The 143217-nt window shown below is 42.5% G+C and overlaps 7 protein-coding genes and 2 long non-coding RNA genes across 20 annotated transcripts; 2 read left to right on the top strand and 7 right to left on the bottom strand.

Moving 5' to 3' along the window:
• Window positions 1-6175: 6175 nt before the first annotated feature.
• Window positions 6176-36438, bottom strand: LOC115145674 (sal-like protein 4). 4 transcript variants are annotated; one of them, XM_065003956.1, is made up of 7 exons: window positions 35838-36438; window positions 32940-33070; window positions 32560-32736; window positions 20580-20741; window positions 20056-20167; window positions 14306-14400; window positions 6176-7372 (listed from the first exon to the last, which is right to left on the bottom strand). In XM_065003956.1, exons 1-7 carry the CDS (start codon window positions 36184-36186, stop codon window positions 6458-6460), a joined length of 1941 nt encoding a protein of 646 aa, XP_064860028.1. In that variant the 5' UTR covers window positions 36187-36438; the 3' UTR covers window positions 6176-6457. The 4 variants fall into 4 exon arrangements, with proteins under 4 accessions (XP_064860028.1, XP_064860029.1, XP_064860030.1 ...); XM_065003957.1 differs by having other exon boundaries at window positions 6179-7372; window positions 35904-36436; XM_065003958.1 differs by lacking the exon at window positions 6176-7372 and having other exon boundaries at window positions 13070-14400; window positions 35838-36427.
• Window positions 36439-36611: 173 nt separating this feature from the next.
• On the bottom strand, window positions 36612-49383 carry LOC115145721 (neurotrophin receptor-interacting factor homolog). 2 transcript variants are annotated; one of them, XM_065003976.1, is made up of 6 exons: window positions 48877-49383; window positions 48336-48466; window positions 47971-48135; window positions 42462-42623; window positions 41957-42068; window positions 36612-39458 (listed from the first exon to the last, which is right to left on the bottom strand). In XM_065003976.1, the coding sequence occupies exons 1-6, from the start codon at window positions 49157-49159 to the stop codon at window positions 39445-39447; spliced, it is 867 nt and encodes a 288-aa protein (XP_064860048.1). In that variant the 5' UTR covers window positions 49160-49383; the 3' UTR covers window positions 36612-39444. The 2 variants fall into 2 exon arrangements, with proteins under 2 accessions (XP_064860048.1, XP_064860047.1); XM_065003975.1 differs by lacking the exon at window positions 36612-39458 and adding an exon at window positions 39708-41030.
• A 2646-nt stretch (window positions 49384-52029) lies between these two features.
• On the bottom strand, window positions 52030-70305 carry LOC115145636 (sal-like protein 3). 3 transcript variants are annotated; one of them, XM_029687152.2, is made up of 7 exons: window positions 70236-70305; window positions 65265-65395; window positions 64899-65069; window positions 62524-62688; window positions 62054-62165; window positions 57324-57451; window positions 52030-55700 (listed from the first exon to the last, which is right to left on the bottom strand). In XM_029687152.2, exons 1-7 carry the CDS (start codon window positions 70270-70272, stop codon window positions 54774-54776), a joined length of 1671 nt encoding a protein of 556 aa, XP_029543012.2. In that variant the 5' UTR covers window positions 70273-70305; the 3' UTR covers window positions 52030-54773. The 3 variants fall into 3 exon arrangements, with proteins under 3 accessions (XP_029543012.2, XP_064860032.1, XP_029543010.2); XM_065003960.1 differs by lacking the exon at window positions 70236-70305 and adding an exon at window positions 65630-65918 and having other exon boundaries at window positions 57351-57451; XM_029687150.2 differs by lacking the exon at window positions 70236-70305 and adding an exon at window positions 65630-65918.
• Window positions 65917-82017, top strand: LOC135561864 (uncharacterized). 2 transcript variants are annotated; one of them, XR_010459708.1, is made up of 3 exons: window positions 65917-66004; window positions 72574-72712; window positions 80244-82017. It is a non-coding gene; the product is annotated as an uncharacterized LOC135561864 (long non-coding RNA). The 2 variants fall into 2 exon arrangements; XR_010459707.1 differs by lacking the exon at window positions 80244-82017 and having other exon boundaries at window positions 72574-73852.
• On the bottom strand, window positions 69413-78487 carry LOC115145711 (zinc finger and BTB domain-containing protein 18-like). Of its 4 annotated transcripts, none has more exons than XM_065003996.1 (4): window positions 78022-78487; window positions 76368-76498; window positions 72606-72779; window positions 69413-70558 (listed from the first exon to the last, which is right to left on the bottom strand). In XM_065003996.1, exons 1-4 carry the CDS (start codon window positions 78302-78304, stop codon window positions 70496-70498), a joined length of 651 nt encoding a protein of 216 aa, XP_064860068.1. In that variant the 5' UTR covers window positions 78305-78487; the 3' UTR covers window positions 69413-70495. The 4 variants fall into 4 exon arrangements, with proteins under 4 accessions (XP_064860068.1, XP_064860067.1, XP_064860066.1 ...); XM_065003995.1 differs by having other exon boundaries at window positions 69413-71484; XM_065003994.1 differs by lacking the exon at window positions 69413-70558 and adding an exon at window positions 71398-71484 and having other exon boundaries at window positions 71822-72779.
• A 2867-nt stretch (window positions 82018-84884) lies between the features above and the next one.
• LOC135561859 (zinc finger protein with KRAB and SCAN domains 1-like) lies at window positions 84885-89109 on the bottom strand. Its single transcript, XM_065003983.1, has 3 exons — window positions 88419-89109; window positions 87995-88125; window positions 84885-87809 (listed from the first exon to the last, which is right to left on the bottom strand). The coding sequence occupies exons 1-3, from the start codon at window positions 88690-88692 to the stop codon at window positions 86619-86621; spliced, it is 1596 nt and encodes a 531-aa protein (XP_064860055.1). The 5' UTR covers window positions 88693-89109; the 3' UTR covers window positions 84885-86618.
• Window positions 89110-108637: 19528 nt separating this feature from the next.
• LOC115145730 (uncharacterized) lies at window positions 108638-112199 on the top strand. Its single transcript, XR_003866035.2, has 2 exons — window positions 108638-108725; window positions 111882-112199. It is a non-coding gene; the product is annotated as an uncharacterized LOC115145730 (long non-coding RNA).
• Window positions 109284-123084, bottom strand: LOC115145718 (ras-responsive element-binding protein 1-like). The gene is made up of 7 exons (XM_029687201.2): window positions 122006-123084; window positions 120935-121065; window positions 120413-120595; window positions 115780-115944; window positions 115303-115414; window positions 111915-112042; window positions 109284-110380 (listed from the first exon to the last, which is right to left on the bottom strand). Exons 1-7 carry the CDS (start codon window positions 122289-122291, stop codon window positions 109499-109501), a joined length of 1887 nt encoding a protein of 628 aa, XP_029543061.2. The 5' UTR covers window positions 122292-123084; the 3' UTR covers window positions 109284-109498.
• A 1693-nt stretch (window positions 123085-124777) lies between these two features.
• LOC115145717 (hypermethylated in cancer 1 protein-like) lies at window positions 124778-139322 on the bottom strand. 2 transcript variants are annotated; one of them, XR_010459702.1, is made up of 7 exons: window positions 138877-139322; window positions 137998-138128; window positions 137641-137808; window positions 127229-127390; window positions 126690-126786; window positions 126323-126488; window positions 124778-125532 (listed from the first exon to the last, which is right to left on the bottom strand). XR_010459702.1 is itself a non-coding variant. In XM_029687180.2 (3 exons), exons 1-3 carry the CDS (start codon window positions 139157-139159, stop codon window positions 136606-136608), a joined length of 1617 nt encoding a protein of 538 aa, XP_029543040.2. In that variant the 5' UTR covers window positions 139160-139322; the 3' UTR covers window positions 135962-136605. The 2 variants fall into 2 exon arrangements, 1 of the variants encoding a protein (XP_029543040.2); XM_029687180.2 differs by lacking the exons at window positions 124778-125532; window positions 126323-126488; window positions 126690-126786; window positions 127229-127390 and having other exon boundaries at window positions 135962-137808.
• Between the last annotated feature and the right edge of the window lie 3895 nt (window positions 139323-143217).

Raw genomic sequence — 143217 nt, forward strand, 5'->3', positions numbered from 1 at the left:
TGTGTGTAGATTGATGGGCCGAAAAAACAGTGTAATCCACTTTAGAATAAGGCTGTAACGTAACAAAATTTGGAAAAAGTCAAGCGGTCTGAAAGCACTTCATATGCAAACGTATGTGGACACCCTTTCAAATGAGTGGATTCGGCTATTTCAGCCACACCTGTTGCTTTCAGGTGTATACAATCGAGCACACAGCCATGCAATCTCCATAGACAAACATACTTTCCGAATGCACTGTATGACACCTTCAAATGGGGGTCTAGATACATAAAGTAATTCATTTCTAAACGGTAAAACAGATGTATGAAAATACCCTCAAATAAAAGGTGTCATTCTGTATTGTCGCCTAATGAAACATTGATCTCAAATCCAAAATGCTGGAGTACAGATCCAAATCAAAAGTTTTGGATTAAATGTGAGTGTACATCAGTATAAATACAGTCAAATTTGAGTGTGTGACTTGTGTGGCTGAGTAAGTCAATTATTGAGTGACAATGTTTGCAACAACCATGGGAGATTCATAACAATAATACACATAACAGATATGATGAAAGTTAATAGAGGGGAGGATGACAAAATATCTGATTAAGGGCAACTCCTACCCAGTGCCCATTGTGGACACTCCTATGTCTCATAGGGATACTCAGAAAGGAGAAGCACTTGAAGGGCTTCTTCTTGGTGGGGACAGTCTGGTGCTGCTTCACATATTTTGTCTTAGCAAAGCGCTTCCCACACGTGGGCAGGCATACGGCTTGTCGGAGTCCGTCGTAATGCTCGGCCTCCCACGTCACCCTGAGGAGGTAGAAGCAGGAGCCACCACTCTCAACTGGTAAGTATTTGAGCTCCCTCCTTGATTTCTAGTCATTGTTTGGGTGTTGTTGGGATTGCGGGCTGAATTAAACACTAGGTACCACACATTAGACAAGACCCTTAAGGAGAAGACAGACTTGCTGAAAGACTACCACCAGGGGGGGTCTGCCACCGCTCAGGGTGACCTGCTCTGACCTGCTCTGTTCATCGTGGACCCTGTAGTGTTTGTGTCATAGAAACATGAGGGATTTAGCTCTTTCAGCCCCATTCCTTGCTCCAACCCTGCACTGAGACTGTGGCGAGCAACACCAGATATCATCAGGTCCTCATGGACTGCAGACTGTAAACGCAAATTGTACAGAAGAGCATATAAAGGTTTAAATAAGTGGTTGCTGTACTCACAGAAACATGACATATTAGAAAATGTTAACCACAGTCAGGTGAGTTTATTATTATATATTTTCTCCATATGTGTCGTTTCAATAATTAAGTACAATGTTTTGGTTCGACTGAGAGAAGGGAAACGCAGTCCCTGCAATGATACAAAAATAACCAAGTCAGTCAGCACAGAGTCAATTTTGTATTTAATTTCGACAAAATGGTCATACACTCACATAACATGAAGTACAGTACTTTTATTGCACAAACCGATACGTGACACTATGGTAACACTACCTTTTCTGTAAATCTGCTACCCTCACTTTGATAGAATTCCTTTTTGAATACTTTGGAAAAGGTTCAACATTACATTACACACAGCTTCACTACTTCATGTCAAGTAAACATGAATTAAGGCACTATCATTATCTCACTATAAAACACCAGTCTCAACCAAAAGGGACATAGTTGTCACTCTTCATCAGTGAAGCATTTTTACAGACACCATCACATCAACCATCACCATATCATCTACTCTGCCTCATCACACTCATTATTTCACCAGTTCACCTCATCCAGTTCCCTACAATATCCACATCCACCAGAATGAACTACAAGTAAACTAACTAGTACTACATATCACTCTATACATGGGCCGTGTGCGTTTTCTGCTGGTGTGTCCTGAGATAGCTCCCCTCTGAGAACATCATGTTAGTTGATTTGATACTATGCAAAACGTCTTCGTTCATTTGATACTATGCAAACATGTTAGTCGATTTGATTACTTGACACTTTAAATGGTTTGATAATTCAAAGGTGTGGTCCCACACTTAAAATGATTGAAGACCCTGGCCTGTATCCACAAAGAGTCCAAGGAGGAGTGCTGATCGAGGATCAGGTCCCCACCTGTCTAAATAGTCTTATTCATTATGATTTAAAAGGCAAATCTGATTCTAGATCAGCACGTACAGGGGGATGCCCAAGACACGAAGAGTTGGTCACTCTTATACCATGCTCTCGTTCTATCTAAGTAGATGCATAAAGCACGTACTGGACATAAACGGTGGAGGTGCTCTTCTTCCATATAAGTGAAGGGTGGAGGGCGGAAAGCCATAAGCTCCAGGGCGAGACAATTGCAATCGCTGCTGACCTTCGGCATAAAGGCAGGGTTGGGTAACAATGTTACCTTGGATAACCCCGGGGCAAACTGTAGGCACGAATGGTGGACTGACAGTGCGTGCAGCTCACTCACTTGCTTGCTTTCCGGATGTAAGGGCAATCAGCAAAGCCATCTTGAAGGAGAGATTTTTCAACTAAGTTTTCAAGTCGGCTCAAAAGGTTGCTGTGAAATTGCCTCAAGCACAAAAGACAGACACCAAGACGGGGCTGAAGGCTTGGAGACTGGGCATAAGTGACGAGCTCCCTTCATGAAACAACATAACAGAGGGTGTTCCCTACTGTGTTGTTGTCGAAGTCTATATGACATGGCCCGAGATAGTGGCTAGATAGACCTTGACAGTGGAGAACGCCTTCCCTATGTCCAGAAAGTCCTGCGAGAAGCATAAAACCTTGGATACAGAGCATTGGTAAGGAATCATCTGTTTTGGTCTCACCAATTCATCACAAGCGCATCATTTGTTTCCATACAGTGAACGTGTAGAAGGGGCTCTTGCATTCTGGATAGCCTCAATGACTCAGAGAGGAAAGCCTGCCACATTCAGATGTACCCTCTCACAGGCCAGTCCCAGAGGGGCATGGTTTCTGGGTGAGGGTGGAAAATCTCTCAGTTTGCCTGGGTCAAAAGATCCCTGCGTAACAGTAGTTGCCAGGGCTCGATGTAAAGCAGGAGACTGATCTCCGCTAACCAGAGTTTCCCTGGCCATCGAGGGGCTACCAAGATGAGGGATAATCTTTGTTGACCAGTGGGCGCCACTCGACTTCTCTGTCTCCAACAAATGCTGTGTGATTGGAGACTTCAAACAAATAATCCACCCCCGAGCAAATCCCATAGTGACACATTGAAACGAGTATTAGCAATAGAACCACACATACACAAGTCTAAACAAAACAACTGCATGAACTTGATAAACTGCGTTAATTTTCTCATTAAAAGTGTCTTTTGGAAAAAATTAAGTAGTTGAATGGAAGTAATAAAAATGAATTTGTGAACATCATTCAGCCTACACAGTACAAACACAATATAAAAGATTCTTTAAGTCTGGATGCAATATCCTACCCAGGAATGTTCAACACCAAAATCTGTTACTCTTATTATACCAAATGATATTTTCTGCTGACAACAATGAAAATTAATCTTTGTCTTTAATGAAGAGTTTGATCTAAACATCAGAAGCTATCGAGTGGAATGGTGACTTTCTATGATATAGAGTGGGATGTTTTTTCTGCTGGTGTATCCTGGAGGTAGCTCCTCTCTGAGAACCTCTTCCTGCAGTGCGTACAGGCTTACAGCCTCTCTCCCGTGTGGACCTTCAGGTACATCTAAAGGTGGTGCTGGTGGCAACTTTAGGGTTTTCCCCCTGTGTGAACCCTCTAGAATCCATTGCGGGAAAGAGGGAGGGGGGTAGAAACGACAATACACTAAATACAAATATAGATCAATCAAAACCATCCCACTTCTTCAGTCACTCACAGTCCAATCAAATCCCTACACGGGTTCAGGGTACAGGATTCCTTGTACTGCTTAAGCTACAGATTGTTACACCAGATGTGATTTATCCGAAGACTTTTGGTATCCATTAATGGGTGTTACAGGATAAGTACTGTTTGGTGTAGCACAGATAATTTTCGACCAACTTTAGTTTGGTGATATTGTCTTCGTCCTCGATTCGTGGAAACAGGAGTCCCATAAAATGTCTGTGTCCAGTTGCAAGGGGTCCGTTTGAATTCAGATGAAAATGATCTGTTATTAAAATAAATACTTTTTTTGCTCCATGAAGTAATCCAACAATGTGTACGCCGCCATCTTGTCTATTTCAAGTCTTCTCTCATTGACCGTGACACCTGATCATGTCTCGACACACCAAAAAATCTAAATAAGCCAACTTCTTCTGACTCACTGACGCACCCAACGCATCCATGACATTTATGGAGACTTCAAACGGATCTCCCAGGTTCCATTGGTCCAAAACCTTCACCTTTATCTTCACCTCGACCAAAAACAGTTTCCTATTTTACATCACAATTTTACTTCTCTTGTTTCCTTTCTTTTTCGCCAGTGAAACCCACTCATTCTCACTGTCATCTTCACTCGCCAGCAGTTTCAAACAAAACATCCATTTCCGACATTGTGCCAGTCATCTCTTCCCGTTTCCACCTACCGATCTTATTGGTTTGCGTCATACCTCAATGGGTGTGGTTAAATGAAAAAGGTATGCTCGCTGTTCTTTCAAATACTTCTTATGACATTACACATCAGATCTCCTATGATCAGTATCTTTCAAGTAGAGAGAAAGAAAGAGCGGCGTTGGCATGAACAGAATAGAAAATAATACGACTTCTCTAAAAACAAGGTACAGTGCCTTGCGAAAGTATTCGGCCCCCTTGAACTTTGCGACCTTTTGCCACATTTCAGGCTTCAAACATAAAGATATAAAACTGTATTTTTTTGTGAAGAATCAACAACAAGTGGGACACAATCATGAAGTGGAACGACATTTATTGGATATTTCAAACTTTTTTAACAAATCAAAAACTGAAAAATTGGGCGTGCAAAATTATTCAGCCCCCTTAAGTTAATACTTTGTAGCGCCACCTTTTGCTGCGATTACAGCTGTAAGTCGCTTGGGCTAAGTCTCTTGGGCTAAGACATTTTTTCCCATTCCTCCTTGCAAAACAGCTCGAGCTCAGTGAGGTTGGATGGAGAGCATTTGTGAACAGCAGTTTTCAGTTCTTTCCACAGATTCTCGATTCGATTCAGGTCTGGACTTTGACTTGGCCATTCTAACACCTGGATATGTTTATTTTTGAACCATTCCATTGTAGATTTTGCTTTATGTTTTGGATCATTGTCTTGTTGGAAGACACATCTCCGTCCCAGTCTCAGGTCTTTTGCAGACTCCATCAGGTTTTCTTCCAGAATGGTCCTGTATTTGGCGCCATCCATCTTCCCATCAATTTTAACCATCTTCCCTGTCCCTGCTGAAGAAAAGCAGGCCCAAACCATGATGCTGCCACCACCATGTTTGACAGTGGGGATGGTGTGTTCAGGGTGATGAGCTGTGTTGCTTTTACGCCAAACATAACGTTTTGCATTGTTGCCAAAAAGTTCAATTTTGGTTTCATCTGACCAGAGCACCTTCTTCCACATGTTTGGTGTGTCTCCCAGGTGGCTTGTGGCAAACTTTAAACTACACTTTTTATGGATATCTTTAAGAAATGGCTTTCTTCTTGCCACTCTTCCATAAAGGCCCGATTTGTGCAATATACGACTGATTGTTGTCCTATGGACAGAGTCTCCCACCTCAGCTGTAGATCTCTGCAGTTCATCCAGAGTGAACATGGGCCTCTTGGCTGCATCTCTGATCAGTCTTCTCCTTGTATGAGCTGAAAGTTTAGATGGACGGCCAGGTCTTGGTAGATTTGCAGTGGTCTGATACTCCTTCCATTTCAATATTATCGCTTGCACAGTGCTCCTTGGGATGTTTAAAGCTTGGGAAATCTTTTTGTATCCAAATCTGGCTTTAAACTTCTTCACAACAGTATCTCGGACCTGCCTGGTGTGTTCCTTGTTCTTCATGATGCTCTCTGCGCTTTTAACGGACCTCTGGGACTATCACAGTGCAGGTGCATTTATACGGAGACTTGATTACACACAGGTGGATTGTATTTATCATCATTAGTCATTTAGGTCAACATTGGATCATTCAGAGATCCTCACTGAACTTCTGGAGAGAGTTTGCTGCACTGAAAGTAAAGGGGCTGAATAATTTTGCACGCCCAATTTTTCAGTTTTTGATTTGTTAAAAAAGTTTGAAATATCCAATAAATGTCGTTCCACTTCATGATTGTGTCCCACTTGTTGTTGATTCTTCACAAAAAAATACAGTTTTATATCTTTGTTTGAAGCCTGAAATGTGGCAAATGGTCGCAAAGTTCAAGGGGGCCGAATACTTTCGCAAGGCACTGTATTTACAAGCCTGTTTCAAATGAAAAGTTAATGAAGGGTATGTGGTTGATTACCCTCTTACTATAATATGTCAGCTAAAGAATGGTTCCCAAATATCTCCTGTTTACATCTTAAGACACACTGCTATGATTTCTCCCCGTTGTGAACACTCCTATGTCTGATAAGGTTACTCAGGAAGGAGAAGCTCTTGTAACATAGTTTACACTTGAAGGGCCTCTCCTTGGTGTGAACGGTCTGGTGCATCTTTACATAATACGCTTCAGCGAAGCACTTCCCACATGTGGGGCAGGCGTACGGCTTGTTGGCGTCGGTCCTAACGCTCGGCCTCCCACGTTGTGACCCAATGACACCTGAGAAGGTAGAAACAGGAGTATTTGAGCTCCCTCCTTGACCTCTAGCCATTGTTTGGGTGTTGTTGGGATTTGCTGTGTTATAGGCTAGGTACCTCTCGTGGTGAACGCCCATCCTGACCCTGTCTGTATTGGTGGGGTAATGAGGTAACTGAGGAAGGCTAGACCCAGGTCCAGGCTTTCTATGAACCCAGTCACCAGGCATTAGACGAGACTCTGAAGGAGAAGACAGACTTGCTGATAGACTACCACCAGGGGGGTCTCCCACTACTCTCTGTGAAGGCTGAAGCCCAGGGTGACCTGTTCTGTTCATCATGGATACTGTGGTGTTTGTATCATAGGAACAGGAGGGTCTATCTCTATCATCCACAGGCCCTGCTTCATCCCTGCACTGAGACTGTGAAGAGAAGGGTCTGGGCTGCAGACTGGATCCCTGACTGGAGCCTCTGTCTCTCTGATGACCACCAGGACTGAGGTGGTTCAGTCTACTTGTCCACTGGTTGTGTTCTGTGTGGTGGTGGAGTCTCTGTTCCTTGTGGTTCGGTCCTGGTTCCAACTCAGGAAGTAAGAGCGAAGGCTCCTGATCCAGTGTCCTGATCCGGAGCCAAGGTTTGTGACCATCTGTTTCAGAGGTCCAGTCTCTCCCGCCAGCAACACCAGATATCAGCAGGTCCTCATGGACTGCAGACTGTAAACACAAAATGTAGAGGAGAGCATATAAATATATATATATATATAAGAAAGTATTTACTGTACACACAGAAACATGACATGATAGTATAAAATGCAAACCCTAGTCAAGCCCATCTCTAACACTGTGATTTAAGTAAACTACATGGACAAAAGTATGTGGACACCTGCTCATCGAACATCTAATTTCGAAATCATGGGCATTAATATCAAAGTTGGTCCCCCTTTGATGCTATAACAGCCTCCACTCTTCTGGGAAGGCTTTCCACTAGATGTTGGAACATTGCTGCGGGGACTTGCTTCCATTCAGCCAGAAGAGGATTAGTGAGGTCGGGCAATGATGTTGGGCGATTAGGCCTGGCTCACAGTCAGCGTTCCAATTCATCCCAAAGGTGTTTGATTGGGTTGAGGTCAGGGTCTGTGCAGGCCAGTCAAGATCTTCCACACTGATCTTGACAAACCATTTCTTTATGGACCTCGCTTTTTATACAGGGGCATTGTCATGCTGAAACAGGAAAGGGCCTTCCCCAAACTGTTGCCACAAAGTTGGAAACAGATTAGTCTAGATTAGAATGTCACATTGTATGCTGTAGCATTAAGATTTCCCTTCACTGGAACTAAAGGGCCTAGCCCGAACCATGAAAAACAGCCCCAGGCCATTATTCCTCCTCCACCAAACTCTATAGTCAGCAGCATGCATTGGGGCAGTTAGAATTCTCCTGGCATCCGCCAAACCCAGATATGTCCGTCGGACTGCCAGATGGTGAAGCGTGAATCATCACTTCAGAGAACGCGTTTCCACTGATCCAGAGTCCAAATGCGGCGAGCTTTACACCACTCCAGCCGACACTGGCATTGCGCATGGTGATCTTAGGCTTGTGTGCGGCTGTTTGGCCATGGAAACACATTTCATGCTGGTGTTGCTTCCATAGGCAGTTTGGAACTCGGGAGGTTCTGTTCTGTGAGCTTGTGTGGCCTACCAGGGCAGATATAGCATGGCAGACATTTGATGAACTGACTTGTTGGAAAGGGCCTGGAGTGGCCTAGCCAGTCTCCAGATCTCAACCCCATAGAAAATCTTTGGAGGGAGTTGAAAGTCCGTGTTGCCAAGCAACAGCCCCAAAACATCACTGCTCTAGAGGAGATCTGCATGGAGGAATGGGCCAAAATACCAGCAACAGTGTGTGAAAACCTTGTGAAAACTTACAGAAAACGTTTGACCTCTGTCATTGCCAACAAAGGGTATACAACAAACTTTTGTTATTGACCAAATACTTATTTTCCACCATAATTTGCAAATAAATTCATAAAAAATTCTACAATGTGATTTTCTGGATTATTTTTCATAATTTTGTCTGTCATAGTTGAAGTGTACCTATGATGAAAATTACAGGCCTCTCTCACCCTTTTAAGTGGGAGAACTTGCACAATTGGTGGCTGACTAAATACTTTTTTGCCCCACTGTATATGTAAACTTCCGACTTCAACTGTACATAAGCGTACAGAGGCCCATTATCAGCAACCATCACTCCTGTGTTCCAATGGCACGTTGTGTTAGCTAATCCAAGTTTATCAGCATCCTGGAGTCGCATCCCGGAGTCGCCTCTTCACTGTTGACGTTCAGTCTGGTGTTTTGCAGGTATTATTTAATGAAGATGCCAGTTGAGGACTTGTGAGGCATCTGTTTCTAAAACTAGACACGCTAATGTAATTGTCCTTTTGCTCAGTTGTGCACCGGGGCCTCCCACTCCTCTTTCTATTCTGGTTAGAGCCAGTTTGCACTGTTCTGTGAAGGGAGTAGTACACAGTTGTCACGCCCTGACCATAGAGAGCCTTTTTTTATTGTCTATTCTGGTTAGGTCGGGGTGTGACTAGGGGGGTTGTTCCTATCTAGGTTGTTTTGTTTCTATGTTGGCCTGGTATGGTTCCCAATCAGAGGCAGCTGTTTATCGTTGTCTCTGATTTGGGATCATATTTAGGCAGCCATTTCCCCACTGTGTTTTGTGGGATCTTGTTTCTGTGTAGTTGCCTGTGAGCACTGCATGAGCTTCACGTGTCGTGTATTCTTTATTGTTTTTTTGTGCGTTTCACTCCAATATATGTGGAACCCAGATCACGCTGCAATTTGGTCCGAGTATGCTTCCAACGACGATTGTGACAACAGTGTTGTACGAGATCTTCAGTTTCTTGGCAATTTCTCGCATGGAATAGCCATAATTTGTCAGAAGAAGAATAGACTGACGAGTTTCAGAAGAAAGTTCTTTGTTTCTGGCCATGTTGAGCCTGTAATCGAACCCACAAATGCTGATGCTCCAGATACTCAACTAGTCTAAAGAATGCCAGTTTTATTGCTTCTTTAATTAGCACAACAGTTTTCAGCTGTGCTAAAATAATTGTAAAAGGGTTTTCTAATGATCAATTAGCCTTTTAAAATTATAAACTTGGATTAGCTAACACAATGTACAGTGCCTTGCGAAAGTATTCGACCCCCTTGAACTTTGCGACCTTTTGCCACATTTCAGGCTTCAAACATAAAGATATAAAACTGTATTTTTTTGTGAAGAATCAACAACAAGTGGGACACAATCATGAAGTGGAACGACATTTATTGGATATTTCAAACCTTTTTAACAAATCAAAAACTGAAAAATTGGGCGTGCAAAATTATTCAGCCCCTTTACTTTCAGTGCAGCAAACTCTCTCCAGAAGTTCAATGAGGATCTCTGAATGATCCAATGTTGACCTAAATGACTAATGATGATAAATACAATCCACCTGTGTGTAATCAAGTCTCCGTATAAATGCACCTGCACTGTGATAGTCTCAGAGGTCCGTTAAAAGCGCAGAGAGCATCATGAAGAACAAGGAACACACCAGGCAGGTCCGAGATACTGTTGTGAAGAAGTTTAAAGCCGGATTTGGATACAAAAAGATTTCCCAAGCTTTAAACATCCCAAGGAGCACTGTGCAAGCGATAATATTGAAATGGAAGGAGTATCAGACCACTGCAAATCTACCAAGACCTGGCCGTCCCTCTAAACTTTCAGCTCATACAAGGAGAAGACTGATCAGAGATGCAGCCAAGAGGCCCATGATCACTCTGGATGAACTGCAGAGATCTACAGCTGAGGTGGGACACTCTGTCCATAGGACAACAATCAGTCGTATATTGCACAAATCTGGCCTTTATGGAAGAGTGGCAAGAAGAAAGCCATTTCTTAAAGATATCCCTAAAAAGTGTTGTTTAAAGTTTGCCACAAGCCACCTGGGAGACACACCAAACATGTGGAAGAAGGTGCTCTGGTCAGATGAAACCAAAATTGAACTTTTTGGCAACAATGCAAAACGTTATGTTTGGCGTAAAAGCAACACAGCTCATTACCCTGAACACACCATCCCCACTGTCAAACATGGTGGTGGCAGCATCATGGTTTGGGCCTGATTTTCTTCAGCAGGAACAGGGAAGATGGTTCAAATTGATGGGAAGATGGATGGCGCCAAATACAGGACCATTCTGGAAGAAAACCTGATGGAGTCTGCAAAAGACCTGAGACTGGGACGGAGATTTGTCTTCCAACAAGACAATGATCCAAAACATAAAGCAAAATCTACAATGGAATGGTTAAAAAATAAACATATCCAGGTGTTAGAATGGCCAAGTCAAAGTCCAGACCTGAATCCAATCGAGAATCCGTGGAAAGAACTGAAAACTGCTGTTCACAAATGCTCTCCATCCAACCTCACTGAGCTCGAGCTGTTTTGCAAGGAGGAATGGGAAAAAATTTCAGTCTCTCGATGTGCAAAACTGATAGAGACATACCCCAAGCGACTTACAGCTGTAATCGCAGCAAAAGGTGGCGCTACAAAGTATTAACTTAAGGGGGATGAATAATTTTGCACGCCCAATTTTTCAGTTTTTGATTTGTTAAAAACGTTTGAAATATCCAATAAATGTCGTTCCACTTCATGATTGTGTCCCACTTGTTGTTGATTCTTCACAAAAAATACAGTTTTATATCTTTATGTTTGAAGCCTGAAATGTGGCAAAAGGTCGCAAAGTTCAAGGGGGCCGAATACTTTCGCAAGGCACTGTACCATTGGAACACAGGATTGATGGTTGCTGATAATGGGCCTCTGTACACCTATGTAGATATTCCATAAAAAATCTGCAGTTTCCAGCTACAATATTAATTTACAACATTAACAAGGTCTACACTGTGTTTATGATCAATTTGATGGTATTTTAATCGACAAAAATGTGCTTTTCTTTAAAAAACAAGGACATTTCTAAGTGACCCCAAACTTTTGAACAGTAGTGTATGTTTCTATATACAATGCATTCAGAAAGTATTCAGACCCCTTGACTTTTTCCACATTTTGTTACGTTACATTCTTATTCTAAAATGGATTATATCGTTTTTTCCCTCTTCAATCTACACACAATACCCCACTTGGCTGTGTGCTTAGGGTCATTGTCCTGTTGGAAAGTGAACCTTCGCTCCAGTCTGAAGTCCTGAGCGCTCTGGAGCAGGTTTTCATCAAGGATTTCTCTGTACTCTGCTCCATTCATATTTCCCTCGATCCTGACTAGTCTTCCAATCTCTGCCACTGAAAAACATCCTCACAGCATGATGCTGCCACCACCATGCATCACCGTAGGGATGGCGCCAGGTTTCCTCCAGACGTGACGCTTAGCAGTCAGGCCAAATAGTTCAATTTTGGTTTAATCCAAGAGTCCTTTGGGTGCCTTTTGGCAAACTCCAAGCAAGCTGTCATATGCCTTTTAATAAGGAGTAGCTTCCGTCTGGCCACTCTACCATAAAGGCCTGATTGGTGGAGTGCTGCAGAGATGGTTGTCCTTCTGAAAGGTTCTCCCATCTCCACAGAGGAACTCTGGAGCTCTGTCTGTGACCATCGAGTTAATGGTCACTTCCCTGACCAAGGCTCTTCTCCCCCGATTGCCCAGTTTGGCCAGCTCTAGGAAGAGGCTTGGTGGTTCCAAACTTTTTCCATTTAAGAAAATGTTTTGGTACCTTTCCCCAGATCTGTGCCTCAACACAATCCTGTCTCTGAGCTCTATGGATAATTCCTTCAACCTCATGGCATGGTTTTTGCTCTGACATGCACTGTCAACTGTGGGACCTTATAGAGACAGGTGTGTGCCTTTCCAAATCATGTCCAATCAACTGAATTTACCATAGGTGGACTCCAATCAAGTTGTAGAAACATCTCAAGGACGATCAAGGGAAACAGGATGCAGCGGAACTCAATTTCGAGTCTCATAGCAAAGGGTCTGAATACTTATGTAAATAAGGTATTTCTGTTTTTTATATTTAATAAATTAGCAAACATTTCTAAAAACCTGTTTTTGCTTTGTCATTATGGGGTATTCTGTGTAGATTGATGAAAAACAAAATATTTGATACATTGTAGAATAAGACTAACGTCACAAAATGTGGAAAAAGGGCAGGGGTCTAAATGCTTTCAGAATGCACTGTATAGTTTATCTAAAAAATATGGAGCCATTGGAGTTAGTTATAAAAAAAATGTCCATGTGTTGATTTAAGAATTAAGTATAATGTTTTGGTTCAACTGAGATGAGGGAAAATCAGTCCCTGCAATGATACAAAATTAAGTCAGTCACCACAGAGTCAGGTTGTATATAATTTCAACATGGGCATATACTCACCAAACATGAAGTACAGTACTTTTATTACACAAAACAATACATGTGACAAGTATAATCACTTTTCTCATGACCTTTTCCTTAAATCTGGTAGACTCGCTTTGAACAAATTAATTTTAGAAGACTTTGGAAAAGGTTCAACATCACACATCTTCACTACTTCATGACAAGTAAACATCAATTAAGACACTATCATTATTTCATACCAATATCAACCTTTTCATCATTGAAGCATTTTTACAGACACCATCACACCAACCATCACCATATCATCTACTCTGCCTCATCATACTCATTCTTTCCTCAGGTCACCTCATCCAGTTCCTTATACATCCACAACCAACATAATTAACTACAAACAAACTAGCTATTAACTACAAACAAACTAGCTACATTACATGTCACAATACTCTATACATGGGCAGTGTGCATTTTCTGCTGGTGTATCCTGAGGTAGCTCCTCTCTGAAAACCTCTTCCCGCAGTGCGTACAGGCAAACGGCCTCTCTCCCGTGTGGATCTTCAGGTGTATCTTCAAGTGGTGCTGGTGGGAGAACCGTTTCTGACACTGGGGGCAGCTGTATGGTTTCTCCCCTGTGTGGACTCTCTGGTGCCTCTTCAGGCTCGACAAATAGGAGAAGCTGTCCCCGCACAAGTGGCACCCGAATGGTTTCTCCCCTGTGTGCATCCTCTGGTGGATCTTCACCTGATTGGGGAAACTGAAGGTTTTCCCACAGAACGAACACGGGAAGCGCTTCTCTTTAGCGCTGCCACCTTTAGTGATTCCGTCTCTACTACTGTCATTTGTCAATGTGCTTGTGTTGCCATTTGGTGTTGAGACACTGGCATTGTCTGAGGTCTGGTTTAACAATAGGAGAGTGTGAGGAGGATGAAGGCCAGGGACTGTCTGTGTTGTCTCAGGGTCCATGTTCCAGTTGATAGATCCTATAGAAGGCAGGCTGAAGGCAGCACATGTTAGCGGGTTAACCTGAGGCGCCATCAGTCTCTCTGAATCACAACTATAGGAGCAGGACGGAGCATCGCTAGCCAAGTCTGCGTCTATTCTCTCCAGCCGTATACAGACACCTCCACATCCATGGAGACCAAATCTACGCCTTGCCCTGGTCTCAGCCAGTCTGTTGTCATGGAGACTAAGTTCAGATGTTGTTTTGTGTTCAACTGTCTGTTTCTGATTAACAATGTTGTTCCCCAGCCCAGAGTTGAGGACGCTGTCCCATCCACTGACCTCCACTATGTCACCTCTGGTCCTGGCCTGCTTGGTCCCGGTCTGGGAATCCATGATGGCCGCCCATTTTCCTCTGTTATCCTCCAGCCAACAACCTGCAGGTTAGAAAATAGACTTCAAAAATATGTCCGAAAACTCTATACATGGAGTTTATTTGGTCAATTACCTGGTCAAGTGCATACATTATAACGTGTGTGTTTTGTATGTTTTTTTTAATCTTTTTAAATTTTATTTCACCTTTATTTAACCAGGTAGGCTAGTTGAGAACAAGTTCTCATTTGCAACTGCGACCTGGCCAAGATAAAGCATAGCAGTGTGAACTGACAACACAGAGTTACACATGGAGTAAACAATTAACAAGTCAATAACACAGTAGAAAAAAAATGGGCAGTCTATATACAATGTGTGCAAAAGGCATGAGGAGGTAGGCGAATAATACAATTTTGCAGATTAACACTGGAGTGATAAATGATCAGATGGTCATGTACAGGTAGAGATATTGGTGTGCAAAAGAGCAGAAAAGTACAAAAAAAAAAAAAACAGTATAAAAACAGTATGGGAATGAGGTAGGTGAAAATGGGTGGGCTATTTACCAATAGACTATGTACAGCTGCAGCGATCGGTTAGCTGCTCGGATAGCTGATGTTTGAAGTTGGTGAGGGAGATAAAAGTCTCCAACTTCAGCGATTTTTGCAGTTCGTTCCAGTCACAGGCAGCAGAGTACTGGAACGAAAGGCGGCCAAATGAGGTGTTGGCTTTAGGGATGATCAGTGAGATACACCTGCTGGAGCGTGTGCTACGGATGGGTGTTGCCATCGTGACCAGTGAACTGAGATAAGGCGGAGCTTTACCTAGCATGGACTTGTAGATGACCTGGAGCCAGTGGGTCTGGCGACGAATATGTAGCGAGGGCCAGCCGACTAGAGCATACAAGTCGCAGTGGTGGGTGGTATAAGGTGCTTTGGTGACAAAACGGATGGCACTGTGATAGACTGCATCCAGTTTGCTGAGTAGAGTGTTGGAAGCCATTTTGTAGATGACATCGCCGAAGTCGAGGATCGGTAGGATAGTCAGTTTTACTAGGGTGAGCTTGGCGGCGTGAGTGAAGGGGGCTTTGTTGCGGAATAGAAAGCCGACTCTTGATTTGATTTTCGATTGGAGATGTTTGATGTGAGTCTGGAAGGAGAGTTTGCAGTCTAGCCAGACACCTAGGTACTTATAGATGTCCACATATTCAAGGTCGGAACCATCCAGGGTGGTGATGCTAGTCGGGCATGCGGATGCAGGCAGCGATCGGTTGAAAAGCATGCATTTGGTTTTACTCGCGTTTAAGAGCAGTTGGAGGCCACGGAAGGAGTGCTGTATGGCATTGAAGCTCGTTTGGAGGTTAGATAGCACAGTGTCCAATGACGGGCCGAAAGTATATAGAATGGTGTCGTCTGCGTAGAGGTGGATCAGGGAATCGCCCGCAGCAAGAGCAACATCATTGATATACACAGAGAAAAGAGTCGGCCCGAGAATTGAACCCTGTGGCACCCCCATAGAGACTGCCAGAGGACCGGAGAGCATGCCCTCCGATTTGACACACTGAACTCTGTCTGCAAAGTAATTGGTGAACCAGGCAAGGCAGTCATCCGAGAAACTGAGGCTATTGAGTCTGCCGATAAGAATATGGTGATTGACAGAGTCGAAAGCCTTGGCGAGGTCGATGAAGACGGCTGCACAGTACTGTCTTTTATCGATGGCGGTTATGATATCGTTTAGTACCTTGAGCGTGGCTGAGGTGCACCCGTGACCGGCTCGGAAACCAGATTGCACAGCGGAGAAGGTACGGTGGGATTCGAGATGGTCAGTGACCTGTTTGTTGACTTGGCTTTCGAAGACCTTAGATAGGCAGGGCAGGATGGATATAGGTCTATAGCAGTTTGGGTCCAGGGTGTCTCCCCCTTTGAAGAGGGGGATGACTGCGGCAGCTTTCCAATCCTTGGGGATCTCAGACGATATGAAAGAGAGGTTGAACAGGCTGGTAATAGGGGTTGCGACAATGGCGGCAGATAGTTTCAGAAATAGAGGGTCCAGATTGTCAATCCCAGCTGATTTGTACGGGTCTAGGTTTTGCAGCTCTTTCAGAACATCTGCTATCTGGATTTGGGTAAAGGAGAACCTGGAGAGGAGCTGTTGGCCGAGGTTGGAGTAGCCAGGCGGAAGGCATGGCCAGCCGTTGAGAAGTGCTTATTGAAGCTTTCGATAATCGTGGATTTATCGGTGGAGACCGTGTTACCTAGCCTCAGTGCAGTGGGCAGCTGGGAGGAGGTGCTCTTGTTCTCCATGGACTTCACAGTGTCCCAGAACTTTTTGGAGTTGGAGCTACAGGATGCAAACTTCTGCCTGAAGAAGCTGGCCTTAGCTTTCCTGACTGACTGCGTGTATTGGTTCCTGACTTCCCTGAACAGTTGCATATCACGGGGGCTATTCGATGCTATTGCAGTCCGCCACAGGATGTTTTTGTGCTGGTCGAGGGCAGTCAGGTCTGGAGTGAACCAAGGGCTGTATCTGTTCTTGGTTCTGCATTTTTTGAACGGAGCATGCTTATCTAAAATGGTGAGGAAGTTACTTTTAAAGAATGACCAGGCATCCTCAACTGACGGGATGAGGTCAATGTCCTTCCAGGATACCCGGGCCAGGTCGATTAGAAAGGCCTGCTCACAGAAGTGTTTTAGGGAGCGTTTGACAGTGATGAGGGGTGGTCGTTTGACTGCGGCTCCGTGGCGGATACAGGCAATGAGGCAGTGATCGCTGAGATCCTGGTTGAAGACAGCGGAGGTGTATTTGGAGGACCAGTTGGTCTGGATGACGTCTATGAGGGTGCCCTTGTTTACAGAGTTAGGGTTGTACCTGGTGGGTTCCTTGATGATTTGAGTGAGATTGAGGGCATCTAGCTTACATTGTAGGACTGCCGGGGTGTTAAGCATATCCCAGTTTAGGTCACCTAACAGAACAAACTCTGAAGCTAGATGGGGGGCGATCAATTCACAAATGGTGTCCAGGGCACAGCTGGGAGCTGAGGGTGGTCGGTAGCAGGCGGCAACAGTGAGAGACTTATTTCTGGAGAGGGTGATTTTCAAAATTAGTAGTTCGAACTGTTTGGGTATGGACCTGGAAAGTATGACATTACTTTGCAGGCTATCTCTGCAGTAGACTGCAACTCCGCCCCTTTGGCAGTTCTATCTTGACGGAAGATGTTATAGTTGGGTATGGAAATCTCTGAATTTTTGGTGGCCTTCCTGAGCCAGGATTCAGACACGGCAAGGACATCAGGGTTAGCAGAGTGTGCTAAAGCAGTGAGTAAAACAAACTTAGGGAGGAGGCTTCTGATGTTGACATGCATAAAACCAAGGCTTTTTCGATCACAGAAGTCAACAAATGAGGGTACCTGGGGACATGCAGGGCCTGGGTTTACCTCCACATCACCCGCGGAACAGAGAAGGAGTAGTATGAGGGTGCGGCTAAAGGCTATCAAAACTGGTCGCCTAGAGCGTTGGGGGCAGAGGATAAGAGGAGCAGGTTTCTGGGCATGGTAGAATATATTCAGGGCATAATGCGCAGACAGGGGTATGGTGGGGTGCGGGTACAGCGGAGGTAGGCCCAGGCACTGGGTGATGATGAGAGGTTGTATCTCTGGACATGCTGGTTGTAATGGGTGAGGTCACCGCATGTGTGGGAGGTGGGACAAAGGAGGTAACAGGGGTATGCAGAGTGGGTCTAGGGGCTACATTGTGAACTAAAACAATGATAACTAACCTGAACAACAGTATACAAGGCATATTGACATCTGAGAGAGACATACAGCGAGGCATACAGTAATCACAGGTGTTGAATTTGGAAAGCTAGCTAAAAACAGTAGGCGAGGCTAATCCGCTAGCACAACAAACAGCAGGTAAAATGGCGTTGACTAGGCAACGGGGCCGACAGGTAAGACAAACAAGCAGAAAGGAGTACCGTGATTAATGGACAGTCCAGCGTGCGTCAGCTATGTAGCCAAGAGATCAGTGTCCAGGGGGCAGCGGTGGATGGGCAGGGAGGCTGAGCTGGCGAGTGTTATCCAGGTTTTTAAAAAACTAACAATGACTAAATAGCTTGTAGCTAGTTAGCTGGTTAGCGTCTGGAGGTTCTTGAGTGTGTCATAAAAATAAAAATAAGAGTAAAAGTAACAGCGATTCCGTATCAAATAAGATGCATTGATTTAATTTTATGAATGAAGAAAAAATATTACTGTATATAGCAGTGACATGCATTCAGGGTAGGCAGTGTCTTGTCATCTTCATTTGGGAAGTGTGTAGTGATCTGGTACAAAATGAGCAAGCAGGCCAGGGAGAAAGGCAGCCTCGCTGTATCCCTTTTTCCAGCCCTTCAAAACTCCAAACTCAATGCAAGGCATTGACATGACTTGCGCGTGCGTCTTTTCTACCTTATACTGGCAGCTAAAGGACGCCAAAAGGCAGGCAGAGAGCTTCGCTGCCTTTCATGTGTCAATATGTCCCATTCATTTTCATTGCACTCAAATAATAGATGCGTATTGGCACGAAAGAAGTAATGGGATAGGCAGGAGTATAGACAGAGCTCGCTCCTGCCTGTGGACGTCACGCGTCATCTGCCGCCTTTTGACGGTTACGTTCATTTTACTGCTAGCTAAAGTAAGCTGATCAGGATGGCTAACACTTTGCATCTGAAACAGTGTCACTGGTTTTCACTGATTATGACAGAATCATCAAACTCGGGATGATTTATTCTATAAATGTCTAGCATACTTTTACAAACCTTTGTTTTGATGAAAAATGCCAGTTTTGACTTGATAGAAATACATCAAAATCTATCAAATGCCATTTTAAAGTGGTATAAATCATTAACTAATTTACTGTTTGTCACAGAAACATCAAACTAGGTTGGATTTATTCTATAAATGTCTAGCATACTTGATGCTGATCTGACCAACTGGGTTTGTCTTGGTGTAATATAACAGTAGGCTATGAAAACTCATGTAGTTCCATCCAATTATAAGTATGAAACTTTGTCTTAAAACTTTTTTATCAGGGTTATCCTTCTGTTATTATTGATCTAATGTTGTATTATCATGACTGTTATTATTCTACTATGAGAGATACTAGATACATACTATGAAATTCACTTTAATAGGTACACAAGTTGTATCTGGCACAAGTGACGATTAAACTGAAATGGTGTTGTGTTACAGCCAAATCAAAATATTTTTTCTCACCCATCTACACACAATACCCCATAATGACAAAGTGAAAACATGTTTTTAGACATTTTAGCAAATGTATTCACACCACCGAGTCAATACATGTTAGAATCACCTTTGGCAGCAATTACAGCTGGGGCGGCAGATGGCCTAGCTGTTAGAGCGTTGCAACTGAAAGGTTGCTGGATTGAATCCCCGAGCTGACAAGATAAAAATCTTTCGTTCTGCCCCTGAACAAAGCAGTTAACTGATACTGGCCCAAAGCTCTAACCACTAGGCTACCTGCCGTGATTCTAACATGTATTGACTCAGGGGTTGTGAATAAATTAGCTAAAATGTCTAAAAACATGGTTTTCACTTTGTCATTATGTAGATGAGGGAGAAATAATATTTTGAATTCAGGCTGTAACACAACACAATGTGGAATAAGCCAAGGCATATGAATACTTTTATAAACACTGTATGTTGGCTATATGTATTTCTCCCTTACCTTGCTCCCCCATCTTTAGTCCACTCAGCAGGTCAATGCTCTCTGGTTCGTCTTCTATCGTCTCCTCTTTGACCAGCAGCAGATCAGGCTTCCCATCCTCCATGTCTACTGACTGTAAGAGATACAGAGTGAGAGGATGTTGGATCAAGAAATCTGATGAGCACCTTGCTATGGAGCATCTTCTGCTTGGGCAATGAGGGATGTCTATGAGCATTATGCAAACATGTTAGTTAATTTGATACTATGTAACCATATTAGTTGATTTGATTACTTGACACTCATTAAAATGGTTTGATAATTCAATTGCATGGTCCCACACATAAGACAAAATGAATCAACACCTGGGCCTGTATCCAGAAAAAATCTCAGAGTAGGAGTGCTGATCTAGGATCTTTCCATATGATCTTATTCATTATGATCTAAAAGGCTAAACTGATCCTAGATCAGTACTCCTACTCTGAGAGGCTTTGTGGATACGGGCCCTGACCTAATACCATTCAGACAGTAGTTCACAGTGGGCTCACCTCAGTGAGACTGTGTGTGGTCCTGTGCTGCTCAGCTGGTTCCTCTGTGGGTTCAGGAGGTGTAGTCTGGTTGTCCTCCATGACCATGGTCCCCTCAGGGTTCCCCAGACCCTCCTCACACCCCTCCTCCTTCACCAGCAGCACCTCTGGACCCTCCTCCTCCTGGAAGAGACAGGTGATACAAATTACACAGACATACACTCCCTCAAGTACGTACACACACAGATAATACACTAGGGCTGGGAATTGCTAGGGATGTCACGATACGATATTGCGTTTTGATGTTCCAAACAGAGAGAACCAGAGAGAACCATGAGAAAAACAAATTGGCCCCGTTTAAAAAAAGATGGAGAACAAGCAATGAAGGAAACATACTGGAGTTTTGGTGCAGGTACAGCCAACTAGCGCAAAAATAATATTGTGATAGTCAAAACGATACAATATATTGCCCAAAATAATATACCAATATGTAACTGTACTGATTTCTTCCCCATCACTATAATAAGCACACTTTCAACATGGAATGTTTACCCACCCCCAATACCTTTCAGTCCTATACCATTTCACCAAGTAAAATTCCTGAACATGCAAATGTACAGTCACCTCAAATTATTGGAACCCTTAATAAATATGAGCAAAAAAGACTGTATAAAAAAAATTACCAAGCTAAATTATATGCTCCCAAAACTGGGAAAATTATATTATTTTATACTAATAGAATTGCTCAGAGAAATATTTTTTTTAACAAGGATTTTTTTCTTCTAAAATAAAAATAATTCCAATACTCCAGCACCCTCGATAACGACACTGAGCCTTTTTCCAAAATATTTTATGAGATTGGAGAACACATTGGGAGGGATATTAGATCATTCCTCCATGCATAATCTTTCCAGGTCCTTGAAATCCTTGGTCTGCGCTTATGGACTGCCCTCTTCAATTCAAACAACAGGTTTTCAATGAGGTTCAAGTCATTGCAAAATGTACATTTTGTGGTCAAATAACCATTTTTGTGGATTTTGATATGTGCTTGGGGTTAGTTTCAGTCTCCTGGCAGAAGCAACCAGGTATTTAGCTAAAATTTCCTGGTAGTAAAGTTCATGATGCAGTTAAGATTCCCAGGACCAGTGGAAGCAAAATAGCCCCATAACATTAAAGATCAGGCTTAAGCACAACCTTCCCAAGAAGGTACCCACTATCAATCACTATGGAAAGATACCTAATAAGATAGCACTCTCGGGCGAAAGCGGAGGAGAATGATTGACGTACAGGACAGACCATGAAGGACAACCGAACAGCTAAACAATTTATCTAGGGTCTACAGATGTGTGAAGATTTGTAAAAACGACAGGTCTGAAAACACATCAGGCAGGGATATAGTGTACACTACCCAATAGAGATGTGCAACGCATAGGGCAACCTGGTGAGACGGAGGAGAGGCCATGGCAGGAGCCAAACTACAGTCCCCAGAATCGCCGTGCGCATGACAAAAGGGGTGGCGATCGAAACATCACTGATGCACAAGGGGAGACAGAGGACCTGTGCTGTGCTGATTGGAGATTATCAGAGTACACGATCATTAAGCCCTGATCGTTCTTAAGATGGTCTGCTGCGTCAGCAAACAAGGAATGGGACATGTTCGACCGAGACGTGGATCAAGTGCTGGAGATGTAGGGAAGAAAATCCGAGCCATGTCAACTATCATCTGGAGCATAGGGGCTGGCAGCCTTGGAAAAAAACATCAAGACAAGAGAAAACCGATATCTAAAGAACATAACAACCCTAAGACGCGACCTGCGGAGGCTGAAGAAGGCTTTTCACCAAGCAAGGGAGGGAGCAAAACCAGCATTGAAGGACATCGGAGACAATCTGAGGGAGCGTATTAATACCTTGTGCCGAGCTGAATACCATCGCAGGGACAGAAGGAGGCGGATGAAGAAGAGGACAGACTTTACCCTTCCAGTGTCTATCAAAACCCATGGGGGACAAAATATCAGGAGAACTCAAAGCAATGAAGGAAGAGGTGGAGGAGCACCTTCGTGGAGTCCACAGTGACCTCAGGCATGAAAAGGAGCTGGAAGAGATGTCAAAACTCGTCAAACCAATGAAGCCACCATCCCCTTCGAGGTGTCCGAACCCAGCTGGCAGGAGATTACTTTCTCAAGAAGGCCAGGGGAAGATCAGCACCAAGGTCTAATGGTATTCAGTACAAGGCTGCTGAAAGTGGCATGGAGGAAAAATTATCTTGCAGAATGCTGGCAAGTTGCTGAGGGCTGTTTCATTCCCAAAGATGATAACTCCACAAACATCAAGCAATTCCGAACCATCTCACTCCTCAATGTGGAAGGTAAAATCTTATTTGGAATCCAGGCAAAGAGGTTGACAACATTCATGTTGGACAACTACATCGACACATCCATACAAAAGGGCAGAGTTCCAGCTGTCCGGCTGCCTTGAACACAATCTTCATCTCAAAGATCGAGGATGCAAAGCGGAAGCAAGAAGGCCTGGCAGTCCTGTGGCTGGACCTAACCAATGCCTACAGAACCATACCCCACAAGCTGGTGCAAACCCCACTCATGTACCTGCAAGATTCCAGAGGCTCCTCCAATGCTACTTCAAGATGCACTTCACAAGTGGAGAGGCTGGAGGTAGGTATTGTGGCCAGGTGCACTCTCAAAATCATTTTGTTTTCTGCAGCTATGAACTTCCTCGTTAAATCAGCAGAGAAGCTCAGACAGGGTGCAGTACCGGCAAGCGGCGTCCAGCAGGCACCAATCAGAGCATTCTTGGACGATCTGAAAATGAAGTCAGCTCCAGAAGGCTGATTTTGGAGGATCTGGAAGAGCTCATCAAATGGGCCATAATGGAGTTCAAGTCTGCAAAGTCAAGAAGCCTAGTCCTGAAAAAGCAACAATTCAAAATCAGAGAGGAGACCATTCCCACCATCAGAGAGAAGCCTGTGAAGAGCCTGGGAAAGTGGTACAGGGCCGATCTCAATGACAAAGATTGTGTGAAAGAGATGTTCTTTCAAGCCGACAAGTGGATGACATCTCTGGAGAAGAGCGGCCTAACAGGAAAGTTTAAGGCATAGGGCTACCAACACTGGGTACTTCCTAAACTCCTCTGGCCACTGCATGTCTATGAAGTTGCTCTTTCAACAGTGGAGGCACGAGACAGGAAAATTAACCACTTCCTCAGGAGATGGCTGGTCATCCCAAGAATTTTCTGCTCCATCGTGGGACAGCTAGAATGAGAAAAAAATGAGGAATAGCGGTGGAATGTATAGCAGATGTGTTACGGGCTGACCAATTCTGATATTTGTTGTGACTCTTTGCACTGATATATATAAAAAAAAAATATTCCATAATGTTGTCACCATCGGATTCTTCAATTTCCACACCCCAGACCAGGCCCTAATCCCCAACACTCGGAAAGAGACGGTGATATAGAGGCCAACGTGCAGGAACCAATAAATATTTATTTTCCACCATAATTTGCAAATAAATTCATTAAAAATCCTACAATGTGATTTTCTGGATTTTATTTCTTCTAATTTTGTCTGTCATAGTTGAAGTGTACCTATGATGAAAATTACAGGCCTCTCATCTTTTTAAGTGGGAGAACTTGCACAATTGGTGGCTGACTAAATACTTTTTTGCTCCACTGTATATCTAAAGTAAAACTAGTCCTATATCGACATAACCTGAAAGGAAGAAGCCACTGCTCCAGAACTGCCATAAAAATCCAGACTACGGGTTGCAACTGCACATGGGGACAAATATCATACTTTTTGGAGAAATCTGGTCCTCTGGTCTGATGAAACAAAAATAGAACTGTTTGGCCATAATAACCATTGTTATGTTTGGAGGACAAAGGGGGAGGCTTGCAAGCCGAAGAACACCATACCAACCGTGAAGCACGGCGGGTGGCAGCATCATGTTGTAGGGGTGCATTGCTGCAGGAAGAACTGGTGCACTTCACAAAATAGATGGCATCATGAGGTAGGAAAATGATGTGGATATATTGAAGCAACATCTCAAGACATCAGTCAAAAATGGCTTAAGGACAACAAGGTCAAGGTATTGGAGTGGCCATCACAAAGCCCTGACCTCAATCCTATAGAAAATGTGTGGGCAGAACTGAAAAAGCATGTGCGAGCAAGGAGGCCTACAAACCTGACTCAGTTACACTAGCTCTGTCAGGAGGAATGGGCCATAATTCACCCAACTTATTGTTGTAAGCTTGTGGAAGGCTACCAGAAACGTGTGACCCAAGTTAAACCATTTAAAGGCAATGCTACCAAATACTAATTGAGTGTATGTAAACTTCTGACCCACTGGGAATGTGATGAAAGAAATAAAAGCTGAAATAAATAATTCCCTCTACTATTATTCTGACATTTCACATTCTTAAAATAAAGTGGTGATCCTAACTGCCCTAAAACAGGGAATCTTTACTAGGATTAAATGTCAGGAATTGTGAAAAACTGAGTTTAAATATATTTGGCTAAGGTGTATGTAAACTTCCGACTTCAACTGTACGTACATATCCCCAACAGAAGCCATGGATTACAGGCAACATCTGCACTGAGCTAAAGGCTAGAGTTGACGCTTTCAAGGAGAGGGACACTAACCCAGATGCTAATAACAAATCCTGCTATACCATTCAAACCATCAAAAAGGCAAAGTGTCATTACAAGACTAAGATTAAATCCTACTACATCGGCTCTGACGCTGATCGGATGTGGCAGGGCTTGCAAACCATCACAAATGACAAAGGGAGACCCAGCCGTGAGCTGCCAAGTGACACGAGCCTACTAACCTACCAGACAAGCTAAATGCCTTCTATACTCACTTTGAGGAAAGCAACACTGAACCATGCATGAGAGCACCAGCTGTTCTAGATGACAGTGATCACGGTCTTCGTAACCAATGCGAGTAAGACCTTTAAACAGGTTGTTACATTCCCCAGCAAGAAAAACAAAATGTCGCTCAAACAGAAGGGGGAACTAACAAAGAGTCACTGACCACAACCAAAACAAAACAGGTGGGATTTTAGGAGGGGTTCACAAAATTTTCCCAAGAAGAGGCAAACAAAACAAAAACCCACACCAAACTTAAAGACAGGAAGCAAAGCAAAAAGTGGAGCAAAACAGGGAAGATCAGATAAATGATTGTTTGTCTACAAATCAAATAGGGAGAGCCAACTAAAGGTGTTAACTTTCCATGTCTCTCAAGACAACTTGAGCACTGGGCCAGCCACTCTTAAATATTACCTGGGACAGCACAGGTAAAACACCTTACGACTAACGAGATGAACAAGCCAGCACAGGTGGAATACATACTGACTAACGAGGTGACACCAATCAGTGCGCACCACGTGCGAAAGTGCTAACGCCCAAAATATAAATGGAAAAACCAAAGCCTGTCACAAGGTTAACATTCACAGGGCCGCAGGGCAGATGACCCGCTGGCAAGTGTCTTCACTGACATTTTAATTATCTTCCTGACCCCAGTCTAACACCTACAAGCAGAACACCATAGTCCCTGTTCCCAAGAACGCCAAGAAAACCTGTCTAAATTAGTATCACCCCGTAGCACTCACTTCTGTAGCCATAAAATGCTTTGAAAGACTGGTCATGGCTCACATCAACACAATCATACCAGACACCCTTGACCCACTCCAATTCGCCTACCTCCGCAATAGATCCACAGATGATGCAATCTCTATTGCACTCCACATTGCCCTTTCCCACTTGGACAAAAGGAAGATCTACGTAAGACTGCTATTTATTGACTATAGTTCAGCGTTCAACATCAGGTGGTGAGAATAGGCAACAACATATCCGCCACTCTGACCCTCAACACAGGGGCCCGTGCTTAGTACGCTCCTGTACTCCCTGTTCATCCTCCCTGTTTTTAAATTTTCTTTTGTGTTATTGACTACGTTTGTTTATGTGTAACTCTATGTTGTTGTTTTTGTCACACTGCTTTGCTTTATCTTGGCCAGTGTCATGACGTGGCCTGGGGGATAGGTTTATGACAGTCATAAATACCTCTTACCCCCTTTTTCCTCTCTCTACTCTACTGAGGTTACATTTGCAAAACCCTTGGTTAACATAGAGATTCTGGGAACATCAGAAGGTGGGGGGAAATGAACTATATTCTGGTAATCCGAACAATTGAACAGATGCGGTGGTACTTAATGAATATGATGTCAAGTTCGGTTGTCATCTGAGCCATTCTCATCAATGATAAGATGACATAAACTCGACAGTGGAAAGTCTACACATCAGAGTTCACATGGAATTGTTGTTCAATATAAATGTTTGAATATGAAATTATTTGTGATGGGATGAAATGTGATTTTATCTTCTAAGATGTGAGATTTGGGTTTTCATAAAATAGGGCTCTGCTCAATCAGTGGCCCGCCCCTGTGAAGGGACATGGGCTATAAAACTTTTCAAACACGCCCTCCTCTCCCTTCCTATATAAGCCCTTGACGACAATATAACTTCCTGTTCCGAGGATGTAGGACGACGGTCCGATGTCAGAATGGTTCAGATAATAACTACAGAATGAAGCCAACATCAGCGTGAGCTTTGGTTGCGAATGGTATGAACTTTGAACTCTTATTCACTACAGAAGTGATACCTCCTAGCCATTGAGTTAGCAACAGCAACTGCAAATGCAGGTTAGGAAGGAACAGACAGAGTATCCGGTCCACCACACAACGACGTTACTACAACGTATCCAGTTGACAACCAGAGACATTCTTCAAAGGACTCGGTTGGGCAACACAGCCTTCCATCTACCACCAACCTACCGAAGCGCAGCTCAGAGTAAATATTTATTGCATTTTCCTTTTCCAAATGGGCGGTAATTTAGAATGCACAATATACTGTATTTACGATAGCACAGCTTTGGCCTTTGTTCCTCAGTCTTCCCGCTCCTTCACTCAAACCCAGCCCTTTTTCTTTTGTGTAACAAGCTGTCAATATCTGTTCCGCCCGCTAGGGACGTTTTCCTTTATGACGTAATTTGTAATCAATATAACTGATTTAATTATGTGTATGTGTAATTCTGTGTGATTAGTTAGGTATATAGTAAATAAATAATTAAACCCAATTTTGTATTGCTGATTCAAATTGTTAGCCAGGGTTCGTGCAGATAACCAAGAATTTACAACTTTCAGATGAGACTGAATTAAGATGACGATTGATATTGACTGCTATTGATGTAAAATATTACTAGGTCTTTAAGAGTTTATTCGGAAGATAACAGCTCTATACATATTATTTTGTGGTGCCCGACTCTCTAGTTAATTACATTTACATGATTAGCTCAATCAGATGATATTAATTACGGATAAATTATTTTATAGAATAGCATGTCATATCACTTAATCCGGCATAGCCAAAGACACGACACCAGGATGCAGTTGTAAATGAGAACTTGTTCTCAACTGGCCTACCTGGTTAAATAAAGATGAAAAAAAAAAACAAGACTGCATGGCCAAGCACGACTCCAAACACCATCATTAAGTTACCGATGACATGACGTGGTAGGCCTGATCACCGACGATGATCAGACAGCATAAAAGGAATTCAGAGACCTGTCAGTCTAGTGCCAGGAAAACAACCTCTTCCTCAACGTCAGCAAGACAAAGGAGCTGATCGTAGACCACAGGAAACGGAGGGCCGAGCACGCCCCCATTCACATCGACGGGGCTGTAGTGGAGCGGGTCAAGACCTGCAAGTTCCTCTGTGTCCAAATCACTGAGGATCTATCATGGTCAAAACACACCAACACAGTCATGAAGAAGGCACGACACCGCCTCTTCCCCTCAGGAGGCTGAAAAGGTTTGGCATCGGTCCTCAGATCCTCAAAAAGTTCTACAGCTGCACCATGGAGAGCATCTTGACTGGCTGCATCACAGCTTGGCACGGCAACTGCATGGCATTTGATCGCAAGGCCCTACAGAAGGTATTGCGTACGGCCCAGTACATCACTGGGGCCGAGCTCCCTGCCATCTAGGACCTCAATAACAGGCTGTGTCAGAGGAAGGCCATACATTTTTTAAAAGTCTTCCAGCCACCCAAGTCGTAGACTGTTCTCTCTGCTACTGCACAGCAAGCGGTACCAATGCACCAAGTCTGGAAACAACAGGACCCTGAACAGCTTCTACCCCCAAGCAATAAGACTGCTTAATAGTTAGTCCGGGTAGCTATTTGTTTAACCATTTAACTATCTGCATTGACCATTTTTACACTAACTTTTTTGACTCATCACATACACATCTGTTACTGCTTACTGTCTGTCACTTTATTCCTAGTTATGTACATATCTACCTTAATTACCTTGTACCCCTGCACATCGCCTCGGTACTGGTACCACTTGTATATAGCCAAGTTATCGTTACTCATTGTGAATCTATTATTACTTTAATTATTATGCATTTTATTTTTATATTACTTCTCAATTTTCTTTCTCTCTGCATTGTTGGCAAGGGCCTGTATGTAAGCATTTCACTATTAGTCCACACCTGTTGTTTACAAAGCCTGTGACAAATACATTTTATTTTATTTGAGAGGTCAGAACGGAGGTGAGAGATTGAGGTCAGATCAGGTCACAAGTGGTCAGCCAGCAGAGCGCTCATACAGGCGGAGCAACGGCAACAACAGACTGACATTGCTGGGTTGGTAAACCAAGGCAGACTGGGTCTGGTATGCAGAACCAGGTCAAGCTGGAAGAAAGCAGAGTGCTGAGGCATGGTGCAGAGGGAGATCACAATGGCTGAGGAAGAAAGCAGGCATGTCAGAGCTGTAGGGCAGCTGGACACGTCGAGAGAGTATGCGAGACAGGGCATTCACCTGGCAACACTTCTAGAAACATGAAAGGACAGCAGATTAAATTTCTGGCTTGCTCTGTGTACAATGTTTTGCCCACACCAAAAATCTCCACATGTGGAGCCCAGCTGCACAATATGTGGATGACAAGCCTATCTCGAGTATGTGCTCTCCTACTGCAAAGCAGGTCTGACCAATGGTTATCGTTCTCTCGTCTAGAGGCACCAAGCAGGTGGTCCTCATTTAGCTCAGCTGCAGGGGCTTCGCGGGCCAATCACTCTGGAGAGCCCTGAGGCTACTAAGCATTGAAGGAGTGGCAAGGAAGAAGCTAGTGGCTGACGTAAGCAAGCAGGCAGAAGTGAACATCCTGTTGGATCTGCCTGAAGTGGAATGAGCGGTGTCAGCGCCAAGGAGGCAGTAAGGAGGCAGGGCAGAGATGAGTGGTGGATCGATGAGGTAGTTCCAGGATGCCAGTTCTGCCGTCAAGCCCCACTAAGGTGTCGCGGCATATAGTGTAGTCTGTAGTTTAGACTGTTTATAGTGTACTCTGTAGTTTTCTTTGCCTGGTATGTACATACTGTATGTGGGTTGAGTAAATTCTGTGTCGATACAGTGCCTTCAGAAAGTATTCACACCACTTAACTTAAAAAATATTTATAAATTGTGTTACAGCCTGAATTTAAAATGTATTAAATGTATATGTATTTGTCACTGACCTACACACAATAACCCATAATGTCAAACTGGAAATATGTTTTTTTTAAACAATCTTTACAAATGAATTCAAAATGAAAAGCTGAAATGTCTTTTGTCAATAATTATTCAACTCCTTCGTTATGGCAAGCCTAAATAAGTTCAAGAGTCACACATAATAGTGTTTAACATGATTTTTGAAGAATTTTTAAAAGAAAAATGGGCAAATGTTGCACAATCCATGTTTGGAAAACTCTTAGAGACTTACTCAGAAAGCCTACAGTTAACAATAACAGGAAAAAATACATTTAATCACCAAAATAAAATGAAGAGATAGTAAAATTTCATGATGAAACTTAATTGACTACCGTCTGTAAGCTGTTAGTGTCTTAATGACCGTTCCACAGGTGCATTAATTGTTTATGGTTCATTGAACATGCATGGGAAACAGTGTTTAAACTCTTTACAATGAAGATCTGTGAAGTTATTTGTATTTTTACAAATTATCTTTGAAAGACAGGGTCCTGAAAAAGGGACATTTATTTTTTTGCTGAGTTTATATTTGGCAAATAAAAGTGATTCTGATTCGGAGTGTCTTGGAGGAAGAAGGAGAAACGATTGCGGTGCCATCCAGCTCACAGAAGGCTGCCGGCTCACAGCAATGACCCCATCATATTTTAGATAGTTAGAAAATTACTTAGTTGTTGTTAAATCCATCATGGTGGACATAAATATGATGTTGCGGGTAAAAACAAGTCAGCTATGACTTATGGCAAAAGCCATCATCAGACAAACCTGACTAAACTATTTTGATGTGTACAGCAGGTGTTTGTTAGTGTGTGGGTATGTGTAGGTATATTTAGTTGGCCTTAAGAGTATATTGGTTATAAATCGCTGTCGGTGTATAGAGAATAGTGTAAGATCAGATGTAATATATACTAAAGAGAGTCTCAATGAAAGTCTTAGAATTAAAAGTCCCATTTTGTGTTTATTATTTAAACAAACAAGTTTTAAATACACCATATGATAAACACACAGACACGTCTCAATCGGCATGATAATGTGATAAACTGCATTCATTTTCTCATTAAAAATGTATTGGGAAAGTAGTTAAATTGAAGTAATGAAATAGGCATTTGTGAACATCATATTGCCTACAGAGTAAAACACAATATGTAAGACTTTTTAGGCTTCTATATGCCTTATAAATCACACAATGCCTGGAAGCAATATTCTACGCAGGAATATTCAACACTGAAATCTGTTACTCACATTATTCCAAATGCATCTGTGGATATTTTTATGCTGACAATGAACATGTATATTTCTCTTTAATGCAGGGTTTGATCTAAACATCAGAACCTATCGAGTGGAATGATTACTTTCTATGTTAGAGTGGAATGGTTTTTCTGCTGGTGTATCCTGAGGTATCTCCTCTCTGAATGGCCTCTCTCCCGTGTGGACATTGAGGTGCATCTTCAGATGGTGTTGGTGGGAGAACCTCTTCTCACACTGGGGGCAGCTGTAGGGTTTCTCCCCTGTGTGGACCCTCTGGTGCCTCTTCAGGTGGCCAGCCTGAGCAAAGCGCATTTGACACTGGGTACAGCTGAATGGTTTCTCCCCTGTGTGGACCCTTTGGTGCCTCTTCAGGTTGCCGGACTGTGCAAAGCGCATATGACACTGGGTACAGCTGAAAGATTTCACACCTGTGTGAACACTCTTGTTGATCACCCCCTTCTGGGGGCAGCTGAAGCCTTTATTAGAGAACATGCAGAGGAACCGTTTCTCTTTAGTATTGCCTGATGTGTCTCCCCCTTCCTGAGCCTGGGCTCTAGCCCTGTCGTTTGAGTCCAATACCTGATCGAAAAGGACACTGCTGTGTGAATCGGAAGGCCCCATCGACGTGGACACTGGGTTGCGATTCCTGACCGCCTGTAAAGGGGAGTGGGTCATGACATTTGGATTTGTCTCCAAGCTTTCCCTGTAATCTAAGAAATATCTTCCTTGCGAGTGTCCTTCTACTAAGTGAGTCTCGTCTACATTCCATGTCAGAGGAGCATCGCCCTCCACTTTCACAGTTACCTCATCTATAACCTCCCCTTGCTTATCGAGGCAACCTTCAGAGTATACACTACTACTGTACCGGTTCCAGGCCCCTCTAGATAGATCAGCCTGTCTCTCTAAACCCATCTCTGGAGTGTAAGAAGAAGACAAATCATTGCCGGTCTCTAACGTGTCATCTGAGTCCCGATAGGAATGAACCTTCCTCAAACTCGGGTTACCATAAAGTAAATACTCCGAGTCGTGAGGAGGAGGACAGCCCAGCATTTCCTGCCCCAGTCTCTCTGGGTCTGACCTGTTGTCAGATCCTGTGTGTAAGAGCCTTTGTGTTACAGTTAAAGTCTCCAACTTGAGGACGGCGTTCAGCGTTCCACTGACCTCCGTGATGCTGCGTCCGGTCCTGGTCTGGGGCGCTGCAGCGGTGGCGAGGTCTTCCGTAACTACAGGGTGCGCCACTCCAGCCACTGCTCCAGACTGGATGTCTCTGCTGTGCTGTGGGTCCTCCTCTCCTTCATTCCTCTCCTGCTTGACCCCAGGACCTGCAACCTCTGCAGACTAAAACAAGAAGAGAGGAGGTTATTATCGGTACATTAAGTTGAATTGGATAACAATGTTGTAGGGAAGTCTCACAAGCTTCCCTATGGCAGATAAATAAGGATGTAAATGGAAGCCAATTAAAAGCTGAAGGGAGCCTTTCTGAAATAAAATGGGCCACATCTGATGTACTGTCATTTTTAATATTTTACTGTGACACAAACCTCTATCACAATAACGTCCTGGGTTGAGGTTCCATTTCCTTCACCTATAGCTGTGGGTTGGTCATCTCTCCATGTATTGTGTCCCGCTGGCTTCACAAAGCTCCTGTGGCCTCCAGCGAGATGTCCTTCGCCTAAGAGAGTGATTGAGGGAAAGGGGATGGTTAAGTTATATTGTACAATGTCTACAATTGGCAAGGATGTAAGCTAACACTTCTCATAACTTCTTGATATACTATTTATTGTTCCATTCCATGCATCACATTGTTTTAATTGAGTATGAAAATAGGAAATTCAGTAAATCAAGAATTTGGATAGAATATGATATTGTTTCTTTGTGCAAGAAGTTGTTCTTAACTGACGTGCCTGGTAAAGTAAAGGTAAAATAAATTGTGCAAGATAGCTCAGAAATCAGGGGAAGTATTGTTGCATACTGTAGCTACCCTGGATTTATAAGCGTGGATAGACTGCCACTTGAGCATGCTTTTGGGGCACAGTCGATTTCCGCAGGGCTACAGGCCAGAAGGTTGATGGTTCGACATCAAAACTATGAAATAACACATGGAATCATGTAGTAACCAAAATAAGTGTTATAAAATATATTTTGATTTGTTTATTTGAGATTCTTCAAAGTAGCCACCCTTTGCCTTGATGACAGCTTCGCACACTCTTGGCTTTCTCTCAACCAGCTTCATGAGGTAATCACCTGGAATGCATTTCAATTAACAGGTGTGCCTTCTTAAAAGTTCATTTGTGAAATGTATTTTCTTCTTAATGCATTTGAGCCAATCAGTTGTGTTGTGTCAAGGTAGGAGTGGTATACAGAATATAGCCCTACTTGGTAAAGGAAACAACAGTCCACCATTACTTGGTCCACCAAGACACGAAGTCCACCAAGACAAGAAGGTCAGTCAATCTGGAATATTTCAAGAACTTTTAAAGTTTCTTCAAGTGCAGTTGCAAAAACCATCAAATGCTATGATGAAACTGGCTCTCATGAGGACCGCCTCTGCTGCTGAGGACAAGTTAATTAGAGTTACCAGCCTCAGAAATTGCAGCCCAAATAGATGCTTCACAGAGTTCAAATAACAGACACATCTCAATATCAGCGGTTCAGAAGAGACTTTGTGAATCAGGCCTTCATGATCGAATTGCTGCAAAGAAACCACTTCTAAAGGATACCAATAATAAGAAGAGACTTGCTTGGACCAAGAAACACAAGCAATGGACATTAGACCAGTGGAAATCTGTCCTTTGGTCTGATGAGTCCAAATTTGAGATTTTCAGGTCCAAACGACATGTCTTTGTGATGCAGAGTAGGTGAATGGATATCTCCGCATGTGTGGTTCCCACCGTGAAGCATGGACGAGGTGGTGTGGTGGCGCTTTGCTGGTGCCACTGTCCATGATTTATTTCGAATTCAAGGCACACTTAACCAGCATGGCTACCACAACATTCTGCAGCGATACACCATCCCATCTAGTTTACACTTAGTGGGACTATCATTTGTTTTTCACCAGGACAATGACCCAACACACCTCCAGCCTGTGTAAGGGCTATTTGACAAAGAAGGAGTGATTGAGTGCTGCATCAGATGACCTGGCCTCCACAATCACCTGACCTCAACCCAATTGAGATGGTTTTGGATGAGTTGGACTGCAGAGTGAAGGAAAAGTAGCCAACAAGTGCTCAGCATATGTGGGAACTTCTTCAAGACTGTTAGAAAAGCATTCCAGGTGAAGCTGGTTGAGAGAATGCCAAGAGTGTGCAAAGCTTTGAAAGGGTGGCTAATTTGAAGAATCTAAAATATATTTAGATTTGTTTAACACTTTTTTGGTTATTACATAATTCCAAGTGTTATTTTATTGTTTTGATGTCTTCACTATTATTCAAAAAAGTAGAAAATAGGAAAAATAAAGAAAAACCCTGGAATGAGTACGGTTGTCCACTGGTCCACTGGACTGGTACTGTACATGACACCACATCCTCCCCACTTGCCCACCCCACAGACACTGACAGTTCAGTGTAAGGAAGACATCCCATATTATAACCAGCAGGACCCAGGTGTCATGTCATCAATGCACAGCAACAAGCCCTTCACGCATACATTCCATGACAGGGTGGATTAAACCACACAGAGCAGTGGGGGTGGCAGAGAGAGACATGGAGATTCAAGGTGTGTGTGTGTGCCTCCCAGGTGGCGCAGTGGTCGAAGGCACTGCATCGCAGTGCTAGCTGTGTCACCAGAGATTCTAGCTGTGCCACCAGAGATTCTGGGTTCGAGCCCAGGCTCTGTCGCAGCTGGCCGCGACCGGGATGCCCATGGGGCGGCGCACAATTGGCCCAGCGACTTCCTGGTTAGGGAGGGTTTGGCCAGCAGGGAAATCATTGTCTCATTGCACACTAGCGACTCCTGTGGCGGGCCGGGCGCAGTGCACGCTGACCAGGTCGCCAGGTGTACGTTGTTTCCTCCGAGACATTGGTGCGGCTGGCTTCCAGCTTGGATGTGCATTGTGTCAAGAAGCAGTGTGGCTTGGTTGTGTTTCAGAGGATGCATGGCGCTCGACCTTTGCCTCTCCCGAGTCCGTACAGGAGTTGCAGCCATGAGACAAGATTGGATACCAGGAAAAGGGGGTAAAAAAAGGTATGGCTGAGTCCAGACAGTCAATTTGTGCAGTCTATGTTCAAATGTAACTAAAAGTAATTTATCATGAGAGGGTCATAAACAATAACTAGCAAGACAGGAGAGTTGTGTGGCGGACCCTGGTTTAAAGTAGCGGATATCTACTCTGCCACTGCCACTTGAGCATGTATCGATTTCCGCGGGGCAATGGACCTGAAGGTTAAGGGTTAGAGCTGCACTCCCTGCCTGTTTCTTTACAAAACTATAAAAAAACTGACCAATACCCAATTCTGGGTAACACATGTGCAGAGGCGACACTCCCCTCAGCCGAATGCTAAATGTACCTCTTGCAATTCCTCTGTATCGGTCGAGTATCTTGACACTATTGGGACGACTGGCGAGGACGCGCTCTCTAATTGTCCTTTCTGCGCGCTCCCGTGCCACCTTCAGTTCCAAGAGCTGTAGTTTCCTCCGCAATCCCCTGTTTTCTTTCTGGCTTTGAGTTATTTCCAATCTAAACACTGCATAGTCGTCGTCCACAAGTTTACAGATCTCTGCCACAGCTGCATTTGCTAGCATCTCCATGACGGAGGCTATTTGAGTGTGAAAAACCATACAGTCCGCCATTGTTGTTAGCAGGCAGCTAGCTAGCTAGATAACATCTATCAACCAAGTTCCGTCTCCAACGCGAATTAAAGACTACCTGAGGCAAGTGAGTGCTGCTACTGTCATATTTTGAGTTCCACGGTGTCAATAAACGTCTAAATAACAAAAACGCTAACGTGGAATTTGTTCTTGGTTACTGCACATCCGTTCACTAAGCCTGGTTACGTTATCTTAACTTCGCACTAAAGAGAAGGCATCTTATTGGTTGGCGTCATAGCTAAAATGCTGTGGTGAAATGGAATAGGAATGCGCGCTGTTTGTTGAATTACGGTACTGCTTACGTTTTACGTCAACTATTCTATTCATGATCTTCCAAGCTCAACCCAGACTTCTTTAGAACAGTGTGTCAGCAAGAATAGAGTAGAAAATATAATTACTTTATTTAATCCTCCGTAAGGTAAATATTAAACTGTCCTTGTTCTAGCCTAGGTTTACTGTCTCTAAAAACAGGTATTCAGACAAGGATGTTTCAAATAAAAAGTTAAGTGATTAATGTGTTAATTATCCTCTTACCAAGACACTTCACATGATATGTAGAGCCCTATAAAATCGGACGGAATCACATAATCCATACATTAAAACGTAATTCAACGATATTTAAAATATGAATCATAAGACATAAGGAATGCATGTGATTCGTATTTTCCTACAACTTCCTGAAACATGAATGCCCATGTGTGTGTGCCTGTGTCTCCACTTTGTGTAGCGGTTAGCGAGGATGCTAATGATAACCTTCTTCTAATAGAGATGGAAAGCCTTTCCCAAAAATCTAATTTAAATGTTAACTACAATGTAGCCTATGACGACCTGGCTTGATTATTTGCATCAATCCAGTGGCCATTTGTTTAGCAAACTATGCAATCACATGAGCGCTACAGAAACACCACAACCAAAATATAGTCTCTTGCTGGTGCACATTTGCATTCAAGGGTAACTACACAAACTAAATATCTTCTATTTTTCCCAGACCTCAGGTGGACTTATCAAATGTTGTTTTTCTATTTAAAAAAAATGTGATTTCGAGAGAGAACCTGAAAAAAAGGAAACCTGGAAAAACAGTTTTATAGGATTAAGTATGTCAGCTACAGAATGGTTCCCAGATAGCCCCTGTGCACATCTCAAGCCACACTGCTCCTATTTCGCCCATTGTGAACACTCCTATGTCTGATAAGGTTAGTCAACAAGGCGAAGCTCATAATTTTCACTTGAAGAGCCTCTCCTTGTTGTGAACGGTCTGGTGTTCTTTCAAATATTTTGCCCTAACGAACCGCTTCAACACGTGCAGCAGGTGTACGGCTTGTCTGTCTGTCCTAATCCTCAGCCTCCCACGTCGTGACCCATTGACACCAGAGGAGGTAGAAGCAGGAGCCACCACCCACAGGTGGTTAGTCTTTGAGCTCCCTCCTTGAACTCTTGCCATTGCTTGGGTGTTGTTGGGATTGTGTGCTGTGTTATAGGCTAGGCACCTCGTGTTGAACGCCCATCCTGACTGGCAAGCATGGAAACAACCAAGTCAAGAATTATTATGCAGAGTTAGGGGTTCAGCCAAACTCTTTCTTTTGCAAAGGTAGCAACAGCCAAAATAGTCAGTATGCTAGCAGAGCTTAAATGCTCCAAAGCCACAGGCCTGGATAATATTCCTGCAAGGTTTCTTAGAGATTCTGTTGAGCAAATTGGCCCTTGTATTTAGGCATATCTTTAATCTCTCTCTTGAACAAGGCATCTTTCCCAGGGATATGAAACAAGCTAAAGGTATACCTCTGTATAAGAAGGGGATAAAGTCTGAACCTGGGAATTATAGGCCTGTATCTATCCCCAGTGTAACATCAAAGATCCTGGAGAGAGTTGTACATGAGCAAATTTAGTGTATGATTTTCAGTCAGGTTTTACAAAAACATACTCCACCGATTCATGTCTACTTTACTTGACTGACTTCATCAGGAAAGAGATTGAAGGAAATCTCTGTGGAATGGTACTGCTTGACCTACAAAAGGCTTTTGACACAGTAATCTCGAAATGGAGGCACTGGGGTAATGCAGCATCCCGATAGGCTGGGTAAAGTCCTATTTTTCAGGTAGGGAGCAAGTAGTAGAGGTTAATGGTTCACTGTCTCAGGCAAAATGAATGAGTTGTGGCATTCCGCAGGGGAGCGTGCTTGGGCCTCTACTGTTTTTAGTGTATATTAACGTTATGAAAGATTATTTTCCTTTATGCGAATGACTACACTTCTGGAGTCTCACAAAAGTAAAACTATGTTGGAGAGCATACTTAGCACAGAGTTTACTAACAATAGCAAATGGCTTGGAGATAATAAGCTCTCTCTGCACTGAGGCAATTATTTTTGGATCCAGACCTAAATTGAGTAGGTTTTCTGAAATCAGAGTGGAGTTAGGGGGTGACTACTAAAACCTCTGTTAGCTACCTGGGATGCATTCTAGATGGAAGTTTGGGAGGTGAGAGGGTGGCCAATAAAGTGCTAGGGAAGGTAAATGCCAGGACTAAGTTTTTGGCTAGAAAGTCCAAGCTGCTTGATAAGAACTCCATGTAAGTGCTAGCCACTGCCCTCATTCAATGCCATTTTGACTACACTAGTACTTCCTGGTTTGGGGCTTATCTAAACTTATGAAGGGGAAGCTCCAGATAGCCCAGTATAAGCTGATCAGGGTAGTATTGAAGGTGAGTCCATGTACTCACATAGGCAGGAGCTGCTTTCTGGAACTAAACTGGCTGCCTGTTGAGGCTAGGGTGTCCCAGATGAGACTAGGTTTGGTTTACAGGAGTATATATGGTTCTGCGCCCAGATATCTAACTGATTACTTTCGCCGTGTTAGGGATGCACATGATCAGGTGTTGCTAATGTGTTTTTATACAGGTTCAGGAGTAATGCTAGGAAATGTACTTTCTTGTATACTTGAGCCTCAGAATGGAATGAGTTGCCTCTGCCCATAAAAAATGTTTTTAGGCTGCAGAGTTGATCCCTGACTGGAGTCTACATCTCTCAGATGACCACCAGGACTGAGATTGTTCAGTCCACCTGTCCACTGGTTGTGTTCTGTTTGGTGGTGGAGTCGCTGTCCCTTGCGGTTGGGTCCTGGTTCTGTCTCGGGAAGGAAGAGCAATGGCTCCTGATCCAGGGTCGTGATCCGTTGCCAGGGTTTGTGATCAGCCGCTTCACAGGTCCAGTCTCTTCAACCAGCAACACTGGATATCAGCAGGTCCTCATGAACTGCAGACTGTAAAACACAAATTGTACAGAAGAGCATAAATGTTTATAAAAGAAACTCATTGCTGTACACAAAAACATGACATCATACAATGTTAATCATAGTCAAGCCCATTTCTAACACTGTGATTCAAGTACCTAACCATATGGAGTGATTGGAGTATATTATAAAAACTATTCCATATGTTGATTCAAGAATGAAGTATGTTTTGGTTCAACTGAGAAGGGAAATTCAGTCCCTGCAATGATACAAAAATAACCAAGTCAATCAGCACATGTTTATTTCAACAAAATGGTCATACACTCACATAACATGAAGTGCAGCACTTTTATTGTACAAAACAATAACTTCACTATGGTAACACTTAACCTTTCCTGTAAATCTGGGACCCTCTGATAAAATATATTTTTAGAATACTTAGGAAAAAGAACAACATTACACAGATCTTTATGTCAAGTAAACATGAATTAAGGCACTATAAAACACCAGTATCAAACTAAATGGTCATGTCACATTTCATCAGTGAAGCATTTTTATAGACACCATCAGCATATCATCTACTCTGTCTCATCATACTCTTTCTTTCCTCAGTTCCCTACTACATTTGTTCCTGACTTGCCTAGTAAAATAAATAAATACATCCAAAACCAACAGAATTAACTGCAAACAAACTAGCTAGTACTACATTACATGTCACGACACTCTACACATGCGCTGTGTGCATTTTCTGTTGGTGTATCCTGAGATTGCTCCTCTCTGAGAACCTCTTCCCGCAGTGCGTACAGGCGAATGGCCTCTCTCCTGTGTGGACCTTCAGGTGCCTCTTCAGGTGGTGCTGGTGGGAGAACCTTTTCTCACACAGGTGGCAGCCGAACGGTTTCTCCCCTGTGTGCATCCTCTGGTGGATCTCCACCTGTTTAGGGAAATTGAAGGATTTCCCACAGAACGAACACGGGAAGCACTTATTTTTGCCACCGGATCTGCTGATAGTGTTACTACTACTGTCATTTGTCAATGGGCTTGTGTAGCCATTTAGTGTTGAGGCACTGGCATTGTCTGAGGTCTGGTTTAACATTAGGAGAGTGTGAGGAGGATGAAGGTCAGGGAGTGTCTGTGTTGTCGCAGGGTCCATGTTCCAGTCGATAGATCCTATAGAAGGTATGCTGAAGGAAGCACCCGTTAGGGGGTTAACCTGAGGCACCATCAGTCTCTCTGAATCACGACTATAGGAGCAGGATGGATCATCGCTAGAGTCTGTGTCTGTTCTCTCCCGCCGCATAGGGACACCTTCCAGTCCCCGCAGACCAAATCTATGCCTCGCCCTGGTCTCAGCAAGTCTGTTGTCATGGAGACTTTGCTCGGTTGTTGTTTTGTGTTCAACTGTCTGTTTCTGGTTGTGCTTAACAGTGTTGTTCCCCAGCCCAGAGTTGAGGATGCTGTCCCATCCACTGACTTCCACAATGTTGCCTCTGGTCCTGGCCTGCTCAGTGATGTCATCCCCTGGGCCCATGGCTGCACCCGTCTGGGTCTGGGAATCTAAGATGGCAGCCCAGTCGCCTCTGTTAGCTTCCAACCAAACACCTATAGGCAAATGTTACAATCCAGACTTAAACATGACACAACAGAAAAAAATCATTGACATGGCCTGGTGATGTCTATAGCCAGGTTTCCATCCAACCGCTTATGCGAGTAACGTACATTTACGATTGAAAAAAAACGGCCTGATGGAAACAGCAATTTTGTTGTTAAACTTTCCAAAAGTTGACAAAAGAAAATATGCTAGACATGGTGGGATCTTTTTCGTCTGTAAAATGAATTATACGAAAATATTGATATAAACATGGAGTCACGTGATGTTTTGTGGTCCTCCCACTACCACTTGGGAAAGCATCCAGTTTATTACAGATACAAATAAGTTACCATGGACTTCACAGGGTGGTGAAAGTGCACAGTGTTCAGCTTGAAGCTACTTATTCTGGTGACATGATCGATGCTTGGCTGCCATTTGACAAATAAAAATCCCGCTCTTATCCATAATTATCTCATCATGTAGGCTGGTTTACCAGCACTGTATCTTCGAGCTGTTGGCTAGAACGCACTCCTCAAGACCAGAGTGGGCATATTCGCGCATAACGCAACAGTTTACTATCAGTAGAGTTCAAAATGTGATGGAGAAACATTTAATTTTTGAAAGTGGAATAAGTACCCTTTATGTGCACTACGTCATTACGCACTGCTTTTTACCCTCAAGTCAGTTTGTTGGAAACACACTGGTGGGAAAATGCAGATATGATCATATACTAATTAAAATCTTTCACCAATTGGATGGAAACCTAGCTTATGACTTATGTTGCATCATATTGTTTATTTGTATTTCATACAAATTGTATTGATGTTGATTTATAAATGAAGTACTCATATTGTTTCATACAAAAATAAATCAGGCGCATCACTATTCCCATTAAAGATCTATTACTGTATGTAGGCTATATGTATTTCTCCCTTACCTTGCTCCCCCATCTTTAGTCCACTCAGCAGGTCAATGCTCTCTGGTCCATCTTCTATCGTCTCCTCTTTGACCAGCAGCAGATCAGGCTTCCCATCCTCCATGTCTACTGACTGTAAGAGATACAGAGTGAGAGGATGTTGGATCAAGAAATCTGATATAAGCAACCTGCTATGGGGCATCTGCTGATTGGGCAATGAGGGATTGCTATGAGTACTATACAAACGTGTTAGTTAATTTGATTATTTAACACTCTTAAATGGTTTGATATTTCAAAAGGCATGGTCCCACACTTAAGACAAAATTCATCAAGACCTGGGCCCGTATCCACAAAGAGAATCAGAGTAGGAGTGCTGATCGAGGATCAGGTTCCCACCTGTCTAAATAGTCTTATTCAATATGATCTAACATGCAAACTGATCCTAGATCAGCACTCCTACTCTGAGAGGCTTTGTGGACCCTGACCTAATACCATACAGACAGACAGTAGTTCACAGTGGGCTCACCTCAGTGAGACTGTGTGTGGTCCTGTGCTGCTCAGCTGGTTCCTCTGTGGGTTCAGGAGGAGGTGTAGTCTGGTTGTCCTCCATGACCAAACCCTCAGGGTTCCCCAGACCCTCCTCACACCCCTCCTCCTTCACCAGCAGCACATCTGGACCCTCCTCCTCCTGGAAAAGACAGGTGATACAGATTACAGACATACACTCCCTCAAGTACATACACACAGATAATAAACACACTTTCAACATGAAGTGTTTACCTATACTGTAATTACAGAATTACATCATTGTTGTTAAGCCCATCATGGTGGATATAAATATGATGTTGTGGGTAAATATGAGTCAGCTATGATAACTCAAAAGTCAGTCAAACCTTACTAAACTATTTTACAGTAGGTGTTTGTTAGAGCGTAGGTATATTTATTAAGTCTAATTATTATAAAGCGTTGTCTGTGTACTCAGAATAGGGTGAGATCAGGTGATGTATTCTAAAGAGGGTCTCAATGAAAGTCTTAGATTTAAAATAATGTTTTTAAATACACCAAATGAAAACCACATACACGTCTCAACAAAAAATCTGCATGAACTTGAATGGAAGTAATGAGTTGAATGGAAGTAATGAAATAGGCATTTGTGAACATCATATACACAGTATAAACACAATATGTAAGACTTTAAAAAAAAAGGAACACCTGCTCTTTCCATGACAGACTGACCAGGTGAAAGCTAAGATCTCTTATTGAGAGATCACTTGTTAAATCCACTGTGTAGATGAAAAGGAAGAGAGGTTAAAGAAGGATTTTGTATGTGTGCCATTCAGAGGTTGAATGGGCCAGCCAAAAATAGTTTAAGTGCCTTTGAACGGGGCATGGTAGAAGGTACCAGGTGCACCTTTTTGAGTGTGTCAAGAACTGCAACACTGCTGGGTTTGTCCACGCTCAATAGTTTCTCGCGTGTATCAAGTAGAGGTCGACCGATTAATCGGAATGCCCGATTAATTAGGGACGATTTCAAGTTTTCATAACAATCGGAAATCGGTATTTTTGGATGCCGATTTTTTATTTATTTTGTAATATATTTTTTTTTACAACTTTATTTAACTAGGCAAGTCCGTTAAGAACACATTCTTATTTTCAATGACGGCCTAGGAACGGTGGTTTAACTGCCTTGTTCAGGGGCAGAACAACAGATTTTTACCTTGTCAGCTCAGGGATTCAATCTTGTAACCTTAAGGTTAACTAGTCCAACGCTCTAACCACCTGCCTCACGAGGAGCCTGCCTGTTACGAATTCCTTTATTAAAATCAATACACAGAAGTACAGTGGGGGGAAAAGTATTTAGTCAGCCACCAATTGTGCAAGTTCTCCCACTTAAAAAGATGATGCCTGTAATTTTCATCATAGGTACACTTCAACTATGACAGACAAGATGAGGGGAAAAAAATCCAGAAAATCACATTGTAGGATTTATGAATTTATTTGCAAATTATGGTGGAAAATAAGTATTTGGTCACCTACAAACAAGCAAGATTTCTGGCTCTCACAGACCTGTAACTTCTTCTTTAAGAGGCCCCTCTGTCCTCCACTCGTTACCTGTATTAATGGTACCTGTTTGAACTTGTTATCAGTATAAAAGACACCTGTCCACAACCTCAAACAGTCACACTCCAAACTCCACTATGGCCAAGACCAAAGAGCTGTCAAAGGACAACAGAAACAACATTGTAGACCTGCACCAGGCTGGGAAGACTGAATCTGCAATAGGTAAGCAGCTTGGTTTGAAGAAATCAACTGTGGGAGCAATTATTAGGAAATGGAAGACATACAAGACCACTGATAATCTCCCTCCATCTGGGGCTCCACGCAAGATCTCACCCCGTGGGGTCAAAATGATCACAATAACGGTGAGCAATAAAACCCAGAACCACACGGGGGAACCTAGTGAATGACCTGCAGAGAGCTGGGACCAAAGTAACAAAGCCTACCATCAGTAACACACTACGCCGCCAGGGACTCAAATCCTGCAGTGCCAGACGTGTCCCCCTGCTTAAGCCAGTACATGTCCAGGCCTGAAGTTTGCTAGAGAGCATTTGGATGATCCAGAAGAAGATTGGGAGAATGTCATATGGTCAGATGAAACCAAAATATAACTTTTTGGTAAAAACTCAACTCGTCGTGTTTGGAGGACAAAGAATGCTGAGTTGCATACAAAGAACACCATACCTACTGTGAAGCATGGGGGTGGAAACATCATGCTTTGGGGCTGTTTTTCTGCAAAGGAACCAGGACGACTGATCTGTGTAAAGGAAAGAATGAATGGGGCCATGTATCATGAGATTGAGTGAAAACCTCCTTCCATCAGTAAGGGCATTGAAGATGAAACGTGGCTGGGTCTTTCAGCATGACAATGATCCCAAACACACCGCCCGGGCAATGAAGGAGTGGCTTTGTAAGAAGCATTTCAAGATCCTGGAGTGGCCTAGCCAGTCTCCAGATCTCAACCCCATAGAAAATCTTTGGAGGGAGTTGAAAGTATGTGTTGCCCAGCAACAGCCCCAAAACATCACTGCTCTAGAGGAGATCTGCATGGAGGAATGGGCCACAATACCAGCAAGTGTGTGAAAACCTTGTGAAGACTTACAGAAAACGTTTGACCTCTGTCATTGCCGACAAAGGGTATATAACAAAGTATTGAGAAACTTTTTTTTATTGACCAAATACTTATTTTCCACCATAATTTGCAAATAAATTCATTAAAAAATCCTACAATGTGATTTTCTGGATTTTTTTTCTAATTTTGTCTGTCATAGTTGAAGTGTACCTATGATGAAAATTACAGGCCTCTCTCATATTTTTAAGTTGGAGAACTTGCACACTTGGTGGCTGACTAAATACTTTTTACCCCCACTGTATATATTTTTAAACCTGCATATTTAGCTAAAAGAAATCCAGGTTAGCAGGCAATATTAACCAGGTGAAATTGTGTCACTTCTCTTGCGTTCATTGCACGCAGAGTCAGGGTATATGCAACAGTTTGGGCCGCCTGGCTCATTGCGAACTAATTTGCCAGAATTTTACGTAACTATGACATAACATTAAAGGTTGTACAATGTAACAGCAATATTTAGACTTAGGGTTGCCATCTGTCAGATAAAATATGGAACGGTTCCGTATTTCACTGAAAGAATAAACGTTTTGTTTTCGAAATGATAGTTTCCGGATTCGACCATATTAATGACCTAAGGCTCGTATTTGAGTGTTATGTTATAATTAAGTCTATGATTTGATAGAGCAGTCTGACTGAGCGATGTAAGCAACAGTGGGCTCGTAAGCATTAATTCAAACAGCACTTTCGTGCGCTTTGCCAGCAGCTCTTCGCAATGCTTCAAGCATTGCGCTGTTTATGACTTCAAGCCTATCATCTCCAGAGATTAGGCTGGTGTAACCAATGTGAAATGGCTAGCTAGTTAGTGGCGTGCGCGCTAATAGCGTTTCAAACGTCACTCGCTCTGAGACTTGGGAGTAGTTGTTCCCCTTGCTCTGCAAGGGCCACGGCTTTTGTGGAGCGATGGGTAACGATGCTTCGAGGGTGGCTGTTGACGATGTATTCCTGGTTCGAGCCCAGGTAGCGGTGAGGAGAGTGATGGAAGCTATACTGTTACACTGGTAATACTAAAGTGCCTATAAGAACATCCAGAGAAATAGTCCTATAATTCCTATAATAACTACAACCTAAAACTTCTTAACTGGGAATATTGAAGACTCATGTTAAAAAGAACCACCAGCTTTCATATGTTCTCATGTTCTGAGCAAGGAACTTAAACGTTAGCTTTCTTACATGGCACATATTGCACTTTTACTTTCTTCTCCAACACTTTGTTTTTGCATTATTTAAACCAAATTGAACATGTTTCATTATTTATTTGAGGTTAAATTGATTTTATTGATGTATTATATTAAGTTAAAATAAGTGTTCATTCAGTATTGTTGTAATTGTCATTATTACAAATAAAAAAGAGGGGGAAAAATAAAAGAAAAAATGTCCGATTAATCGGTATCGTTTTTTTTGGGTCCTCCGATAATCGGTATCGGCGTTGAAAAATCATAATCGGCCGACCTCTAGTATCAAGAATGGTCCAACACCCATCCAGCAAACTTGACACAACTGTGGGAAGCATTGGCGTTAACATGGGCCAGCATCCCTGTGGAACACTTGACCCTTGTAGAGTCCATACCGATGAATTGAGGCTGTTCTGAGGGCAAAGGGGGGTGTAAAATCAATATTAGTCAGGTGTTCTTAATGTTTTGTACACTCAGAGTACCACACAATGTCTGGATTCAACATTCTACCCAGGAATATTCAACACTGAAATCTGTTACTCTCGTTATTCCAAATGCTTCTGTGGATCTTTTCTATTGACAATAATGAATTCATTTTTTTACTTTAATGAAGGATTTGATGTAAATATTGAATGCTATTGAGTTTAACGGTTACTTTCTGTTATTGAGTGGAATGTTTTTTCTGCTAGTGTATCCTGAGGTAGCTCCTCTTCCCGCAGTGCATACAGGTGAATGCCCTCTCTCCAGGTGTATCTTGAGAAGGTGCTGGGGGGAGAACCTCTTCTCAGCTGTATGATATCTTCCCTGTGTGAACCCTCTGGTGCCGCTTCAGGCTGGACGAATGGGTGAAACTGACCAGGCAGAGGTTGCAGCCGAATGATTTCTCCCTGTGTGGACCTTCAGGTGCATCTTCAGGTTGCCACTTTCGGGGAAGCACATCTGACAATGGGTACCGCTGAAGTATTTCTCCCCTGTGTGGAACCTCTGATGGATCGCCACGTACTGGGGGCAGCTGAAGCCTTTGTAACAGAACATGCAGAGGAACCATTTCTCTTGACTATTGCCTGATGTTGCTCACCCTCCTTGCGAGTGGTCTCTAGCCCTGTGGTTTGAGTTCAATAACCGATTGAAAAGAATGCAGCTGTGTGAATCGGAAGGCCCCATTGACATGGACACTGGATCGCAATCCCTAAGCGCATGTAAAGGGGAGTGGGTCGCGAGATTTGTCTCTAAGCTTTCCCTGTAATCTAAGAATTCTCTTCCCCTATGAGTGTCCATCTCCTCTGTGACTATCTGCATTCCGTGTGGGAGGAACGTCGCCCGAAAACGTTCCCAGTCACTTCATCTACGACCAGACCCCTCCCTTTTCTTATCTAGATACCCTTCAAAGTATACACTACTACTATACCGGTTCCAGTCCGCTCTAGACAGATCAGTCTGTGTCTCTAAAGCCAAGGGCATGTTGCCAGGGTCCATCTCTGTAGTGTAAGAAAAACACAGATCATTACCGGTCTCTAACGGGTCAAAGTAAATACTATGAGCCAGGGACAAGAGGACAGCCCAGTGTCCACTGGGGCTGATCTGTGGTCAGATCCTGTGTGTAAGAGCCTGTGTGTTACAGTTAAAGTCTCTGTGTCGGTCTCTGACTTGAGGACGGTGTTCGGCATTCCACTGACCTCCGTGATGCTGTGTTGGGTCCTGGCGTGGGGAGTGGTGGCAGTGTTGAGATCCTCTGTGGCTACAGGGGGCGCTCCAGTCTGGTTGTTTCTGCTGTGTCGTGGGTGCTCTCCTTTGGTCATCTCCTGCTTGACCCCAGGACCTGCAGCCTCTGCATCTTCAGACTGAGACAAGAAGAGCAGAGGTTATTTCCGGTACATGTGTAGAATTGCATAACAATACCATAGGGAAGTCTCACAAGCTCCCATATAGCAGATAAATGAGGGTGTACATGTAAGCAAGTGAATAGCTGAGGGGAGCCTTTCTGAAATAAAATGGCCAAATTTGATGTACTGTCATTTTTATGTAATACCATTACACTAACCTCTATCATGATAATGTGCTGGGTTGAGGTTCCACTCCCTTCATCAACAGTGATTGGTTGGTCATCTCTCCATGTTTTGTGTCCTGCTGGCTTCACAAAGCTCCTGTAGCCTCCAGTGAGATGTCCTTCACCTGAGAGTGTGATTGGGGTAAAAGAGGTGGTTAGGTTAGCTAAAGTCCATGGTCAACGCTATATTGTACACTATTGACAGTTTTGATACTGTGTAGAATTGGCAATGATGTAAGGTAACACTAAGCATAACTTATTGATATACTATTTATTGATTAATGTATTATGTTCCATGCATCACATTGTTTTCAATGACTAAATAATAGGAAATACAGTAATCAATTATCTGGTTAGAATATGACATTGGCTCTTTGCGCAAGATAGTTAATTAAGTAATCAGAGGAATTATTGCATACTATCCAAAAACTGATCAAGACCCAATTCTGGGTAACACATCAAATCACATTTATTGGTCATGTACACATAGCTAGAATCTGAACACATGTGCAGTGGGGAACGAAGCTAAATGTACCTCTTGCCATTCCTCTGTATCGGTCAAGAATGTTGACACTTCTGGGACGACTGGCGAGGACGCGCTCTCGTATTGTCCTCTCTGCGCGCTCCCGTGACACCTTCAGTTCTAGTAGCTGTAGTTTCCTCCGCAATGCCCTGTTTTCTTTCTGGCTTTGAGTTATTTCCAAACGAAACACTGCATAGTCGTCGTCTACGAGTTTACAGATGTCTGCCACGGCTGCATTCGCCAGCACCTCCATGACGGAGGCTATTTGAGTGTGAAAAACCATGCAGTTAGCCATTGTTAGCTAACGTTAGCATCTAGGCTAGCCTTAACTAGATCAAATCTATCCACCAAGTCCTTTCTCCAACACAAATTTGGGAACTAGATTAAGTGATGCTGTGCAGTTAAAGTAGTGATATGTCGAGTTCCAGTGTGTTCATAAACGTTTAAATAACAACAACACAAATTACAATACGCCAAAGTGGAAATTGTTATTGGTCACTGTTCACATCCGCGTATCTCTTCTTCGTGTGATTTTCTTATTCCATGGTATATTGAGTTCGCAGAATGTATTGTGCATGCTGCCACCTACAGTGTGGGATGGAAACGGGAATATTCATATAAACCTCCAAAAATGAATAGGTCAAACGTTTTCTGTAAGTCTTCACAAGGTTTTCACACACTGTTGCTGGTATTTTGGCCCATTCCTCCATGCAGATCTCCTCTAGAGTAGTGATGTTTGGGGCTGTTGCTGGCTAACACGGACTTTCAACTCCCTCCAAAGATTTTCTATGGGGTTGAGATCTGGAGACTGGCTAGGCCACTCCAGGACCTTGAAATGCTTCTTACGAAGCCACTCCTTCGTTGCCCCAGGCGGTGTGTTTGGGATCATTGTCATGCTGAAAGACCCAGCCACGTTTCATCTTCAATGCCCTTGCTGATGGAAGGAGGTTTTCACTCTCAATCTCACGATACATGGCCCCATTCATTCTTTCCTTTACACGGATCAGTTTTTACCAAAAAGTTATATTTTGGTTTCATCTGACCATATGACATTCTCCCAATCTTCTTCTGGATCATCCAAATGCTCTCTAGCAAACTTCCGACGGGCCTGGACATGTACTGGCCTAAGCAGGGGGACACGTCTGGCACTGCAGGATTTGAGTCCCTGGCGGCGTATTGTGTTAAAGATGGTAGGCTTTGTTACTTTGGTCCCAGCTCTCTGCAGGTCATTCACTAGGTTCCCCCGTGTGGTTCTGGGTTTTATTGCTCACCGTTATTGTGATCATTTTGACCCCACGGGGTGAGATCTTGCGTGGAGCCCCAGATGGAGGGAGATTACCAGTGGTCTTGTATGTCTTCCATTTCCTAATAATTGCTCCCACAGTTGATTTCTTCAAACCAAGCTGCTTACCTATTGCAGATTCAGTCTTCCCAGCCTGGTGCAGGTCTACAATTTTGTTTCTAGTGTCCTTTGATAGCTCTTTGGTCTTGGCCATAGTGGAGTTTGGAGTGTGACTGTTTGAGGTTGTGGACAAGTGTCTTTTGTACTGATAACAAGTTCAAACAGGTGCCATTAATACAGGTAACGAGTGGAGGACAGAGGAGCCTCTTAAAGAAGAAGCTACAGGTCTGTGAGAGCCAGAAATCTTGCTTGTTTGTAGGTGACCAAATACTTATTTTCCACCATAATTTGCATAATAAGTTCATTAAAAATCCTACAATGTGATTTTCTGGATTTTTTTTCTCATTTTGTCTGTCATACTTGAAGTGTACCTATGATGAAAATTACAGGCCTCTCTCATATTTTTAAGTGGGAGAACTTGCACAATTGGTGGCTGACTAAATACTTTTTTGCCCCACTGTACATACTCAAAATCATTGGTCACTTTAATAAATGGATCACTAGTCACTTTAATAATGCCACTTTAATAATGTTTACATATCTTGCTTTACTGTATTCTATGCCATCATGCTTATGCCGCTCGGTCATCGCTCATCCATATTTATTTGTACATATTCTTATTCCATCCCTTTACTTAGATTTGTGTGTACAAGTAGTTGTTGTGGAATTGTTAGATTACTTGTTAGATATTATTGCACTGACGTTACTAGAAGCACAAGCATTTCGCAACACTCGCATTAACATCTGCTAACCATGTGTATGTGACCAATTACATTTGATTTGATAGCCGACTGCGAGCCAAACCTAATCGCCCAATCACACTAATGCTCTTGTGGCTGAATGTGAGCAAGTCCCCGCAGCAATGTTCCAACATCTAGTGGAAAGCCTTCCCAGAAGAGAGGTGGCTATTATAGCAGCGAAGGGGTGACCAAATCCATATTAATGCCCATGAATTTGGATTCAGATGTTCGGCAAGCAGGTTTCCACATACTTTGTCGTGTAGTGTATGTCTGAATGCTAAATCATGTTCATATAATCTCAGACAAATTACTGCAGTTTAAAACCATCCACAGAAGATCATATACCAGTACAACTGAATATATGCTCTCAAAACAAAAGGGGACATATTTGCACATGCTATGATCTTGTGAAGGCTCGCTGAATTCCGGCAAAGAATGTGTTATTTTTCTCAGCACGTCTACAGATCCTCCCTTCACCCTGGTTTTGTTTGCTTGGAAATGTAGACACTACAGTTATCAGAAGAAACTGTGTAACCTAGCATTTATAGCGGATAAGAAAAGCATGGCCATTAATTGGAAGGTTGGTAATTGCTCCCACAATATCACAATAGATGGAAGAAATGTCAAGTTACGTATCACTAGATTTGATTTATTACAAGATTAATGGTAATAGCCAAACCAAAAATGCTTTCTGCTACTAAGATCAGAGAATTGTAGGCTAAACTGACAACGAAGTGAAGAGCAGAAATATCAACTAGCAAGAAACAAGTCGCAGCAATGAAGAATTGAGTGTGTGCGCGTTCACGCGGGGGGATTCTGTCAGGAGGGAGATTTTCGGCACGACACCGGGAAACCGACGTGGTCGAGGAGATATTTAATTACTGATGTATTGACTGCAGTGTCCTCCCCTCCTCGATAGCCACCTTTCATTGACGATAGTCATGTTTATTGAATTGAGCTTTTTGTCGGGGGAAAATAATGCACACGTTTAAAAACAATATGCTACCAGTCCTCGGCAGAAAGTATTTGTATTTTGTGGTTTATTTGAAAATACCAATTCGAAGTAGTCAAATATAGTTTATATGGAGTTTCAACTAAAAGGCAACTATGTTGTTTGACATTCAAATACAGGTCTCAGAAAACCAAATCATACTTGGAGGTATTTGAATCTAGGCAAATCATTTGAAAAGTAACTAACAGTTAGTTGAATTAGTCTAAATAGATGATCATAAGCACATGGTTTAGAGGGCTCTCAGATATGAATCTTAATATAGCCTAGAATGAAATATAGGAACATGGAATCACATCAACATTACACTAGACTCCTTTTGCAACTTCAAAATGACTAACAAATATGTTTTCATGAGTGAGACATAAGGTAATACAGTAACACTTGACAACAAGTTCTTATACATGTGTAGTAACTTATTACAATAGCAACATTGTTACATAGGCCTTTGGAAATAGCTTTATAATAGCATAATAGAGTTATTACATAAATGGAATAAGGAAGTCCCCATTCCTCAGGTACAGTAGCTAAAAACTCTAAGCTCATTGCCATGCAATCAAAATCCATTTACAAAAGTAAATGTAAAATGTTGCTCCAAAAGTAGTTTGTTTTATTACACAGGCACAATGACAGTTTAACGTAGCGTATTACTGAGAATGCTAACCGTAACAAAATATGTATATTTAGTAAACTAGATATCCCAAAACTCCCTTCTTGAATCAACTACGGCAAAAGGTAGGTGGAAAATCATTTTAGTTTGTATTCTGAGTAAACTATCTATTTAAAGATGGTATATTGTGCTCAAAACAAGAACACTTACCTTCAGATGAACGTAGAGGTTCTAAGTTGTTTTTGCTAAGCATTCAACTTGCCATTTGCAAATGGGTTTGAATTACTCTGCAGTATTTTCAGGTATCAAAATGTATTGGAGCTTTGAACATTTCAGTGGCATGTTGAAAGAGTCATACAGTAGTTGAGCGTTAATGTATTTATACTTATCTGTACAAAATATCATTGGTTAATTGGTATGACTTGATTTTGTACACCTAGGACAGGGCTGCCCTACCCTCTTCCTGGAGATCTACTGTCCTGTAGGTTCAGTCCAACCCTAATTTAGCATATCAGATTCAGCTAGTTAAGGTCTTGTTGATCAGCTAATCAGTAGAATCAGGCGTGTTAAATTAGGGTTTGACTGAAAACTCACAGGACAGTAGATCTCCTGGAAGAGGGTTGGGCAGCCCTGACCAAGGGCAATGGACATTCAGGAGAATGGTCATTTACAAAATGTTCAGATAGAAATGTATTGTGTAGATCAAATGACTGTCAAGTATATTGGAATAGTATAGGAGATCGTGTGTGCTCTATTCATTATCTTCAACATGCAGTTCCAGATACAGTTATACTTTAATGGCTTATTGCAAACAGGCTCCATGTTTTAGAACATTTTTTATATTGTACAGGCTTCCTTCATCTCACTCTGTCATTTAGGTTAGTATTGTAGAGTAACTACAATGTTGTTGCTCCATCCACAGTGTTCTATCACAGCCATTAATTTCTATAACTGTATTAAAGTCACCATTGGACTCATGGTGAAATCCCTGAGTGGTTTCCTTCCTCTCCGGCAACTGGGTGTATTGACGCACCATCCAAAGTGTTATTAATAACTTCACCATGCTCAAAGGGATTTTGAATGTCAGTAAAAAATGTATTTAAAAAAAAATCTAAAACAATAGGTGCACTTCTTTGCGAGGCATTGGGGGAAAAAACCTCTGGTCTGTGTGGTTGAATCAGTGTTAAAAACCCAATGCTCGACTGAGGAACCTTATAGATAATTGTATGTGCGGGGTACAGAGAGGTAGTAATTGAAAAATAATGTTACACTAATATTGCATGCAACTTATTGTGACATGTTAAGAGCTACAGGCAGTTTGATTTGTGTGTCATTTTAGGCTAAAATTGAAAAAAGGTACAATCCAAATATTTACTACTCTACTTATTTAGGCTTGCCATAACAAAATGGGTTGAATACCTGACAAGAAATGTCAGCTTTTCACTTTTAATATGTAAAAATAAAATTCCACTTTGACATGGGGTATTGTGTGAAGGCCAGTGACACAAAATCACAATTAAATTCAGGCTGTAACAACAAAATGTGGAACAAGTCTAGGGGTGTGAATACTTTCTAATTAGGCACTGTACAACCCTGCCATTAGTTGAAGACAGCCAATCCAACAGTTTCAGAAAAGTAGTCACTTCCTGAGATCTGTATTAAAAAAAAAAAAAAAGTAGTTGCTTTCTGAGATCTATATTTTCAAAATAGTTTTAAAAAGTAGTGATTTTTTGGGATCTATATTCAAATAATTGTAGTCATCTCCAAAGTAACTTTTTTCCTCTGACAAATAGTTACTTTCCACAAAGCACAGTTAAAACTATAGTTATCCCAGATCTGTCTGCTACTTGTCTCACACAACAAAATTTGTTTTTATCACTTTACACATATATTTATTTTGGGATCCATCCCTGTAAACATCACTTGCCTGATGACGCACAAGTGAAGAAGGTGAGTCGATTTTAAAACAAGCGCATTTTCATCCACGTTCGCTCTCCTCGATTACCTTTTTTAAAAGGAGGCGAGAAAGGACGGAAGACAGAGGACGCAGAAGTTGAGATAATCCAAATGAGAAAAGGCCATGATGAGTCTCTTTCAAGCTCAGTACAGACATTACCCTAATTGACCTAAAAAAGAAGGGCCACACTGCTACGATTTCTCCCCATTGTGGACACTCCTATGTTTGATAAGGTTACTCTGGAAGGAAAAGCTCTTGTAACATAGTTTGCACTTGAAGGGCCTCTCCTTGGTGTGAACGGTCTGGTGCTTCTTCACGTAGTTCGCCTCAGCAAAGCGCTTCCCACATGTGGGGCAGGCGTACGGCTTGTCGGCGTCCGTCCTAAAACTAGGTCTCCCACGTTGTGACCCAATGACACCAGAGGAGGTAGAAGCAGGAGCCACCACCCTCATGTGGTTAGTCTTTGAGCTCCCTCCTTGACCTCTAGCCATGGTTTCGGTGTTGTTGGGATTGTCTGCAGTGTTATAGGCTAGGTACCTCTCATGGTGAAAGCCCATCTTGACCCTGTCTGTATTGGTGGGATAACTATGAGGCAGCTGAGAAATGCTAGACCCAGGTCCAGGCTTTCTATGAACCCAGTCACCAGGCATTAGAGGAGATCTTGAAGGAGAAAGACTTCCTGTTAGACTCCCACTAGGCGGGTCTCCCACCACTCTCTGTGAAGGCTGAAGCCCAGGGTGACCTGCTCTGTTCATCATGGATACTGTGGTGTTTGTATCATAGGAACAGGAGGGTCTATCTCTATCAGCCCCAGGCCCTGCTCCTTCCCTGCACTGAGACTGTGAAGACAAGAGCCTCAATTGCTGACTGGATCCTCGATCTCTCTGATGACCACCAGGACTGAGGGTCTTGAGTCCACCTGTCCACTGGTTGTGTTCTGTGTGGTGGTGGGGTCTCTGTCCTTCGTGGTTGGGTCCTGGTTCCGACTCACGAAGGAAGAGTGGCGGCTCCTGATCCAGGGTCCTGATCCGGGGCCAGAGTTTGTGACCAGCCGCTTCAGAGGTCCAGTCTCTCCCGCCAGTAACACCGGATATCAGCAGGTCCTCATGGACTGCAGACTGTAAACACAAATTGAACAGAAAAGCATAAAGGTTTATATAAGAAACACTCTGCTGTACACAGAAACATGACATGATAGTAAAAATAACCAGTCAAGCCCATCTCTATCACTGTGATTCAAGTAGCTAACAATATGGAGCCTTGGAGTTCATTATAAAAAATGTCCATGTTGATTAAAAAAAGTGAAGTATAATGTTTTGGCTTAACTGAGATAAGGAAAACCCAGTCCCTGCAATGACACAAAAATAACCAAGTCAGTCAGAACAGAGTCAATGTTGTATTTAATTTCAACAAAATGGTCATACACTCACACAGTGAAGTACAGTACTTTATAATTGTACAAAACATGTGACAAGTAGAATAACTTCACTATGGTAACACTTGACTTTTTCTGTAACTCTTGGACACTCGCTTTGAGAAAATTAATTTTAGAATACTTTGGAAAAGGTTCAACATTAGACACATCACTACTTCAAGTTAAGTAAACATGAATTAAGGCACTATCATTTCCTCATTATAAAACACCAGCATCAAAACAGGACAAGGTTCACTTTACATCAGTGAAGCATTTTTAGAGACACCATCACACCAACGATCACCATATCATCAACTGTCTCATCATACTCATTCTTTCCTCAATTCACCTCATTCAGTTTCCCTACTTACATCCAAAACAAACAGAATTGACTACAAACTAACTAGTACTAAATTACATGTCACTACACATGGGCTGTGTGCATTTTCTGCTGGTGTATCCTGAGGTAGCTCCTCTCTGAGAACCTCTTCTCGCAGTGCGTACAGGCGAACGGGCTCTTCTGTGTGGATCTTCAGGTGCATCTTCAGCTGGTGCGAGAACCTCTTCTCACACTGGGGCAGCTCTAGGATTTCTCCCTTGTGTGGACTCTCTGGTGCCTCGTCAGGTTGGATGAGTGTGAAAAACTGGCCTTGCACAGGTGGCAGCCAAATGGTTTTTCCCCTGTGTGGACCCTCTGGTGCCTCTTTAGGCTGGACAAGTGTGAAAAACAGGCCCGGCACAGGTGGCAGCTGAACGATGTCTCTGCTATGTGCATCCTCTGGTGGATCTCCACCTGTTTAGGAAAACTGAAAGTTTTCCCACAGAATGAACAAGGGAAGCGCTTCTCTTTGCCACTGGTCCGACTGATAGTGTTACTACTACTGTCATTTGTCAATGAGCTTGTGTAGCCATTTAGTGTTGAGGCACTGGCATTGTCTGAGGTCTGGTTTAACATTAGGAGAGTGTGAGGAGGATTAAGGCAAGGGAGTGTCTGTGTCGTCGCAGGGTCCATGTTCCAGTTGATAGATCCTATAGAAGGCAGGCTGAAGGCAGCACCTGGTAGGGGGTTAACCTGAGGCGTCATCAGTCTCTCTGAATCACAACTATAGGAGCAGGATGGAGCATCGCTAGCCGAGTCTGTGTCTGTTGTCTTACGGACACCTCCCTGTCCCCGCAGACCAAATCTAAGCCTCGTCCTGGTCTCAGCCAGTCTGTTGTCATGGAGACTAATTTTGGTTGTCGTTTTGTGTTCCACTGTCTGTTTCTGGTTGTAGTTAACAGTGTTGTTCCCCAGCCCAGAGTTGAGGATGCTGTCCCATCCACTGACCTCCACTATGTCGCCTCTGTTCCTGACCTGCTCAGTGATGTTGATCCCTGGGCCCTTGGCTGCATCCGTCTGGATCTGGGAATCCAATATGGCTGCCCAGTCTCCTCTGTTAGCCTCCAGCCAACCACCTGCAGGAAGAGGTTACAAAGTAGACTTTACAAACATGGTAGAGAACTCTACATATGTATTTATTAGGGATCCCCATTAGCTGCTGCACTTCCTGGGGTCCAAACACATTAAGGCACTTACATCACACATAAAACAAAAGCTAAAACAGTCCATCATATAGCATTATTACACCACTACATATCTACAATATAAAATGTATAATACCACCATACAACAATATATTTGTGTGTAGAGTGCGTGTGTCTGTACCTGTGTGTGTCTCTTCACAGTCCTCACTATTCCATAAGGTGTATTTATCAGTTTAAAAAAATCTAATTCTACTGCTTGCATCAGTTACCTGATGTGGAATAGAGTTCCATGTAGTCATGGCTCTATGTAGTAATGTGCACCTCCCATAGTTTATTCTGGACTTGGGGACTGTGAAGAGACCTCTGCTGGTATGTTTTGTAGGGTATGCATGGGTGTCATAGCTGTGTCATAGCTGTTCTGAGCCAATTGTAACTTTCCTAAATCCTTCTGTGGCACCTGATCATACGACTGAACAGTAGTCCAGGTGGACTTGCCTTGTTGATAGTGCTAAGGCAGAGCAGCACTTTATGGACAGACTTCTCCCCACTGTTGTATCAACACGTGGCATGTCATTAGTAAATATAGAAAAGTAAGGGGCCGAAACAGCTGCCCTGGGGAATTCCTGATTCTACCTAGTTTATGTTGTAGAGGCTTCCATTAAAGAGCACCCTCAGTGTTCTGATAGACAGATAACTCTTTATCCACAATATAGCAGGTGTAAAGCCATAACACACGTGCTTTTCCAGCCGCTATGATCGATAATGTCAAAAACCACACTGAAGTCTAACAAGAGAGCTCCCACAATATTTTGATCATAAATTTCTCACAGCCAATCATCAGTAATTTGTGTAAATGCTATGCTCGTTGAATGTCCTTCCCAAGAAGTGTGCTGAAAGTCTTGTCAATTTGTTTACTGTAAAATAGCATTGTATCTGCCAAATCAAAAAGTTTACTATGGGTTGGTAACAGGCTGATTGGTCAGCTATTTGAGCCAGTAAAGGGGGCTTTATTATTATTTGGTAGAGGAATGAATTTAGCTTCCTTCGAGGCTTGAGGGCACACACTTTCTAGTAGGCTTAAATTGAAGACGTGGCAATAGCATCCATTATTATTCTCAGTCATTTTACCTCCAAGTTGTCATACCCCGGGGGCTTGTCATTGTTGGTAGAACACAATATTTTCACCACTTCCACACTCACTTTAGGGAATTCAAAATTACAATGCTTGTCATAACTTGGTGAGTTATACTTGGATGTGTAGTGTTGGAGTTTGTTGCTGGCATGTCATGCCTAAGCTTGCTAATCTTGCCATTTTATTTTTTTAAATATTCAAGTAGTTGGCAATATAATGAATGTCTGTTTCAGTGAATGATGGAGCCGAGTTTTCCATTTGTCAAGTACAGTGTCTGGTTGCTCCTCATTACACACTACAGACCAGACCAATATTCTTTACATCAACAACATACAAATCACTACAAAACTCTTAAACACTATATTAGGCCAAGCCTTTGGAACTTTGGTTTTCCTAGATATAGCTACTATATTGTGATCACTACATCCAATGGATTTGGATACGGCTTTAAAACATATTTCGGCAGCATTTGTAAAGATGTGATCAATACATGTCAATGATTATATTCCTGTGCTGTTTGTAACTACCCTGGTAGGTTGACTGATGGCAGGCACTGGTTACAGTTTGAAGCTTTTTCTTGAGTGGGTAGCTTGATGAGAGCCAGTCAACATTGAAATTACCCAGAAAATACACCTCTCTGTTGATATTACATACATTATCAAGCATCACACATATTATCTAGATATTGACTGTTAGCAGATGGGGGTCTATAGCAGCTTCCCACAAGAAGGGCTTTAGGTGAGGCAGATTAACCTGTAGCCATAACGCTTCAACAGTATTTAACATGAGATCCTCTCTAAGCTCTACAGGAGTGTGCTTCTGAATATAGACCGCAACACCGCCCTCATCGGCATTTCTGTCTTCCCTGTAGATGTTATAACCATGTATTGCTACCACTGTATTATCAAAGGTATTATCTAAGTGCGTTTCAGAGTCAAAATATGAATGTCATCTGTTACTAGCAAGTTATTTATTTCATGAACCTTGCTTCTTAATGTGGGCTATTTTCAGCACTTTTCTGGGAAGCTTATAAGTAGACATGACAATGTTATTTATGTTTAAGTTGATAGTGCAGGGTGAGCTGCACACAGTGGAATTCCTACTAGGGCACACCACCTCAGTGCTAAGAGTAGAACCCTAGTTCATAGGCACATTACAGCATACACTAGCTGTAGGATGAACAGAGGCACTCAGGGCAGTTAGAGGGACATGAATTAAGTTACTTATGACTGACAACACCCCTGGGACAATGTACATTTGCAGTGACACAATGGTAGGGATTATCTGAGCTGGACTTGGGTCATTGATAAGTCAATGTTTTTTGAGTCAAGTTCATGCATTATAATGTGTGTTTTTCTATGTAAACATAAGTTCTATTGATTTCATGAATGAAGAAAATTGAATATCTATTACTGTACAGTATGTAGGCTATACAGTGCCTTCAGAGAGTATTCACACCCCTTGAGATTATGTCACTGGCCTACACACAATACCCCATAATGTCAAAGTGGAATTATGTTTTTAGACATTTTTACAAATTCATAAAATAATTCTAAGCTGAAATATCTTGAGTTAATAGGTATTCAACCCTTTTGTCTAAATAAGTTCAGGAGTAAAAATGTGCTTAACAAGTCACATAATAAGATGCTTGGACTCACTGTGTGAAATAATAGTGTTTAACATGACTCATCTCTGCACCCCACACATTCAATTATCTGTAAGGTCCCTCAGTCAAGCAGTGAATTTCAAACACAGATTCAACCAAAGACCAGGAAGGTTTCCAATGCCTCACAAAGAAAGGCATCTGTTGGTAGATGGATAAACAAAAAAGCAGACATTGAATATCCCTTTGAGCATTTTTAAAAATAAAAATAAATTAACAAATGAATTTACCCTATACTTAACTCGGCAAGTCAGTTAAGAACAAATTCTTATTTACAATGACGGCCTACCCCGGGCGACGCTGGACCAATTGTGCGCCGCCCTAAGGAACTCCCAATCACAGCCGGATGTGATGCAGCCTGAATTCAAACCAGGGACTGCAGTGACACCCCTTGCACTAAGATGCAGTGCCTTAGACCGCTGCGCCACTCGGGAGCCCTGGTGAAGTTATTAATTGCACATTGGATGGTGTATCAATACACCCAGTCACTACAAAGATACAGGCGTCCTTCCTAAATCAGTTGCGGAGAGGAAGGAAACCACTCAGATTTCCACCATGATGCCAATGGTGACTTTAAAATAGTTAGTTTAGTTAAACGGCTGTGACACGAGAAAACTGAGTATGGATCAACAACATTGTAGTTACTCCGCAATACTAACCTAAATGACAGAGTGAGAAGAAGGAAGCCTGTAAAGAAAAAAACGGTTTCAAAACATGCTTCCTGTAGGGCCTCCCGAGTGGTGCAGCGGTCTAAGTTCCTTAGGGAGGCATCAGTACAGATTCGGGTTCAATCCCAGGTTCAAGCCGGGCCACGACTGGGATGTCCATGAGGCGGCGCACAATTGGCCCAGTGTAGTCCGGGATAGCGAAGGGTTTGGCCAGCTGGGATGTCCTTCTCTGCGCTCGAGCGACTCCATGGGTGCATGCACTGACTTCGGTCCTCCGACACATTGGTGCTTCCGGATTAAGTGAGCAGTGTGTCAAGAAGCAGTGCGGCGTGGAGGGGTTGTGTTTCGGAGGATGCATTGCTCTCGACCTTCTCCTCTCCCGAGTCCATACTGGAGTTGCAGCGATAGGACAAAACTGTAACTACCAATTTGATATCACAAAATTGGTGAGAAATGGGGTAAAAAGTAACCCCCCCCCTAAAAAAAGTTTTAAAAAATAAAAATAATCATCCTGTTTGCAATAAGGCACTAAACTAAAACTGCAAAAAAAATATATTAACTACGTCCTGAATACAAAGAGTTATGTTTGGGGCAGATCCAACACAACGCATCACTGAGAACCACTCTTCATATTTTCAAGCATGGTGGTGGCTGCATCATGTTATGGGTATGCTGGTCATCAGCAAGGACTAGGGAGTTTTTGGTAATGAAAATAAATGGAATAGAGCTAAGCACAGTCAAAATAATAGAGGAAAACCTGGTTCAGTCTGCTTTCCATTGGGAGACAAAATCACCTTTTAGCAGGACTTAACCAGAAAGGCTCACAGCTGTAATAGCTGACAAAGGTAATTCTAGGATGTATTGACACAGCGGTGTGAATATTTGTGACTTAGATATTTCTGAATTTCATTTATTTTATTTTATCTAAAAACATGTTTTCACTTTGTCATTATGGGGTAGTGTGTGTAAATGGATGAAGATTTGTTATTTAATAAATTTTGACACCAAATGTGGAATAAGTCAAGGGGTATGAATACTTTCTGAAGGCAGTGTGTGTATTTTTCCCTTACCTTGCTCCCCCATCTTTATTCCACTCAGCAGATCAATGCTCTCTGGTTCGTCTTCTATAGTCTCCTCTTTGACCAGCAGCAGATCAGGCTTCCCATCCTCCATGTCTACTGACTGTAAGAGATACAGAGTGAGAGGATGTTGGATTAAGAAATCTGATATGAGCACCCTGCTATGGAGCATCTTCTGATTGGGCAATGAGGGATTGCTATGAGTACTATGCAAACATGTTAGTTAATTTGATCACTTGTCACTCTTTAATAGTTTTATAAATTCAAAGGCATGTCAAGACCTGGGCCCGTATTCACAAAGCATCAGAGTAAGAGTGCTGACCTATGATCAGGTTCCCACCTGCCTATATATTCACTCATTATGATCTAAAAAGGCAAAACTGATCCAGATCAGCACTCCCGCTCTATGGATACGGGCCCCGACCTAATACCATTCAGACAGTAGTTTACAGTGGGCTCACCTCAGTGAGATTGTGTGTGGTCCTGTGCTGCTCAGCTGGTTCCTCTGCGGGTTCATGAGGAGGTGTAGTTTGGTTGTCCTCCATGACCATGTTCCCCTCAGGGTTCCACAGACCCTCCTCACACCCCTCCTCCTTCACCAGCAGCACCTCTGGACCCTCCTCCTCCTGGAAGAGAAAGGTGATACAGATTACACAGACATACACTCCCTCAGGTACATACACACAGATAATAAACACACTTTCAACATGGAGTCTTCACCCATCCCCACTAGGTTTGAGTCCTATAATGTAGTTACAGAATTACTTCATTGTTAAACCCATCATGGTGGACATAAACATGTTGTTGTGGATAAAAACAAGTCAGCTATGATAAGTAAAAAGTCATCATCAGACAAACCTGACTAAACTATTTTCACGTGTACAGTAGGTGTTTGTTAGTGTGTGGGTATGTGTAGGTCTATTTAGTAAGTGTATATTGGTTATAACGCGCTGTCGTGTTTACGCAGAATAGGGTGAGATTAGATGTGACGTATACTAAAGAGAGTCTCAATGAAAGTCTTATAATGAAAAGTCCCATTTTGTGTTCATTAAGCATAAAAAAATTATATACACCATATGAAAACCACACATAGATATGTATGTTTGCCTGCCTGGCAGACATCTCAGCTTGGATGTCGGCCCACCATCTCAAGCTCAATCTCGACAAGACAGAGCTGCCCATCTTCCCGGGGAAGGCCTGCCCGCTCCAAGACCTCTCCATCATTGTTGACAACTTGTTGTGTCCCTCTCCCAGTGTGCAAAGAACCTTGGTGAGACCCTTGACAACACCCTGTCATTCTCTGCTAAAATCAAATCAGTGACTCGCTTCTGCAGGTTCATGCTCTACAAAAGCCATAGAGTACGAGCCTTCCTCACACAGGAAGCAGCCCAGGTCCTAATCCAGGCTATGGTCTTCTCCCATCTAGACTACAGCAACTCTGTTGGCTGGGCTCCCTATTTGTGCCATCGAACCCCTGCAACTTATCCAGAACGCTGCAGCCAGTCCGGTATTTAACCTTCCCAAGTTCTTCCATGTCACCCCGCTCCTTGACACACTCCACTGACTTCGTCGTGGCTCGCATCCACTACAAGACCATTTTGGTTGCCTATGGAGCAGCAAGGGGAACAGCCTGAAGGTATGGAGGGGCAATAATCAAACCCTACAGCCCAACCCGAGCACTCCGTTCTGTCACCTCTGGTCTCTTGGCTGCATCTGCACAACCCAGTCTAAGCTCTTCTCTGTCAAGGCACCACAATGGTGGAACGAGCTTAACGCTGAAGCTAGGACAGCAAAGTCTCTGCCCATCTTCCAAAGACGTCTGAGACCCTACCTCTTCAAAGCGTATCTTAAAATGAACCCCCCCCCCCCCCCAAAAAAATGTAATGTCTCAACTAAAAATCTGCATTAACTTGATAAACTACATAAATTGTCATTAAAATTAAGTTTTTGAATGTAAGTAATGAAATAGGTATTTGTGAACATCACAGCCTACAATTTCTGGATGAAACATTCTACCAAGGAATATTCAACACTAAAATCTGTTACTCCCATTATTACAAATGCATCTGTGGATCTTTTATGCTGACAAAAATGAAAAGTAATCTTGGTCTTCAATGCAGGGTTTGATTTAACGTCAGAAGCTATCGAGTGGAATGGTTACTTTCTATGTTATACAGTGGAATGTTTTTTCTGCTGGTGTATCCTGAAGTAGCTGCAGTGCGTACAGGCAAACGGCCTTTCTCCATAGTGGACCTTCAGGTGCATCTTCAGCTGGGGCTGGTAGGAGAACCTCATCTCACACTACGGACAGCTGTAGACCCTCTGATGGATCTCCACCTTCTGGGGGCTGCTGAAGCCTTTGTTACAGAACATGCAGAGGAAGCGTTTCTCTTTACTACTGCCTGATGTTGCTCCCCCTCCCCGAGCCTTGGCCCTTTGAGTTCAATAACTGATAGCAGTAATGTGAATCGGAAGGCCCTATTGACGAGAACACTGGGTCGCGACCCCTGAGCGTGTGTAAAAGGGAGTGGGTTGCAACATTTGGATTTGTCTCTAAGCTTTCCCTGTAGTCTAAGAAATCTCTGCCTCGTGAGTGTCCTCCCCTAAGTGAGTCTCGTCTGCATTCCATGTCAGAGGAACATCACCTTCAACTTTCACAGTTGCCATCTACCACTAGAGCCTCCCCTTTCTTATCCAGGTACCCTTCAGAGTATACACTACTACTGTACTGGTTCCAGTCCCCTCTAGACAGATCAGTCTGGGTCTCTAAAGCCAAGGATATGTTGCCAGGGTCCATCGCTGTAGTGTTGAGGACCGCATTCGGCGTTAAACTGACCTCCGTGATGCTGCATCGGGACCTGTCCTGGGGCACGTTGGCAGGGGACCCAGTAGCTACAGGGGGCACCACTCCAGGCACTGCTCCAGTCTGGATGTCTCTGCTGTGCCGTAGGTTCTCCTCTCTTTCAGATGTCTCCTGCTTCACCCCAGGACCTGCAGCCTCTGCAGACTGACACAAGCAAGGTTATTACTGGTACATGAGTAGCATTGGATAACAATGTCACAAGGGAAGTCTCACAAGCTCCCCTATGGCAAATAAATGAGGATGTAAATATAAGAAAGTGAATAGCTGATGGGAGACTTTCTGAAATAAACTGGCCATATTTGATGTACTGTCATTTTGATGTAATACTATGACACTAACCTCTATCACAATAACATCCTGGGTTGAGTTTCCATTCCCCTCATCAACATTGATTGGTTGGTCATGTCTCCATGTATTGTGTTCTGCTGGCTTCACAAAGCTTCTGTGGCCTCCAGTGAGATGTCCTTCACCTTAAAGAGTGATTGGGGGGAAAGAGGTGGTTAGGTACTGCGTCGTCAATGCTCATTTTTTCAAGGAGCAAATAATAGGAAATATATTATCAGGATAGAATGTGATAGTGTCTTTCAGCAAGTTTGCTAAGTAATCAGGGGAACTATAGCCTACTATATGTGATTAACACATCTAAAGTCAAACGTGCAGATGTGAAAGGGGCGACAGGCCCCTCGACCTCTGCAAAAATGTACCTCTTGCCATCCCTCTGTATCGGTCGAGGATCTTAGCGCTAACGTTACTGGGACGACTGGCGACGACGCGGTCTCGCGTTGTCCTCTCTACACGCTCCCGTGCCATCTTCAATTCGAGTTGCTGTAGTCTCCTCTGCAATACCCTGTTTTCTTTCTGGCTTTGAGTTATTTCCAAACGAAACACTGCATAGTCGTCGTCTACGAGTTTACAGATGTCTGCCACGGCTGCATTTGCTAGCACCTCCATAATGGAGGCTATTTGAGTGTGAAAAACCATACAGTTAGCCATTGTTAGCAGCTAACGTTAGCGTTACCTAGATAACAGATGTATCACCCAAGTCCTGTCTCCAACACGAATGAAAGACTACCTGGGGGGTAAGTAGGTGATGCTGTTTAGTTAAGAGTCATGTTTTGAGTTCGTGTGTTAATACGTTTCTAAATAACTAATAAAATCGCTAACATTGACATTTTTTCTTGGTCACCGTTCAGTTCCGTTTACACTTCTGTGGTTTTTAAATCGCGGTTGGCAATCAACATTAGTGATGCATTACCGCCACCAACTGGACTGGAGTGTGAACCAGCGCCATGGGAGGTCTAAAGTTGAGCTCTACCCAATTAAACCCTGCCTTCTCTTAGGAAATGAAATACAGAATTAATTACAATATCAGCTTAAGGTTTTCTTAAATTCAATTTAACTCCTCAATACCATTATTCCTTAATCAAAATAACAAATTGTATTTTTCCCTCCCATATTGCTGGCACTGAAATAGTATCTGTTCCACTGTCTCCATCTTCTGGCAGTGATCACACTTTCCAGTTGAATGTTTCCCTTCTGATTTCAAAGTGCTGTTGAGCCTTATGAGTCTCAGCCTTGTGATTAGACTTCCCTCTCTTCTCTCTTGATCTGAGGTCCTCCCCCACCCTTTCCTGGATCTTAAAACAGGGGTCTTCCCTTTCCCTCGCTCTTCCACAAGTCCTTCAATTAAAAAACAACTTCTTATTAAGACCTTGGCCTCTCCTTTACTGAAGAGAAAGGATCTTATTGGTTGCTTAGCTTAAAGAGTATGTGGTTAAATTAAAGGTCAGCTGCCCCAAATGATCTGGTTTTAAACAGCCTGTGGCATCGATATGAGCCAGAAACATTCATTCTAGTGTCATTTACTACAAAGTATAAATAGGATAATGTTGGTCATAAAGTCACATAGTTGTATGGATCTGTGCAAAACTGCTAACTACTGTAAGCGTATATTTTTTATTTTAAAGGATTCTTTCACGCTAAGGGCCATATGTTTCTATGGCCGTATCACATGCAATGATTATTTACATTCAAACACAGTCGATTGTAGTTCACATGAGCCAGAAAACTGTAGGGAGAAGTCAGAATTTCCATTGCATTGTGGAAAAGTGTGCTTCAAATTATACTACACTGAACAAAAATATAAACGCAAAATGTAAAGTGCATGTTTCATTAACTAATATAAAAGATTCTAGAAATGCTCCATACACAATCTTATTTCTGTCAAATTTTGTGCACAAATGTTTACATCTCTGTTAGTGAGCATTTAATCCTTTGTCAAGATAATCCATCCACCTGACAGGTGTGGCATTTCAAGAAGCTGATTGAACAGAATGATCATTACACAGGTGCACCTTGTGCTGGGGACAATAAAAGACCGCTGTTTTGTCACACAACACAATTCCACAGATGTCTCATGTTGAGGGAGCGTGGCAATTGGTATGCTGACATTGGTACGCCTCCATAATTTTAGAGAATTTGGCAGTACATCCAACTGGCCTCACAACTGCAGACCACGTGTGACACCAGCCCAGGACCTCCACATCCGGGATCATTGGTGTTCACTGTAGTTCACTGTTTTCCTTATATGAACTGTAACTCAGCAAAGTCTTTGAAATTGTTGCATGTTGCGTTGTATTTTTTTGTTTCATTATAGATTAAGAGCTGATATTAGTATAACGTACTAACATTTAAACCATACTCGATTTTCTCATTCACATTCAATAAAACGTTCTATTTTCGCATACTGAGAATGCGTCATGCGCGATTGGGTTGTTTTTCGCATTATTGGTTAATTTCGGTAGCACATCCCCATATCTGATTATCAGCTGCTGTCAAAGCCAAAATGAGTATGACCATAAAAGTACAGTACATTTTCGAAATGTCATATTATAAAACTACTTTTTTTCCCACATACTCAAAACAGTCTACTCTTTAGGATGCAAGTACAGGTATTCATTCGGACATGCCCACTGTGTGTTTGAGCTACTTACTTCTGGATTTTACCATTGGATTCTATTTCTTTTGCATCTGCTGGTACCAACTATTCATCTGTGTGATTAACACGGGCAGAGCTAGAGAGATGTTTGTGAGGGAAGGGCAGATCCCGAAGGGGCTTGGGGCCAGGTCTTTTTTTAACAAAAAGTCATGTAGAGGGGTTTGAGCAAATTATTGAAAGCTGAGACTCACGCACATGTAACAGGTTTTGCTCTAGACTTATGACCTCTTAGCGTAATGGTTAAGGTGTTGACCAGCTACCCGGACAGCTGATGAAACTGTGGGTTTTCACAACAGAATAATTTCTGCACAAACTGTCAGACACCATCTCAGGGAAGCTCATCTGTGTGCTGTTGTCCTCACCAGGGTTTTGACCTGACTGCAGTTCGGAGTTGTAACCGACTAAAGTGGGCAAATGCTCACCTTCAATGGCCACTGGAGAAGTGTGCTCTTCACAGATGAATCCCGATTTCAACTCTACCAGGCAGATGAGAGGCTAATGGCGTCGTGTGGGCGAGCTGTTTGCTGATGTCAAACGTTGTGAACAGATTGACCAATGGTGGTGGTGGGGTTATGGTATGGGCAGGCATAAGCTACGGACAACAAACACAATTGCATTTTATCGATGGCAATTTGGATACTCAAGAGACACCGTGACCATGAGGCCCACTGTCATGACATTCATCTGCCGCCATCACCTCATGTTTCAGCATGATAATGCACGGCCCCATGAAAGCAAGGATCTGTACACAATTCCTGGAAGCTGAAAATGTCCCCGTTCTTCCATGGCCTGCATACTCACTAGACATGTCACTCATTGAGCATGTGTGGGATGCTCTGGATCGACATGTACGACAGTGTGTTCCAGTTCCCGCCAATATCCAGCAACTTCACACAGCCATTGAAGAGTGGGAAAACATACCACATGCCAAAATCAACAGCCTGATCAACTTTAGAAGGAATGTCCCACTCCATGAGGCAAATGGTAGTCAAACCAGATATTGACTGTTTTTCTGATCCACGCCCTACTTTTTTTTACCCCCTTTGTCTTCCCAATTTTGTGATATCCAATTGGTAGTTAAAGTCTTGTCCCTTAGCCTCAACTCCCGTAAAGACTCGGGAGAGGCAAAGGTCGGGAGCCATGTGTCCCCCGAAACACGACCCCGTCAAGCCACACTGCTCGCTTAACTTAGAAGCCAGCCACACCAATGTGACGGAGGAAACGCTGTACAATTGGCGATAGTGTCAGCGTGCATACAGCTACCCTGCCATAGGAGTTGCTAGAGCGCGGTGGCCATCCCGGCCAACCAAACCCTTCTCTAACGACTTTGGGCCAAGTGTGTGTCGCCTCAAGGGTCTCCCGGTCACAGCCAGCAGCGACACAGCCCAGGATCAAACCCGGATCTGTAGTGACTCCTAGGTGTGTCCAATCAATTGTGTAACCACTCCCTCTTCCAATTAGGGCTAATTGATAAGCTGTTTAAAAGAGGACCATGTATTCCTTTTTTATTTTTGTACTCCCTGAGGAAGGCCATGCAGCCAAAACGCGTCGGTTTAAAAAAACAAACAACTTTGTTTCTATTGAACATGCCATACTAATAAAGGCATTTTAATCAATTACATGAAGAGTGCCTTGGTCCTCCTTTCTTTTTGATGACCAATTTACCCCTTTTACCAAAGAGCACCTTCTATCTACCTCTTTCTACTAGATGCATATCTATATTCCAAGTCATGTGAAAAGATTAGGGCCTAATGAATTTATTTCAATTGACTGATTTCCTTATATGAACTGTAACTCAGTAACATCTTTGAAATTGTTACATGTTGCATTTATATTTTGTTCAGTGTAAATAATCAAATGATTTGCAAATATCTCAATTACTGTATCATTCTGTTACTTCATGACAATGCACATTTGTTATAGACTACAATTGTAATTGTATTTAAAGCCAAAGACAACCCTTTGAGAGCTCTGTTCTGTAGGCTAAAGCATGTTACTTCTCGTGACCCCAGTCGAACCAAGTGCAAAGCTCAGTCCCTCTGACAGATGGTGGTACACCGTATGATAATGAACCCACTCCACGCTACCTTGACTGACTGCACTTTTCCTAGCTTTCTCTCCACCCACTCCAAGACGTCATAGGGGTCAGACAAACCCCATAGTTGACTTTTTCCTTGAATCGTATTTCTCCCCATTGTGCACATTTCTGTCTTATAAAGCTACTCGGGAAAAAGCTTTTGTAACAGTCTGCAGGTCCTTGGTGTGAATGGTCTGGTGCTGCTTCACATATTTTGCCTTAGCGAAACTCTTACCCCACGTGGAGCAGGCGTATGGCTTGTCGGCGTCCATCCTAATGCTCGGCCTCCCACATTGTGACCCAATGACACCAGAGGAGGTAGAAGCAGGTTAGTCTGAACTCCTTGACCTCTAGCCATTGTTTTGGTGTTGGTGGGATTGTGTGCTGTGTGGTGCATGGTGGTGGAGTCTCTGTCCTGGTTCCGACACAGGAAGGAAGAGCGACGGCTCCTGATCCAGGGTTCTGATCCGGGGCCAGGGCTTATGACCAGCCACCTCAGAGGTGCCACTCTCTCCCGCCAACAAGACTGGATATCAGCAGGTCCTCATGACCTACAGACTGTAAACACAAATAGTACAGAAGAGCATATACACTAAGTGTACTAATTGACAGACTGAACAGGTGAAAGCTATGATTAATGTCACTTGTTAAATCCACTTCAAATCAGGGTAGATGAAGGGGAGGAGACAGGTTCATTAAGGATTTTTAAGCCTTGAGACATGGATTGTGTATGTGTGCCATTCAGAGGGTGAATGGGCAACACAAAATATTTCAGTTCCTTTGAACTGGGTATGGTAGTAGGTGCCATGCGCACCGGTTTGTGTCAAGAACTGCAACCCTGCTGGGTTTTTCACGCTCCACTACCCAAAGGCCATCCAGCCAACTTGACATAACTGTCGTCAACATATGCCAGCAGAGAAAGTCTTCGAATGAAAAGTCCCATTTTCTGTTTTTTAAACATAAACATGTTTTAAATACACCATATGAAAACCACATATACACGTCTCAATTACAAATCTGCATGAACTTGATGAACTGAATTCATTTTCTCATTAAAAGCGTTTGATGGCCTCCCGAGTGGCGCAGTGGTCTAAGGCATTGCATCGTAGTGCTAGCTGTGCCACTAGAGATCCTGGTTCGAGTCCAGGCTCTGTCGCAGCTGACCGCGACCGGGAGACCCATGGGGCGGCGCACAATTATCCCAGCGTCTTCCGGGTTAGGGGAGGGTTTGGCCGGCAGGGACGTTCTTGTCCCATCGCGCACTAGCAACTCCTGTGGCATGCCGGGCGCAATGCACACTGAAATGGTCACCAGGTGTACGGTGTTTCCTCTGACACATAGGTGCGGCTGCCTTCCGGGTTAAGCCGGCATTGAGTCAAGAAGCAGTGTGGCTTGGTTGTGTTTCGGAGGATGCACGGCTCTCCAACTTCGCCTTTCCCGAGTCCATACATGAGTTGCAGCATGGGACAAAACTGTAACCACCACTGGGGAGAAAAAAAGGGGTACAAAAAATAAGAATAAGTGTTTATTTAAAAATATTTAAAAAATAGTTAAATGGAAGTAATGAAATAGGCATTTTTACATACAGTTTGTACTGTGTAGGCTAAATTAAGACCTATATATCCCAAAATGTCTTGGCCTTGTTGGTGTGGAAATTGATCTACATCATCTCGCTGAGTCTATCTTTAGGGCAGAGTTTGATCTAAACATCAGAAGCCATTGAATGGAATGGTTACTTTCTATGTTTTTGAGTGGGATGGTTTTTCTGCTGATGTATCCTGAGGTAACTCCTCTCCGAGAACCTCTTCCGACAGTGCTTACAGGCGAACGACCTCTATTCCGTGTGGACCTTCAAGTGCCTCTTCAGATGGTGCTGGTGGGAGAACCTCTTCTCACACTGGGGGCAGCTGTAGGGTTTCTCCCCTGTGTGGACCCTCTGGTGCCTCTTCAGGCTGCCAGCCTCAGCAAAGCGCATATGACATTGGGTACAACTGAAGGGTTTCTCCCCTGTGTGGACCCTCTGGTGGATCTCCACCTTCTGGGGGCAGCTGAAGCCTTTGTTACAGAACATGCAGAGGAACCGTTTCTCTTTACTATTGCCTGATGTGGCTCCCCCTCCCTGAGCTCTAGCCCTGTCGTTTGCACTCAATGCCGGATTGAAAAGTACATGGCCATGTGAATCTGAAGGCCCCATCGACGTGGACACTGGGTCGCGATCCCTGAGAATGTGTAAAGGGGAGTGTGTCCCAACATTTGGATTTGTCTCTAAGCTTTCCCTGTAATCTAAGAAATCTCTGCCCTGTGAGTGTCCGTCTCCTAGGTGGCTATCTGCATTCCATGTGGGAGGAGCATCACCCTCCACTTTCACAGTCACCTCATCTACCACTATAACCTCCCCTTTCTTATCTAGGCACCCTTCAGAGTACACACTACTACTGTACTGGTTCCAGTCCCCTCTAGACAGATCAGTCTGTGTCTCTAAACCCAAGGACATGTTGCCAGGGTCCATCTCTGTAGTGTAATAACATGACGGATCATCACCACCAGTGACTAATGCATCCCCATCTCCACAGGAATGAACAGTCCCCTGGCTCTGATGAAATACCGGTAAATACTCTGAGCCGGCACTGGTCTGCGCTGGGGCCGTGGTGGGGTCTTTCGTGGCTACAGAGGACGCTCCAGCCGCTCCAGTCTGGATGTTTCTGCTGTGCTGTAGGTCCTCCTCTCTTTCAGACCTCTCTTGCTTCACCCCAGGACCTGCAGCCTCTGTATCTGCAGACTGACACAATAAGATAGGATGTTATTACCGGGACATCAGTTATACCCAAACCTTTATAGTCCCATACCTCCTCAAACATTCAACATCCAATTGCGTTCCCCCTTCTAGCACCAGGGTCAGCGCACTCTCAAATGTTGTTTTTTGCCATCATTGTAAGCCTGCAACACACACACTATACAATACATTTATTAAACATAAGAATGAGGGTGAGTTTTTGCCACAACCCGGCACATGGGAAGTGACAAAGAGCTCTTATAGGACCAGTGCACAAATAATAATAATAATTTATAATTTTGCTCTTTATTTAGCCATTTTACATATAAAACTTTACTTGTTAATTGAAAATTGTCAATAACTCACCACAGTTTAATGAGAAGGGTGTGCTTGAAAGGATGCACATAACTACAATGTTGGGTTGTATTGGAGAGTCTCAGTCTTAAATCATTTTCCACACACAGTCTGTACCCCTATTTAGTTTTCATGTTAGTGAGGGCCAAGAATCCACTCTCACATAGGTACGTGGTTGCAAAGGGCATCAGTGTCTTAACAGTGCGATTTGCCAAGGCAGGATACTCTGAGCGCAGCCCAATCCAGAAATCTGTCAGTGGCTCCTGATTAAATGCATTTTTCACAGAACTGCTTGTTGCAATTTCGATGAGGCTCTCTTGTTCAGATATCGGTAAGTGGACTGGAGGCAGGGCATGAAAGGGACAACAAATCCAGTTGATTAAGGAATCCGTTTCGGGAAAGTACCTGCGTAATTGCGCACCCAACACACTCAGGTGCTTCGCTATATCACATTTGACATTGTCTGTAAGCTTGAGTTCATTTGCAAACAAAAAAAATCATACAATGATGGAAAGACCTGTGTGTTGTTGTCCAACTTCTTAATCATAGCCTCAATTTTGTCCCGCACATTGAATATAGTTGCGGAGAGTTCCTGTAGTCCCAGATTTAGATCATTCAGGCGAGAAAAAACATCACCCAGATAGGCCAGTCATGTGAGAAACTCGTCATCATGCAAGCGGTCAGACAAGTGAGAATTATGGTCAATAAAGAAAAGTTTAAGCTCATCTCAATTTAAAAAAATGTGTCAATACTTTGCCCATTGATAACCAGCGCACTTCTGTATGTTGTAAATGTGTTACATGGTCGCTGCCCATATCATTGCATAGTGCAGAAAATACACGAGAGTTCAGGGCCTTGCTTTAACAAAGTTAACCATTTTCACTGTAGTGTCCAAAACGTCTTTGAAACGGTCAGGCATTCCCTTGGCAGCAAGAGCCTCTCGGTGGATGCTGCAGTGTGCCCAAGTGGTGTCGGGTACAACTGCTTGCACGCGTGTTACCGCTCCACTATGTCTCCCTGTCATAGCTTTTGCGCCATCAGTACAGATACCAACACAACTTGACCACCAAAGTTAATTTGATGTCACAAAGCAGTCCAGTACTTAAAAAATATATTCTCCTGTTGTCCTGGTTTCCAGTGGTTTGCAGAAGAGGATGTCTTCTTTAATTGACCCCCCATAAACATAACAGGCATATACCAGGAGCTGTGCCAGGCCCGCCACATCTGTTGACTCATTATTTCACTAGATGGTTTCATTTTATTTTTGTCTGTGAAACGAGGCTACTCAGGCGAGAGAAAAAACACAGCCAAATGTATAGCCCCGTTGAAACATGTAAATGGTCTGTTTGAAAATTATATAAGAATAAGAATTATATACAGTGCCTTGCGAAAGTATTCGGCCCCCTTGAACTTTGCGACCTTTTGCCACCTTTCAGGATTCAAACAAAGATATAAAACTGTATTTTTGTGTGAAGAATCAACAACAAGTGGGACACAATCATGAAGTGGAATGACATTTATTGGATATTTCAAACTTTAACAAATCAAAAACTGAAAAATTGGGCGTGCAAAATTATTCAGCCCCTTTACTTTCAGTGCAGCAAACTCTCTCCAGAAGTTCAGTGAGGATCTCTGAATGATCCAATGTTGACCTAAATGACTAATGATGATAAATACAATCCACCTGTGTGTAATCAAGTCTCCGTATAAATGCACCTGCACTGTGATAGTCTCAGAGGTCCGTTAAAAGCGCAGAGAGCATCATGAAGAACAAGGAACACACCAGGCAGGTCCGAGATACTGTTGTGAAGAAGTTTAAAGCCGGATTTGGATACAAAAAGATTTCCCAAGCTTTAAACATCCCAAGGAGCACTGTGCAAGCGATATTATTGAAATGGAAGGAGTATCAGACCACTGCAAATCTACCAAGACCTGGCCGTCCCTCTAAACTTTCAGCTCATACAAGGAGAAGACTGATCAGAGATGCAGCCAAGAGGCCCATGATCACTCTGGATGAACTGCAGAGATCTACAGCTGAGGTGGGAGACTCTGTCCATAGGACAACAATCAGTCGTATATTGCACAAATCTGGCCTTTATGGAAGAGTGGCAAGAAGAAAGCCATTTCTTAAAGATATCCATAAAAAGTGTTGTTTTAAAGTTTGCCACAAGCCACCTGGGAGACACACCAAACATGTGGAAGAAGGTGCTCTGGTCAGATGAAACCAAAATTGAACTTTTTGGCAACAATGCAAAACGTTATGTTTGGCGTAAAAGCAACACAGCTCATCACCCTGAACACACCATCCCCACTGTCAAACATGGTGGTGGCAGCATCATGGTTTGGGCCTGCTTTTCTTCAGCAGGGACAGGGAAGATGGTTAAAATTGATGGGAAGATGGATGGCGCCAAATACAGGACCATTCTGGAAGAAAACCTGATGGAGTCTGCAAAAGACCTGAGACTGGGACGGAGATTTGTCTTCCAACAAGACAATGATCCAAAACATAAAGCAAAATCTACAATGGAATGGTTAAAAAATAAACATATCCAGGTGTTAGAATGGCCAAGTCAAAGTCCAGACCTGAATCCAATCGAGAATCTGTGGAAAGAACTGAAAACTGCTGTTCACAAATGCTCTCCATCCAACCTCACAGAGCTCGAGCTGTTTTGCAAGGAGGAATGGGAAAAAATTTCAGTCTCTCGATGTGCAAAACTGATAGAGACATACCCCAAGCGACTTACAGCTGTAATCGCAGCAAAAGGTGGCGCTACAAAGTATTAACTTAAGGGGGCTGAATAATTTTGCACGCCCAATTTTTCAGTTTTTGATTTGTTAAAAACGTTTGAAATATCCAATAAATGTCGTTCCACTTCATGATTGTGTCCCACTTGTTGTTGATTCTTCACAAAAAAATACAGTTTTATATCTTTATGTTTGAAGCCTGAAATGTGGCAAAAGGTCGCAAAGTTCAAGGGGGCCGAATACTTTCGCAAGGCACTGTATATATTATTATTTAAATGTGAATCACATTTTTATTTGGCGTACCCCCGACGGCATTGCGCGTACTCCCCCAGTTTGGGAATACCTGCGGTACATGAGAATTTGATAATGTCATAGGGAGGTCTGACAAGCTCTATGGCAGACAAATTAAGATGTACATGTAAGCAAGTGAATAGCTGAGGGGAGCCTTTCTGAAATAAACAGGCCACATTGTTTATGCAACACTATTACACTAACCTCTATCACAATAACGTGCTGGGTTGAGGTTCCATTCCCCTCATCAACAGTGATTGGTTGATCATCTTTCCATGTATTGTGTCTCGCTGGCTTCACAAAGCTCCTGTGGCCTCCAGTGAGATGTCCTTCACCTGAGAGAGTGATTGGGGGAAAAGAGGTGGTTAGGTTAGCTACTGTCAATGCTATATTGTACACTATTGACAATTTTGACACTGTGTAGAATTGGCCAGCATGTAAGGTAACACTTCTCATAACTCCTTGATAAATGTATTATGTTCCATGCATCACGTTTTTTTCATTGAGTAAATAATAGGAAATGCAGTAAATCAATAATCTGGTTAGAATGTGGTGTCTTTGCCCAAGATGGCTAAGTAGTCAGGGGAATTATTAGCTACAGATTTTAACACCAGATAATGTGATTTAACCCAAACATTTTGGTATCCATTGTACTGGGAGTTACAGGTCTGGCTATGCAAAACATCTGCAGAGATGTTTTAACTATGCTGGTATTGGCAATACTATCTTCGTTCTCAATTTGTGGAAAGAGTGTCATAATATGTCAGTGTCCAGTTGCAGGAGGTTAATTTGAATTTAGAAAATGTGTCAAAGACTCCATGAAGTACTTCATGAACTAATCCAAGAATGTGTACTCCGACAACTTGTGTATTTCAAATCTTCTCTCCTTGATCGAGACAGGTGGGGGTCCACCCCAAAGTGCTGCATGACAGACACCTGTCTCATCAATGAGAGAATAATTGAAATAGACAAGATGGCGGTGCACACATTGTTGGATTACAAAATGGAGCACAACATTGATTTATTTTTAATAATGGCGCATTTTCTGCATTCAAACGTAGCCCCTGCCACTGGACAGACATTTTAGGAGACTCCTGTTTCCACCAATTGAGAACAAAGATAGTATTGCCAAGACCAGGTTAGCTGGAAAATCTCTGCTTTGTATAGGCAAACCTGTAACTCCCAGTATAATGCCTGTATACCATTATTTTTGTTGTTGTTGCTTAAATCACATCTGGTGTAACAAACTACATCTGAACACATGCGCAGAGGCGAACCAGACGACAGGCACCGAGACACTCAGTGGTGTAAAGAACTTAAGTAGTTTTTGGGAGTATTTATATTTTTGACAACTTTTAATTCACTACATACCTAAAGAAAATTATGTACTCTTTACTCTGACACCCAAAAGTACTGGTTACATTTTGAATGCTTAGCGGGACAGGAAAATGGTCCAATTCAAGCACTTATCAAGAGAACACCCCTGATCATCCTACTGCCTCTGATCTAGCGAACTCAAACACACATGCTTCGTTTGTCTATCTGTACATAAAAAATAAAAATAAATAAAACGGTGCAGTCTGGTTTGCTTAATATAAGGAATTTGAAATGATTTATACGTTTACTTTTGATACTTAAGTATATTTTAACAGTTATATTTACTTTTGATATTTAAAACCAAATACTTAAAGACTTTTAATCATGTAGTATTTTACTGGGTTACTTTTACTTGAGTAATTTTCTATTAAGTATCGTTACTTTTACTCAAGTATGACAACGGGGTACTTTTTCCAACAGTGGAGCTACTGTACATATGAACAGTTTAGGCCGCGCAGCATCAGCCTTCTGCTAAATGTACCTCTTGCAATTCCTCTGTATCGGTCGAGGATCTTGACACTACTGGGACGACTGGCGAGAACGCGCTCTCGCATTGTCCTCTCTGCGCGCTCCCGTGCCACCTTCAGTTCCAGTAGCTGTAGTTTCCTACGCAATGCCCTGTTTTCTTTCTGGTTTTGAGTTATTTCCAAACGAAACACTGCATAGTCGTCGTCTACGAGTTTACATATATCTGTCACAGCTGCATTCGCTAGCACCTCCATGATGGAGGCTATTTGAGTTTGAAAAACCATACAGTTATCCATTGTTAACTAACGTTAGCAGCTAGCTAGTGTGGCCTAGATACTCGAATTAAAAACTGCATGGGGTACACATGTGATGCTGTGCTGGGAAAATGAACGTCTAAATAACAACAATAAAAACGCTAACGTGTAAAATGTTCTTCGACACTGTTCACTTCCGTTTACACTGGCGAGAAAGGATGTTACATAGAATTGGGAATTAGAATACCGGTACTAGAAAGGACATAAACCTTCTTATGGGGTCGTTACCACAGCCACAAAGTCATAAACCCCGCCCATTTCTACAATGTATTTTATTAAAATGAGATTTTAAACTTAAGGTTTGCAGTGGGGTTAAGGTTATGTCTTTACGATAAGTTATAATCTTTACGATATAGCCAATTTTGAATTTGCCTGTGATGGGATAAAAGGTCAGCCATTTCTGTCAGGGAGTTGGTCAACCATGCCTTGCCAGTGCTGTGATAAAATATTGGTTAAAATAATGAATTTGAAGAATGTATCTGCACTGCATGTTTGTTAGCTAACTAGCCAGCCTGTTTAAGATGAACAATTCTATGAATTTTTCAAATTAACTGCCAGTATTCCATACACTGGCTGAAATCAGTTGATGATAGGACATAGACAAGTTGTAAATGCAACAAATACTGATATATCATAAATAGCTCTCACAGCTTTCCAAGAAAACAACTTGAGACATTTATGGTCTGTTTACATAAACTGTACTTATAATTATGACAATATTTTAGGTTGACAAGAATTCTATTATACCATTTTTTATATCACATCCCCTACTTCTATTTTCCTGTATAAACAAAATCAGGATTATCATTACAATTCGATTGGTTTGGATTTCTCCCTGACCAACATGACTGCCATTTCGATCCATTCTAGAACTTTTAGGTTTTATGACAAAGCCCCTCTAGTAATTTAGTGGGATCTCTATGGGATGTTATTGATAGGCATCATCCTTCAAAGGGTGTGGCTAAATTAAAAGGTTATATAATGCGTGCTGTCCTTTAAAATACTCTACTGCTTATTACATTAGACATCAAATCTCCTATTCATGATCAATATCTTGCCAGCGCAGAGCAGACTTGTTTAGAAAGAACAGTGTGTTAGCAAGAATATAGTAGAAAATAATATACATACTTTATTCCATCTGCATCACCTCAGTAAGGTAAATATTATCAAAAAGAAAGGAGGACCAAGGCACTTCATATAATTGATTAAAATGCCTTTATTACTATGGCATGTTCAATAGAAACAAAGTTTTTTTTTAACTGATGCGTTTCGGCTGCATGGCCTTCGTTAGGGAGTACAAAAAAACTAAAACAAAGGAATACAATGTCCTCTTTTGAACAGCTTTTCAATTAGCCCTAATTGGAACAGGGAGTGGTTACACATTAAAAGGTGAAATACTGAATCCGCAGAATTTGCGATCGGGAAACAGATTACAGTGTCAAATCTGCTGAATTGGAGAATCGCTTCTTGAATCGGGGCTACAGCGTTCAGGTCCTGAAAGATGCCGGTATAAGGGCTGGATTACCTGACAGAGAACTTGTTGCGAAGGGGAGTGCCTCGTGATACATCAGAGAGAGTGCATTTTGTTACAAAATACAGCACTGAAGCAGAGAACATTAAAATAATCATTAAAAATTATTGGGGAATCATCCAAAGTGATACGCTACTACGCCAAGTCTTTCCTGAACCACCAGTCATAAGCTTTAAGAAATGTCCTACCCTAAATGACAAATTAGTCCACAGTTAACTTCCGGGTGACTCTCAAAAAACTTGGCTTGACCACAAACCCAAGGGCACTTTTAAATGTAACCATTGCAGTAATATTGCACAGAAGTATTTTGTTGACACAGCTTCCAAAATGGACTATTACGTATTACGTCAAGCATTTAATTAACTGTAAAACCACTCATGTCATCTATAGATTGGAATGTCCACAGTGCAAGGTGTTCTACATTGGACGGACAAAGAGACACCTTCAAGATCGCTTAGCGGAACACAAGTACGCCATACCGGTAGGCAATGAAGAATACCCCATGGCAAGGCACTACAAGTCCCTACACCATGGCAACCCTGCCTCCCTACAAGCTATGGGTATTGATCATATTCCGGCCTCTATTAGAAAAGGGGACCGTCTTAAACCGTTAAGCCAAAGGGAAAGTTTTTGGATTTACAAACTACAGGCCACTAAATACCCTGGTTTAAATGAAGATATGGATTTCTCACCTTTCCTGTAGCGTCGTGATGGGTCCATTTGCTGTCATCTAGTGGACATTTTGCTCAATTGCCTTCAGCTATGGTTTGACTGTTGTTGTTCATGTTTTGCTATGTTCTAGTGTACTATATATTGCTTTCTTATTCTTGACACTTCTCCCAGTCATATTTAAGGTTAGAACTACCTTTTAGTGTTCTGATACTTCTAGCTTGGAGTTGTATTTTTTTGATAACATAGCTACAGTATTTCACCTTTTAACCTCTAATGACTCCCCATCCCGCATGAGGGAGCATAATCATCGACTGACACTAATTAGCATAACGCAACAGACATAAATATTCCTAGAAAATATCCATATTCATAAAAATCACAAGTGAAATATATTGAGACACAGCTTAGCCTTTTGTTAATCACCCTGTCATCTCAGATTTTCAAAATATGCTTTACAGCCAAAGCTAGACAATCATTTGTGTAAGTTTATCGATAGCCTAGCATAGCATTTTGTCCAGCTAGCAGCAGGTAACTTGGTCACGGAAATCAGAAAAGCAATCAAATTAAATCGTTTACCTTTGATGAGCTTCGGATGTTTTCACTCACGAGACTCCCAGTTAGATAGCCAATGTTCCTTTTTTCCCAAAATATTATTTTTGTAGGCGAAATAGCTTGTTCTTCACGTTTGGCTGAGAAATCGCCCGGAAATTACAGTCACGAAAACTCAGAATAATATTCCAAATTAGCTCCATAATATCGACAGAAACATGGCAACGCTGTTTGTAATCAATCCTGAAGGCGTTTTTCAAATATCTATTCGATAATATATCCACCGGGACAATTGGTTTTTCAGTAGGACCGATTGGAATAATGGCTATCTCTGTATTTTACGCGAGAATCACTCTGGGAGCCATCAGGTGACCAGTTGCGCAATGTAGCCGCTTACGGGTATGCTTCAACATAAATGCGTAAAACTATGTCACAATGCTGTAGACACCTTGGGGAATACGGAGAAAAAGTCATCTGGTTGATAGCCCATTCACTGCTCAATAGGGACGCATTGGAACCCAGCACTTTCAAAACATGAGGCACTTCCGGATTGGATTTTTCTCAGGCTTTCGCCTGCAATATCAGTTCTGTTATACTCACAGACAATATTTTTACAGTTATTGAAACTTTAGAGTGTTTTCTATCCTAAGCTGTCAATTATATGCATATTCTAGCATCTTGTCCTGAAAAAAATATCCCGTTTAATACGGGAACATTATTTTTCCAAAAATGAAAATACTGCCCCCTAGTCACAAAAGGTTTTAATGTGTATAGTATTGCTTACTAGGTGTGTCCAATCAACTGTGTAACCACTCTCTGTTCCAATTAGGGCTAATTGAAAAGCTTTTCAAAAGCACATTGTATTCCTTTTTTTTGTACTCAGTTTTTAAAAACTTTGTTTCTACTGAACATGCCATACTAATAAAGGCATTTTAATCAATTATATGAAGTGCCTTGGTCCTCCTCCTTTTTGATGACCAATTTACCCCTTTTACCAAAGAGCACCTTCTACCAAAATGTACTATTGTGTACCTTAGTAAGCGCTTTCCCTTCCTCCTCTTTCTACAAGGTAAATATTATGTTTACTGTCTCTCTAAAAACAGTTATTTTCACAAGCCTGTTTCAAATGACAAGTTAATGTGGGTATGTGGTTAATTTACACTCCTAAACAGAAGTAAACAGATGGTATACTCTGACCCAGTTTGTAGAGACAAGTTAGTCTGGAATAATAAGTATATGTGCACTTTAGTTAATAATATTTCACCTCATTCATCACATGACTTTAAGGTAGCTTATAAACCATTTTCTGCAAACAGTTTGAGGTCAAGGACTGTAGACTAAAAGGTGCTGTATGGTCAAACCGACATCTGCATTGACCGCGCAGCATTTTCAGTGATATGGCCTCTGCAGAAGTCAGGGCATTCATACTTGCACTTCACCAAGCAGCACATAGCTGTTGTGAGTTTGTGTTTATTTTAGACCTCCCACCCTCACCTACCGTCAACCAATCATGACAATACGGTGCAATATGGAGCCCTCCACACTGTTACACAATTTGAGAGGCGCACGTCGATGTGGTACATAGATCAATTTGGCTTCTGCGTGCCTCTGGAGGCTCCGCAATTACGTCACACCATCCATACCGCACCTCCAACCACATTTTCAGATCAAGCATAAATTGGCCCTTATCACAGTGACATGGTGACGTCCACTCACCTATGAATTTATTTGGACAGTGATGCTAAAACTTGGGTGTTTAGCCTACTCCAGCATTTTGGATTTGAAATTAAATGTTTTAAGAGGCAACAGACAGATTAAGATGTGCCCAATAGAAATTAATGGTAAATCATGTATTGTGTCATTTTGGAGTCACTTTTGTTGTAAGTAAGAAAATAATATGTTTATGAACACTGTTACATTAATGTGGATGCTGCCATGATTACGGATAGTCCTGAATGAATCGTGAATAATGATGAGTGAGAAAGTTACCCCCACGATATGCAACCTCTTACCATTACCAATAACAGGGGAGGTTAGCATTTTTGTGTGTGTGTGTGTGGGGGGTATTTATGCCTCTAAATTTTTCACTCATCATGGTAGCATCCACATTAATGTAGCAGTGTTATTATTATTTAATTACCTACATTGTTATTTCAAGTTATCCCTTTGGAGCGCAATATCACGTTGGTAAAAAAATCTGCCTAAATTGAGCATGCTCATAAATTGGGCAATTGAAGGCATCTAGGGCTTATGTTAACTTTGGTTGTGGTTAATTAAAATTAGACCTTTAATAGACCTTAAATGTTGTATACAACATTATCGGCAAGTGACTTGATTCCTACTGTGCCAAAGCAATTTACAATTGTCAAACAGGAGTGACGAGTGTGTTGATATAGCAGTAATTGTAAAAAAATATATATTAAAAAACTTTAAAAAGGTGGCAGCAGCGTAGACTAGTGGTTAGAGCATTGGACTAGTAACCGAAAGGTTGCAAGATCGAATGCCCGAGCTGACATCATCGTGATTGGTTATTCCCCATCATTTGCAACAATTTCAATGAGCATCATCACTATCTTTCCTTTGTGGTACCTCAAACTGTCGCGATTACCAGCTGAGAAGCTTTTATGAGTTGATTTTACTTCTGGCTCAAGAGTTTGCCTGGGCAGTGTCTTAACATAACCTTAAAACCTACTCTTAGGCCTCCCGAGTGGCACAGTGGTCTAAGGTACTGCTTCGCAGTGCTAGCTGTGCCTCTAGAGATTCGGGGTTAGAGTCCAGGCTCTGTCACAGCCGGCCGTGGCCGGGAGACCCATGAGGCGGCGCACAATTGGCCCAGCGTCATCCAGGTTAGGGGAGGGTTTGTCCGGCAGGGATGTTCTTTTCCCATCGTGCACTAGCGACTCCTGTGGCGGGCCGGGCGTAGTGCATACTGACACGGTCAGCGTGTCACCGACACATTGGTGCGGCTGCCTTCCGGGTTAAGCGGGCATTGCGTCAAGAAGCAATGTGGCTTTGTTGGGACGGGTTTTGGAGGACACACAGCTCTCCACCTTCGCCTCTCCCGAGTCCGTACGGGAGTTGCAGCGATGAGACAAGACTGTAACTACCAATTGGATACCACGAAAAAGGGGCAAACATTTTTTTTTAAATACTCTGTGCAGTGAGGTTTTTAAGTCTTAAAAAAAAGGTTATTATAGGATTCTTAGGACCTTTTCTGATATGCTTTGTGGATACAGGCCCAGCTCAAAGAGTCTGAGTAAAAGTGCTGATTGAGGATCGGGTCTTATTCATTACGATCTAAAAGACAAAACTGATCCTGGATCAGCAATCCTACTCCGATAGGCTTTGTGGATACAGGCCCTGACCTAATAGCATGCAGACAGTAGTTCACAGTGGACTCACCTCAGTAAGACCGGGTGTGGTCCTGTGCTGCTCAGCTGGTTCAGGAGTTGTAGTCTGGTAGTCCTCCATGACCATGGTCCCCTCAGTTCCCCAGACCTACCTCACACCCCTCCTCCTTCACAAGCAGCACCGTCCTCCATCCCCACGTCATGAGTCCTACACTGTAGTTATAGAATGACTTCATTGTTGTTAAACTGACCATGGTGGACATAAATGTGATGTTGTGGGAAAATAGAAGTCAGCTATGATAAGTCAAAAGTCATCAGACAAACCTGACTAAACTATTTTGACGTGTACAGTAGCTATTTGTAAGTGTGTGGGTATATTTAGTAAGTACATGGTTATAAAGCGCTGTCAGGTGAATACAGATGTGATGTATACTAAAGAGTCTCAATGAAAATCTTAAAATGAAGTCAAATTTTGTATTTATTAAACAAACAACTTAAATACCCCATAGGAAAACCACACATACAGTGGGGCAAAAAAGTATTCAGTCAGCCACCAATTGTGCAAGTTCTCCCACTTAAAAAGATGAGAGGCCTGTAATTGTCATCATAGGTACACTTCAACTATGACAGACAAAATGAGAGAAAGAAAAATCCAGAAAATCACATTGTAGGATTTTTTATGATTTTGTTTTGCAGATTATGGTGGAAAATAAGTATTTGGTCAATAACAAAAGTGTATCTCAATACTTTGTTATATACCCTTTGTTGGCAATGACAGAGGTCAAACGTTTTCTGTAAGTCTTCACAAGGTTTTCACACACTGTTGCTGGTATTTTGGCCCATTCCTCCATGCAGATCTCCTCTAGAGCAGTGATGTTTTGGGGCTGTTGCTGGGCAACACAGACTTTCAACTCCCTCCAAAGATTTTCTATGGGGTTGAGATCTGGAGACTGGCTAGGCCACTCCAGGACCTTGAAATGCTTCTTACGAAGCCACTCCTTCATTGCCCGGGCGGTGTGTTTGGGATCATTGTCATGCTGAAAGACCCAGCCACGTTTCATCTTCAATGCGCTTACTGATGGAAGGAGGTTTTCACTCAATCTCACGATACATGGCCCCATTCATTCTTTCCTTTACACAGATCAGTAGTCCTGGTCCCTTTGCAGAAAAACAGCCCCAAAGCATGATGTTTCCACCCCCATGCTTCACAGTAGGTATGGTGTTCTTTGGATGCAACTCAGCATTCTTTGTCCTCCAAACACGACGAGTTGAGTTTTTACCAAAAAGTTATATTTTGGTTTCATCTGACCATATGACATTCTCCCAATCTTCTTCTGGATCATCCAAATGCTCTCTAGCTAACTTCAGACGGGCCTGGACATGTACTGGCTTAAGCAGGGGGACAAGTCTGACACTGCAGGATTTGAGTCCCTGGCGGCGTATTGTGTTACTGATGGTAGGCTTTGTTACTTTGGTCCCAGCTCTCTGCAGGTCATTCACTAGGTCCCCCCGTGTGGTTCTGAGATTTTTGCTCACCGTTCTTGTGATCATTTTGACCCCACAGGGTGAGATCTTGCGTGGAGCCCCAGATCGAGGGAGATTATCAGTGGTCTTGTATGTCTTCCATTTCCTAATAATTGCTCCCACAGTTGATTTCTTCAAACCAAGCTACTTACCTATTGCAGATTCAGTCTTCCCAGCCTGGTGCAGGTCTACAATGTTGTTTCTGGTTTCCTTTGACAGCTCTTTGGTCTTGGCCATAGTGGAGTTTGGAGTGTGACTGTTTGAGGTTGTGGACAGGTGTCTTTTATACTGATAACAAGTTCAAACAGGTGCCATTAATACAGGTAACGAGTGGAGGACAGAGGAGTCTCTTAAAGAAGTTACAGGTCTGTGAGAGACAGAAAATACTTTTTTGCCCCACTGTACAATCAACAAAACATTAGGCATGAACTTGATAAACTGCACTCATTTTCTCATTAAAAGTGTCTTGGGAAAAAAAATAAGTAGTCTAATGGAAGTAATGAAATGGGCATTTGTGAACATCATATAGCCCAGTACAAACACAATCTGTAACAGATTTGTAGGCTTATATATGCCAATGTCTGGATGCAACATTCTACCCAGGAATATTTAACACCTGGAATCTGTTACTCCTGTTATTCTAAACCTCAGAAGCTATCGAGTGGAATGGTTATAGAGTGGAGTGTTTTTTCTGCTGGTGTATCCTGAGGTAGCTCCTCTCTGAAAACCTCTTCCCGCAGTGTGTACAAGTGAACGGCCGCTCTCCCGTGTGGACCTTTAGGTGCATCTTCAAGTGACCGGCCTGGGCGAAGCGCATGTGGCACTGGGTACAGCCATAGGGTTTCTCCCCAGTGTGCACCCTCTGGTGCCTCTTCAGGTTTCCAGCCTGGGTGAAGCGCATGTGACACTGGGTACAGCTGTAGGGTTTCTCCCCCGTGTGTACCCTCTGGTGGATCTCCACCTTCTGGGGGCAGCTGAAGCCTTTGTTACAGAACATGCAGAGGAACCGTTTATCTTTGCTATTGCCTGATGTAGCTTCCCCTCTCTGATCCTGGGCTCTAGTCCTGTCGTTTGAGTTCAATACCTGATCGAAGAGGACGCTGCCATGTGAATCAGAAGGCCCCATCGACGTGGACAAAGGGTCGCGATCCCTGAGCGTGTGTAAAGGGTAGTGGGTAGCGACATTTGGATTTGTCTCCAAGCTTTCCCTGTAATCTAAGAAATATCTGCCCTGTGAGTGTCCATCTCCTAGGAGACTATCTGCATTCCATGTGGGAGGAATGTCGCCCTCCACTTTCACAGTCACTTCATCTACGGCCATACCCTCCCCTGCTTTATATAGGCACCCTTCAGAGTATACACTTCTACTGCACCGGTTCCAATCCCGTCTAGACAGATCAGTCTGTGCCTCTAAAACCAACGGAATGTTGCTAGGGTCCATCTCTGAAGTGTAAGAACAAGACGGATCATTACCAGTCTCTGACGCGCCACCTGAGTCCGGATGGGAATGAACCGTCCTCGGGCTCGGGTTTCCATAAAGTAAATACTCTGAGGCGGGAGCAGGAGTGCAGCCCAGTCTCCCCAGCCCCAGTCTCTCTGGGTCTGACATTTGGTCAGATCCTGTGTGTAAAAGCCTATGTGTTACAGTTAAAGTCTCTGTGTCGGTCTCTGACTTGAGGACGGTGTTCAGCGTTCCACTGACCTCCGTCACACTGCGTCGTGTCTTGGGCTGCGCTGGGGTGGTCTCGGGTTCATCCGTGGCTACAGGGGGAGCTCCAGCCAATCCAGTCTGGATTTGCAGTGTGTCCTCCTCTCCTTCAGACCTCTCCTGCTTGACCCCAGAACCTGCAACCTCTGCAGACTGACACAAGAAGAGAGGTGGTTATTACCGGTACATGAGTTGAATTGGATAACAATGTTGTTCGGAAATCTTACAAGCGCCCCTATGAGAATGTACATGTAAGCAAGTGAATAGCTGAGGGGAGCCTTTCTGAAATAAAGGGGCAGCAAAGTAACTAATGTTTTATGCAACACTATTACACTAACCTCGATCACGATAATGTGCTGGGTTGAGGCTCCATTCCCCTCATCAACAGTGATTGGTTGGTCATCTCTCAATGTATTGGGTCCCGATGGCTTCACAAAGTTCCTGTGGCCTCCAGTGAGATGTCCTTCACCTGAGAGTGATTGGAGGAAAAGAAGCAATTTGTTTAGCTACTGTCAACATTATATTGTAGTTTTTGGTATGTTGTACACTATTGACACTGTCTAGAGTTGGCAAGGATGTAAGCTAACACTTTGCATAACTTCTTGATATACTATTTATTGATCAATGTATTGTTTGATGCATCACATTGTTTTAAATGAGTAAATAGGAAATACAGTAAATCAAGAATATAATATTTTGTCTTTGTGCAAGATAGCTAAGTAATCAGGGGAAATATTGCATACTATCCAAAAACTGACCTACCTCTTGCTATTCCTCTGTATCTGTCAAGGATCTTGATACTTGGCCGACTGGCGAGGACGCGCTCTCGCATTGTCCTCTCTGCGCGCTCCCGTGCCACCTTCAGTTCCAGTAGTTTCCTCCGCAATGACCTGTTTTCTTTCTGGCTTTGAGTTATTTCCAAACGAAACACTGCATAGTCGTCGTCTACGAGTTTACAGATCTCTGCCACGGCTGCATTCGCTAACACCTCCATGATGGAGGCTATTTGAGTGTGAAAAACCATACAGTTAGCCATTGTTAGCAGCTAGCCAGTGTTACCTAGATAACATCTATCAACCAAGTTATGTCTCCAATGCGAATTAAGTATGTGATGCTATGCAGTCAAATTAGTAATATTTTAGTTGGGTGTTAATACACGCCTAAATAACAATAAAAACGCGAACGTGGAAATTGTTCTTGGACACTTAATTTCCGTAAAGATTATACACAACTAAGTCGTATTCATCAGTTGCCTGAATTCCACATGCGTCCACTTATATCCGTACATTTCAAATAGCCTAAACATTACGAAACGTATATTCGATTGAATAAGTTTCAACGTATTTCGACACTACTAAACCTTATCTCACGAAGACCGATTTTGGGCGGCGTAAATCCTTTCGCTTCGACTCATCCTCTCTGCTTCCGTTTACTTCATCTTCCTGTGAGTTTTCGGCAGACTTGACGCTGTGTTGCTGACTTTTACAGGTCGGAGTGTGAATTGCACAATATGTCACAGAAAAGAAGGGGGAAATAAATCTCACCACTATCTAACGCTACACATATACAACTTTATACCAATACTTTAGCCCTACTAGATCCTACTACAGGCCAACAGCTGCTGCCACTACCACATCTATTTTCTGGGATTTACATCAGTGCAGACAATTAATAACAATAGCAATAAAAACACTAAATCCGACCTTAATAAAACTCATCCTCTCTGGATCTTTCTCTTCAGACCTGCTCACTGACCTGTGTCTTGTTTTGCACGCTTTGTTCAAAATAATAAAATGCAGTACTACAGGACATTTCTAACGTAGCTCTTTATTAAGCTAGCTACAACTGCATGTTCACTTATCTCCAACCATGATCAACTGACCATGACCTAACCATCTGGGTGGTCTTAACCAATCATAGCACAGTATGATACGGCGGTAAAATGCATCCAATTATATTTCAGTATGTTTACACATATGAATATTACAGAGGCCTCCCAGTGAAATCACCCTTGGGCAGTGGCGATTTTAGCATGTAAATCTTGGTGTGGCAAACAAAACAAAAAAATGTTAGATGCATGGCAGTGTAACCGGCTCTGTACCGGTACCTTTCTGCGAGGTGTTGTGGTAAGGTGTAAATGGAAGACAAGGATCTGGACACAATTCTGCCGGTTGTCTCTCTTTTAACGACTGCATGGAATGTGTACAAATACAAGGCAAAAGTTCATGCTGCCGTCTGGACTCCCATACAAGTATATTTGCCTCTCCTCATCACGCTCTGAGCAAACTCAGGAGTAAAAGCATCAACAAAAAAATACATTGTACAATAAATGTTCATATTTTCAAAAGACTCACATTTCGTTTTTGTAAATGTTGTACACCAATACAATAATAATCTGCTAATAAGTGCCCAATATGTATTAGAGTGTACTATTGTACCATTATTATTATTATGGTACAATTACCATGTATTATTCGCCTACCTCCTCATGCCTTTTGCACACATTGTATATAGACTGCCCATTTTTTTTCTACTGTGTTATTGACTTGTTAATTGTTTACTCCATGTGTAACTCTGTGTTGTCTGTTCACACTGCTATGCTTTATCTTGGCCAGGTCGCAGTTGCAAATGAGAACTTGTTCTCAACTAGCCTACCTGGTTAAATAAAGGTGAAATAAAAAAAACAATTATACCCGAGGCATACTAATGAAGGAACAACGCCATTTTTTAAATGACCGACAGCTAACTAAGCACATTAAACATGAAATACAAAATCGTTACATTTCACAACATACATGCATAGAATGGGTAAAAATCTAAGGCTAAAGATAATGCTGCCGTCTGTACTCCCATACAAGTATATATGTCTGACAAAAGACTGTGTAGAATACCCGTAAGAAAATCATCAGAAAACGCATGCTGTCTGCACCCGAGACCCTCTCCAGCAATAAAGCTATCGACCGAGGTAAAGACAGTTTCAAGTTGGATATTCGACGGATATTCGCGCTTTCAAACCACTTGAGCCAAATAAGTGTCATGATGTTGGAAAAATTGGTATTATTTTCACGATCTGGACATTAATTCGCGTTCCAAAGCTAATAAAAATGTGTAAATGTGAGTAGCATTTTGTATTCCTAGTTGAATTAGTTAGGAAGCGTAAACAAAGCACAAACTTTTTTTACATTCGAATTTCAATAGCTCCTTGGTCATGTGACCTCCTTGACTCAAACAAGGTTCAGAGTGTCCACTGACGACCCTTCTATATTGCACATCCTTTGGTTTGTCCATTTTCATCTCACGTTTTACATGATTTTTCAAAATTTCCCAATTTCAATAGCTCTTTGATCATGTGACCTACTGACTTCAAACAAGGTTCAGAATGTCCACTCAGTGGGCCTACACATTGCACACCCATTAGTTGGTCAATTTCATCTCACGTTTTTACATTAATTTTTCAAACGTTCAAATTTCAATAGTTCCTTGGTCATGTGACCTACTGACTCAAACAAACTTCAGACATCAGAATTGTTTGTGTACATTTTTCATAGTTCTACATTTCAATAGCTCCTTGGTCATGTCAATTACACACCTAAGAAGTGTGAGGTGGATATACAGGTTATGCAATACGGTTGTATCTTCTATATAGTTGTACATTAATATTAGTTTGACAATTAGGGGGTTCAGTCCAGTGTTGTTGACCCTTTTCTTTAATATTTATCTATAATAATTGGTAGTTCTAAGTACTTATTTTCCCTGTTTTTTATTTTGCCACAGTATTTAACAGCGGTAGACAATAGGAGAGAGACAGATAAGATCTCCTTTCATCGTTAATATCAACCATAAAGGAAAAGGGCAAAGTACGAGAGTCATGTTATTAATTGTTCAAAATAGGGATGGAGAGTGAGCTAGTAAGGTAGGCTGCAGTGGGTTTGTTGGTCAATACATATACTGAACATGTAACCACAGTAATGGTGGCCAGAAAATCAAGGAATACAATTTTTATATTGACAGAAACTGTAGACCTTTAATCTTTTCCAACATGTCAACAGACACTTTATTTCAAATAAGTACAAAACATTTCACAGTATTAACTTTCTCTTTATCCCTGGTTGATGTACATGTCAGAGCCTCTTTAGTGTGGATGGGGTATAGCATACAAACAAAGACAGCACTTCCAGTTTCTGTTCTTCACTCTGTTCAACTCTTTTGTCTTCATTCCTAGGCACAGCACATGGAACCACCGTTGGCATGCCAAACATTCAATCTAAAACAAAACAAAGCCTAACACGTTATAAATCATATCAAATATCAATGCAGTATGACAAATTAGCCATCCATTGTGTTATATCATAAAGTGTCTTACATGCCATCACTGTTGTCAAAAGATTATAAACATGTTAAATAAAGTTACTAGTCAGTCTTTGGGCCACATCCAGGTTCTTTATCACATTTACATTTAAGTCATTTAGCAGACGCTCTTATCCAGAGCGACTTGGCACACATGAAGCAGTTGGCTTTGTTGAACTCTGAATTCATAGGCATGAACTGAACATATGGCTGTCCCACACAACCACATAAAAATAAAGAATTTACATTTACTTTGAATTAAATGTCATTAATATTTTGAGTATATCCTCAAGCCATTTATTTTCGCAGTTGCTCCATGTGTTAAGGTTTCATATCAATTTGGGAGGGGATGTTGGGGAAGTTATGTGCAACTTCCTAGGCCATCTACACCAAAAAATAAAATATAGTTTTTGACCTAATTGTCAAAGGGCTAACTGTTCATTATTGAAAATATAACTATCAAACCTGCATTACAAAGACCCCGCAGCTGAAGGTGTCCTGCTGCATGGTGTGGGTTATTTCCCCTCCTTTCCACTTTACGTCCACCCAGTCGTCTTTTCCATGGCAAGATCTTCTCTTCTTTTTTTGTAAACATAATGGAATTCTGATTAGTTATAGGCAAATGAATACATAGGCCAAAACTGTATGCTGATTTCCTTATCACTATAATCTAGTAGAGGTAATTTCCATTATGCTCCATTCTACACACAGCCTAAATTATAGGGACTGAACCATTTACAGGAGAATAATAAAAGTAGCCTATAGGACGGACTTAAGACATTCCCACATACAGTATACACATACATAGAGGCATATTTCAGCTATGATTTTACCACTCAGAATCCAGAATGGATATGACAATGGGGCCATCACAGGATGTAATACACCCTTACAACAATCCACTTTTTGATCTTCTTTTCAATTCAATTTTTTTTCAATTCAAAATTTATTTATATAGCCCTTCGTACATCAGCTGATATCTCAAAGTGCTGTACAGAAACCCAGCCTAAAACCCCAAAAAGCAAGCAATGCAGGTGTAGAAGCACGGTGGCTAGGAAAAACTCCCTAGAAAGGCCAAAACCTAGGAAGAAACCTAGAGAGGAACCAGGCTATGTGGGGTGGCCAGTCCTCTTCTGGCTGTGCCGGGTGGAGATTATAACAGAACATGGCCAAGATGTTCAAATGTTCATAAATGACCAGCATGGTCCAATAATAATAAGGCAGAACAGTTGAAACTGGAGCAGCAGCATGGCCAGGTGGACTGGGGACAGCAAGGAGTCATCATGTCAGGTAGTCCTGAGGCATGGTCCTCCGAGAGAGAGAAAGAAAGAAAGAAAGAGAGAATTAGAGAGAGCACACTTAAATTCACACAGGACACCGAATAGGACAGGAGCAGTACTCCAGATATAACTGACCCTAGCCCCCCGACACATAAACTACTGCAGCATAAATACTGGAGGCTGAGACAGGAGGGGTCAGGAGACACTGTGGCCCCATCCGAGGACACCCCTGGACAGGGCCAAATAGGAAGGATATAACCCCACCCACTTTGCCAAAGCACAGCCCCCACACCACTAGAGGGATATCTTCAACCACCAACTTACCATCCTGAGACAAGGCCAAGTATAGCCCACAAAGATCTCCGCCACGGCACAACCCACAGGGGGGCGCCAACCCAGACAGGAAGATCACATCAGTGACTCAACCCACTCATGTGACGCACCCCTCCTAGGGACGGTATGAAAGAACCCCAGTAAGCCAGTGACTCAGCCCCTGTAATAGGGTTAGAGGCAGTGAATCCCAGTGGAAAGAGGGGAACCGGCCAGGCAGAGACAGCAAGGGCGGTTCGTTGACTTCTTATCTGGTAAACTGCTACTATGTGTCAAGAAAAGAGACCCAATTTGGGGTTAGTGTACTCCAGTAAAAAAGGTCTGGTTTAGATTAAAAACTATTCCCCTGTGTCCCCATAGGGGCTTGAGAGACTAGTCAGTGGTAGAACTGAATTGGCACTTTATTGGCCCAAACACCCACAAGGTTGAGGTTACTCATGGACTGTAATTAGTCATTTAGATTTTTTTTGCCTTCTAACTGACCGAGAATAGGATCCAAAGTGTTAGGAAATATTTGTTCCCATAAATAGAAAATGAGGATGTCTCTCCTCATACCTCTGGCACTTTAGTTAGACAGCCAGACTGTGTAAAAACTGTATGATGGGGCAGGCAACAGAGTTCCCATTGACTAAGCACTACGGAGACCAATCAGAAAGGGGATAGAATACATACAGATCAAGGGTGCCAATTGAAAGTCAAGGGGTGTGTCTATGCCTTTTGGATTACTCTCTCTTTACAGAGAACCCCTGTGGTTCAAGTCAAGAGCTACCCTTCCCCTTTCAGTCTGCTCTGTGCATGCCTGAAAGTGACAGAGCCAGCAGCTAAGAGAGTTTTTCACAGTATGTCATAAAAAAGTATTACACGTATGAATGTATGTAAAATGCGAATATGTATTAGATCCAGTACAGTGGAATAACTATAGTCCACTGACTATATAAGTGTAGTCAGTGGACATTCTGAACCTTGTTTGAAGTCAGTAGGTCACATGACCAAGGAGCTATTGAAATGAGAAAGTTTACAACCTAAGTGTATGTAAACTTCCGACTTCAACACTACCTCTCCTCATCAGGCTCTGAGTAAATTGAGGAGTAAAAACATGGCTCCTGTTGATGACATCACAGCATCAACACAATTCTGAAAATAAACACAACAAAATAATTCACTCTTGTAAGTAGTGTAATACATCTCAAAATAACTTGAAAATAATCAATAAAAATAAATATGAGAGATTTTCAGTGAAATACAAAAAGTATATTTTACACCTGTTACACATTAATTGCACAATAACGGTGACAAACAGTGCCCACAAATTGTTAGGGACTACATAAAGCTGTCCCAACAGCAGTTCTAACACCTTACCACTGCTACACCTTCATTTCAGTGGAGCCTTGTCTAACAGTAAAACAGTTCATTCAGCCTCATTTACTGCATTTAAAAAAAACATAGCTGATATTTTTTATTTATTTATTTTATTTCACCTTTATTTAACCAGGTAGGCAAGTTGAGAACAAGTTCTCATTTACAATTGCGACCTGGCAATTGCGATATGGCTGACTTGCTTAAACAAATGTGGTTTCTACTGACAATTGAGATGTACAAACTATGGCATAAGGGAAGACAAGCGGATAAGAGGCAATCCGTAATTTCGATTAAGACATTAATGAGCGACGACGGACGTAGTCAATATAACTATTTGTTCAGCTCTTTTGAAATGTACAGCGACAGAATTCAGAACATGGGCCGTTATTACAATGTACTCCCTGTTCAACAAGTCAGAACCTTAGGATAAATGGGCATATAAACAGACAATAGGCTAAATATTTTACAAATAGGCTAAAACAGGTTATAGGCTACATGTGCAACACCAAATTAGAACAGTAGGCAAAATTAAGAGGTGAAAATAGACTAAATTATTAGGGTGAGGCACATTGAACACCATTTGGGTCTTTCCGTGTCAAAAAAGATACACGTCATATAACAGTATTTGACGAGTTAAATAAGCTTTTAATTTGAGGGGTCAAATAGCACAATTCTATTATAGAATGTTGTGTGTGCTGAATTTGCACGTGCAAGCTAAGCGCCACCACTACTATCAGTAGCACTGTCAAAGCTGTACAAAACAAGCACACAGGCCACGAACAATGCGTGTACAATACCTCGTTGGTGAAAATATTGTAAAGAAATGCTATTTCTTATGCAGGTGACCAGCATACTGCTATTACATTGCTATAACTCACAGTAAAGCCTGTGGGGTCCCCTACAGGATAGCTCCCACATTACACACTAACTGCCAAACCAGCGCACACACATAATCTCCTTTCTAGCCGAACATTGTGTGCCCGAAGAGGATTCTACGATGACGGACAGGCAACTGAGCCAATGGCGGAAGACTACAGACTACACCCCAGCCTGAACCAATCCAAAGATCCGATCTTCTAGAATCAACCTACTTTCTGTTCCACTTATAAGGATTATGTAAATTGTTAACGGTCTCTTTTCCTGCTGTTCTGTGCGAGCTAACGGAAGAGCCGTAATTACGCTGTACCAGATATCTTCACTCTGAATAAACTGTCGCTTGTCATACAATTTACCACTTTGTCTGAATCGATCCTTGACCGGCTCACCCTTCCACATATCTAATTACTAACAGAACTTGGTAAGCAGAGGATAGTTAACTAACGGTCCAGTCGAAGTGAGCTGATTGGGTGTGAGAGAGGGGGTGAGCGGGTGAAAGGACGATTCAAGGACGGGTGAAGACTTTTCGGGGGGTGGACAACAATTCTGCTCAACTCGGGAAACTGATCTAAAGGTGCACCATAAATAAGGTAAGCAAAACCTGTTAAATCAAACTTTGCATATTGTCGTATAGTCTGTCTAAATTTTGATCAGTATTTCCGAGTAAGTATGAATTCTTGTGTAAATTTATAATTTGCTGACGAGTCAAGAGACAGTGAAGTGAACATATGTGGTAACAATCCGGCGACGGCCGGAGTGATATAAATCATTGATGAGATATCAGTAAGGGGATAGTTAATTACTATTCATTAAATCTGGCGCCGAGGGGATAAATTGTAATTTTGTCCCGCGACCCGGTCAGCACAGTCTGATAGCTTTCAATTGATGAGAGATCACTTTAAGGCCTGGATAGTTCCGATAGGGGTCAGGAATAGAGATCAGTAAGGGGATAGTTAACTACTATTCATTAAACCTGGCGCCGAGGGGAGAAATTGTAATTTTGTCCCGTGACCCGGTCGAAGCTAGTCTGATAGAGGTTCACTGATAGGGGTCGGACATGTGTAATAATTCTGATAGGGGTCAGCTCTATAGGGGTCAGGAATAGAGATCAGTAAGGGGATAGTTAACTACTATTCATTAAACCTGGCGCCGAGGGGAGAAATTGTAATTTTGTCCCGTGACCCTAGTCTGATAGTCTGATAGAGATTCACTGATGGGGGTCGGCTTTCAGGGGTCAGAGATATAACGTGTTGTTTTGTCTTGTTTTGTCTATTTGTAACTGTTTATATTAAAATGCAATGTGGTTGTAATTGTTTCCATTAAGATTGTTGGTGGTTAGATAGAGAGAGAGAGATAGAATTATAATAAGGGTTATTGGATAAATCCGAAACTTCTATGTTGTATGTACCTATGACTTCTGTGTTAAATGTATAATCAGGAACAAAATGACTGATGTATAATTGAAATAATATCTGAATATAATATTTAAATATTGAGACTAAATAGTCGAATAGATCCCTTGGTTGTGCGCTCCACAAATGCTATACCAACCCATTCGTTTTTTCTCGAACTAAAACATACTAAGGAGAAGCTCAGAGATAAGACAGAGCACGAGCAGCAGTGTCTCTTCGAATACATCGTGGGTATTAATCAACGTCGGGCGAAGTATATGCTAACTATATTCAGATAGCCGGAGAGAATTCCGATTAAAACTACGATTAAATTCCGATTGAATTAAATTAAATTACGATTAAAGCAAATTCACAATGGCGACCCCCAATACTCCAAAGCTGAGGTTTAATGAGTTCCTAGAACAAAAAATTGAATATAGAACAGGGGGAAAGGAACAATGGAAGCACATGAAGAAAGTTTGGGAGGGATTAAAGCTAAAATGGACACAAGAAGGTTATTTAGGAGGGGGACCGCCAACCGGGGTCCAGCTGAAAACAATGGAATGTGGGTTAAGAGAGACGCTGCAGGAAGCTAGAGATAAAGAGGCAGAAAAGAACAAAAAACACGTATTTAAGAAAGAAGGGACTAAACAGAGAGAAAGGGCAGAAGTGGAACTGAAGATAGGAACTTGGGCCATCGAAGAGGCGCTAAGAGCACAACTGAATAAAAAAACGGAAATGATGGGGGTGGCCACTCCCTCAGAAGGGGAAGATGAGCAGACGGGCCACCACCAGGAGATGTCGCCAAATCCATTTCCCTCTGCCCCGCCAACACATGTGCCCTCAACGACCCGACCCCTTTACCCGGTCCTATCAAATTTGCCTCCACCTTATACTGATAAGGGGAAAAGGGCCGGCCCGCGTCAACACAGGCCCCTGTGTTCCTTGTAAAAGAAGGAGTACTCCGAGGGGATACGTTGATCAAAGGGGGCCACCTGGAGTGTGAAGAATTAAAGCCTGGCCCACAGGGTTACTCCACACCAGGGGGTGCACAAAGGTGCACACCAGGGCCATCTGACATGCATGCCCCTCGATCTATGCGAGAACAGCTCCACCCCAGTGGCCACACGAGGAATCCATTCATAGATGGAGCAGGGGGCAACGGGAGCAGCTTGAAGTCAGAGGGGAGGGGAACCCCCACCTCCTGCACATCCAGTGTGTACAGAGAACATAGAGGGGAACCAAGGAGCGATATTAGTAAGGAGTATTTCACAAGTGGCCGCCGACAAGAAGAACATTTAATGACTTTCAGCGAACCGGAAGAACAGGGAGGAGATGATATGGAACCACAAGAGGAGACAGAGGAAGACGTTCCCCTCACGGCTGCAGGTGTATGGGAGGCAAAAAGCCAACTGAAACTCATGGAAGAAGTCGCAGCAGAAACGGGTGAAATAGTCCTGATACAAGGAGTTTTTAAGGGAAAATCAACCCCCGTTGAAACGGCAGTAAGACGGTCGAAGCGCATCATAGCCAGACAAAGGAGAGAAGAAGAAGAAGCCCAAAGACGACATGGGCTGTATCAAATGCCACTCAGGATGGACGACACAACGCACCGAGAGGAATACTTTGCCTGGAAGATGCAAGATTTGACGGCCCTGATGGAACAGCTCCCGAGCTTACATGGGGGTGCCTCAGCCTGGCTGCTTCAGCTTCAGTCCCTAACTTCCGGGGTCCGGCTTGCCTTGGGGGACATGAAGGCCTTATTGGCTAGGTCAACTGACTACACGACCATGAATGCCCTAATAAACACAGCAGGACTGGGAACATTTGGGTCAGCAACAGAACCTGAGAAATACAGAGTATCACTGTGGAACGAGCTCAGAAGGGCATATCCCACCGAGAAAAATTATGCAACCCTTACCTCTTTTGCCATGGAAGACGGGGAGCAGGCAGCTCAATACCTAGATAGGGCCAAGACCACCTGGAGGTCAGTCCACATTGAACCCCATGACCAGAGCGGAACCACTCTCAGCATGTGGAAGGAGATGGTGGTGAATGGGACGCCCACAGAAGTGAAAACCAAGCTTAGGGCCACAGTGGGGCTGATGGCCTTGCCCACTGCCCAATTCAACTCCCATGTCCACCATCACATCTCTCAATACAACAAAGACAAAGGCACGGCTGATTCACAAGTTCAGTCGCTGCAACTCCAGTTGCTCAAATTACAATTGAATGAGGCCCAAAGCTCTTGGGTCTGGGAATCAAAGATGGCCCAGTCTCCTCTGTTAGCCTCCTGCAGGAAGAAAATTACAAAATAGACATTACAAACATTGTAGAGGGAATTATTTTTTGATAAATTACCTGGTCAAGTTCATACATTGTGTGTTTTTATATTTTAACATAAGTTGTATTAATTTCATTTCATGAATGAAGAAAATGAAAAAAAAAAAAACAAGCTCCCCCATCTTTAGTCCACTCAGCAGGTCAATCAATGCTCTCTGGTCCATCTTCTATTGTCTCCTCTTTGACCAGCAGCAGATCAGGCTTCCCATCCTCCATGTCTACTGACTATAAGAGATACAGAGAGGATGTTGGATCAAGAAATCTGATATGAGCAACCTGCTATGGAGCATCTTCTGATTGGGCAATGAGGGATTACTATGAGTACTATGCTAATATGCTAGTTATTTTATTATAATCTCTGCATTGTTGGGAAGGGCCCGTAAGTAAGCATTTCACTGTTTGTCTACGACACATGCTTGTGTGTGACAAATACAATTTGATTTGAGTTGATTACTTGACACTTTAATGATTTGATCATTCAAAAGCATGGTCCCACACTGAAGACAAATGTAATCAAGACCTGGGTGGGCTCACCTCAGTAATACTGTGTGGTCCTATACTCTGGAGGTTCAGGAGGTGTAGTCTGGTTGTCCTCCATGACCATGTTCCCCTCGGGGTGCCCCAGACCCTCCTCACACCCCTCCTTCTCCTCCTGGAAGAGAGGTAAGAGATTACACAGACATACACTCCCTCAGGTAAGTACACACAGATAATAAACACACTTTCAACACCGTGTTTACACATCCCCACGACATCTGAGTCCTATACTGTAGTTACAGAATGACTTCATTGTTGTTAAACCCATCATGGTGGACATAAATATGATGTGGGTAAATATGAGTTAGCTATGATAAGTCAAGTAATCATCAGACAAGCCTGACAAAACTATTCTGACGTGTACGGTAGGTGTTTGTTAGTGTGTGGGTCTAAAAGAAAAAAAGTCTTCAAATGAAAAAAAGTCTTCAAATGAAAAGTCCCATTTTAGCCTCCCGAGTGGCACAGTGCTAGAGGCGTATCACAACCGGCCGTGATTGGGAGTCCCATAGGGCGGTGCACAATTGGCCCAGTGGCGTCCGGGTTACGGGAGGGTTTGGCCGAGGGGGCTTTACTTGGTTCATCGCGCTCTAGCAAATCCTTGTGACAGGCCTGGTGCCTGCAGGCTGATCTCGGTCGTCAGTTGAACTGTGTTTCCTCCGACACATTGGTGCAGCTGGCTTCCGGGTTAAGCGGGCGGGTGTTAAGAAGCGCGGTTTCGGAGGACGCATGAATCAACCTTCAACTCCTGAACCCGTTGGGGAGCTGCAGCGATGAGACAAGATACAATTTGGGGAGAACATTTTTGTATTATTAAAAAGGTCCCATTTTGTGTACAGTCGTGGCCAAAAGTTTTGAGAATGACACAAATATCCATTTTCAAAGTCTGCTGCCTCAGTTTGTATGATGGCAATTTTGCATATACTCCAGAATGTTATGAAGAGTGATCAGATGAATTGCAATTAATTGCCAAGTCCCTCTTTGCCATGCAAATTAACTGAATCCCCCAAAAACATTTCCACTGCATTTCAGCCCTGCCACAAAAGGACCAGCTGACATCATGTCAGTGATTCTCTCGTTAACACAGGTGTGAGTGTTGACGAGGACAAGGCTGGAGATCACTCTGTCATGCTGATTGAGTTTGAATGACAGACTGGAAGCTTCAAAAGGAGGGTGGTGCTTGGAATCATTGTTTTTCCTCTGTCAACCATGGTTATCTGCAAGGAAACACGTGCCGTCATCATTGCTTTGCACAAAAAGGGCTTCACAGGCAAGGATATTGCTGCCAGTAAGATTGCACCTAAATCAACCATTTATCGGATCATCAAGAACTTCAAGGAGAACGGTTCAATTGTTGTGAAGAAGGCTTCAAGGGCGCCCAAGAAAGTCCACCAAGCGCCAGGACCGTCCAGGACCGTCTCCTAAAGTTGATTCAGCTGCGGGATCAGGGCACCATCAGTACAGACTTGCTCAGGAATGGCAGCAGGCAGGTATGAGTGCCTCTGCATGCACAGTGAGGCGAAGACTTTGAGGATGGCCTGGTGGCAAGAAGGGCAGCAAAGAAGCCATTTCTCTCCAGGAAAAACATCAGAGACAGACTGATATTATGCAAAAGGTACAGGGATTGGACTGCTGAGGACTGGGGTAAAGTAATTTCCTCTGATGAATGCCCTTTCCGAATGTTTGGGGCATCCGGAAAAAAGCTTGTCTGGAGAAGACAAGGTGAGCGCTCCCATCAGTCCTGTGTCATGCCAACAGTAAAGCATCCTGAGACCATTCATGTGTGGGGTGTTTTCTCAGGCAAGGGAGTGGGCTCACTCACGATTTTGCCTAAGAACACAGCCACGAATAAAGAATGGTACCAACACATCCTCCGAGAGCAACTTCTCCCAACCATCCAGGAACAGTTTGGTGACAAACAATGCCTTTTCCAGCATGATGGAGCACCTTCCCATAAGGCAAAAGTGATAACTAAGTGGCTTGGGGAACAAAACATCGATATTTTGGGTCCACTGCAGGAAACTCCTCAGACCTTAATCCCATTGAGGACTTGTGGTCAATCCTCAAGAGGCAGGTGGACAAAAAAAAAAACCCACAAATTCTGACAAACTCCAAGCATTGATTATGCAAGAATGGGCTGCCATCAGTCAGGATGTGGCCCAGAAATTAATTGACAGCATGCCAGGGCAGATTGCAGAGGTCTTGAAAACAAGAGTCAACAATGCAAATATTGACTCTTTGCATCAACTTCATGTAATTGTCAATAAAAGCCTTTGACACTTATGAAATGCTTGTAATTATACTTCAGTATTCCATAGTAACATCTGACAAAAAATATCTAAAGACACTGAAGTAGCAAACTTTGTGAAAAGTAATATTTGTGTCATTCTCAAAACTTTTGGCCACAACTGTATATTGGTTCTAAAGCGCTGTTTGGTGTGTGCAGAATAGGGCGAGATTAGATGTGATGTACACAGAGCTCCAAAAGTATTGGGACAGTGACAATTCTGTTGTTATGGCTCTGTTCTCCAGCACTTTGGATTTTAAATGACAATGAGTGTGCAGACCGACAGATTTCATTTGAGGGTATGTTCATCCATATCGGGCGAACCGTTTAGAAATGACAGCACTGTTTGTACATAGTCCCCCCATTTTAGGGGACCAAAAGTTTTGAGACAAATTCACTTTTGTATTTGGTCCCATATTCCTAGCACGCAATGACTACATCAAGCTTGTGACTCTACAAACTTGGATGTATTTGTTGTTTGTTATGGTTGTGTTTCAAATGATTTTGTGCCCAATAGAAATGAATGGTAAATAATGTAGTGCGTCATTTTGCAGTCACTTTTATTGTAAATAAGAATAGAATGTTTCTAAACACATATTAATGTGGATGCTACCATGATTTTGGATAATCCTGAATGAATCTTGAATGAGTGAAAGACACATCAAATAATCTGAAACAAACAAAACAAAGAGTAAATGCATCCAATAATTTTGCAGAGTCACAAGCTTGATGTAATCATTGAATATGGGACCAAATACTAAACTTGACTACTTCAATACACTTAAGTGAATTTACAATACTTTTGGTCCTCTAAAAAGGGGAGACTATGTACAAAAATAGCTGAAAATTCTAAAGTTATATGGATGAAAATACACACACTCAAATTAAAGCTGACAGTCTACATATTTATCTCAGTCATTTTCAAATCCAAAGTGCTGGAGTACAGGGCCAAAACGAGTCGCAATGAAAGTCTAAGAACGAAAAGGCCGATTTTGTGTTTACTAAATAAACAAGTGTTAAATACACCATATGAAAACCACACATATGTCTAAACTAAATATCTCCATTAATTTGATAAACAGCAATCATTTTTACATTAAGTGTCTTGGGAAAGTAGTTGAATGGAAGTAATGAAATAGGCATTTGTGAACATCATATCGCCTACACAGTACAAACACAAAATGCAACAGACTGTTTAGGCTTATATATCACACAATGTCTTGGTGAAATATTCTACCCAGGAATATTCAACACGGAAATCTGTTCCTCTCTTGATTCCAAATGCATCTGTGAGTCTTTTCTGCTGACAACAATAAAAATGAATCTTTGTCTTTAATGCAGGGTTTGAGCTAAACGTCAGAAGCTATCGAGTGGAATGGTTACTCTGCTGGTGTATCCTGAGGTAGCGCCTCTCTGAAAAGCTAATTCTGCAGTGGGTACAGGTGAATGGCCTCTCTCCCGTGTGGACCTTCAGATGCATTTTCACCTGGTTCTGGTGGGAGAACCTCTTCTCACACTGGGGGCAGATGTAGGGTTGTGGACCCTATGGTGCCTCTTCAGGTTGGACGAGTGGGAAAAGCACATATGACACTGGGTACAGCTGAAGGGTTTCTCCCCTGTGTGGACCCTTTGGTGGATCTCCACCTTCTGGAGGCAGCTGAAGCCTTTGTTACAGAACATGCAGAGGAACCATTTCACTTTACAATTGCATGACGTGGCTCCCCCTCCCTGAGCCTGGGCTCTAGTCCTGTCGTTTGAGTTCAGCACCTGATCAAAAAGGACGCAGCCGTGTGAATCAGAAGGCCCCATCGATGTGGACACTGGGTCACGATCCCTGAGTGAGTGTAAAGGGGAATGGGTCACAACATTTAGATTTGTCTCCAAGCTTTCCCTGTAATCTAAGAAGTCACTAGCTTTACCCTGCGAGTGTCCACTGACATCCATGATGCTGCATCGGGTCCTGGGCTGCGCTGGGGCGGTGGTGGGGTCCTCTGTGGCTACAGGGGGCACCCCAGCTGCTCCAGGCTGGATGTCTCTGCTTTGCCGTGGGTCTCCCTCTCCTTCAGACATCTCCAGCTTGATCCCAGGACCTGCAGCCTCTGTATCTGCAGGCTGACACAAAAAGAGGGGAGGTTATTACCGGTATATGAGTAGCATTGGATAACAATGTCGTAGGGAAGTCTCACAAGCTCCCCTATGGCAGATAAATGAGGATGTACATGCAAGACAGTGAATAGCTGAGGGGAGCCTTACTGAAATAAACTGCCCATTTTTTTGTTGAATTTTTACCCCTTTTCCTCCCAATTTCGTGGTATCCAATTGTTTAGTAGCTACTATCTTGTCTCATCGCTACAACTCCCGTACGGGCTCGGGAGAGAAGAAGGTTGAAAGTCATGCGCGATGAGACAAACATATCCCTACCGGCCTAACCCGGACGACGCTAGGCCAATTGTGCGTCGCCCCACGGACCTCCCGGTTACGACAGAGCCTGGGCGCAAACCTAGAGTCTCTGGTGGCACAGCTGGCGCTGCAGTACAGCGCCCTTAACCACTGCGCCATCTGGGAGGCCCCTACACTGGCCATTTTGATGCAACACTATTACACTGACCTCAATCACCATAATGTGCTGGGTTGAGGTTCCACTCCCCTCACCAACAGTGATTGGTTGGTCATCTCTCCATGTATTGTGTCCTGCTGGCTTCACAAAGCTCCTGTGGTCTCCAGTGAGGTGTCCTACACCAGAGAGAGTGATTGGGGGAAAAGAGGTGGCTAGTTTAGGTACTGTGTTGTCAATGCTCAATGCTATATTGTACACTATTGACCGTTTTGACACAGAATAGTTACATGCACACAATAATACAATAATGTGATTATTGTGGACAGTCAGATTTATGGAAGTTCAGAGAGGACACACTTAGAAATGTCCTTGTTTTTGAATGAAAAGCCCATTTTTTGTCCATTAAAATAACATAAAATTGAGCAGAAATACAGTGTAAACATTGTTAATGTTGTAAAGTACCATTGTAGCTGGAAATGGCTGAGTTTTTATGAAAATCGACATAGGTGTACAGAGGCCCATTATCAGCAACCATCACTCCTGTGTTCCAATGGCACGTTGTGTTAGCTAATCCAAGTGTATCATTTTGAAAAGATAATTGCAAAAGGGTTTTCTAATTATCAATTATGTTAGCACAAAACTGTTGTACTGATTAAAGAAGCAATAAATTGGCCTTCTTTAGACTAGTTGAGTATATGGAGCATCAGCAACAGCCTGAATTTGAAATTGATTCAATTTAGATTTTTTTTTGTCACCGGCCGACACACAATACCCCGTAATATCTAAGGGGAATTGTTCTTTGACATTTTTACAAGTTAACAAAAATTTAAAGCTGATATGTCTTGAGTCGTTAAGTATTCAACCCCTTTGTTATGGTAAGCCTAAATAAGTTCAGGAGTAAAAATGTGCTTAACAAGTCACATAATAAGTTAACATGATTTTTAAATGACTACCTCATCTCTGTACCCCCCACATACAGATAATTGTAAGGTCCCTCAGTCGAGCAGTGAATTTCCAACACATATTCAACCACAAAGACCAGGGAGGTTTTCCAATGCATCACAAAGAAGGGCACCTATTGGTAGATACAATTAAATGAAAAAAGCAGACATTGAATATGGCTTTGAGCATGGTGAAGTTATTAATTACACTTTGGATGGTGTACACCCAGTACACCCAGTTACTACAAAGATACAGGCATCCTTCCGAACTAAGTTGCCGGAGAGGAAGGAAAACACTCAGGGATTTCACCATGAGGCCAAAAGTGACTTTAAAACAGTTACAGGAGGAGAAAACTGTGGATGGATCAACAACATTGTAGTTACTCCACAATACTAACCTAAATGAAAGAGTGAAAAGAAGGAAGCCTGTACAGAACACAAATATTCCAAAACATGCATCCTGTTTGCAAGAAGGCACTAAATAATACAGAAAGAAATGTGGCAAAGCAATACACTTTTTGTCCTGAATACAAAGTGTTGTTATTTTTGGGCAAATCCAATACATTACCGAGTACCACTCTCCATATTTTTACGCATAGTGGTGGGTGCATCAAGCTATGGTTAAGTTTGTAATTGTTAAGCACAGGCAAAATCCAAGAGGAAAACCTGTTTCAGTCTGCTATCCACCAGACACTGGGAGATTAATTCACATTTCAGCAGGAGAATAACCTAAAACAGAAGGCCAAATCTACACTGGAGTTGCTTACCAAGAAGACAGTGGATGTCCTGAGTGGCCGAGTTACAGTTTTGACATGAATTTACTTAACTCTATGGCAAGACTTAAATGGTTTCTAGCAATGACAAACCAATTTGACAGAGCTTGAAGAATTTTGAAAAGTACAATGGGCAAATGTTGCACAATCCAGGTGTGGAAAGCTCTTAGAGACTCACAGCTGTAATCACTTCCAAAGGTGCTTCTTCAAAGTATTGACTCAGATGTGTGAATACTTATGTAAATGAGATATTTCTGTATTTACATTTTCAATAAATTTGCAAACATTTCTAAAAACATGTTTTCACTTTGCCATTATGGGGTATCGTGTGTAGATGCGTGAGAAAATTCAGCCTGCAACAACAAAATATGGAATAAGTCAAATAGTGTGAATACTTTCTGAAGGCACTGTAGCTGACTTGTTGCTTGCATGCGATTGACTGTGGTCTTAGGGGTGGCAAAAAGCCTGGGGGAACGTGCTCGTTCAGGGCATAGATGCCCCATGAGCTCTTAGCTCAAGGTAAGGGACATTTAGCTTGCTAACATTCTAAGTTATAAACTGATAATGACCTCCAAACACAAATGAAAGCATGACCGTTAGTATGAAATGTACAATTCCTTAGTGTAGCAATCACCCCAGCCACACTGTCAATTGATCATCATTGCGTCCACTCCTATATATAGTTTACATGACTACTTTTGTTATGTCGTGGTCATGAAGATGTGATCGACATAACAAGGGAATTATGTATTTATTCACATGTCCTCTCTGGACTTCCGTACAGATTAATGTAATAGTTTGGTTAAAACGTAGACATGTTTTCCCTAATAATCCTCTTTACATGGACACATCTGATATCACACTACCCGATGGCACTCTGATGAATGCAGAAAATTGCCAATCAAAATAAAACGTTCTACCACAGGACCATGTTATTTTTGGGAAGCATATTTGATTCAGAGTTCGGACATATAAAGTTTGTAATGTGAAAACATATTGTATGCATAGACTTGACAGAACTAGTAGGAAAAGGTGAATGTTGAACACATATCCAGTAAAAATGTTGGATTGCATAATGAAAAGGTTTGACAGCCGAATTAAGCAAATCGACGCAATCGGTCAGGCTTCACTTCACTTCACTTGTGCTAAAAAGAAGGAGGTTCTCTCGGCTGTTGCTAACACATTGCAGATCAAATACATAGCTGAAACGCTGATTAACATTTACATTACATTTAAGTCATTTAGCAGACGCTCTTATCCAGACATTAAGATGTTTACATGCTCTAATAATAAAGATTGCTCAGAAAACCAGATTATTTAATAGGCGTATGCTTAATTCGATTTTGACATTATGCAGATTAAGATAAACAGTGTGTGTTTACATGATTATTGCATAATCGGCCTACTGCCATAATCGGTTTAATATTGAATTATTACTGTGCATGTCAACGTACTCACTGTCTGGAATTGGCAAGGATGTATCACTAAACATAACTTATTGATGTACAATTTATAGATCGATTGATTATGTTCCATGCGTCATATTGTTTTCAATTAGTAAATCATAGGAAATACTGCTAATCAATTCTGGTTAGAATATGATAGTCTTTGCAAAATACCTAAATAATCAGTGGAATTATAGCCTACTGTCCAAAAACCGACTTAATTATTAATTATGGTTAACACAGGTAAAGTCACACATGCGCAGAGCGGAAGGGTTCGACAGGCCCCACAGCCTTGGCCTTCTTTAATAAAACGTACCTCTTGCCATTCCTCTGTATCGGTTTAGAATCTTGATACTTCTGGGAAGGACGCGCTCCCGTGCTACCTGTAGTTTCCTCCGCAATGCCCTGTTTTCTTTCTGGCTTTGAGTTATTTCCAAACGAAACACTGCATAGTCGTCGTCTACGAGTTTAACAGATCTCTGCCAAGGCTGCATTCGCTAGCACCTTCATGTTAGAGGCTAGTATGAAAAACCATAGTTAGCAGCTAGCTAGCGATACCAACACAACATATATCAACCAAGTCCTGTCTCCAACGCGAATAATGAGGTAAGTATGTGATGCTGTGCAGTTAAATGGTGTTAATAAACGTCTAAATAATATTTTAAAAACGCTTAACGTGGAAAATGTTCCCGGACACTTCACTTTTTCTAGCGCTATTACGGCAGTTTGAAAACAATCTTTAGAGGTGCATACCGCCACCTACTGTACAGGGTGGTAAACCATAGAAAAAAAATAAACATTTTGGAAAGAGGGAGAAAAAAAGACATCCATACAAAAACACAAATTAGACCCATAAAAAAAACTGTTCTTCGGCATACAGATCACTGACAATCTGAAATATACCGTGTGGTGTTGCACTTCTTCAACCTCATGAGGCTGACAGTACAGGCGCATCAAAGCTGGGACCAAGAGACTGAGAACCAGCTTCTATCTCCAGACCATACCACTGTTAAATAGTCACCAAAGGTTGTGGTTAAATGAAAAAAGTGTATGTGCACTGTTATTTTAAATAAGGTACTACTTATTACATTACACATATCTCCTATGATCAGTATCTTTTAAGCTGAGAGCAGACTTGTTTAGAAAGAATATGTTAGCAAAAAGTAAAATAATAGGACTTTATTCCATCAATCACCTCTAAGGTACATATTAAACTTTCCTTGTTCTAGCCTAGGTTTACTCCCTCTGAAAACAGTTTACACAAGCCTGTTTCAAATGACCAGTTAAAGGGTTAATGAAGGGTATGTGGTTCAATTACCCTCTTAACCCAAGACACTTAACATGATCACTATCCCAGACATACATCTCAAGCCACAGTGCTACGATTTCTCCCGGTTGTGGACACTCCGATGTCTGGTAAGGTTACTCAAGAAGGAGAAGCTCTTGTAGCATAGTTTACACTTGAAGGGCTTCTCCTTGGTGTGAACGGTCTGGTGCTCCCTCAAATAGTGTGCCCTAGCGAAGCGCTTCCCACACGTGGGGCAGGCGTACGGCTTGTCCGCATCTGTCCTAACGCTCGGCCTCCCACGTTGTGACCCAATGACACCAGAGGAGGTAGAAGCAGAAGTCTTTGAGCTCCCTCCTTGACCTGAAGCCATTGTTTGGGTGTTGTTGGGATTGGGTGCTGTGTTATAGGCTAGGTAACTCTCATTGTTAACGGCCATCCTGACACTGTCTGTATTCATGGGGTACCCATGAGGCAGCTGAGGAAGGCTAGGCCGAGGTCCATGCCCTCTATGAACCCATTCACCAGGCTTTAGACAAGATCCTGGAGAAGACAGACTTCCTGTTAGACTCCTACCAGTGGGGTCTCCCACCACTCTCTGTGAAGGCTGAAGCCCAGGGTGACCTACTCTGTTCATCATGGATACTGTGGTGTTTGTATCATGAGAACAGGAGGGTCTATCAGCCCCAGGTCCTGCTCCATCCCTGCACTGAGACTGTGAGGAGAAGGGTCTGGGCTGCAGACTGGATCCCTGTTTGGGGCCTCTGTCTTTTTGATGACCAACAGGAGTTCCACCTGTCCACTGGTTTTGTTCTGTGTGGTGGTGGTTCGGTCCTGGTTCCGACTCGCGAATGAAGAGTGACGGCTCCTGATCCAGGTTTCTGATCCGGGGCCAGGGTTTGTGACCAGCCACTTCAGAGGTCCAGTCTCTCCCGCCAGCAACACCGGATATCAGCAGGTCCTCATGGACTGCAGACTGTAAACACAAAATGTACAGAAGAGCATATAAAAGGTTTATATAAGAATCTCTTTACTGTAGACATTATAAAATGTTAACCACAGTCAAGCCAATCTATAATATTGTGATTCAAATCCCCAATAATATGGAGTCATTGGTAGTTCATAAAAATTGTCCATATATGTTGATTCAAGAATTAAGTTTAATGTTTTGTTTCGACAGAGAAGGGAAACTCCGTCCCTACCATGATAAAAAAAATAACCAAGTCAGTCAGCACAGAGTCAATTTTTTATTTAATTTCAACAAAATTGTAATATTGTGAAGTACAGTATTTATTGCATAAAGTGATACATGTGACTAGAATAACTTTTCTCCCTATGGTAACACTTTATCCTTTGTGTAAATCAGGTACCCTCACTTTGATAAAATTAATTTTAGAACGCCTTGAAATAGGTTCAACATTACACATAGCTTCACTACATTAATAAACATGAATTAAGGCAATATCAGTGCCTCATTATAAAACACTGGCATCTAACGGGACAAGGCTGTCACTTTTCATCAGGGAAGCATTTTTACAGACACCATCACACCAACTATCACCATATCATCTACTCTTCCTCATCACACTCATTTTCATCATCCTCATTTTACCTCATCCAGTTCTGTACTACATCGAAAACCAACAGAATTAACTACAAACTAGCTAATACTACATTACATGGGTTGTGTGCATTTTCTGTTGGTGTATTCTGAGGTAGCTCCTCTCTGAGAATCTCTTCCCGCAGTGCATACAGGAGAACGGCCTCTCTCCTGTGTGGACCATCAGGTGCCTCTTCAGCTGGTGCTGGTGGGAGAACCTCTTCTCACACTGAGGGCAGTTGTATGGTTTCTCCCCTGTGTGGACCCTCTGGTGCCTCTTCAGGTTGGATGAGTCTGAAAAACTGGCCCGGCACAGGTGGCAGCTGAAAGGTTTCTCCCCTGTGTGCATCCTCTGGTGGATCTTCACCTGTTTGGGGAAACTGAAGGCTTTCCCACAGAATGAACACGGGAAGCGCTTCTCTTTGCCACCAGATTTATTGATAGCGTTACTACTACTGTCATTTGTCAATGGGCTTGTGTAGCCATTTAGCGTTGAGGCACTGGCATTGTCTGAGGTCTGGTTTAACATAAGGAGAGTGTGAGGAGGACGAAGGCCAGGGAGGGTCTGTGATGTCACAGGGTCCATGTTCCAGTTGATAGATCCTATAGAAGGTATGCTGAAGGCAGCACCTTTTAGGGGGTTAACCTGAGGTGCCATCAGTCTCTCTGAATCACAACTATAGGAGCAGGACGGAGCATCACTAGCCGAGTCTGTGTCTATTCTCTCCCGCTGCGAACCGACACATCCCCATCCCTGCAGACCAAATCTACGCCCCGCTCTGGTCTCAGCCAGTCTGTTGTCATGGAGACTAAGTTCGGTTGTTGTTTTGTGTTCGACTGTCTGTTTCTGGTTGAAGTTAACAGTGTTGTTCCCCAGCCCAGAGTTGAAGATGCTGTCCCATCCACTGACCTCCACTATTTCTCCTCTGGTCCTGGCCTGCTCAGTGATGTTGTCCCCCGGGCCCTTGGCTGCACCCATCTGGGTCTGGGATTCCAAGATGGCCGCCCAGTCTCTTCTGTTAGCCTCCAGCCAACCATCTGTAGGAAGAGGTTTCAAAGTAGACTTTACAAACTTGGCAGAGAACTCTACACATGGAGTTTAAGTCAATTATCTGGTGAAGTTCATACAATACAATATGTGTGTTTTTGTATGTAAACATAAGTTGTATTGATTAAATAGCCAGGTGCATCACTATTTCCATTGAAGTCTATCTATTATGTTCTGTATGTGGGTCTTTCTATAAACTATGGTACCAGTGAGGATTTCCTACACTGGACAACTTTGTGTCATTACATTAAGGTATAAGGGGAGGGGGGCATAGATACACCATAATACCAGAAAGTATGTGGACACCTGCTCCTCGAACATCTTGGGCATTAATATGGCGTTGGTCCCCCTTGGCCGCTATAACAGCCTCCACTCTTCTGGGAAGATGCTGGAACATTTCTACAAGGACTTGCTTCCATTCAGCCACGAGCATTAGTGAGGTCGGGCACGGATGTTGGGCGATTAGGCCTGGCAGCGTTCCAATTCATCCCAAAGGTGTTCGATGGGGTTGAGGTCAAGGCACTGTGCAGGCCAGTCAATTCTTCCTCACCGATCGACAAGCCATTTCTGTATGGACCTCGCTTTGTGCACAGGAGCATCGTCATGCTGAAACAGGAAAAGTCCTTCCCCAAACTGTTGCCACAAAGTTGGAAGCACATAATCATCTAGAATGTCATTGTATGCTGTAGCATTTAGATTTCCCTTCACTGGAACTAAGGGGCCTAGCCCGAACCATGAAAAACAGCCCCAGACCACTATTCCTCCTCCACCAATCTTTACAGTTGGCACTATGCATTGGGGCCTTGCGCATGCATTGCGCATGGTAATCTTAGACTTGTGTGCAGCTGCCCGCCATTGAAACCATTTCATGAAGCTCCTGCCGAATAGTTCTTATGTTGACTTTGCTTCCAGAGGGAGTTTGGATCTCGGTAGTGAGTGTTGCAACCGAGAACATACTATTTTTACACGCTTCAGCACTCGACGGTCCTGTTCGGCCTACAGCTTGTGTGGCCTGCAACTTCGTGGCTGAGCCGTTGTTTCTCCAAGACGTTTCTACTTCAAAATAACAGCACTTTCAGTTGACCGGGGCAGCTCTAGCAGGGCAGAAATTTGTTGAACTGACTTGTTGGAAAGGTGGCATGCTATGACATTGCCACGTTGAATGTCACGGCTCTTCAGTAAGGCCATTCTACTGCCAATGTGTGTCTATGGAGATTGCATGCCTGTGTGCTCGATTTTATACGGATGTTGATGAAATAGCCGAAGGGGTGTCCAAATACTTTTGTATATATAGTATATATTCAATCAAATTGCCGAGTTGATTTAAAACCTGTTAACCCTTTCATGGTTTGTGTCTTGATGGATTTGTCCGACATAAAACATTAATTTTCTGTCCTTAAATTTATGGCAGTGTTGCCATTAGATCATACATTAGGCATTAATCATTTAAATTAGACTAACTTTAACCCTGTAAGAATCCTCGATCTAGCTGTCGGACAGTTTTTTTTTTGTATAGAGATCTCAGAAATACAGTGCAACATGTAACATTTTGTGTGTCTGTGTGTTACAGGGTGAAAACAGTTTATGGGCACAAATCCCCAAAAAGATTGCAAAATGCTTCCAATCGAATGAGTCACCTTGATACTTAAAACCTAAATCGATACTGTCATTAACGTGGTTCTTCAATAATTACATAATACTTGTTGGATACGCATTTGATGTCGAGCTGTTTAATTATGCTGTGATATTTTCACACATCGTCATCTGAAGTTTTTGAATTACATTCAAGTGATGAACAGCTGTTAGTGATAGCAAATGCGATAAAACATTGGCACAAGTGCTGGGGAAAAAATGAATTTTTGTCTCATTTGTTATGCCTGTGAAGACAGTTGTGCCTGGATCCACGTTGGATCTAATGTCCCTAGTGAATTGATGTTGATCGGTTGTCGTCTGCTTGATTTTCAGCAGGGTCTCGTAAGATTTAACATAGAACGCATCAATGCAATGAGTTGATGTTTTCATATGTTTTTGTGCCTCAGATTGGACACAGTCTACTGTGCACAATTGCGTAGGACAGACTATTACACTGAGTCTACTGTGCACAATTGTGAAGGATAGACTATTGCGCAACACCCACCCAAGCTATTCCTATGAATTATTCTGGATATAATGACATTTACATTTACATTTAAGTCATTTAGCAGACGCTCTTATCCAGAGCGACTGACAACACATTACACAGCCTAGTGGGCTTCATCCCAATTTGATCTGGTAATGAAATGACAAATACATTTTGGTTTCCATGTTACACCTGTCATTTTAAACAATACAGGGGGCTTGAAGTAGCCTACTTGTACTTTCATTTGGAGCTCGGAAATTCATGTACTGGAATTGGCCTACCTTGAAATTAAGATATTTCCTCAATTTGGTGCTTGAAAAGTCCTTGTAATTATTGTAGCCAATTTATAAGTCCTCCTGCAATTTCATTTTTGAGAAATGTGGCCACTTTCGTTTGTTTCCCGCTGCTTCAATTGAAGGGTGTTGTGCTACTCGGTTTCTGTAAAACCACGTGTGGTTATTATGAGGACGACAACATCTAATATAGGCTTCAACCGGTCTTTCCATACAAATCCTTCCAGTACAAAAATAACCCGGTTTTTGGTGGCTTTCTCATTATAAAAAAACAACTGATGGTGAGATTCAAAACGGTGAGTTTGATGCTGCCGCTATTCACTGCTTTATGTGTGGCTGCGTCGGCTACAGGAAAACCGCCATGCATGCAACCAATCTATTTAGTCAGGAAACTCCACATTATTCTCATATTTTAGAATGTAATACTAATTTGAATATCAATGCATTGACAAGGCCTAAAAAAAAGTGGTAATGGTTTACTTTTTTGGGGGGGACACTTTTTGGTGGTGGTGGGGGGTTCTATAGTAGGCCCTATATTTCCAATGATATAAATTATACAATATTGAGGCCCTTGAAAATGACTAAGTGCCCGAAAAAAAAGTCCCTGAAGGTCCTTGAATTTGACTTGCCAATGTCTGTATGAACCCTTCTTAAAGGATGTATAGTATTGGGCCTGTTGTTGTATAGGTGGCGTTAATGGACAATTTGCATATATTCCTTTAAGTACACTGTGGAACTGCAAGAAAATCATTATTTTTGTTTCAACCATTTTTTACATTTTGATCCCAATTTTGAGCTCATCATTTATAAAAAAGACCCAGATGTATTTCTCCCTTACCTTGCTCCCCCATCTTTAGTCCACTCAGCAGGTCAATGCTCTCTGGTCCGTCTTCTATTGTCTCCTCTTTGACTAGTAGCAGATCAGGCTTCCCATCCTCCATGTCTACTGACTGTAAGAGATACAGAGTGAGAGGATGTTGGATCAAGAAATCTGATATCAGCACCCTGCTATGGATCATCTTCTGATTGGGCAATGAGGGATTGCGATGAGTACTATGCAAACATGTTAGTTGATTTGATTGTTTTACATGGTTTTAAATTCAAAGGCATGGTCCCACACTTAAGACAACATTTATCAAGAGCTGGGCCTGTATCCACAAAAAGTCTCAGAGTAGGAGTGCTGATCTTTCCATATAATCCTATTCATTATGATCTAAAAGGCTAAACGGATCCTAGATCAGCACTCCTACTCGAGAGGCTTTGTGGATACAGGCCCTGAACTAATACCATTCAGACAGTAGTTCAGTGGGCACACCTCAGTGAGGCTGTGTGTGGTCCTGTGCTGCTCAGCTGGTTCCTCTGCCGGTTCAGGAGGAGGTGTAGTCTGGTTGTCCTCCATGACCATGTTCCCCTCAGGGTTCCCCAGACCCTCCTCATACCCCTCCTCCTTCACCAGCAGCACCTCTGGACCCTCCTCCTCCTGGAAGAGAGAGGTGATACAGATTACACAGACGTATACTCCCTCGGGTACATACACAACGATAATAAAGACACTTTCAACATGGATGGGCCATACTTGCTAACATTATAAACAGTTTCTCAGTCTCAAAATGTGCATCAGCAAATTAAAATGGTTGATTTTACTTGCACATGATAAAAAGCTACACAACTGCTCCTCGGGCGCCGATGACACAGATGTTGTTTAAGGCAGCCCCCTGCCCCTCTCTGATTCAGAGGGGTTGGGTTGAATGCATTTAGTTGTACAACTGACTAGGTATCCACCCTTTACTCTTTCTTTACATTCTAGCTGGTCATTCTAGCTGGTCCGATCAGATAACCTGGCATCACGCTAATCTCACAAGGTGGCAGTGATTATTTCCTGTAACAAATTCCACATCATCCTATCAAAGACCTTAGACTTTTTATCCACAAACCAATGGTATTAATTCAAATAGGTAAATTTGGCCACCAGAGGGATTATTTTAAAACCTACAAATTCAAGGTTATTTTGTTCCACTAGGTCTAGGTCTGTAAAGTGTTGTGTCCCAATATTGCATGATGATGCATCCTTGACTAGGCTACTACCTCCCATACACACCAAAAAGTTTTTGCCTATCCGTTTCACATATATTAATGTGCATAGCACTAAAGATGTAGGAGGATTATACAACAAGTTATATTCGCGTAGATCGTAATTGATTTTTTTAAAGATGCTCGTGGTCTTGTCAAATTGCTGTAATTTCCTCGACTGCCATCACTAAATGGTGGCGTGATAAACCCAGAGACGGAGAGAGATGACGGTCGTGAGCTTCGATCCCCCTTGGGAGAAAGTTTTTATTAGAGGAAAAAAACTCTCCACTGTTGGTGGAGTGTATTGGTTATAAAGTGTATTGGTTATAAAGCACTGTGTGTATGCGGATCACATGTAATGTATGTTAAAATAAGTCTCAATGAAAGTCTTAAAATAAAGTCCCATTTTGTGTTTATTAAAACGTTAATACACAACATGATAACCACACAACGTCTCAACTAAAAATCTGCATGAACCTGATGAACTGAATTAATTTTCTAATTAAAAGTATCTGGCGGAAAAAATTAGGTAGTTGAATGGAAGTAATGAAATAGGCTTTTTTAACATCATAGCCTACACAGTACAAACACAATGTGTAAAATACTTTTTTGGTGTATACAGTTCCAGTCAAAAGTTTGGACACCTACTCATTCAAGGGTTTTTCTTTATTTGTACTATTTTCTACATTGTAGAATAATAGAAGACATCACAACTATTAAATAACCCAAAAAGTGTTAAACAAATCAAAATATATTTTAGATTCTTCAAAGTAGCAACCTCTTCGCACACTCTTGACATTGTCTCAATCAGCTTCAAGAGGTAGTCACCTGGAATGCATTTCAATTAACAGGTGTGCCTTAAGTTGATTTGTGGAATTTCCTTCCTTCTTAATGAGTTTGAGCCAGTCAGATGTGTTGTGACAAGGTAGTGATGTTATACAGAAGATAGCCCTATTTGGTAAAAGACCAAGTGCATATTATGGCATGAACAACTCAAATAAGCAAAAAGAAACGACAGTCCATCATTACTTTTAAGACAAAGGTCAGTCAATCCGTAAAACTTTTAAAGTTCCTTCACGTGCAGTCGCAAAAACCATCAAGTGCCATCATGAAACTGGCTCTCATGAGGACCGCCACAGGAATAGAAGACCCAGAGTCTCCTCTGCTGCAGAGGATAAGTTCATTCGAGTTACCAGCCTCAGAAATTGCAGCCCAAATAAATGCTTCACAGAGTTCAAGTAACAGACACATCTCAACATCAACTGTTCAGAGGAGACTGTGAATCAGGCCTTCATGGTCGAATTGCTGCAAAGAAACCAAAGCTAAAGGACACCAATAAGAAGACTTGCTTGGGCCAAGAAACACAAGGATGGACATTAGACCGTTGGAAATCTTTCTTTTGGTCTGATGAGTCCAAATGTGAGATTTTTGGTTCCAACCGCCGTGTCTGTGAGACGCAGAGTAGGTGAATGGATGATTTTTGCATGTGTGGTTCCCACCGTGAAGCATGGAGTAGTAGATGTGATGGTGCTTTGCTGGTGACACTGTCTGATTTATTTAGAATTCAAGGCACAATTAACCAGTATGGCTACCACAGCATTCTGCAGCGATACGCCACCCCATCTGGTTTGTGCTTAGTGGGACTATCATTTTTTTTTCAACAAGACAATGACCCAAAATACACCTACAGGCCGTGTAAGAGCTATTTGACCAAGGAGAGTAATGGAGTGCTGCATCAGATGTCCTGGCTGCTACAATCACCTGACCTCAACTCAGTTGAGTTGGTTTGGGATGAGTTGGACCGCATAGTGAAAAGTAGCCAACAAGTGCTCAGCATATGTGGGGACTCCTTCAAGACCGTTGGAAACGCATTCCTCATGTAGCTGGTTGAGAGAACGCCAAGAGTGTGCAAAGTTGTTGTCAAGGCTATTTTTTAAATATTTTTTTTTAACTAGAAAAGTCAGTTAATAACAAATTCTTATTTACAATGACGGCCTACTCCGGCCAAACCCAGACGATGCTGGGCCAATTGTGCCCTGCCCTATGGGACTCCCAATCCCAGCCAGATGTGATACAGCCTGGCCTCGAACCAGGGACTGCAGTGACACATCTTGCACTGAGATGCAATGCCTTAGACCGCTGCACCACTCAGGACAGACTGAGTCCACAAATTCACTTTTTTAAAATGCATTCCAGGTGACTACCTCATGAAACTGGTTGAAAATGGCAAGACTGTACAAAGTTGTCATCAAGGCAAAGGGTGACCAATTTGAAGATTCTCAAATATATTTAGATTTGTATAACACTTTTCTGGTTACTACATGATTCCTTGTGTGTTATTTCATAGTTGTGATGTCTTCACTATTATTCTACAATGTAGAAAATAGGTATGAATAAATTAAACTTGGAATGAGTAGGTGTTTAACCTTTTGACTGGTACATCAAACACCCACACACACACACTTTATCCTTAATTTACTCAAGTCTTTATATTATTTTACTTGTATATTAATTATATTAATTGTTCCGGTCAATATTGCTCAAATTCAGTACTTTTGATTGGGAATAATTGATGGACAGCAATATTCAAACATTGTCTCAGATTTAAGTCAGGATCACTCAACACCTCTTGGAAAGTCATTCTGGTGTGTATTTGGCATTAGAATGTGTGTAATGTGTGAAGAATACAACTATTCCAGGATTAAGTGTTGCCACCACAATACTTTAACTTTCGAAGTCTAATTTAATCCCCTTTAGACTTAATTTTAAGGAAGACAAATGTGAAGACTGTGCAAGGTATGTGTAGACTTTCACTAGGCACTGTATATCACACAATGTATAGATGCAATATTCTACACTGAAGTCTGTTACTCCAAATGCATTGGTGGATATGTTTTGCCGACAACAAAGAAAATTCATCTTTGTCTTTTATGCAGGGTTTGATCTAAACCTCAGAAGCTATCGAGCAGAATGGTTACTTTCTATGTTATAGACTGGAATGTTTTTTCTGCTGGTGTATCCTGAGAGAGCTCCTCTTTGAGAACTTCTTCCCGCAGTGCTTACAGGCGAACGGCCTTTCTCCTGTGTGGACCTTCAGGTGCCTCTTCTGCTGGTGCTGGTGGGAGAACCTCTTCTCACACTGGATGCAGCTGATGGGTTTCACCCCTGTGTGGACCCTCTGGTAGATCTCCACCCAATGAAGGCAGCTAAAGCCTTTGTTACAGAACATGCAGAGGAACCGTTTCTCTTGACTACCCCCTGATGTTGCGCGACCTCCCTGAGCCTGGGCTCTAGCCCTGTCATTTAAGTTCAAATCCTGATCGAAAAGGACACGGCCGTGTGAATCGGAAAGTGCCATCGACATGAACACTGTATCGCAATCCCTGAGCGCATGTACAGGGGAGTGGGTCGTGGCATTTGGATTTGTCTCAAAGCTTCCCCTGTAATCTAAGAAATATTTGCAGAGTGTCTGACTCCTAGGTGACTATCTGCATTCCATGTGGGAGGAGCGCCACCCTCCACTTTCAAAGTCATCTCATCTACCAAAGACTACAACCTCCCCTTTCATATCTAGGCACCCATCAGAGTATACAATACTATTGTACCGGTTCCATTCCCCTCTAGACAGATCATTCTGTGTGTCTAAACCCCACGGGCATGTTGCCAGGGTCCATCTCTGTAGTGTAAGAACAAGAGATCATCAACACAAGTGTCTAACGCCTCACCATCTCCAAGGGAATGAACCATCCTCTGGCTCTGGTAAAATACTGGTAAATACTCTGAGCTGGGAACAGGACAGCCTAGTGGCAACAGACTCTGTCTTTATGGGTCTGATCTGTGGTCTCTGACTTAAGGACGGCATTCCACATTCCACTGACCTCCGTGGTGCTGTGCCGTGTCTTGGCCTGGGGCGCCATGGCGGTGGATAGGTCCTCTGTGGCTACAGGGGGCGCCACTCCAGACGCTGCTCCAGTCTGGATGTCTCTGCTGTGTCGTGGGTCCTCCTCTCCTCCAGTCCTCTCCTGCTTGACCCCAGGACCTGCATCCTCTGCGTCTGCAGACTGACACAAGAAGAGAGGAGGTTATTACCAGGAATGGGGGAGGTTATTTGAATATCTGAAAGGAGGTATTAACTTGGGAAGGAAAAAAATCATAGCCTTTTCATAGTTAAAATAGACCTTTCTCAATTAAATACAATTATAATTGTTTGAATAGTGAAAATATTTCAAATGCCCATCCCCAGTTATGCCGGTACATGAGTAGAATTGGAGAACAATGTAATTTTGAAGTCTTACAGATAAATGAAGATGTAAGCAAGTGAACAGCTGAGGGGAGCCTTCCTGAAATAAACTGGACACATTTGATGTACTGTAATTTTGATGTAAAACTATAACACTAACCTCTATCACGATAACGTGCTGGGTTGAGGTTCCACTCTCCTCATCAACAGTGATTGGTTGGTCATCTCTCCATGTATTATGTCCCGCTGGCTTCACAATACTTCTGTAGCCTTCAGTGAGATGTCCTTCACCTGAGAGAGTGATTGGGGGAAAAGAGGTGGTTAGGTTAGCTACTGTCAGTGCTATATTGTACACTATTGACAGTTTTGTCACTGTCTAGAATAGGCAAGAATGCAAGGTAACACTTTCAACTTCTTAATATACTATTTATTGATCAATGTATAGTGTTCCATGTATCACATTGTTTTCATTTAGTAAAAAAATAGGACATGCAGTAAATCAAGAATCAGATAAGAGACTGGTTCGAATATGATCATGTGTCTTTGCGCAATATAGCTAATTATTTGGGGGAATTATTGCTTATTATTCAAAAACTGACCAAGACATAATTCTGGCTAACACATCTGAACACGTGCAGAGGGTAGCCAGCAGATCCTATCTGCTTGTTTACAGCTGCACTAGGATTTGACAGACTTCCTGTGTAGATTAAGACATGTGGAGCCAGAGTGAGATATGGTTTAGAAAATGTACTTCAATTGAGTAGTGCTTTGGACACTCTTGTCCCATTGTTACAAAGAGAATATTGAAGCGTGCTAGTTAGGTAAACTGCCATGTTTGTCCTCATGCTAGCTAACAGTAGCCATTATGGAATGGCGTTGAACAACAAAGAAGCTGATTGGCTGACACTGCCATTCCCAAAATGGCCGCTGTTGCTTCTGCTACCTAGCATAATAATGAACAGTCCAGTTTTCCAGAAAAACTAGCAGTCTTTCAATTATCTCAGTGTAACAATTGGGATAATTGGACAATTCAGAATACAAAGCATTTTTTAATCCCTGGATTGAGGTATGCTTTCTGAGCCATGTCTCGCCCCGGCTCTGTTTGAATCTACTCAGAAAATATGGCTGACCTAAACCTAGTGCAGCTGCAAGCAAGCTGGTCGGATCTGCTGGCTAATGCAGAGAGTAATGGCGCTACAGGCATGAACGGGCGGTATTTTGACAAATGTACCTCTTGCTATTCTGTATCGGTCGACGACTTTGACACTACTGGGACGACTGGCGAGGACACGCTCTCGTATTGTCCTCTCTGCGCGCTCCCGTGCCACCTTCAGTTCCAGTAGCTGTAGTTTCCTCCGCAATCCCCTATTTTCTTTCTGGCTTTGAGTTATTTCCAAACGAAACACTGCATAGTCGTCGTCTACGAGTTTACAGATCTCTGCCACAGCTGCATTCGCTAGCACCTCCATGACGGAGGCTATTTGAGTGTGAAAAACCATACAATTAAGGTTAGCCATTATTGTTAGCAGCTAGCAAGCATTACCTAGATAACATAAATCAACCAAGTCCCGTCTCCAACGCGAATTAAAGACTACCTGAGGTTAGTATGTGATACTGTCTAGTTAAATTGGTCATATTGTGAATTCAATGATGTTAATAAACATCTCAATAACCCATACAAATTCAAAAGAGGAAATTGTTCTTGGTAAATGGCCACTTCCGTCAACTTCTTTGATATGACGGTTCGCAAACAACTGTTAGAGGTGCATGCCGCCACCTACTGTATGGGTGGTAAACTACGGGTTGAAACCGACATTATACAAAGTAAAAAATAAAACTCCCCCTCCTTCAGTCACATTCCAATTTAAATCACATCCCGACACAGGCTCAGGAGTCTGTTAGGGCAGTATCTTCGTTGATAGGGTTACTTGTACTGCCTCTTCTGTCAAATCACTGAGTCCCCCAAAAAATGTTCAGCTGCACTTCAAATGCCAATTTAGTCTGATTTCTTCTCCGTTTGTGCTGTGCAGTTGATGACCATTGCAATAAATGCTACAAAGCACACATTTTTACACTCACATTCACTGATGCAGGCTCTACTACCATTGCATCTACAGCTCTATTCGTTCCTTCAACTCTTCTCACCACCTCCAGGTAGGACACATGCTGGACAGTCCAATTCTATCTAACAGGGCAATCCAGTCCAATTCAATCTAACAGGTCAATCCGGGTGCATGTTTGCCACCTCAATTGCAGCATCTAACCTCCACTAGCATTCGATACTCTTCCTGTCTGCAAACATTTGACACCTTACCAAATATTTAGTATCTAGGCTCTTAAAGGGTATCTCACATAGCCCAACTTTACATGAGGGAGAGATTGTGGATTAAGTGTATTTCTTCATTAAATCGACCATACGGGTCAGTCAACCTGCTCCAATAACTACCTACTTCCTCAGGTATTAAATCTGTTCACACTTTATGCGCCATCCCAGATATAATCCTGTTGATAGGCGCTCTGCTTTGAAGATCCATACACAAAACATTCCACTCATATCTTCTTGAGACACAATGCACACCTCTTGTACTCCGCAGACACACAAAAAAAATCCAAATAAACCCACTTCTTGTGACTCTGACGGCACTTCACCCAACACATTCCATGACATCTATCGAGACTTCAAAAGGATTTCCAAAACACTCACTCAGACTAAAGATGAGTCTAAGGGTTTCCACAACAACTTTACTTCTGTTGTTTCCTTCCTTTTTCGCTACTGAAACCCACTCATTCTCACTGTCATCTTCACTCGCCAGCAGTTTCAAACAAAATATCAGTTTCTGCTATGTTCCTCACCTCATGGCTATCCATACTCGGACCACTTGTGTTTACACTGAACAGAAAGGATTTATATTAAAGATGAGACCCTGAAGGAGAAGACAGACCTCCTGATAAGACTCCCACCAGAGGGGTCTCCCACTACTCTCTTTGAAGGCTGAAGCCCAGGGTGACCTGTTCTGTTAATTATTGATACTGTAGTGTTTTTATCATAGGAACAGGAGGGTCTATCCCTATCAGCCACAGGTCCTGCTCCATCCCTGCACTGAGTCTGTGGAGAGAAGGGTTTGGGCTCCAGACTGGATCTCTGACTGGAGCCTCTGTCTCTGATGACCACCAGGACCGAGGTTGTTCAGTCCACTTGTCCACTGGTTGTGTTCTGTGTGGTGGTGGAGTCTCTTTTTTATGGTGGTTTTGAAGCAGTGGCTTCTTCCTTGCTGAGCGGCCTTTCAGGTTATGTCGATATAGGACTCGTTTTACTGTGGATATATACTTTTGTACCTGTTTCCTCCAGCATCTTCACAGGGTCCTTTGCTGTTGTTCTGGGATTGATTTGCACTTTTCGCACCAAAGTATGTTCATCTGTAGGAGACAGAACATGTCTCCTTCCTGAGCGGTATGACGGTTCTGTGGTCCCATGGTGTTTATACTTGCGTACTATTGTTTGTACAGATGAACGTGGTACCTTTAGGCGTTTGGAAATTGCTCCCAAGGATGAACCAGACTTGTGGAGGTCTACAAATTTTGGCTGATTATATCATCAAACAAAACGCTAATTGTTTTGTCCCAATGTGTAGACCGTCTTGTTTGAGACTATTGTTACAGCAATATCAGTTACACCAGACAGAGAAGGTTGTAGCCTTCATAGTTAACATACTTTAACTTTCATTAAAATCGCAGCTGTTCAGACATATGAGGCAGAGACATCGGCTATATCATCATATCGATCAAATTGCTTTTGGGTTCAGAAGAGGGTGAGTAAATGGAGAAACTTGAACATGCGTAAATAACACAAGAGCAGAATGCGATTTGGATCCATAGATTTGAGGAAGAGGGGATGACAACTCTATTCGTAGCCTCTGCCTTTCTGTACATTTGGTACCCTCACTTTGATAACATTTATTTGAGAATACTTTGGAAAAGGTTCAACATTACACACATCTTCATGTCAAGTAAACATGAATATTTATTAAGGCACTAGAAAACAATTAAGGCACTATCATTTCCACATTATAAAACACAGGCATCAAACAGGACAAGGTTGTCATTTTATCAGAGAAGCATTTTTACAGACGCCATTACACCAACCATCAACCCTGCCTCATCATACTCATTCTTTCCTAAGTTCACCTCATCCAGTTCCCTACTAAATCCAAAACCAACAGAATTAACTACAAACTAACTAACTAGGACTACATTACATGTCACAATACTCTATACATGGGCCATGTGCATTTTCTGCGGGTCATTCCTGAGATAGCTCCTCTCTGAGAAACTCATTGCGTACAGGCGAGCGACCTCTCTCCCGTGTGGACCTTCAAGTAACATCTTCAGATGATGCTGGTGGAAGAACCTTTTGTCACACTGGGGGCAGCTAATAGATTTATCCAGTGTGGACCCTCTGGTGCCTCTTTAGGTGACAAGCATTGGCAAAGCGCATCTGACACTGGGTACAGCCAAAAGTGTACAACCACCGTGTGCATCCTCTTGTGGATCTCCACCTGTTTGGGGAAACGCTTATCTTTGCCATTAGATCTGCTGATAGCATTACTACTACTGTTACATTTAGTGTTGAGGGACTCACATTGTCTGAGGTCTGGTTTAACATAAGGAGAGGAGGACAAAGGTCAGGCAGTGTTCGTGTTGTTGCAGGGTCCATGTTCCAGTTGATAGATCCTATAGAAGGCAGGCTGAAGGCAGCACCTGTTAGGGGGTAAACCTGAGGCGTCAGTCTCTCTGAATCACAACTATAGGAGCAGGACGGAGCATCGCTAGCCAAGTCTGTGTCTGTTCTCTCCCGCCGCATATGGACACCTCCCCGAAGACCAAATCTACACCTTGCCCTCGTCTCTGCGAGTCTGTTGTCATGGAGACTAAGTTTGTTTGTTGTCCTGTGTTCGACTGTCTGTTTCTGATTGTGGTTATGGAGGGGTTAGGGTCCCAAAGACCCTCCCCATTATTGATTAAGGGGACCTTAAAAGTCATATGTTTTGCTGCAGGCCTTATAAGATACTGTTATGTGCCTAAAACTCTGCCACTATACGTTGCACAAGCCATCTATATTAGTCTTTGTGGTTAAGCCCTAGCTGTTGTAAGAGTGTGCTTGCAGGCTAGGTCTGAGTCAGACCGAAAATAGATAAAGAGAAGTAACCACTGTCTGGTTTTGACATTTTGATCTTGTGTGACAGTGGACAATGCTAATGAATTCAGAGAAGCTAGTGTACTAGGTTACCTTATAAGGTAACCTCAGCATATTGCTGTATACAATGTATACATTGACGTAGGTGATCATACCACCAGGGAGTGATCACATGTATAAAATCAGCTGCGCCCTTAGGTGGGATGCAGAACTTACTCTGAAACACACATGCTGTGTTTCCATTGTCAACTTCTGTCTGAAATTGCATTAATAAAGGTTTGACTGATTTACTTAAAGAAGATATTGTCTGACTGCTGATTTCACGAATAAGCCAATGATTGACAAGGAACCTACCCCGACAGTTAACAGTGTTGTTCCCCAGCCCAGAGTTGAAGACACTGTCCCATCCACTGACCTCCACTATGTCGCCACTAGTCCTGGCCCGCTCAGTGATGTCCTCCCCATCTATGGGAATCCAAGACGGCCGCCCAGTCTCCTCTGTTAGCCTCCAGCCAACCACCTGCAGGAAGAGTTTAGAAAATAGACTTTAAAAACATGGCAGAGAACTCTACATATGGAGTTTTTGTCAATTACCTGGTCAAGTTCATACATTGTGTTTTTGTATGTAAACATGAGTTGTAATTGATTTCATTTTATGAATGAAGAAAATTCCCATTGAAGATCTATTACTGTCTGTAGGCTATATGTATTTCTCCCTTACCTTGCTCCCCCATCTTTAGTCCACTCAGCAGATCAATGCTCTCTGATCCATCTTGTATGGTCTCTTATTTGATTAGCAGCAGTTCAGGCTTCCTATCCTACATGTCAATTCACATTTTATTGGTCACATACACATGGTTAGCAGATGTTAATGCGAGTGTAGCAAAATGCAGATACAGAGTGAGAGGATGTTTGATCAATAAATATGATATGAGCACCCTGCTATGGAGCATCTTCTGATTGGGCAATAAAGGATTGCTATGAGTACTATGCAAACATGTTAGTTGATTTGATTACTTGACACTCTTTAAATGGTGTGATAATTGAAAGGCATGGTCCCACACTTAGGATAAAATGTATCAAGATCTGGGCCCGTATCCACAAAAAGTCTCAGAGTAGAAGTGCTAATCGATGATCAGTTCCCTACCTGTCTATATAGTCTTATTCATTATGATCTAAAAGGCAATCTTACTCAGAGAGGCTTTTTGAAAACAGGCCCTTACCGAATACCATTCAGCCAGTAGTTCACAATAGGCTCACCTCAATAAGACTGTGTGTGGTCCTGTGCTGCTTATCTGGATCCTCTGTGGGTTCAGGAGGAGATGTAGTCTGGTTGTCCTCCATGACCATGTTCCCCTGAGGCTTTCCCAGACCCTCCTCACACCCCTCTTTCACCAGCAGCACCTCTGGACCCTCCTCTTCCTGGAAAAGAGAGGTGATACAGATTAGACATACACTGCCTCAGGTATGTACACGCGCACACACAGATAATAAACACACTTTCGACATGGAGTGTTTACCCATCCCCACTACGCTTGAGTCCTATACTGTAGTTATATAATTACTTTGTTATTTGTAAACCCATCATGGTGTTGTGGATAAAAATAAATCAGCTGAAGCCTGGTAAAGATCCATCCAGTCCTGCTAGTTATAGACCTATTGCACTTACAATGAATCTCTGTAAACTAATAGAGAAGTAGATTGTGGGTAGATTGCTGCATTATCTGGAACATAAGGGACTATTAGGTCCATCTCAGAGTGGATTCTACCCTTGATGCATTGGTTACAGTTAGTGCCTAGGTGACCAAAGCTTTGGCAATGAAGGAAGTGATGTCAATAGTATATTTTGACACATAAAAAGCATATGATACAATGTGGGGGGAAGGTCTACTGATTACATTGAATGGCATGTGTATAGGTGGGAGAATGTACAACTGGATTATGGATTTGCTTGATCGAACCTTCCAGGTCAGGTTGGAATCGGAGTTATCAAGAGAATATGAGGTGGAAAATGGAACTCCACAGGGTAGCACCATTAGTCCCACCTTATTCACGTTGATGATATCTTAGGGAATATCGGACAGGGTATGGAGCGGCCTTATATGCAGATGATGGTGCCATTGTAATAGATAAATGGCAAGGAGCTATTTTAGCAGCAGAGGAATTATCCTTATCATGGGGTTTCAAGTTATCTGTATCTAAACCATGTTCGCGAAACAAAAAGATAAAGGAAGATGTCAGTGTTCGATTATATGGACAATGATTGGAAAGGGTAACAGCATTGAAGTATTTGGGGCTGTGGTTTGATAAAAAGCTTACATGGAGGCGTCATATTACATGTATTGAGACTAAATGTAAGAAATTATTCAATCTTATGAGGACAATAGTTGGGCATGACTGGGGGGCAGATAGGCAATCTTTTGGCCCTGAGATCGGGAAAAGGGTTGATGAATATGGACTCGGGGACCTTGTTATTGGGCCATCTGTGGCAATAGGAAATGTGCCACTGTGGTTTTATACAAGAATATACAGTATGTTGATCTTAGTCGAATCCAATGTTTCCCAACCTTGGTCCTCGGGACCCCAAAGAGTGCACGTTTTGGTTTTTGCTCTAGCACTACACTAAGCCTACTGGATGACAAATAGTTTTTAACCAAGACAGAATAACTAGGTACAGCAGATCCCCTTATCGTATGGGACACTTTTAAATGTCAATCAAATCAATCAAATGTATTTATAAAGCCCTTCTTACATCAGCTGATGTCACAAAGTGCTGTACAGAAACCCAGCCTAAAACCCCAAACAGCAAGCAATGCAGGCGTAGAAGCACAGTGGCTAGGAAAAACTCCCTAGAAAGGCCAGAACCTAGGAAGAAACCTAGAGAGGAACCATGCAATGAAGGGTGGCCAGTCCTCTTCTGGCTATGCCGAGTGGAGGAACTTATTCAAGAAAAATTAAGTGTAATATATTATAAAAATAAAGCGAACTGGATGGAATATGGGAAAAATGCACCAAATATTTGTTTTATCTTCAACATAGAAATTATTCACCAACTAACAGTTTGAAGGAGGAAGCAAAGTACTTTAAGCATATGCTCGTGTTTTTAGCATATGTTCATTTCGCGAAATAAATACATTCTCACTACATAACATTTTTAATAGAAAGTTAGCCAGAGTAGCTAAGATTTTGCTACCATGGAAAGGACAACACCTGTCTATTTGTGGAAAAATCAGCCTGATTAATTCTTTAGTCATATCCCAGTTTACCCATTTATTTATGTTCCACTTTATTTGGAACGGCAAGCCAGGCAAATTTAAAATGGGCCTATTTCTATAATGAATATGAATTTGGAGGGCAGAAATGATTAAATATGAAAGCATAGGACCTCTCACTACAGGCTTCAGTCATACAAAAACTATACTTAAATCCTAACTGGTTCTCCAGCAGATTAGAAAAATCCATTCAGATTACATTCAGTTATTTGAAAATTAAATGATCTCCATAACATTGCTATTTTTAAAACAAGCAATAGAAAGCTGGTTGCAATTTCAATTTAATCCACCAGAAAAGACAGAACAAATATTAGAACAAATACATTACAAAAGGTATGTGGACACCTGCTCGTCAAACATCTCATTCCAAAATCATGGGCATTAATATGGAGTTGGTCCCCCCTTTGCTGCTATAACAGCCTCCACTCTTCTGGGAAGGCTTTCCACTAGATGTTAAAACATTGCTGCGGGGACTTGCTCACATTCAGCCACAAGAGCATTAGTGAGGTCGGGCGATTAGGCCTGGCTCGCAGTCGGCGTTCCAATTCATCCCAAAGGCTTGTGTGGCCTACCACTTTGTGGCTGAGCCATTGTTGCTCCTAGACGTTTCCACTTCACAATAACAGCACTTAACATTTGACCGGAGTAGCTCTTGCAGGGCAGAATTTTGACTAACTGACTTGTTGGAAAGGTGACATCCTGTGTCGGTGACACGTTAAAAGTCACTGAGCTCTTCAGTAAGGTCATTCTATTGCATTCTACTATTCTAATGTAATATAGTCAAGACGTTGACAAGGTTATAAATAATGATTTTAAATGTATTTTTAATTGAAATAATAATTGTGTCCTTCAAACTTTGCTTTCATCAAAGAATCATCCATTTGCAGCAATTACAGCCTTGCAGACTTTTTGCATTCTAGTTGTCAATTTGTTGAGGTAATCTGAAGAGATTTCACCCCATGCTTCCTGAAGCACCTCCCACAAGTTGGATTGGCTTGATGGGCACTTCTTACGGTCAAGATGCTCCCACAACAGCTCAATAGGGTTGAGATCCGGGGACTGTGCTGGCCACTCCATTATATACAGAGCACCAGCTGACTGCTTCTTCCATAAATAGTTCTTGCATAGTGTGGAGCTGTGCTGTGGGTCATTGTCCTGTTGTAGGAGGAAATTGGCTCCAATTAAGCGCTGTCCACAGGGTATTGCATGGCGTTGCAAAATGGAGTGATAGCCTTCCTTCTTCAAGATCCCTTTTACCTTGTACAAATCTCCCACTTCCCCACCAACAAAGCACCCCCAGACCATCATATTGCCTCCACCATGCTTGACAGATGGTGTCAAGCACTCCTGCAGCATCTTTGAATTTTTTCTGCGTCTCACGAATGTTCTTCTTAGTGATCTGAACACCTTAGATGTCTGTCCATAACACTTTTTTCCAATCTTCCTCTGTCCAGTGTCTGTGTTCTTTTTCCCATCTTAATCTTTTATTGGTCTGAGATATGGCTTTTTCTTTGCAACTCGGAGCATCCCGGAGTTGCCTCTTCACTGTTGACGTTGAGACTGGTGTTTTGCGGGTACTATTTAATAAAGCTGCCAGTTGAGGACTTGTGAGGCGTCTGTTTCTCAAACTAGAAACTAATGTACTTGTTCTCTTGCTCAGTTGTGCACCGGGGCCTCCCACTCTTTCTATTCTAGTTAGAGCCAGTTTGCGAAGGGAGTAGTACACAGTGTTGTACAAGATCTTCAGTTTCTTGGCAATTTATCACATGGAATAGCCTTCATTTCTCAGAACAAGAATAGACTGACGAGTTTCAGAAGAAAGTTCTTTGTTTCAGGACATTTTGAGCCTGTAATCGAACACACAAATGCTGATGCTCCAGATACTCAACTAGTCTAAAGAAGTCCAGTTTTATTGCTTCTCTAACCAGCACAACAGTTTTTAGATGTGCTAACATAATTGCATAAGGGGTTTCTAATGATCAATTAGCCTTTTAAAATTATAAACTTGGATTAGCTAACACAACATGCCATTAGAACAAAGGAGTGATGGTTGCTCATAATTGGCCTATGTAGATATTCCATTATAAATCTGCCGGTTCCAGCTACAATTGTCATTTACAACATTAACAATGTCTACACTGTATTTCTGATCAATTTGATGTTATTTTAACGGACAAAAAAATGTGCTTTTCTTTCAAAAACAAGGACATTTCTAAGTGACCCCAAACTTTTGAACGGTAGTGTACCTTTGTATATATCGTTTATTATGGTTAAATTCAAATATACTAATCGATTAAAATAAAAATGGTGTAATCTTAGTAAGTGATATAAATAGGACAGGTGGAGTTTTCGCACATGCGGTTAACATAAATACGGAAATGTCTGCTTTATCCAAAATTACAACCAACTGATTGCAGCATTGCCACAAAAATGGAGGAGGCAGGCCTCCCGGGTGGCGCAGTGGTTAAGGGCGCTGTACTGCAGCGCCAGATGTGCCGCCAGAGACTCTGGGTTCGCGCCCAGGCTCTGTCATAACCGGCCGCGACCGGGAGGTCCGTGAGGCGACGCACAATTGGCCTAGCGTCGTCCGGGTTAGGGAGGGCTTGGCCGGTATCCTTGTCTCATTTTGCACCAGTGACTCCTGTGGCGGGCCGGGTGCAGTGCGCGCTAACCAAGGTTGCCAGGTGCACGGTGTTTCCTCCGACACATTGGTGCGGCTGGCTTCCGGGTTGGATGCGCGCTGTGTTAAAAAGTAGTGCGGCTTGGTTGGGTTGTGTATTGGAGGACGCATGACTTTCAACCTTGGTGAAAGTTTCAACCTTGGTGATGAGACAAGATAGCTACTAAACATTTGGATACCACAAAAAATGGGTAAAAAAAAATCTAAATGGAGGAGGCAAGTGGAAGGGGGAGAAGGTCTGTCGGCCGTGCATTAAAGACCAAAATTTGCTAAAGAAAATTGTGATAAATAAAAAAGTAAACCAGTTTCATTTAAGGACCAAAACAATGTACGGTTGCACCATACAAAATTGTTTTTGATGTACCGATTCCATGGCACATGGTTTATGAACTGATACACAAAACGTTGCCGGATTCAAATCTTAGTTTAGTTGCCTAGATGCAAAACTGCTCCAGCTCCTTCAAGCTGGTGTTCTCAATTGGTTTGAGGTCTGGGCTTTGACTAGGCCATTCCAAGACATTTAAATGGTACCCTTTAAACCACTCAAGTGTTGCTTTAGCAGTATGCTTAGGGGCATTGTTCTGCTGGAAGGTGAACCTCCGCCCCAGTCTCAAATCTCTGGAAGACAAACAGGTTTCCCTCAAAAATGTACCTGTATTTAGCGCCATCCATCATTTAAGAAATTCTGACCAGTTTCCCAGTTCCTGCCAATGAAAAACATCTCACAACATCTTCACTGTGGGGATGGTGTTCTCGGGGTGATGAGGTGTTGGTTTTGCACCAGACATAGCGTTTTCCTTGATGGCAAAAAAGCTAAATTTTAGTCTCATCTGACTAGAGCACCTTCTTCCATATGTTTGGGGAGTCTCCCACATGCCATTTGGCGAACACCAAACTTGTTTGCTTATTTTTTTCTTTAAGCAATGGCTTTTTTCTGGCCACTCTTCCGTAAAGCCCAGCTCTGTGGAGTGTACGGCAGTGGTCCTATGGACAGATACTCCAATCTCCGCTGTGGAGCTTTGCAGATCCTTCAGGGTTATCTTTGGTCTCTTTGTTGCCTCTCTGATTAATGCCCTCCTTGCCCGGTCCGTGAGTTTTGGTGGGCAGCCCTCTCTTGGCTGGTTTGTTGTGGTGCCATATTCTTTCCATTTTTTAATAATGGATTTAATGGTGTTCCGTGGAATGTTCAAAGTTTCTGATATTTTTTTATAACCCAACCCTGATCTGTACTTCTCCACAATTCTGTCCCTGATCTGTTTGGAGAGCTCCTTGGTCTTCATGGTGCCACTTGCTTAGTAGTGTTGCAGACTCTGGGGCCTTTCAGAACAGGTGTATATATACACTGAGATCATGTGACAGATCATGTGACACTTAAATAAAGTCCACCTGTGTGAAATCTACCTAATTATGTGACTTCTGAAGGTAATTGGTTGCACCAGATCTTATTTAGGCTTCATAGCAAAGGGGGTGAATACATACAGTATGCACGCACCACTTTTCTGTTTTTTACTTTTTTTAACAAGTAAAATTTTATCATTTAACTTTACCAATTTGGGATATTTTGTGTATGTCCATTACATGAAATCCAAATAAAAATCCATTTAAATTACATGTTGTAATGCAACAAAAGAAGAAAAACGCCAAGGGGGATGAATAATTTTGCAAGGCACTGTGTGTATGTATATATATATATATATATATATATATATGGGGATACAACCATTCCATCTCTGCAGATTCTGCTGTAAAGAGACAATCATTAGATCCCTTGTTTTGGTACTACCCATATGTAGCTTGTTTTTGGTTGCAGGTTCAGAAAGGGTTGAAAAAATTCAACATTTACTTGGCATGTGAATGATATTGGTTCTTGTAGAATACGTTTAATTTTCTTCCATATTGTTATGGTGTTCTTAACTATGAAGCTGTTAATGTTCTTAGCTTCCTTCTTTGAAAATAGACAAGTGAAACGATTCTGGGTATGAATGCACTGTATTTCCATATTGAAGCCATGCATTACTTATAACAATGTGGACTGCAAACATGTTCAACATATTTAGCAATAGATGGGCCTAGATTTTGTTATTTCGTTTCTGTAAGCTACTTAACAAACGTGTCTATATTGGAACATTGGATATAACGGTTATTTAAAGCTTTCAGGAATTTTTGCAGGATATTTGATTTGCATCAACTGATTTAAAAAAGGAGCCCACTAGAGTATGTAACCCCAACCAAACATTCATAGATTTGATCTTGGTGTCTGATAAATCTAAGATTTCTAAAAGTGGTGTCATTCCCTTGGGGATTAGTGATCATTCTATGATTTACTGCACAAGAAAGGTAAAAAAAAAGAAAAGAAAAAGGCTCTCACTGTCACAACACAATAACTGTGAGACCACTGAACCATGATAACAAAGATGCATTTATTGATCAAAGTTAACTGGGACCCGTAACTTCAATGTCTAGATATGGATAATAACTGTGAAACACTTAAATAAAATATTATTTTAACAAAAACACAAAAAAAGAAACGGGTTGTAACCATTTCACCAAATGTTTCTTAAGCATTGTGGATACTATGGCTCCATGGAAAACTGTTAAGAATTAAACAAAGAACTGAACCTTGGATGAATCAGGAAATCCTTGAGGCCATTAAATCAAGGAACACAACTTTTCAAGAATATAACAGTCCCAAAGATGAAGAGCCTCTCAATAGACACATAATCCTAAGGAAGAAATCTAGTCAGATGATTGAAGTCAACAAAACATTTAAATAACAAAAATAATGAAAATAAGAATAATCCTAAGAAGTTGTGGCACTCACTAAACAGTGATGGGCAGAAGGCAAATTGTAAAATAGTTGGTCTGGAGGTCATTGGGGAATTAACATTTGACAAGGAAGTGGTAACTGATAAATTCAATACCTTTTTCACAAAAGTTGCCACAAATTGGGTTGAGAAGCAACCTTATTGTACTGGAGTGTTTGGTTATGGTAAGGTTTGGACGCTACAGTTGTTCTCGTGAGAAAACCGATTTTCGGGATGTCTCATGGTCATCAACTCCAGCCCTTGCTCGCCACCACTAGCTACTGCACCCACAATTATCGCTGTGAAAATAGCAAACATATTTCAGACACAACCCTGGACCTATTGCATTACTGCCAGTGCTAAGATTTACCATTGCATTAGGTTTGTTATTATAGAGTCTTCAGAATGAAAAGTCCCATTTTGTGTTTATTAAACAAGAGTAAAATACACCATATGAAAACCACACATACACATCTCAACAAAAAAAAAAGTCAACATGAACTTGATAAACTGCATTCATTTTCTCATAAAAGGTGTCTTGGGAAATTGTGTGAACATCATATATCCTACACAGTACAAACAATATTTAACAGACTTTTCAGGCTTATATATGCCTTTATATACAGGCTCAAAATGGCCAGAAACAAAGTTTCTTCTGAAACTTGGCGGTCTATTCTTGTTCTGAGAAATTAAGGCTATTGGTATGTGAGAAATGGCCAAGAAACCTAAGATCTCGTACAACGGCGTGTACTACTCCCTTCACAGAACAGTGCAAACTGGCTCTAACCAGAATAGAAAGAAGAGAGGGAGGCCCCGGTGCACAACTGAGCAAGAGGACAAGTACATTAGAGTGTCTAGCTTGAGAAAGAGACGCCTCACAAGTCCTCAACTGGCAGCTTCAGTAAATAGTACCCACAAAACACCAGTCTCAACGTCAACAGTGAAGAGGTGACTCTGGGATGTTGGCCTTCTAGGCAGAGTTCCTCTGTTCAGTGTCTGTTATTTTGCCCATCTTAAGCTTTTATTTTTATTGGCCTGTCTGAGGTATGCCTTTTTCTTTGCAACTCTGCCTAGAAGGCCAGCATCCCGGAGTTGCCTCTTCACTGTTGACGTTGAGACTGGTGTTTTGCAGGTACTATTTAATGAAGCTGCTAGTTGAGGACTTGTGAGGAGTCTCTTTCTCAAGCTAGACACTAATGTACTTGTCCTCTTGCTCAGTTGTGCACCGGAGCCTCCCACTCCTCTTTCTATTCTGGTTAGAGACAGTTTGCGCTGTTCTGTGAAGGGAGTAGTACACAGCGTTGTACGAGATCTTCAGTTCATTGGCAATTTATTGCATGGAATAGCCTTCATTTCTCATAAGAATACACTGACGAGTTTCACAAGAAAATCCTTTGTTTCAGGCCATTTTGAGCCTGTAATCGAAACCACAAACGCTGATGCTCCAGATATTCAACTAGTCTAAGAATGACAGGAGTGATGGTTGCTGATAATGGGCCTTTGTATGCCTATGTAGATATTCCATTTTTTTAAATTTTATCAACGGTTTCCAGGTACAATAGTCATTTACAACATTAACAATGTCTACACTGTATTTCTGCTCAATTTGATGTTATTTTAATGGACAATTTGTTTTGCTTTTCTTTCAAAAACAAGGACATTTCTAAGTGACCCCAAACTTTTGAGCGGTAGTGTATATCACACAATGTCTGGATGCATATTCTATCCAGGAATATTCAACACTGAAATCTGTTTTTCTCGTTATTCCAAATTCATCTGTGGATCCATTCTGCTGACAACAATGAAAATGACATCTTTGTCTTTAATGCAGGGTTTGATCTAAATGTGAGAAGCTATCGAGCGGAATGGTTCCTTTCTATGTTATAGAGTGGAATGGTTTTTCTGCTGGTGTATCCTGAGGCATCTCCTTTCTGAGAACCTCTTCCCGCAGTGCGTACAGGCGAACGGCCTCTCTCCTGTGTGGACCTTCATGTGCATCTTCAGGTGGTCCTGGCGGGAGAACCTCTTCTCACATTGTGGGCAGCTGTAGGGTTTCTCCCCTGTGTGGACTCTCTGGTGCCTCTTCAGGTCACCAGCCTGGACAAAGCGCATCTGACACTGGGTACAACTGAAGCATTTCACCCCTGTGTGGACCCTCTGGTGGATCTCCACCTTCTGGGGGCAGCTGAAGCCTTTGTTACAGAACATGCAGAGGAACCGTTTCTCTTTAACATTGCCTGATGTGGCTCCCCCTCCCGGAGCCAGGGCTTTAGCCCTGTCGTTTGAGTTAAATACCTGATCGAAACGGACGCTTCCATGTGAATCGGAAGGCCCCATCGACGCGGACACTGGGTCTAGATCCCTGAACGCATGTAAAGAGGGGGTGGCGATATTTAGATTTGTCTCGAAGCTTCCCCTGTAATCTAAGAAATCTCTGCCCTGTGAGTGTCCCTCTACGAGGTGACTTTCTGCATTCCATGTGGGAGGAACGTCACCCTCCACTTTCACAGTCACTTCATCTACGACTATAACCTCTTCTTTCTTATCTAGGCAGCCTTCAGAGTGTACACTACTGCTGTACCGGTTCCAGTCCCCTCTAGACAGATCAGTCTGTATCTCTAAACCCAAGGGCATGTTGCCAGGGTCCATCTCTGTAGCATAAGAACAAGAGGGATCATCACCACCAATGTTTAACTCATCACCATAGCCATCCCCACGGGTATGAACCATCCTGTGGCTCTGATGAAATACCGGTAAATACTCCGAGCCAGGGGCAGGAGGACAGCCCAGTCTCCCCAGGCCCTGTCTCTCTGGGTCTGATCTGTGGTCAGATTCTGTGTGTAAGAGCCTGTGTGTTACAGTTAAAGTCTCTGTGTCGGTCTCTGACTTGAGGACGGTGTTCGGCATTCCACTGACCTCCGTAATGCTGCGTTGGGACCTGAGCAGCGCTGGGGCGGTGTCCTCTGTGGCTACAGGGGGATCACCTGCCGCACCAGTCGGGTTGTCTCTGCTGTGCCGTGGGTCCTCCTCTCCTTCAGACCTCTCCTGCTTGACCCCAGGATCTGCAGCCTCTGCATCTGCAGGCTGACACAAGAAGAGGACATTACTATCAGTACATTGGTTGAATTGGATAACAATGTCAAAGGGAAGTCTCACAATAAATTAGGATGTAAATGTAAGCAAGTGAATAGCTGAGGGGAGCCTTTGAAATAAACCGTCCACATTTGATTTACAAAGTAACTGATTTTTTTTACATAACACTATTACACTAACCTCTATCATGATAATGTTCTGGGTTGAGGTTCCACTCCCCTCATCAACATTGATTGGTTGGTCATCTCTCCATGTATTGTGTCCCGCTGGCTTCACAAAGCTCCTGTGCCCTCCAGTGAGATGTCCTTCACCTGAGAGAGTGATTGGGGGTGAAAGAGGTGGTTAGGTTAGCTACGGTCAATGCAACGGTATATTGTACACTATAGACACTGTCTAGAATTAACAAGGATGTAAGGTAACACTTCTCATAACTTCTAGATATACTATTTATTGATTGATGTCTTATGATCCATGCATCACGTTGTTTTTATTTTAGTAAATTATAGGAAATGCAGTAAATCAAGAATCTGGTAAGAATTCTGTTGTGGGCCATCTTTTGTATGGTGCGTGGGTTATGCCACAACAAGGAGTACTCTTGTTGATGCTGTTTATTACCTTCCACAAGTAAGATATTCACACTGTGCTGTGGGAGTTTAGTAGCAACTAGCTATATCGGTTCGTTAGTATGTGTTGGGATGCTTAGCTTTGGCACAAGATGAGCAGTGTTCTAAGTTCCGTTAAACCATCAAGCAAAAGAAGACAATCACCAGACGCATGCCCACTATATATGAAATTCCCATGAACAACAGTAGCCAATAGGATTACAGGTGACCTGCTAACACATGGTGAGCAAAATAGAATCCCTGTGGTTTGAGGTGCAATGACTGTACAATAGCTACACTATGATATTGGCTCTTCTTTTCATAAGATGCCCAAGTAAATCAGGGGAATTATTGCATACTATACAAAAACTGACCCAAATCTGGGTAATACATCTAAACATATGTGCAGAGGGGAACCGGGCGACAGGCCGTTGCCGCCTAGGCCTGCAAAGTGTACCTCTTGCCATTCCTCTGTATCGGTCGAGGATCTTGACACTACTGGGACGACTGGCGAGGACGCGCTCTCGCATTGTCCTCTCTGCGCGCTCCCGTGACACCTTCAATTCCAGTTGCTGTAGTTTCCTCCGCAATCCCCTGTTTTCTTTTTGGCTTTGAGTTACTTCCAAACGAAACACTGCATAGTCGTCGTCTACGAGTTTACAGATCTCTGCCACGGCAGCATTCGCTAGTACTTCCATGATGGAGGCTATTTGAGTGTGAAAACCCACACAGTTAGCCATTGTTAGCAGCTAGCTATCTTTACCTCGATAACATCTATAAACCAAGTCTTGTATCAAACGTGAATTAAAGACTACATGGTTTAAGTATGAGTTCCAGGATGTTAATGAACGTCTAAATAACAATAAAAAAGCTGACGTGGAAATGGTTCTTGGTCTTCTTTGTTGTCATGGCGTTCCATATTTGTTTGTGCATGCCGCCACCTACTGTACAGGAGTGTGGTCGATCATGACACAAAAATAAAAAGTGGGACTTTAAAAAAAAATGCACCACCAATTAACCCTACACCTATATACACACCACTATTTAATAAAAAATGTAATTAACATCACCCCATTTCACTACTTTGACCCCAACTGATCCTACAACAGGCTGTGATGGCCTGGGGAGGACATGACTCTTTCATTTAACACACCTAGTCTCTTTTGCTGTAAAACCTTGTACATCCAAGTACTTCTCTGCAGCTGCCACCACAACAGCTATTTTCAGTGATTTACATGCCATTACTGTGGTACAGTTGATAACCATGACAATGAATGCTAAGAAGCCAACCTTACCAAAGCACAAATTCGTATCACTATGTATTGGCCTAGGCCTACTACTCACACTTGACCCAATGTTCTTGCCACTGTTTACAATAGGATCTTATTGGTTCACATCATAGCTCAAAGGGTGTGGTTGAATGAAAAAGGTATGCCCACGGTCCATCGAAGTACATTACACATCAAATCTCCTATTCATGATCACTATATTTCAAGCTCAGACTAGACTTGTTTAGAAAGAACAGTGTGTTTAGCAAGAATAGAGTAGAAAATAATAGAATGACTTTATTCCAGATACATCACATTAGGTAAATATTCAACTGTCCTTGTTCTAGCCCAGGTTTACTGTCTCTCTAAAAACCGGTACTTACACATGCCTGTTTCAAATGACAAGTTAACAAAGGGTTAATGAGGGGTATGTGGTTAATTACCCTCCTGAACAGGAGTTAAAAGGATGTACACCAGTTTGAGGAGACCAGTCAGTCTGGAATGTCAAGTAAAGGTGCACATTCATTTAATATTTCACCTCAGTCATCACAAGACCTGAAGCCTTCAGGCCATTTACTGCAAACAGCTTGAGGTCAAGGACTGTTTGTAAAGATCCCATAGCACAGATGATAGATCGATAAACTTGTGAGTTCTGGGGTTTTTCATAAAATAAACAGTTAAGAGGGACTTGGCTTGAGGATGTTTTGGTCGTTGTTGCATTGAGGAACACAGTGACGTACATCAGTATAAATAAAGCCAACTTTGAGTGTGTGACTTGTGTGGCTGAGTAAGTCAACTATTGAGCGGCGACGTTTGCCACAGCCATGGGAGATTCATAACAATAATACAGATAATAACCGATATGGGAGATTAAAGTTGATACAGGGGAGGAAAAATATATATATTTAGCGGCAACTCTTACCTACTACCTGAGCAAAAATCCCAGAACCACATGGGGAGACCTAGTGAATGACCTGCAGAGAGCTGGGACCAAAGTAACAAAGCCTACCATCAGTAACACAATACGCCGCCAGGGACTCAAATCCTGCAGTGTCAGACTTGTCCCCCTGCTTAAGCCAGTACATGTCCAGGCCCGTCTGAAGTTAGCTAGAGAGCATTTGGATGATCCAGAAGAAGATTGGGAGAATGTCATATGGTCAGATGAAACCAAAATATAACTTTTTGGTAAAAACTCAACTCGTCGTGTTTGGAGGACAAAGAATGCTGAGTTGCATCCAAAGAACACCATACCTACTGTGAAGCATGGGGGTGGAAACATCATGCTTTGGGGCTGTTTTTCTGCAAAGGGACCAGGACGACTGATCCGTGTAAAGGAATGAATGAATGGGGCCATGTATCGTGAGATTTTGAGTGAAAACCTCCATCAGTAAGGGCATTGAAGATGAAACGTGGCTGGGTCTTTCAGCATGACAATGATCCCAAACACACCGCCCGGGCAACGAAGGAGTGGCTTCGTAAGAAGCATTTCAAGGTCCTGGAGTGGCCTAGCCAGTCTCCAGATCTCAACCCCATAGAAAATCTTTGGAGGGAGTTGAAAGTCTGTGTTGCCCAGCAACAGCCCCAAAACATCACTGCTCTAGAGGAGATCTGCATGGAGGAATGGGCCAAAATACCAGCAACAGTGTGTGAAAACCTTGTGAAGACTTACAGAAAACGTTTGACCTCTCATTGCCAACAAAGGGTATATAACAAAGTATTGAGATAAACTTTTGTTATTGACCAAATACTTATTTTCCACCATAATTTGCAAATAAATTCATTAAAAATCCTACAATGTGATTTTCTGGATTTTTTTCTCATGTCTGTCATAGTTGAAGTGTACCTATGATGAATATTACGGGCCTCGCTCATCTTTTTATGTGGGAGAACTTGCACAATTGGTGGCTGATTAAATACTTTTTTGCCCCACTGTATATATATTATATATATATATTCATGTCATAGACAGTCAACTCCACTACACTCAAGTAACTTCAAACAGTGAATGCTAGCGATGGCTAACTATGCTAACTATCCTACCAGTCTGTTTAAATTAGTCTTAGCATGCTAATAGCACACCCTGCACCCTGAAATGTATATTATTAGGGGTATGCAGTAGGTTGATAATGATATCAACAAAGTATGGGACATATCAAATAAAAATTCCCAGCTAATGAGAAAACAGTCATAGTATTTAAAGTAAGAGAATGAACAAGATTTAACAAGGCAACCTTGGTTCTAATTTGTATGGGCCCCAATGGCAGATTTTGAGCGATTTGTACACCCATCCCCGAGGGGTGGGGCATGGACACTGAAATGTCATTCCGTGAGGGACTACAAAATGAAGTATAGTACTTTTATTGCACAAAACGATAATAACTTTGCTCACTATGTTAACGCTTTCCATTTTCGGTAAATCTGCTACCCTCGCTGCTATGCTCAATTGTCTCAAGGCTTAAAAATCCTTATTTAACCTGTCTCATTCCCTTCAACTATACTGATTGAAGTGGATTTAACAAGTGACATCAATAAGGAATCATAGATTTCACCTGGATTCACCTGGTCAGTCTGTCATGGAAAGAGCAGGTGTTCATAATGTTTTGTTGTAGTTGTCACTTTTCATCAGTGAAGCATTGTTCCAAACACCATCATAGCATCTCCTCTGCCTCATCATACTCATTCTTTCCTCATCCTCGTTCACCTCATCCAGTTCCCTCCTACATCCAAAACCAACATAATGAACTATAAACAAACTAACTAGTACTACATTACATGTCACTATACAAAGGCTGTGTACACTGTCTGCTGGAGTATCCTGAGTTTGATCCTTTATGAGAAACTCTTCCAGCAGTGAGTACAAGCAAACAGGCATTATTCCGTGTGCACCTTCAGGTGCATCTTCAGATGGTGCTGGTGAGGGGAAAGCTGTAGGGTTTCTCCCGTGTGGACCCTCTGGTGCCTCTTCAGGCTAGACGAGAGGTATAACGGGCCCAGCACAGGGGACAGCCGAACGGTTTCTCCCCCATGTGCATCCTCTGGTGGATCTCCACCTGTTAAGGGAAACTTAAGACTTTCCCACAAAACACTGCCACCATTCTTATTCCCACCGTATCTACTGATAGCGTTACAACTACTGTCATTTGTAGCCATTTAATGTTGAGGCACTGGCATTGTGTGAGGTCTTGTTTAACATTAATGTCTGTCTTGTCACAGGGTTCATGTTCCAGTTGATAGATCCTTGCTCCGGCCAAACACTATGCCACACCCACGGACACAATTTTCTTCTCCGCAATGAGTACCTCCCCGACCCTTCGCCGAATGCTAACACATTCAGGGCCGTCTGATTGGTCCAGAAACCGATGGGTTGGGCCAGAGCCAGAACACACGTGGGTAAAGCGGAGGTTTGAAAATTCTTCAATGGCTTTGATACTCTAAACCCTAAACTTCAACTAAATATTGTAATAAATCTTGTGGAAAGTTGAGGTGAATAAACTGCTTGGAGTAACCCTGGATTGTATACTGTCATGGTC

This window comes from Oncorhynchus nerka, linkage group LG18 (genome assembly GCF_034236695.1).
Source record: "Oncorhynchus nerka isolate Pitt River linkage group LG18, Oner_Uvic_2.0, whole genome shotgun sequence".
NCBI lineage: Eukaryota > Metazoa > Chordata > Actinopteri > Salmoniformes > Salmonidae > Oncorhynchus > Oncorhynchus nerka.

Bases quoted from the DNA above. Each gene is read 5' to 3' on its own strand.
- LOC115145674 (XM_065003956.1), bottom strand. From the start codon at position 36,186: ATGGCGGACTGTATGGTTTTTCACACTCAAATAGCCTCCGTCATGGAG. The intron at 33,071-35,837 runs GTCAGTTTTTTT...TCACTCTCTTAG, and splicing joins TTACCCAGAATTGGGTATTG to GCGAAGGACATCTCGCTGGA. The intron at 14,401-20,055 runs GTAAGGGAGAAA...TCTAACCTGCAG, and splicing joins ACTAAAGATGGGGGAGCAAG to GTTGTTGGCTGGAGGATAAC.
- LOC115145721 (XM_065003975.1), bottom strand. From the start codon at position 49,159: ATGGCTAACTGCATGGTTTTTCACACTCAAATAGCCTCCGTCATGGAG. The intron at 48,136-48,335 runs GTTAGTGTAATG...TTCTTGTCTCAG, and splicing joins AGCACATTATCATGATAGAG to TCTGAAGATGCAGAGGCTGC. The intron at 42,624-47,970 runs GTCAGTGGAATG...TGTCTTTTCCAG, and splicing joins CCCAACACAGCATCACGGAG to GAGGAGGAGGGTCCAGATGT.
- LOC115145636 (XM_029687150.2), bottom strand. From the start codon at position 65,918: ATGGCTAACTGTATGGTTTTTCACACTCAAATAGCCTCCATTATGGAG. The intron at 62,166-62,523 runs GTGAGCCCACTG...TATCTCTTACAG, and splicing joins CCACACACAATCTCACTGAG to TCAGTAGACATGGAGGATGG. The intron at 55,701-57,323 runs GTCAGTGGATGG...TTGTGTTTACAG, and splicing joins ACAGAGGCGACATAGTGGAG to TCTGCAGTCCATGAGGACCT.
- LOC115145711 (XM_065003994.1), bottom strand. From the start codon at position 78,304: ATGGATAACTGTATGGTTTTTCAAACTCAAATAGCCTCCATCATGGAG. The intron at 76,499-78,021 runs GTACATTTAGCA...TCACTCTCTCAG, and splicing joins ATACAGAGGAATTGCAAGAG to GTGAAGGACATCTCACTGGA. The intron at 72,780-76,367 runs GTTAGTGTAATA...TTATTGTGTCAG, and splicing joins AGCACGTTATTGTGATAGAG to TCTGCAGATACAGAGGCTGC.
- LOC135561859 (XM_065003983.1), bottom strand. From the start codon at position 88,692: ATGGCTAACTGTATGGTTTTTCACACTCAAATAGCCTCCATCATGGAG. The intron at 88,126-88,418 runs GTAGGTCAGTTT...AATCACTCTCAG, and splicing joins ATACAGAGGAATAGCAAGAG to GTGAAGGACATCTCACTGGA. The intron at 87,810-87,994 runs GTTAGTGTAATA...TTCTTGTGTCAG, and splicing joins AGCACATTATCGTGATCGAG to TCTGCAGAGGTTGCAGGTTC.
- LOC115145718 (XM_029687201.2), bottom strand. From the start codon at position 122,291: ATGGCTAACCTTAATTGTATGGTTTTTCACACTCAAATAGCCTCCGTC. The intron at 120,596-120,934 runs GTTAGTGTTATA...TTCTTGTGTCAG, and splicing joins AGCACGTTATCGTGATAGAG to TCTGCAGACGCAGAGGATGC. The intron at 115,415-115,779 runs GTGTGCCCACTG...TATCTCTTACAG, and splicing joins CCACACACAGCCTCACTGAG to TCAGTAGACATGGAGGATGG.
- LOC115145717 (XM_029687180.2), bottom strand. From the start codon at position 139,159: ATGGCTAACTGTGTGGGTTTTCACACTCAAATAGCCTCCATCATGGAA. The intron at 138,129-138,876 runs GTACACTTTGCA...TCACTCTCTCAG, and splicing joins ATACAGAGGAATGGCAAGAG to GTGAAGGACATCTCACTGGA. The intron at 137,809-137,997 runs GTTAGTGTAATA...TTCTTGTGTCAG, and splicing joins AGAACATTATCATGATAGAG to CCTGCAGATGCAGAGGCTGC.